General features: G+C 41.0%; 3 protein-coding genes across 5 annotated transcripts; 1 reads left to right on the forward strand and 2 right to left on the reverse strand.

The window, feature by feature from the left end:
• Positions 1-2,479: 2,479 nt before the first annotated feature.
• rimbp2 (RIMS binding protein 2) lies at positions 2,480-67,306 on the forward strand. 3 transcript variants are annotated; one of them, XM_034118617.1, is made up of 25 exons: positions 2,480-2,609; positions 29,456-29,539; positions 37,309-37,398; positions 40,702-40,824; positions 42,217-42,321; positions 44,554-44,604; positions 45,102-45,122; positions 47,974-48,181; positions 48,843-48,991; positions 49,398-49,477; positions 50,670-50,779; positions 50,856-51,725; positions 54,313-54,464; positions 54,972-55,604; positions 55,968-56,117; positions 56,602-56,763; positions 60,089-60,197; positions 60,692-60,808; positions 62,084-62,265; positions 62,480-62,648; positions 62,806-62,868; positions 63,155-63,258; positions 64,426-64,452; positions 64,918-64,989; positions 67,036-67,306. In XM_034118617.1, exons 5-25 carry the CDS (start codon positions 42,220-42,222, stop codon positions 67,192-67,194), a joined length of 3,690 nt encoding a protein of 1,229 aa, XP_033974508.1. In that variant the 5' UTR covers positions 2,480-2,609; positions 29,456-29,539; positions 37,309-37,398; positions 40,702-40,824; positions 42,217-42,219; the 3' UTR covers positions 67,195-67,306. The 3 variants fall into 3 exon arrangements, with proteins under 3 accessions (XP_033974508.1, XP_033974509.1, XP_033974510.1); XM_034118618.1 differs by lacking the exons at positions 2,480-2,609; positions 29,456-29,539; positions 37,309-37,398; positions 60,692-60,808; positions 62,806-62,868 and having other exon boundaries at positions 40,734-40,824; XM_034118619.1 differs by lacking the exons at positions 2,480-2,609; positions 29,456-29,539; positions 37,309-37,398; ... (1 more) ...; positions 62,806-62,868; positions 64,426-64,452 and having other exon boundaries at positions 40,734-40,824.
• Positions 67,307-71,634: 4,328 nt separating this feature from the next.
• piwil1 (piwi-like RNA-mediated gene silencing 1) lies at positions 71,635-84,964 on the reverse strand. The gene is made up of 21 exons (XM_034118620.1): positions 84,920-84,964; positions 83,853-83,946; positions 82,614-82,707; positions 82,101-82,229; positions 81,783-81,997; positions 81,231-81,352; positions 80,940-81,020; positions 80,501-80,698; positions 80,271-80,379; positions 79,591-79,717; positions 79,192-79,309; positions 78,302-78,416; positions 78,009-78,196; positions 76,575-76,647; positions 75,901-76,101; positions 73,619-73,722; positions 73,176-73,246; positions 72,927-73,080; positions 72,577-72,702; positions 72,354-72,501; positions 71,635-71,947 (listed from the first exon to the last, which is right to left on the reverse strand). The coding sequence occupies exons 2-21, from the start codon at positions 83,919-83,921 to the stop codon at positions 71,831-71,833; spliced, it is 2,559 nt and encodes an 852-aa protein (XP_033974511.1). The 5' UTR covers positions 83,922-83,946; positions 84,920-84,964; the 3' UTR covers positions 71,635-71,830.
• A 22,176-nt stretch (positions 84,965-107,140) lies between these two features.
• On the reverse strand, positions 107,141-110,687 carry fzd10 (frizzled class receptor 10). Its single transcript, XM_034118681.1, has one exon. It carries the CDS (start codon positions 110,009-110,011, stop codon positions 108,260-108,262), a length of 1,752 nt encoding a protein of 583 aa, XP_033974572.1. The 5' UTR covers positions 110,012-110,687; the 3' UTR covers positions 107,141-108,259.
• Between the last annotated feature and the right edge of the window lie 17,222 nt (positions 110,688-127,909).

A 127,909-nucleotide genomic window follows, 5' to 3' on the forward strand; every position in this document is an offset into this window, starting at 1 on the left:
TAGCAATTTCTTCAGGAATTGCATTCTCTAGTTCAATCAGATCTCCAGTCCGTGTCTGAGCAGGCCATTCACAAACACATTGATGAAATGTTTGTGAATGTTACTTCTCAAAAATGGTAGTCCTAAATAATTATACTTATACATATAATCATTGACTAAATAAATTGACAGGTAACTATTTAGAAGATTTGACGTATTTTTAACCCTAATTAAAGAGAAAATCTGTAACTGAAAAAATCTGACACCCAAGCTGCAACCAGCAGGTCTGAGCAGTAAAAGTTTATCTGCCAAAGTACAAATAAATTGCAGTTCATTGAGCCGCCACTTGAGGCTCAAAAATCGAGTCAATTTCCATATACCCCATGTTAAAATACTCAACTATATAACATGTTTTTCAGCTTTACACAACATGTGTTTTTTTCTCTATTACTAATTGTTCACCCTAAATATTACAACTGTTGGATGGTGAACTTTTATTAAGTCAAGGCTTAAAGTTACAAGTGATCAGGGGCGTGGTCACTTCGAGCAACAGGTGGGTGCTGCCACAGGTCGCTTCCCTGCAATAATGTTTAGTTGTAATTCTATGTCCAACTCCATGTAGTGTTCTGAGATACAGTAATTGGAACATTAAAATCAATGGCCCCTTTGACAAATAAGTAGGCATGGACAAAATCTGCACAATTTTCTACCCAAATGCTGGTACATTTGATATGGGGTTTAACTTCATTTTAGGATTGACTGATGCACCAAAGAGTGCTTAGGTCTAACCAAACCATATTCATTGGTGGGCCCCAATTTGATGATAAAGGATCATGTTCACTGGTCAGGACACAGTCTGGGTCAGAGACAATGTTGTGGGCAACCCTCAATATCTTTTTTTGCTAGGCTGATTCATAGGTTCTCAAAGGGGTTGACCTGCAATCTTTGAGCATATCTTTTTATATTATAACAAATTCAACACATGAGTTTGTAAATAAGTCACATTGTTTCCATCGTGGATGGCAGCTGATGTTGGGGAGTTTCAGGTTGATGGAGGGACGACATGGCTTTAGGAGCCGTGCCTTGGGGCAGGGTTACAAGGCAGGACAGGAACAGTGTTTGTCCAGATGTCTGCATGAGTTTGGGAGGTTACGGCACTGCCTCCTGCCATTAGAAACAAACACTAATTGCCCATTGGCCCCGGGTTGGAGATGTGCAGCTGGGGACACATGGCTAAAAATAGCCCTGCTTGTTCCCATGAGGGGCGGGCACACAGCACCATAGCATTAGTATTCAGCACTAAAGCATGGCATGGACAAAAAAGGTCATCTTCTGGCCATGGCAACAAATGTCAGAGTGGGCTACAGCGACACCAACACAGGGTTGGTGAACTGCGAGAGGCACCTCAGGCTTCGCCCCCCTTAGGACTAACCTAATGAACCATCGTCCTCGTCCTTCTGAACACAGGCATAAAATGTCACATGAAAACAGCCAGCCTGGTGTCATGACATCCTATGTTTTGTTTGTAGCCCAGTAGCATACATGCTTGTTCTATGAAGTCTTTACCTCCATGCAGCGATGGCCTTCCATGCTTGAGTCGAGTTACAGCTCTCCCTCTATGACACAAAAGCAGCATCTGGTTCCACCTGACTGGAGGCATGAATAATTTAATAGGGGGCATTATTATTTCCAGCCAGCTCCACTAGCTTGGCAATAACAAGCGGTTTAGGTAGTGCTATCAGCATTGCTGGCTAAGTGGTTATACATGGAGAGAGGATGTTATTTTACCTTGTTGGCATCTTATACCTGGGTGTGGGTTTGTAAGTATCTGGTTGAACGAGTGCTTAAGTGTTTTTTTTCATTGATACACTCGGCCAACATGTTGCTTGGTTGTTTGCAGATTTTGGAATGGGAGTAGACAGAGCTGGGTTTAACAACTGGATGACTGAGATAATACAATTAAGTCCCCCCATTAAACCAATCACGTGATGTCTTGTGTGACATGCACAGATTCACAAGCACAGTCCACCAGGATTTGATTTCACAGCAGATCCATTATTAAAAACTCTTTTTTTTTTCTTCTATCAAGCGTGATTTGAAAATAAACTAAACTAGACTTTGTCGAATGTGTGCTGACAGCAGCAGGTGGCCAGGTAGTCAAGTAAATTCCTTCTATTGTCAGAATGAGATTGTGAAGATCAATGAAGAGAGAGCACACTGTTTGCACTGCATGAGTGTAGCTGTTAGCTGTTTTTCCACTTAGACCCCCTGCTGGCTCTGAGCAGCACTCAGAGAAAGTGCTAGCAGATTTCATCACCAGTGGGACTAGCAGGGGTGAAGGGATATTTGGAATAAGTTGTCAAAAAAAACTGCTCAATTAAACTGTAAAATGGTCATTGGGATGCTGATAACTAACCATTTTTCCCTTAAGAAAATGCAATATTTTGAATTTATTGAATTGACTTTAGTGTCATTTTCTGTTTCCTCCACAGCTGAGAAATGAAGTTTTGCCGCTCCAGCTCCCACGTTTGCAGCATTTGGACAGCTTTCGTCTTCTAGAGAACAACAGCGGACCCCGACGACTCAACCCGGAGACCCTTAGTCACCAAAGGCTAAAGCAGCAGTTACTGGTGAGTTCTCTGAGTGAAAGGGAGATAAAGGCTTGTTGATGCTGGGCTGGGCATGGTCCATTAGAGGCAGTTGAAGAGTGTGGAGGCATTTGCTTAAAGCGACTGTCTGCAGTTCATGTTCCCCTCTCTCTGCTTTGGATTGTGAACTTTTGAAGCATGAGCTATTTTCCCTCCAGTTGTTGTTTTAATTTTCAAATGAGCTATGTTTGTGTTAACGCTGGATAAACGCTTCTACTGAGGTCAAATTTTTTCTCATAGCTAAGTGGATGCTTGATAGTCAAAAAAATGGCGTTCTGTGTTTTTGTGATACCTTTGTTTAGAGTACTGTTTTCCATGTTCTTTTTCATTTCCTGTGGTGTGAAGAGACCAAGTAGCCATGTTGTTGGAAAGCAAACGTTAGATCCATAGTGAAGCTTGCTTTTTCTTCCTCAAGCTTCCTCTGCTGCGATCTCACAGCGAAGGCTGCTTGTAATTCCCCCGGCTTCTCCTGACGTCTGTGGTTCAATATGAATGAGCTGCATCGATTAAACCTTAGTGTGGTGCTTGCGCAAAGGAGATGAGTCGTGTATGTGTGCGTGCTGGGGGGGGGGGGCTGTGTTTCCTGAGCACTCACCAGACTCTTGTTGTCACGGAGGCGACGATATGAGTGACATATTTAGTCTGAACCTTAACTGACGCTTTGTTATTAGAAGCTTTTTCTTGACTCTTAATCATTTGAATTTACATTTCCTAAGGATCTGAGGAGAGGTACATGTTATTGGTAGTAACTGTGACAGAAGAAGTTATCAAAAGTGCTGTCTGCATTATCGTTCCCTAGTTTCCGATTTGGATATATAGCGCAAACTTACACAAAATGTTCTTCCTCCTTCCTCAACCCTCAAAGCTTCTTGTCTCACATACTGAGAGCATGGCCTTCTAGTTAAAGTCCGCCAGCTGTAGTCTATAGGGGTGCGAGGTTAGCACCGCTCACTATAATGGTTCTCATAATGAGGGTGGTGTGAACTTTATTTTTATACTCTCCGCCTGCTTGTGACAGGGCTATTGATAATTAGCTTGTCAACATTTCCTAAGGGATCGCATGCCATTTCAGTCATGTGCAGCAGCAGAATCCAGGCAACCACACATTTGTAAACCTCAAAACTATCAAAAGATCCTGCGACATTTCTGTGTAAGGGATATTTCATTTACAGACAGAATGTTGTTTAGTAGTTTATGGTGTTGCTTGGCAGTTGTTGCCTTCATTCAGTTGTACATCTTCAGATAATTATACCATCCTTGAAAAAGATCTGCTCACACAAAAGCTCTTCCCTCTTACCTGTGGTGGTTGCTGAGAAACGACTGCTTTTGAAGTCATCTTGCATGCTATCATGTCATTAAGCAGGTGTTTTTCATCGCTCAGTCAACAGAGAAAGCGACTAGGAGGAACAGGAGTGTTGGTGAGGTGGCGGGTGAGTGGGTTGGAGATGGTGTTTTTACTTCCCTGAAGTAGAAAAACAGCCGATTATGGATGGTGAAAGTTTGGCATTGCGTCAGTAATTATCAATACTGAACGATCCTACGTAAGACTGAGTGAAGTGGTAATGAAAAACTGACAGAGCATGAGGCACTTCTTCAGCAAGCTCCATTAGCCTGCAGCTCTGTTATCTCATGAAGGAGATGCAATCAACAAACCGCAGACGCACTTTGGTAAAGGTATCTTCCCCGTGTACACAAGCTGTCTGCAGCCGTTACAGCTTCTTGTATTATACAGCGTGGGTGTTTTCCCGTGAGCAATCCTGACAGAAGTGGTGTTTTCTTTTACTTTGCTACAGAGTTTGTTTAGCCTTCTTTCTTTCACTGTTGTTGCTTGTCCTCTTTTAGGCATGGAGATTTGTAAAGGGAATTTGAGATGTGGAATAATAGTTGATATTCTGCAAAAGAGGACGTTTACATAACTCTTTTCAAGGGATTAACTGCAGGAGTTTTTGAGATCAAGGAAAGTGGCAGAAAAAATAAGCAGTTTGTCTTTGGTCTCTTTGGTTAACTCCTGCCCTCATAACTATTCATCACAGGAAGAAGGCCTACAGACAAGCCTACGGATTTACTGGGCTGTGCTCCGTCTGATGGTCAAGTGAATCATCAGGCCAAGGCACATTCGAGTGCTGATCATAAATATGCATCACGCAAATTGAGAAAAAAAAAAGCCACAGTCACTTGGCAGGATGGATATCATAGACTGTGGGTACCCATCATGTTCTTCCAAACAAACCGAAGTAAAAATATTCCCTAGTGTCATCTTAATGTGTCATGTACTCTCGCCTACACAACCATAAATGCCAGATTTATCATTTCTTTATTCATATTTAGATAACATAAACAGCACACAGAAAGGGCTGAGAATCGATCTTCTTGCTATGAGACAACAGCGCTAACCAGAGAGCCTGTGCTGCACAAGATTTAATGACATTCTGAATAGCTGATGCTGTGTTCCTGCTTTTCTCGTGCCACATAATACTGATTTCCCCCCTGATTCACCTTTATTACTTCATTAGTGAAAGCTCACAACCCTCACGAACACACAGGCTGAAACATCTGCATGCTGGGAAAAGATATCACTTGAGACGAGCAGGTGTAGATTTGATGTTTTGTAATTTTATTTTTATATGTGAGCCTTGTATTTTTATGCGTGTGTGTGCGAGTTGTGCATGTATTGATGTGGGAGGCCCCTGTGCTGGGGGCCAACCTCATGTTTACATCAGTTGTAATGAAATTAGAGCCGTGTGGCGCCCACACTACAGGCCTCCACTGATCCTCTAATTCAATTACCCCCCTTATTAACGCTCACATGCTGCTGGCTGACCCAGGACCGCACACTGCTTTAGCTACACAACATTCACTCAGCAGCCCGACTGCTTCTCTATTGAATTGACTATTTATCCGTCATTGTTTCTCCATAATACATGTGTATGTTTATGACTGAAGTAGCCTCCCTCTACCTCCTAAAGAGGGAACGGTTTACATGCCAAACAATGTGCAGCATGCGTGAGAATCTGCAGTAGGAGTGGAGCGTGTGTTTTATTTCCACTTCATGTTTCTGTCACATCTGTTGCTAATATATATGAAGTGATTGTTTATGAAAAACACTGAATTGTTGTTTTAAATTCCATACAAAGCCATTTAGCAAAGTTTATTCTTAATAGTGGGAGTGGGAGGCGTGTGGCGTAGTGGACTAGCGCGTTGGTGTTCGGATCAGGGGAGCACAGGTTCAAACCCCACTGCAGTCAGCATGTCGTTGTGTCCCTGGGCAAGACACTTCACCCCAAATTGCTCCTGTGGGGACTGTGGGAAGTCGCTTTGGATAAAAGCGTCTAACAAGTAACATGTAATGTAATGTAATGTATTAGTGGTAGTACCAATACTGCTTCATTTATTGTTCTGTTGGGCAGTGCAGGAAAAAACTGATGTTAGATGGGGGACATTTTTCAAATACACTTTAAACCATCTTATTTCCATCTGGACCTTGTTCCTTTACATGTAAAATTATTCTTTAAAAAGTAATTACTCAATTCAATCCAGTAAACCATGATGGCATTCTTTCTTTACAATAGATTTCTCATTATTTTTGTATTGACTCTTTAGGCCTACTTAACAATCAACTTCTCTATTCATGCACAAATATGTACTAAATGTACTATATAATGCATTTAGAGCATTAATCTCAGCAACTATTTCCAAAAATAGTTTAGTTGCGTGTGTGAAAAAATAAACAATAAGGTTGTAACTGTATCATAGTTGTGATATAACAATGTAATATAACAAGGCTTATTTGGTTTATTATTATTACCCTAAAAAATAAGAATAGTATTATAATAGCCCAAAGAAATATCACATACCTACAGTATAATTAACCTATAATAATGTAAATAAAGCATGTTAGTTTACGTGTTCTCAGCAATAAAGCATATTAAACAAACTACTCAATGAAACAAAACATCAGCTGTGAGCTTTTAAAATGTCTCATGATAATAAACAATTGATATATACACAGCACATCCAGACTGCTCCTGTCTTTCCCCATTATGTGTTTTCATTATCTGTAAACATGCTTCTCACTCCTGACCGAGACACACGGCTCGGATGTAAACTGTAAGGCTGTGTTGCTGTTGGAACAAGGCCCATCGCTGCTCTGCTGTAACAGGGCTGCAAGGTGCTGGAGGAATGTATGCCATGATTTAACACACTTGAGTGCCAACACACACACACACACACACACACACACACACACACACACACACACACACACACACACACACACACACACACACACACACACACACACACACACACACACACACACACACACACACACACACACACACACACACACACACACATAAACACGCACAGCACTGTAAGGGCCTTTACTTCACCAGATAACGGTACACTTATGATGCTGAGATTAGGTTTATCCCAGCCTTATCAAAGATAGCAGAGAGGGAGAGAATCCTTCCCAGTCTCCTCGAGGGGCTTCTGAGTTTCTGAGCCTGCTGACACCACCACCTTCATCTTTGGGCCTGTCATGATCAGCTGTGTAATTTAGTAAAGTACATTTACTCAAATATTGTTCTTAAGTACATTCAGGCTACTTTATACTTCTACTCCACTACATTTTGGAAGCCGATATTATCCTTTTTATTCTACACTACATTTATCTGCCAGCTTTAGTGACTAGTTACTTGACAGATTCTTATTATAAGCAAAACAAAATGTAAATAAACTGATAAATTATGATATAGTATTATAGGTTATTATATCAACAGCAGTATATAATGTCAATCAAATTAGCTCTACATTTACCAGCTTTTTTGCACAAATTAGGGCACAGTGGATAATAATCCAGTTATTTCATATAAAGCTGACATGGACTATTACACAAAACAGTACTTTTATTTTGGTTTGTAAAATATATTTCGATGGCAGTACTCTATTACTTTTACTTACGTTTTGAATTCAGGACTTTTCCTTTTAGTATTGGTACTTTAACCAAAGTAAAATTCAGTATTTCTTTCACCACTGGTTTTAATGGACACACATTGCTTCTCCGTATTCAAGCAGCAATGTTGTTGTTTTTAAATATAAGACCACTAAAACAGGTTTGAGATAACATGTCGGTACAGTAATATTAAATAAAACCTGTTATAGATGTAGTCGTGATAGTATCTTATTACGCTGAGCTAAAAGGGACTACATTAGAAATAGCAGTAGAAACATTGCTTCATATCTCAGATTAAAACACTGGGGAAGTGTCTGAAGTTAAGCTGGTTAATGGGTTTACCACAGGTTGGCGGAATCCCCTGTCTTTTGACCCACGTGAGTGCATGCATGATACAATGAGGCTAAATCATCTCATGCCCATTTTGAGGATTTCCAAGCTAAATCTCTGCCAAGTTTGGCAATCTCTAGCCACTGCATTGAGCTTATTAAAATTTCAATCTGCTACAGGCTCTCTTTCTCGCCTCGCAGGATGAATGTGCCCTTTTAATAATGTAACCGGTTTTAACAAGATCGTAAAATGTTCATCTAACTTTCATAAGCCCTGTTAGCAAAGTGACAAATTCATGTGATGGCAGGAATCACTTTGGCAGTCCCTCAGTTTTAGAAATGAGAACGCTGTTTTTTTTTCTGTCGATGCAGCTCTTTGGAAGCTGTAGAGTTGTGCCTAAGTTTACTGCTGCCTGCAGGGAAGACTGAGCTTGTTGCTGTGTCACCCCTGTGGCTCTGAAATAGAGTTTAGTCATGATGGGGGAGATTTAGATTGGCCTTCTGGTAACTGATAGTGCTCCACTGAACACTCCCCTTCTCCTCTGCCTCATCTATAATGTACACGAGTTACACAGGGCTAAACCTTGAGAACACAGCCTTTTCAGATGCAGCCAGAGCATCTGCCATGTGATGGCATTTATAATCGATTTATGGCTGATGAGCTCTCTCTGATTTTACGCTCTTTAACACAGTGTGTGTTTCTATTAGTTGAACTGGGGCAGGGTCAGGGTGGCGTGAATGCAAAAGCTGCTAGCTGTTTTAGTAGTGTGTGTGTGTGTGTGTGTGTGTGTGTGTGTGTGTGTGTGTGTGTGTGTGTGTGTGTGTGTGTGTGTGTGTGTGTGTGTGTGTGTGCGTGTGCGTGTGTGTGATGCGTCCTCTCAGGCGTTGTTGGAGTAATGTGACCTTCATAGGCAGATTAAAATATGTAGCAGGCATGCATTGATTTTTAGACTGGCCACTGGTGTTTATGGACTCAGCTGGTGCATAAATATTGATACTTGTTCTCCTTAAGAAAGATCTGACTTTGTGCATCTGTTCATGTTATGCAATTATTTGGCAATTGAGGTACAGTAAAGGGAACAAAAGGTATGGTCAGGTAGTACCTGATACAAAAATAAAAAAATGGTAGCTCATGTGTTTTGGTAACCTGAATCTGCTTGTGACCCAGCAGCAGCTTAATAAGGTCATTCCCATTATGTGATGGCTAATTACAATGCCTGTCATTAAAGTCCCCGAGCTGCACATTATAGGAGCAGTTTAAAGGGACAGTTCAAGCCTAAACCTGTGCTGTTTATCCATTCATTAAGATATTGTTTTTCCAGCATTTAACATTTTGGCTGACATTCTGACGAGCTCAGCTGGGACCTATGTTACATACAAATGAACATGAGTTAGCACGCGAACATGAGTTAGCACGCGAACATGCTAAACTGGTCAACATTGTCAGCAGTTTACCCACTGAACATCAGCATGTTAGCATTGGAAACATGCATCATAAAGCCCCATATGTGACCTTAGTGCTCCATGTTTTGCCCTGTGACTCGGAAACATAAACCTCTCATTGAGGGCTAAAATCTGAATACAAACGACTTTTTTCCCCGTTATCTGGCAGAAATGTCTACTTTCAAATGAAGTGATCTCGCAGGTGTTTATTCCCTGCCCAGGGTGAGAACATGGAAGTCCGATCAATACCAATGTTTAATTGTTTTCATAGACTGTGCCCTGTTTTTCAGCACCAAAAACATGGCCCCAGTGGTCTTGTATTACCTGTTTATGGATTAAGTATTTTAATCCAATGTTTTGGCATTTTTGGCTTTTATTAGACATCCCCAGCTGAATTAAACTGATGTGGTCGTTAGAAAGACTGGGTATGGATCAGCTCCACTCACCATCTATTTAGTTGGGTGTAACATATAGATAGGTTTACATTTTGTCCGTAACTCCATACATTATCCCAGTGGCATCTGTTTTGTGTTCATTGCTCTTAATACTGCATGTTTATATTTCATTTATTTGAAGCTTGAACATGAACTGGCTTTATTTTTGAAATCTTTTTGTTATTGTAAATCATCATGAGGAAGATGATTGTGCTCAGCCTAGTGCCCCTTAATTAGATTGGTGCCTGCGTGGAATTAAAGGCCAACAATGGCTGCCAGCGTTTCTCATTCAGACGAGAGGGGGTGACTGATAAGCCGGCCACTCACGGTGTCAGAAGAATTGCGATGAGCTGTGTCTGGAGTGCTGTTATTTTATTTCTCTATAACCCTCTCTAGCATCCAGGAATTGCTCCTTTGTCTCACTTGGGAATCCTTGTTCATCAGAGCGTTTTGTTCAGCAGTTAAGCTTTTTTGTTTGTTTTGGTGAGCTTGTTGTTGACTGTTAAACTCAGACTGCTGCCTCTTGCTGCATTTGGGATGCTGTCTTTTGTGAGGTATTGTTCTTTCTCTGTGCTTTGGGATGAGTGTGAGGGGCAAGTGATCATGACAGGCTGATTTGGGATGACTCACACTGCTGACATGACTCTTTGTCCAATGAATTCACCAGAAAAAAAGGCTGTTTTCTGGGACATTTGCTTCGAATGCATCGCTCTCCTTCTCGCTGTCTTTCTCAGTTTTTCTTTTAGGTATCACCTAGTTTCAGGGAAACGAGAGCTAGCCTGTGAAAGTCCAGTAAATGTGCTGATTAGAGCAGAACCAGGGTGAAAAACCATCCAATATATATTCTATATTTTATGAGGATCAAAAAAGGATGGCAAGGAGCCAATCTCCCACTCCCAGAGCTGCATCTCAATATACTCTGCAAACTTGAAATGTAGTCTGATAGAGGTCTCACAGAGCAAAACATGGCACCGAGCCACTTACTGTACCAGGGACTGAATATTTAACTTGCACTCCCTTAGAGCGTAAGAGAAACACCACAACATGTCTTGGAGTCAAAAAGTACCTTGTTTACATTATCAAAAGGCACTTGTTTAACCACTGCTGAATAAAGAGGCCATCCTTTACCACGTACAGTTGTTACACTGGCATTGAGTTGATATTAATTTACTGCGTGAAACACGCAGCTTATCAGTTAGAGTATGTGATGGTGTATTATTGGGTGACTGGAGCTATTGCAGCATGCAGTAATTTAATCAGCAGGCTTGGATTGCAGCATGGACTTGAGCTGAACTTCAGGATCAGGTTGCAGAATTATATGCTGCGTTTTCTGTGAAGGAGAGCTTCGTTTATTTCACCATCTCTACTACGGTCCGGACAGACTTGTGGAGGCCTAAGGACACAAAAAGCTAACATTTGTTACCTGCTCCTCTTTTGGATATGAGGGAACTAGTCTTTACGGCTTGCACCGCCTCTGTGTGGGAGAAGGTAAGGCCAGGCCAGTGAGAGCGCTTTGGAAAAAGTTACCTTTGTTCAGTGTGGGTAAGAAAATTCAGAAGGTACGGGGAAAGTTCAGGCAAGTTGATTGATTTGTGTCTGTTTGATGTTTCACAATGAGACAAGTCTCTGTCAGTGTCAGACACTCTTCTGACCTGTATGTTGAGCAATTGCTTTTTATTATAGTCTCAAAAAAGGAAATGCTGGATTTGTAATACAGTAAAAGAGACTCTCCTTTGTATATAACAAAAGTTATAATTCCTTTAGAAATTCAAAGCGTCATTCATAACATTTATTTTTCTATTTGTTTTTTTCAAATGTGGTTCTGGTATTAAATCAATCTTGGGTAAACTTTTTAGTGTAAGGGACTTTATCAAGTCATTTAGTCTTATATTCAGGCTTGACTTTTACATAAAGTTTTTAAAATCCTGCCAGTATTGAGAAATAGCTCCTCCTTTAGTGCTAGAACGCCTCTGGAAATGTCTCCGATAGGCACAGAGGGGCATATTTCTCCAGTAGACCCTGCATTTAGTCAGAACTAGCTCTTAGGGATTAATATTATGTCATTCTGCTGGCTCTGATAATATATGATGGATAGGGTAAATGATACATGTTTTTGCATTTTTGTGAAACATCATCAATTCCTCTGATTGGATAGTATGTTGTTGCTTATTGTCTTGAGATAAAACAATTGTAATAATCAATTGATAATGTAAATCAAGCTCTAAAGGTGAACACTTTAAAGAAGTCATTTTACTAATGTGTTTTGGTGAATATCGAACGTACCTTCCACTCTGTACTGCGTCATACCCTCTGTGTGAAGGCCTGTCTTTATCACTGTAACATGAACACAATGGAACGTCACCCATCATTACTCAAACATTAAGCTCAGACTCAACCGAGTTCCTCATTCAATAGGCTACATTTGAGCTGCTGTGCTGACCTGTTGTTGCATAACACCGAAATAGCACGTGCATTTACCTACTGGGAGTCTTTACCTGCTGTTGTTTGATATTTGGTTTGTGCTTTAACATTATTGAAGAGGCAGGGGGTTTGGTATTTCCTTGCTGCATTGCTGCCATAAGCACTGCCTTCGACTTAAAGAATGCCTCTCCCCTCTTTCTCTCTGCACTGATGATGACTCACACTCCAACACACCCTGCAGAAATCTCCTCTCATGCACCCGAGAGAGGGAGAGAGAGAAGAGAGGGGAAGTGTTCTTTTATATGTGGCTCGAACACACACAATACCGGTTCATGTGTCCTTATCTACCTGCTCTGTCCGTCTGTTTACAGAAGTACCTGAGCTCATCAGTATTTCCTGTGGGATGGAAATGCAGCTGGTGTTTTTGCACGGTTAATCCCTTAGTGTATTTTCAAATTATTCGGGCAACAAATACTCCTATCTGCGACTGAGGCGCTTCAGAAGTGCATTTACATTCATCAGATGAATTTGATGCTTCTAAGAAGGGAGAAATCACAACCTGCGGCCCCTTGCTGCATATCATCCTCTCACTTATCCCCTTTCCTTTTTATCTACGGCTGTACTATTTAATAAAGGGAAAAAGCCCAACCACGAAATAAATACAAGTCCAAATTTGAGGTCATTAATTTGAGCAGAGGGAGTTGTGTGTCAGACTAAAGCATTAGCAACATTATATCCATAAAGAGTTAGGCACAAAGGTGCCATTTATAGATTCTCCTCTTGATCCTCTCACCGTAGCCTGCCCTCCTGTGAACGAGCTAACATTGTGTGACATTTGCAGTGATGCTGAAGTCCAGCCTGCACGTGCTGCAGCGCCGTAGGTCCGCTGCCTTCGGGCTTGCCGCTTCTCTGGAAATAGAAAAAGAGCAAAGAGACCGAGCGTGATTAATGGCCATATATGTGCAGCAGAAACACAACAGGCCTGTCTGCCGCCATTTCCTAACACACGGCCCCACAGGCTGGCAATTGCATAACAGATCTGCCAACTTGCTCATGCTGATTCTTAATTGCTTTGGTTTCGTTCATTTTATTGCGGCTGCGTGGCCGTGTGCGTGTCAGGTGGGATCACAGTCTCAGAGAGATGTGAGCTGTTTCAGATTCAGAGTGGTTTGCCCCGCAACTCTCCTCTTATTTACAATGCCCCCCAGTTCAGCTTTCAGGACTGTCTTTGCAAGAAACGTTTTATCTCTCTCCTCTCGTGCCAGTCTGGATTTGACCGGCACTCTGATTTTTTATACTAAGAATGTTCTATTTTTAGCTCACTGTGTCGAAACACGGCTGTCTCATCCTGTGTATGTATGTGCTCTCTGAAATAACTTCCCTTCCCCAGAAGGCTTGAGTGGTCTCTTCAGCTACATGTGCTGAAGCCCTGGTTTGCTGCGCTTCACACTGCATGCAGACCCATTACGCAACCCTGTGCATCAGCCGTGGGGCCACCGGGCCAGAATGGCAGCCAGCTACCAATCACTGTCCCTCTCATCTTTCCTTTTCCCCCTGTTTGCATCTATTTTCCCGTCCATCTGTTTTCCCCTTGCCCCCTCTGGTTGTCCCTTTTCACAGTTCATAGTTTTTAGGTAAAGGAGAATGCAAGGTGCACTGATTTGTTTGTATACAGCAGACTGTGTTTTTTGGGAGTTGGTAAAAGCTGTGTTTTGCCGCCGGCATGCAGCGTGGTTCTCTCTCGGTGTACTGGAGTGTGAAGGCAGGTCAGTGGGGGCCAGCGGAAGAAGAGAGGACGATCTGTCCTCTGTTGTCAGCGGGCTTCCTGTGTGCTCTGTCTCATCTTAATGCAAAGTAGAGGCTTGTATTTTCAGAAGAATGAGGATAGTCTGTAATTGTCACAGTGCAGCATGTTAGCAATAACAGAGCCTTGAATCCCTTATAAGCCGTCTACTGATAAGGATAAAATGGAACATGGAGATCATAATCATATTATCATTAAAACAGCTTGAACCAAGGCTGATTTCATTATATATCTGTGTGTGAGAGAGTTGTTTTTCAAAAAGTAACTCATTACATGTATTCTCTATGCACTTAGGGTAAGGTTGGGGACTTTAATAACTCATCAGATTATACTGTAACTGGTTCTAGCTTAATATTTAGTTTGTAGGTATATTAGTATAGTTTGCCTTGGCACAAAGTCTGTAAAGAGGGCATGGCAACAGCTAACCTGGGTCAAAAACTTTAGAAAAACTGTATCTTAATCTCCGTAATAACTACAATCCTTCATATTTGTTCAATTTGTACAAAAAGTGTAAAAACAACAAGCCAGGTTAGTTGTTCCCAGACTTTATGCTAACTAAAGATAATGGGATGCTAGTTGTAGCTTCCTATTTTATGAATATAGCTGAGAGTGGTTTTGAACAATTAACTTAAGTCGTAAAGTCTATAGTTTAGTTTGAGTAGTAAATACTAACTAAACCATGTTCTGTGTAATTTTCTGTAATTTTAGCAAGACACATCATAAAAACCCCAGAATCTGAAAAGATAAATTACAGGCAAATTATGTTCCACAAATTAAAAGCACATAATATTCTATTTAAGTGTGTTGAGAATACTTCTGCCTTGACATCTCACATGAGTTGAACCTCAGATATCAACGCTAAGCTGTGACTCTATTAAGGTGGTAAATGAGCCTCAGACGGATATTTGAAGTCGCTCAGAGTTTTAATTGAATGAGCTGGGGTATCAGAGAAGTAATGTCACGCTCTCTTTCACACACAAACCACACATGCACACGCTCACAAAAACACACGCACAGTATTCTTATCCCATATTTTCAAAGCCTGAGAAATGCTTTGAAAAACATGCAGACTTTCTGTATGATATAATAATTCACTGCAGTGAAATTCAAGGCTGCACAGAAACACTTTTGATGTGGCATTGTACTCTGTGTGGAGAAATTAGAATCTCGGCACAGTCTGCATCAACGTGTATGTAGATGTAAAACCGTTTTGCAAAACAGCATCTCTTCTGTTTCAAAAACAAACTTTTGCTTTGCCAGCACAAATGCCATGGTAACTGCTTAGCGCAGGGCAACATTTGCTTAAGTGTTCTCAGTGGAAAGATAATCAGTAGGATCCTCCTGTGTTACGCAATTCACTGATTGTACTGGACTGTGCTTTGATAGGAGCAGCCATCAAACACTACATTGCATTTTTTATCACTGTATGCTAGCTGCTATGCAAAACGGGTAAAACTATTTCTGTGAAGACATCAGAATCAGAATCAGGTTTATTACCAGGTAGGTTTACACGTACGTACGAGGAATTTGACTAGGTGTCCTGGTGCATAAAAACAATAATTAAAAACACAAGAAGAGAACTAGAAAAATATAAAAAATATATAGTAAAATATAACAGTATTTACATTGCAATGGATAAAAATCAGCTGTAATACAAAATAATGTTGTACATTGTGTGTGCATTAATGTAATGTATAGACATGTTTGTTGTGTTCAGACCTTTCAAACATGTAAGCTGTGTTACTGTATGAGGGCTTATTCAAGTCGTCAGTGAGTGAGCATAAAGGGCTTGGATCAGTATTATTGTCGGCTCTGTTCCCTCCAAACCAGCATCAGCCAGCCCCCGCTGACTGGAGGCAGCAGAAACCCATGGCTCTACAGTGGTTTCCTTTCTGAGAACCACAAACATTGGTTCACACACACACAACACATTTTACTCAATATATTCCGCTCTTTCTCGACGGTCTCCAAGTAAATCTTGTCTTCTTTTATTGCAGGAAGAACACAATTATGTGTTCACACAGTTCTAAATTGACCTGAGCTTATTTTTGCATACAGAAAGGAATCATTACTTCTGTAATCAACCTCACAGCTTGTAAAAAAGTGCAGTAATTAGATCCTGGAAAACCAAAAAAGCTCACTACATCTAGTTACCGGAGTAAGACATGAACCCAGCCTCTCTGTCTCCTATCCACTCACCTGATTTGGACCCTTCCGAGTCAATTTTTCAAAAGCAGAAAGCTAAATTGGACTTATTTTTTGTCCTTCTGAAAACTTAAATTGGAGTGCATAGTGGGTGAAATGAAGAGTCCGATGATTGACAGGCTGGAGTGTTGTTTTTATGCTGTTTATCCTCTACGCGTTGTGCAGGAATCAAAGTCCTGACAGCCCCTCTCTGATCCCTGGATGAAGACAAGCCAGCATATTGACAATCACGCCTTATGCGGTGGCAGCCATCTACTCCAGGCTGCTGTTTATATGCTAATGCTGGACTCCCGCACTGCTGTTGGTTGTACACAGCAGGCTGCATATTCGCCTTAACTCCTATTCAGATTGACAGAAATGTCACCTGTCATGATCTTGTGTCTGGAGCACCTGTGAGATCATGATACCTGCTTAATTTAGATCAGTAGAAAAAGTATGCTGATTACAAAATACCTTTCTGTGGCTTCTGAGGAGTATTGGGCCCTGAGAAGTTTCACATTTGCAGTTCTCATTTACCCTGGAGTGACAGGACGCAAGTGAGCAGCGTGGGCGATTTGCACAGCCTTACAAAGCCACTAGCATGGCTGTAAAGGGTAAGGGGAACAATGTATTATGCATAATATTGTTTTGCAATATTATTTCAATAGACTAATGGCAAGTACAGATATTTTATTACACTTTCTCAGTGCTTGAAGATGATGCTGAGTTTTCTTTATTATGTTGAACAGATAATAACATAACATAATTTGCATTTGAAAAAAGGTAATACATCGCAATTCATGCAAAATGCAACAATATCATATTGTGATCTCAGTATTGATTCCCAGTCAAGGAGACGAATGTTGTGTGTCTGTATCCATTGCTGGCATTATTTAGTTTCTCTGTTTGACCACTTGTATGATTTGTCAGTGTGGACAGCCACTCCTCGCTCAGGTAATGAACAGTAATTGAGTGTCCTGTAAATTGGCAGTGATGGTTAATGTCCCCCAGATGGGATTTAAAGGCGTCTGTTTCTGCTGCGATTGTGCCAGACTCCTGTGGGGTGAGAGCCTCACTCTTTATCTCCTCGTGGGCACCACCTGTCTCCCATTACTGGACACAGAATCTCTTCACCCACAACCTAATGTGAAAACTCCTCACATCAGACTCTGTCTGGTTTAACTGAGGCCAAAAGCCAAGTCTGACACCTCATAATAATCAATTCACAGACAGGCAGCCTTTCTAACACGCACGTTTACAAGCAGATGATCCAGACCACGTACGACCTTCCTCTCCATTTTTCTCTTTCTCCGGCATTAAACACCCATTAACGGACACTTCTGCGGGGCCAGGCTGACAGCAGCTCTTGGCAAGCTTTGAAGATTGGACTGAGGCAGGGATGTTTAAGCCTGCTGCTGAGGTTCAGGTCAGAAAAAAACAAGGATCTGCTTAGTCTTTGCCTGGATTAAATGTAAACAAACAAATCTGTTTACAGCAGTATTGTGGAAAAACGTTATTTTGCCAACATGAAGTTTCTACCCCATTCTACAAAGAATGTTAAAGTTAAGGTGTTCTCATTATATTGGTTTTGCAGTGTGGAGAGCCAACTAATTGCTCACCAGCTGTTGAAATGTAGCTAATGAATGGAAAGGCAATGGAGAGCTGTTCCCTGCATCCAGTACTGCTCCTCCCTGCAGGATGGAGCAGCATATGTCTGTGGCTCTGGCCAAAGATCAAAGCGGGAGACAGGCCACCTCAGCTGCTGACAACCCGAGCTCACTGTGCGGGGCAGGGAGACGGCTAAATTAGTGAAGAGTTAGCGATTTCGGAAAAAAATTATCATATTTGAAGAATATGGGCAAGAAATCCTGCTGGTTGGTGAACACTGTGTATGGGAGTCCACTGCATTAATGCTATAATTCATAAAAATCACATCAGCATTAAAACAGAGGTGTTATTGCTGTCTGATACCGTAGAGCACAGGTTGTAATCCAGTGGGTGAAAGAGGCAGACACTGTGCTACTTTGACTCTTAATTAATCTTATAATTTACCAGTGTAGATGAAATATTGGATATAATTCTCACAGCTGAGACGCCTTCAAAGGCTGCCCCAGTTTGGATGTGAAGGATCACTGCATATACCTCATAATTATCCGTCTTAGTCTACCTTTGACATTTCATAGGTCAGTGATTTTGCATTACCAGAGACATCGGGATAACACTGGATCAGAACAAATAGGACAGCATGTAATTTTTTGTGTTATAATCAGCTTATCTGGTTGGGGCCCAAGTGTGCAGACAAGCAGGCAGCCTGGTTCGATGTGAATTAATTTGATCATGGCAGGTTTGAGAGATTCTCTTCCTCTGTTGGCTTCTGACTGATGTGAGCGCAGATGTGAGAGCACAGCTCCCCGTAGACGAGGAATGAGTAATTCTGGCAAAGTAGACGGCATGAAGGGGAGATGGCTGCTCCTTTTACTTATTTTCACCAATATTTTCTCACGAAGACAAGCCTGTGGCTGGTATTTCTGGTTGTTATCTGTTTACTGTTCAGTCATTTAAACTGAATTCTGTGTGTTTTAAATGAAATATTATGTCATTAAAGCTGCATATCGAGTTAGACGGCAGCACATTTTAGTTTAAATTCTTGCAGGGAACAATGCAAAATATTGCAGTTCGACACATGTGGCCACATCATATTAGGGTGTATTTAGTCCCCCCCTAATCTAATGTATTAGACTGCTTTATTTATGTCTTGTATTTTTGTATTGAGTGCCACTAGACATTCAACTTTGGATATTAATAATAATTGTTTTGCTCAATCATTTCTTTTAGAGAAATGTGATTTAGAGAGCTTTGAACATTCTATCTAGATATTATTTATTACATATTTGAAATGTATTAGATATAGTGGTTTTTACCTCTTACAGTGTGCAACTGTAAGCATACCTACAGATACTAAAACATGTTTTATTTTGTATTGACAGTTTAACTAACAGCAAATCTTATTATATATTAGAACTACAGACCATAAAAGGGAGCACATATGTGTTCATGTTCACATTTACAGAAGAGCTTTGATGCCCAAGATACAATTTAAAGTCATTTTGAGATTTAAATCACCTAATTACCTCGTGTTAGTGCCAAATTGTGCTTTATTTACCTGTAAAATAATAAAAAGAGGCCTTTACTGTCACTGCTGCGCCCCACATGTAACTTGATTTCCTGTGTGTACAGTTGCATCGTATTAGTGGGTCTTGATTCTCGGTTCATTTGTTCTCCTGTGTTTGCTGCCCTGCTCCGTTCCCAATGTTGACACAGCCTCCTGAGGGTTGAACACTCTGTCTGGACGGCTCAGAGAGCAGTCCATCATCTCAGTGGCTCTTCTACCTGCACGACTCCTGGCCACTCTAATGAGACTGAGCCGTGAAACTCTGCTCTCTGAATGTTGTGTATTTACACTCAGTACAGGCTCCTCACTTCCTCACACCAAGTGAGGCTACATATCTCTTATAATGGCTCTCGGACTCATTTGTGTTTTTTCATCTTTTGACAGTACACACATTAGAGTAAACATTTGCAATTGATGTTGATATGACATACGTACCATCACTGAAACCCCTGATGTGAATGCTATGAGTGTACATTTCCATGTATCTATGGGAACTACATCTCCTGTTTTCTTTTGTGAAAATAGGGATTGCAAAATGATTTTGTTCAGCACAGCATTCATTTCTGTGAAGTGCTTGCTGGGTTGTTTGTGTTTTGAAATATATTTCACAACAGGATATCATAGTGCTTATTGTGTTTCTGGCAAAAAGTGATTGATTTTGCAAGGACTGTTCAGACAAATTGGGATGCGATTTGCAGCCTATTTTTGTAAGAAAGAAAACAATTTATGTTTTTTGGTAGCACTTGTTTGGGAGTGATACCCAGCCTGGGAGTGAGCTCTGTCTGAAAAAGCACCTTGGGTTAAGCATTTGTTCTATTTTTGTATTTGTTTTTTAGGAATAGATAGTAGTTTGATAGTTTCATATGGGAAAACGGAAATTACGGGGGAAAGAAACAGCACTTAGTCTTTCATTTTCACCTCTTTTTGCACCCTTTGAAGCTCCTGCAAATATTCAGGGAATTCGTTGAATTTGCAATAATTCCTCCCTTTATCAAAGATTCCTTGAGAGACTGTGTGTGTGTGGTGTGTGTGTGTGTGTGTGTGTGTGTGTGTGTGTGTGTGTGTGTGTGTGTGTGTGTGTGTGTGTGTGTGTGTGTGTGTGTGTGTGTGTGTGTGTGTGTGTGTGTGTGTGTGTGTGTGTGTGTGTGTGTGTGTGTGCGTGTGTGTGTCGTGTGAGTCACTAAGTAAGCTGATATTCTCTAAAGCTCTATAGATCTCTTCACTATTATCAAGCAATGTGTTCTGCAATCTCTAATGCAATGTTATAATACAGAAAAACAAGCCAACGCCTCATCTTTGTGGTGCGGGGAGTCAATCCCCAAAGTTTACATGTGTGTTTTCATTGTGTGGTTGATTTTTCTCCAGACATTCAGTCACAATAAAAACTGCAGAGGTTGTGTATGTTTACGAGAACCGTCTTTTGTTACAAGGCGTTTACTGCGCTGCCCTGAGACATGAAGGTTACCATGTGAACCCGAATGACAGTCTGCAGAAGCCTGGCCAGTGAATCCAGCTGGGGATGAGTACGCCTCTGTGTCTGAGTGGGCAACAGCAGTGGGCTTCCAGCATTTGCTTGGTTGCAGCAGTAATCATCAGAAGATCTCTGAGGACCTTTAGTCAGCGAAATGGATTCAGCTGCCAAAACAGGAAAATAAAACCTGTTTATTCTCTCATCGTACAGTAGTGTCTCTTTATAACAGAGCGTTATTAAATTCAGCGTTGTCGTAGGGAAATTAAAATATATCACAGCGTCCCCCCCCCCCCCCTCCTTTATCTCTGTAGGAGTCTGTTGTGGCTGCATGAGTCATTGTTTAGTTTCCATTAAGGTAAAAGTCTCATCTGACATCTTTGTGTTTATGCAGTGGGATTATCAGATTTACAGTGTTCTCTCCGGAGCCTCTCTCACACACTGAGCCTGCTCTTTCAAATTAGCTTCATATTCCAACAGCCTTAAATTTCCTCTTAGATCCCGGTTTATCCTTTTTGTTCTGCTACTGTCAGTCTCCTTTCATCACTGCTTTTATTAAAGAGGCCGTGCCAGCAGTATTCCCCCTACTTTGCTCTTTCTCCGCCCGTTGTGCTCTTCAGTAGTAGTGTGTTGGACTCGTAAGACATCAGCAGGCAGGTAGTGTAGCTTTGGGTGGCTCAGAGAGGTCAGACCCTGGTGATAGTGGCAGCTTCATTTGTGATTCTGCAGCACGCCAATGCTCGTGGAACCCGGTGGGGAGACAGAGTGAGGAAAGAAAGAGAGAGAGAAAGGCGGAGAGGAAGAGGGATCCAGACTAGGCTACCCCATTTGCCACTGCTGCATGATGTTTAATATGCCTGATAGAGGAGGCCTCGCTGAGGTCTTATACCCGGAATAAAATGCTGCAGAGCTGAGGAGCTTAGACGGTAAATCCTGCCTCCATCCCATTTTTCATTTTGCCCATTCTCCCTTCTTTTTCATTTGAATTCATATCTAGGCGTCACTGCTTTTACGTATCTCTCCCTCATGATGGTACGTTCATTCACTCTCAATCTTTTCCCCCTCACCTAAGTCTTAACCCTTTCCTCTCTGCTGCTCATGTCATGTCTGTTTCTGTGTGTGTTTGTGTGGAGGAATGTACTCGCTGACCTCTGGGAGTTACTTGTTTTTTTCCGGAAATGTTTCATTCAGAAGACTGTCTGCATGTTGCTGTGCATGCACACACACATACATACACACATATACACACACACAGATACACACTTGCAGGCGGCAGGCGAGTACAGTATTAGTGGAGTGCAAGCATCTGTGCCTGCGCACACAGACTTAAGCTGTAGGGGGTTATGTAACTTACTCTGCCATTTCAAATGATTTGAAATCACAAGTGCTTGCTGTGCTGCACTAGAGTACTGTGTGTGCAGGCAGCAGTTTGTGCAGGATAGTCATATACTACATGATGCTAAGTGAAACTTGTGCTTGGGTGTTGAGTAATAGAAGGGAATCCTCTCTTAAAGACCCTGACAACACTCTTGTTAGATGCCTTTTCCTCCAGTCTCCTTAATGGCCTTTCCTTTGGCTGCAGCTAGGCTGGAGAAAGGAAACAAACAAGAAAAGAAGCTCAGGAAAAAAAATATATCTTACGAAGTACCACTGACATTTTGAGAGGCAACAAATTAGTGGTAAAGGTGCGGTATGTGCCACTGTTAGAGCTGATGTACTGTATGTTTCTGAGCATAACAACTCCCAGTAAAATGTCTAGTGCTTCTTCTATAGGGTTGCCTTCAGTTTTATTATAAAGTAGCTCAGCTGAGTTGCAGCACACTGTGTACCCGAATATTTCTGAGAGGATTAGTATTCAGTGATCTAATTAATTGCAAAGTTAACTTAAACAATTTAGCAAAAAGAACATGGGCTGCTTCAAAGCTCATCCTAGAGCGAGTATTACTCCTGTGCACGTCTGTCTTTATTTGAGATCTCCATCAGATAGCTGCTGTTCGTAAAGAATCGACCCCTGGTAGAAAACGTTAGCCGTTTTTTTTGCTCAGCCATAGGCAGGATTATTACCCATCATTATGCATCATGCATATTCAACACAACAAGGGATAAAAGAGAGAGAGAAAGAGAGAGTAATGAGGTTACCCCTGCTCGCCAGAGATTATACAAAGAGCTCTCCCAACTACAAAAGATCAGAAGACCGAACGCTGAGAATTTCTGTGTCAATTAGTCATTGAAGAAATGAAACTGTAGTACGTGTTCATTTTGTCAAGATGTTGATTTGCATTGACCGTACTGACGAGAATCAGCATCAGCAAAACTAATATACACCACATGCTGTTACGGGTTTCACAGAATAGTCGACAATCAAAACCACTAGTCGACAATGTACATCCTGTAGACTAATTGATCATCTGTAGTTTTAGCACGGTGCAGTAACAAAGCAGCAGCTATGCATTCGGGGTAGTTGTTGTTGTTGTCATGCCGCATGCGTGACTTTGTCATTGCTCAGTGCCGGCTGCTAAGGCATCAGAAATGCTGCGAGAGGCGGTCAGAAACATGAAACTCAACTAAAATCATTTTCAGAACTAACCAAACATCATAACTCTGGTTGTTGAACATAGATTTGTTTTATCATTTTCTACGTTGTCAAACAGTATCTCCTGCCTGCTGGGGTTTAGCCAATCAGAGCCAACAGAGGATTCTGGTATTTCACCTTCTACCAGGGGGGAACCTACATTAGTGAAGCTTTACTGGTTGTATTTGAGACCTTGTCAACTGCTTTTTAGGGTTAGTTGAATACTAAAATGCAGCTGTTGTGAATGCCCAATGTGTGGCTGTGGTCCCAGGGGAACTCTCCATGGTGCTGAGCACAGGCTGTGTTCAGGGATCACAGCTGAGCCTTGGCTGTTTTCAACTGATTACTTTTGCAAAACTTCCATAGCTTGATTGGTGCATAGTAAAGCCATATATAACAAATGGTCATATTTTTAGATGTGTTTTGTGATATTTAAAAAAAAAAGTGTGGTAAAGTATTGTAACTTAAAGTGGACCTATCATGCTATATTTAAATGATATATTGTAGGGCCATACCAATATAAGGTATATTTATACGTTTCTGTTTTAAAAATACCAAACAGATCATGCATTTTAGCCATGCCTCATTTCGCTCTATGTGCTGTTTGCTGTCTACGGGTCTGATTCTGCTGACCACGCCCCCCTGCAGGAGAGGGGAGACGTGCTCTGATCAGCTGCTGGGCTGTCAGAAGAGGGGGAGAAAAAGAGATCTCCGTCCTCCGTGTTTTATTATATAGAGTCGTTATTCATTTGTTTTAAAGCTCAATAAATAACAAAGAAGACCTTTGACCGGCACTTTTCTAATTTTGTCCGAAAGATTTAAACTTTAACGGACATCTTGACCGGCGAAACAAACTGAAACTGAAACTCTGCCGCACGGTGCCCTCGTTCCTTGGAAGAGGCGGAGAGGTGGGTATTTGTCATCTGCTGGTGGACTAACCGGAGAGAATTACAGTGCTTGCCTCGACGGGGAGGGATTGCATTGCAGCGGGAGCAAACGCTTGCCTCGGGGAGGGAGAAAAAAAGCCACAGCGGAGAATAAACAGAAGGGTAACCATGGTAACTATGGGCGGGAAGTCTTCTTCGCTGCTTTTGTGGCAGACTACAGCGCCACTTACAGGCCTGGCATATGTACTACAGCGTCTCCAGCGCTTTCGAGCGGCAATGGCCGGCTGTGGCCCAACCCCACATTCCCCTGATAGGTGGAGAGTTGGCCCAATAGCCGTAGCGCCACCGTCCTGACGTCAGTAACGTGTTCAAATCTGGATCAGTTTTTATCAGATCCGTTGCAGCCCCTTTTTTAGAGATTTGGGTATGGAGGAAAATAGAGAGGGTTGTGTTTTCTGACACTTGGTGAGTTCCCTGGAACACCGGGGACACATATTCATGTACAAAAGACGTACAAAAGTGCATTTTGCATGATAGGTCCCCTTTAAAGCTAATAGTAATTTGTGCAGGTACATATTGTTATTATTTTGGTTTTATGTTGTTTTTTTTGTGAATAATTGTGTATTATGGTCCTGTCAAACGTATCATCAGTGATTTAGTGAAAGACAGATCCAATATTAACAAGAGTGGGACTATACTAAGGAATGTGTTGCTTCAAGCTAAATGCTAACGTGAGCATGCTAACATGACACAGTAACAATGCTAATGTCGACATTGGCAATGTTAATCATGTTAACCATATCTTTTCAGACAGAAATGTGTAGGGCTGCATGTAATGATTATTTTGTATTATTGGTAAATGTGTTGAATTATTTATTTGGCTTTATTCAATAGAATTTCAAGAAATAAAAAAAGGTGTATGGATGTTTCCAAAGCCCAAAATCATCCAACATCCTAAAACTCTCTTAAATTCACTTTTTAATTATATACAAACTCAGCACATCCTCATATGTTATAGCTTAAAACCCCCCAAAATGTTGGTATCATTGCTTGCTAAATGATTATTAATCAATTATCAAAACTGTGTTGTTTTGTGTCGATTGGCCACTTGAATAATCATCGAATATTTTCAGATGATGTTACTACTTGATCAGTCTGGATCTGGCTATGAACTAAAACCACACTACACAGTAGGGCTGTGCAATTAATCGTATTTTAATCTCGATTACGATTTTGGCTTGCAACGATTACGAAAACAATGTAATCGAAATAAAACGATTATTATTTTTATAAAAAAAAAAAAAAAAAAATTGTATTTTTTAATTTTTTTTATTGGTTTTTCAGTTTAATTATACTTAAAGTTCAGGGTAATCAACTGTTAAAAACATACTGTTCAATTTTCTTTTTTCAATATATGGATATTTTCAAAGTAAATGGATAATCGTTTTTAATAATCGTGATATCAATTATTGACCAAAAATAATCGTGATTATGATTGTTGCCATAATCGCACAGCCCTACTACACAGTCACCATAAACTAAGCTGTAAATAAATTGATTTCTAACAATGTCCTGCTCTTAATGACAGAATGAAATTCCTGCTGCGTATACAGTAGCACACGAGATACATGGAGGTAAAGACGGCTGTGCATGCACCTCTCTTGTGCATGCATTTGCATTATTGCCACTGAGGCACGAATGCTAGATCCAGCCTAAGGGGATGGTCTTTCTCATCTGTCTTCATCTGCTGTGCAGTAAACGCCTCTTCACTTATACAGGAGCTCATTACTCACAATGGCAGCCATTTGAATCTTTTATCAGAGGGATTTTTAATTGAACATTGGCAAATGTGCTCCAAACAAATAGGCTTCAGCGAGCCTGAGAGCTGTGTATTTGTGTGTGTCTGCGAGTCTGTGAGTAAAAAAATCCATTGTGTGTTGTAGCCGTCTGGTTCTAAGGACTGCACACATTAGATACCAGCCCACATGGGACATGGCAAGCTGTCTGCGGAGGCTCTGTGATTCACTCAAAGGAAATCATTAGTCAATGTCGATAAGAAATGTTTTTGGAACTTTTCTATTCCTCCTTCTCATCATTTTTATTGCGTCAATCGTCTTTGCATGTTGTTTTGTTGACTTTTAGTTCGTCAGAACTGTGGGGTTTCAGGAATGAAGGATTCTATAGAAACTGCAGTTACAAACTCCCCCACCTGAAAAAGTAAATGAATCATCTCTTAAGTATGAAGAATGATCTGAAACACCAGCAGTGGTTTCCCATTTTTAGGACAGATAATGACTACACTGTAATTGTCTACTGCAACTATTGGTTGAACAGTTTTCCCAAGAAGTTAAGGACACCACATTATTGCAGTTTAAACCTAAATGTATTCACATCATACTTAATGCGAACTCTTACCCTAACTACCCTAAGAACACATATTTGAAAAGACCACTACACATTATTTTAATTCTAAAACCACAACTAGATATGTGTCTGAAATCTTAATTGGGTATTTAATCATGACATCTGTTATGTCATGACAGGACAGTTTTTTTTACAATTTTCTTTCCATCTGAGTGTTTTTAACGCAGCAGGATAGAAATACTAGAAGGCGTGCTAACACATACATACAGTTGAGCAGGATCACTGCTGGAACAGATACAACAGATAAGGCTTTAAAGATTTAATCATACCACTGTCAGCTGCCTGGGGTGAAACACCACAAGGTTACAGATCTCAAAAAGGTCAAAGCTTGTTCAATTTCCTTCCGTTTGTCCTGCTCACTGGCCTTATTGCTAACTGTCCTATTGGATATTGTCGGCACTCGGGTCAAGAGGGGAACCGGCTGAAGTCTTCCACTTGAATGGATTCCAATATATATTCAAAGTTAAACCGAGCTGTGAGTGTTTCTGTGATGAAGTGCACATTCATGCATTCCAACATGCAGCATATATTGTGTGCTGTGGGCTCCTGGTGGCTCCGCTGGTGCTTATTTTAGACTTTCTCAGAGACACGTGGTGCCGTGTGTGTGTGTGTGTGTGTGTGTGTGTGTGTGTGTGTGTGTGTGTGTGTGTGTGTGTGTGTGTGTGTGTGTGTGTGTGTGTGTGTGTGTGTGTGTGTGTGTGTGTGTGTGTGTGTGTGTGTGTGTGTGTGTGTGTGGTGTGTGTGTGTGTGTGTGTGTGTGTGTGTGTGTGTGTGTGTGTGTGTGTGTGTGTGCTGTGTGCGTGTGTGTGTGTTTGTGCGCACACTCGTAGCTCACACTGACACAGATAAAATCCTGTTTAATTCTATACGCTAATCTTAGAACATCCAGCTGCACTTTCACTCCCATCCATAGCAAGGCTGTTCTTCGTACACTGATGGAGCGCTCAGTCCGCTGATAAACAGAGGATCTGGTTGGTGATGTAACACTTTTGTGTATTTTGTACTGTAAGAGCAGTGCAATAGTTGGCTATGCATTGAAGACATGCCCATAAAGAAGGTGTCTGTTCTCTATTCAGATAGGTATATCCTTCATTGTTGAATGCCAGAAAGAATTCACCTCCTGATTTAAAGTGGAGTGACAAAAATATGTGGCATTTCCACAATAAGGCAGAACACACAGGCAGCTTTGATGAGGAAATCCCACGTCTAGCTGTCTTCGTACTGAGGAGCCAGTGTGGATGAACTCTCTAAATATTGCTGACAGACTAAAACAAATGGTCCTCTGTGGAAATTGTTGCAGACTTAAGTCATTTATTGGCTCTAATCGCACATTGTGAAGAAAACTCAACTTCTTTTTATTGTAATTCGGCTGTCAGCTCAGTTAAAAGGCTGCTTTATGGAGACATGTCAGGCATTTAAAACATCATGAGGGAATATTATGAGTTAGATCGATACTTGTTGAACCTTTTATGAATACAGACTGAAAGAATGCAATCCACATGATCTGTACAAATATTTATAAATCATTTAGTTTCAGTTTATTTATTTTTATTAATTTGAAAACAGAATATACATTTTTCAAAGAAATACACTTGTATAACCTCTGCATTTGGCAAAAGTAGAATTTTGATCATGTCATTAAAGGTAGGGTAGGTAAGAATGTAGAAACCAGCTTGAGTGCGCTAGAATTTGAAAATGCGCAGCCGGAAAAAATCTGCCACTTCCTTACAGAGCCCCTCCTCCAACACACACGAACGCACACATGACCAATGAGGGCACGAGATAAGTTTGTGCACAGATGGAAGGCTGACAGGCAGATAGGCCATCCAGTTATTTTAGCCGGGCCGGCTAAAATGATTGGTCGTGCTTTTTACAGCGCCACGGCTTCCACAGATGAATTTTTTTAATGTATTTATTGTCAAAGCATTTAATGTATTCATTGCTATCGGGAGGTTAAGAGCATTCAATGGAATATAACAAAAAGTGTGTCTGAAGTGAATTACCTACCCCACCTTTAATGTTAATGTCTGTCAAACAGTTCCAGACTCATTTATTCAAACAAACAAAATATATATTCTCAAAAAAAATCCTCGAGAAGACAGGCGAAAAACATGATCATGCCATATTTAGTGATGGTGTGCAAGGGAAGCAAAGAACAGATTTGAAATGAAAAGAAATAAGATATACCTAGCACACGTGCCGAAAAAGCACAGCTGTAATTAATAACATTAATTATGGGCCTGTGTGCACGCCTGCCTACTGGGACCCTTAAATCTAACAGAGCCATCGTTAAGGTTATTAGTTACACCTGTGCTTGTTTTACTGTGACAAATAAGTGATGTCTTCTGGAAAAACGAAAACATTTCGTACGTTTTTTTATTCATTTACAACCACTTTGAACTTGTGTTTTATCCTTTTTATCACATTATTCTTAGAGTACACCCTATTTTGCATCCTCAGCATCATCATCATTCCAACCTCCTACTTTTGTTTCCGGCAGCAAAACATTTTGTTAGATCAATCGGATAATCCCAGATAATCTCTTGGTGTCTCTGTTGCACATACACCTACATAAACACAGGAACGCACACACGTACACTCACACACCTAAACACTGCTGAATAATGAAATGTTCCTGCTCCCTATTTCCCTGCCTAGTTCCACTGAGTTCTCTTAGGAAGCTTCTGTTCCTGACAAACCTTAGTAGCTGTCCTCTGCTCTTCTCTCCCTCCCCAGGAGACTGAGATCGGCACCAGAAGGAAGGAGTGTGAAGCACTTGAGGCGGAGGTGAAGAAAAAGAATCAAACATGCCAGACTTTGGTAAGTGCTCCAAAAATATACGCGGGCCTCTGAGCAATAGGACGGAGGCTAAAATTGATTTGTACCTGAGAGCCTTGCCCGCTATTATCACACAACAAACGTCCCCATAGCAAATGAGTGGCGGGGTCCTGTAATGATAGCTTGTTTCTCAGGCGGCCAGGACTGGAATTGAAAAATGGGAGCAGTTAACGGCTAGTTGCAGTATCTGTGGGTTGGGTTTTGTTAGCATGGGAAAATGCATTTAACCATGAGAAATACACTTTAGCAGTAAGTGTTGCAGTGTGTGTTATCATGCACAAACACAGAAGAGATGCAGCGTATAGCACTATATGATGTATAAAATGATCCTCATGCTGTGGCTATTCGTTTCTTGCATGTGTGCACCCATTAGCTCATGGAGCTCTTTACAACCCTGCTGCAACAATACACATCACCATGTGTGTTTTCAAGTAATGGGTCACCACTGTTTAAGGTCAGAGATATGTAACACATGTCTTGTATTTTTTTGTATGGCGTTTGATGCCCTTTGCGGGACGTTTTCTCACAGTGCCCCAGAAATGTCATTCTGTCGGCTGGAGTGGCCTTCACTGAGGACAAAAGACAAAGAGAACGGAAAAAAAACATAAGGTGGCGAGAACCAGCTGAAATAAGAGGACAGGCTTCTTTTGCATGTCTCATCTCATCTTGACATATTAGCTTACTAAACTTTTGAACTGACTTGACTATTGCTAAGATCATTCAGCCAACTGACTGGTTGTCATAGCAAGTTTGTTGATTTAGCAAATATTTGAACAAATATGTGCACAATATATAAGGGAAATAAGCTTTACAGTAGGCCCCTTGTGGAGTCTTTGACCTCCAGTTCTGCTGTAGTAATGATTCGATCAGTGGATTCCATGTATTGTTTATGCAATAAAGTCCCATATATGATAGTAATACACTACTACAGTACGACAATGAAGAAGAATCAGAAGACAGGAAGCTGATAGACTGGAGTAAAGGGCTTAAGACCGGCAGTTGACGTTGTGTACAGAAGAGTTTGGATTGCCTGAAATTATCTAGGTTGCAGACAACTGTGTGTATTCAACTTGTATTTGTATGTGGTGCTAAAGAATTGAGCATTTGCAGTTAAAGCAAGGCTAACTAAACACTAAAGTTACCGTTAACCAGCCGTGGCAATCTTTTACCTTGCTATGTTGTATTTATTGTAGTGGGTTTCCTTAAATAAGAAGGATCTCTCCGGCTATATCAGTGCCTCACAGCAAGAATATATCAGAGCTATATATCACAGCACAAATAAAGTTTATAGGATGGTTCTCGTCTGAGGGGTTTTACAATTATAGTAACAGGAGCCCCACTAAGTAGAATAACTAATCACTTCATATTATGTTCTATTGAGATGAAGACCCAGCTATTGTTAGAGTTTATTCTGAGAGAAAGTGACATCTCACTGCTATGATTTTCCAGCAGTTGTTCTCAAAGTGGGCTCCCAATGGGCTCTGCAGCAAAATGCTGAGTTACATTTCAGTTCAATTCACTCCAGTTTTAGTGAATATGTAAGTGTAGACATTTGTCAGCCTACACTCTGTGGTTTGGGAGTTTGGAAAAAAAGAAAAACAATACAGTCAGGGAGTTGTGTAAGTGTTATAAAAGCTGCTTCATGAATGTTGAAGTCAGCCTATAAAGTACATGTGTGTGTAACCTGTAGGAGCAGAAGCAGGCAAAGAGTAGTACAGATGGCCTGGAGTGAGTTTTTTCCTCTGAAAGGCAGGAGCTGGAGAGATTCAACAGTAATTTAAATGGCACTGTTTGGTCCTAGACTATTTGAATTCATTCCCTCATGCCCCCAAGCCCTCTTCTTAAGATGAGCTGTCTTTGTGTGTGGCTCTCTGCCCTAAATAAACACTCCATTAGGACTTTCTTTCTTAGTTGCCCTCCTCTAACATTCCCTGCCCACAGCAGCACTTCCCTCCTTGCCCATTGTCAGCCTGCTGAGTCCGGGGTAAGCTTCCCAAAGGACAACGTGTCCCCAAATGGCGTGCAGAAATGGCAGGCTGGTCTCCACAGACTGCAGCACAGCTCTTATCTCCGCCTGCACTGAGCTTCCAGAACAGAGACGCAAACACAGACTAGACCAACGTACACTGTTGTGAGGGGATGGCGGGTTGACAGTAATGTCACTCCCTGTTTGGGTCTAACTGGCTCACCTCTCAGTTTCTCCTCAGTTGTTCTCCTTCTCAGGTAATACTTAAGCGTGCACGTACAGAATTAGGTTCAGATGTTAGCGACAGCTCTGATGGTGTATTTTAATAGTATATTAGGTTAACAACGAAAGCAATATTCAGGAATAAATAAGGTAATTTTCTCGCCAAGCTTTTAAACTTTTAGCTAGTATTAATTAAATGTCTCCTCATAGAGAATTCATACGTCAAGTGTATAAACACTGAGTGTGTGAGTGACGGTAAACACTGTCATAGCCATCTGGCACTTCCACCTTCCTGTGTGTTTGGTATATATTTACAGACCATCAGAGGAGTTTGCTCTCCGAGCATTATATGCCTGTTACCATGGTGACAAGCATCAGCTATGCCAGCGTAGCTCAAATTTGTATCGGTACTAATCGAAGATTACCACTAAGGCAGTCAGCAGGCAGACTCAACAGGTCCTCAGTCTGGACTGTGGAGCTGTGCTCTCAAGTTGAGATCAGTAACCGTGGAAATGCTTTCCATCATTGTCGGCTTAACTTTCATGAGGAGCTGTGGTAAGCAACAACACCTTCTGTCAAAGGCGAGATTGGCAGCTCTTAGTACTTGGACACATGGCATGCAAAACACAAATGTCAGAAATCAATTTCAAGATGTCTCCTTTTTTCGACATGTTTTTTTAGTTTAGCTTTTTGCACAGTGCGGTTAAATCAGATTGCACGCTGTCAATGTGCTGCAACTCTTCGAAATGGCCTTGAACTGGATGTTTGTGAGTCGTTTTATTGATGTGTGCACCATGGAGGACAGTGCTTAAGGGGCACTTAAGCTTAAACGATATACAGAGGACCACAAGTCCAGTGTAAGGGAAATGCAGTATGTACTCAGGGCCGGCTCTAGACGATTTGCAGCCCTAGGCGAGATTTGAGCTGGCGCCCCAGCCAGAGAATCGTACAATAGAAAAGATAAAGATCAATAAAGTATCCAAGGAATACACAATAGAATGGGGGATGGACGTCACATCCTCTAGGGGGGTCCGGGGGTATGCCCTTTGAGCAATTACTACTAGATCTAGGGGGTACAACTCTAAACACCCATATGAAAAAGACCAGTTTACATTTTATTAATCAAATAAGTATGCAAACATAACCAACAACCTACCATAGCCAATAACAAATGAATGTAACTTATTTTATTTTTGTTGTTCATTCATACCTTATTTGACCTAGTTAACATTTATTTATTCATGCATCTTTTTGAATATCTCCAGTTTTAAACAATATTTTTGGTTTACTGTCCTATAGTATGCATTGGAATGATTTCAAACCTGTTTATCCCATTAATTATAAAGGTGTGCCTTGGAAAATATTTGTTTACATAAATTGTGATCAAACCGTTTGAGACCCACTGAGATAACTTAGACTAAAGTGAACTATCTAAACACTCAGTCCTTTACCTCACTGAGCTGTAGTTATCAGCCTCTCAGTCTGACTGGAGAGGACTCTCCCTCCACATTATTGTAGAAACATCTTCTTCTTATATCCGTTAGAGCAGCTAGCACCAGATTCTAATAACAACAGCGCCGGTACCGGGGCGCCCTCCCTCTCTCCCTCGCTCACTCGCATTTTGGCTGTGAGCTGCGGGCGCCTGATAAGCCAACATCCCCCATTTTCATCACTTACAGCGCCCATCGTACATGCAGGGCAAATGAAAAGTGTAACCGGGGTGAAAAGGGTGTTACATTGACTTAATTATGAATATTGTTACATCAAGGCCGAAAATTAGGATGAGCGCCAACGGTCAAAAATGTTTTTCTACCAGCACAGCGCCTCCCCAGATCTGGTGCCCTAGGCGAACATCTATAACGCCAGTGCTACGGGCCGGCCCTGTATGTACTTTTACATTACACAATGCAGCGGGAGTCAATACAGTTCGACTGTGCATCCGGAAACAGTTGAATCACATTTTTGGCATCTTCACATTTCCTCAATTGTATAAGTTAAGGTTTTCGACCCACAAAATTCAATGTTACAAACAGACAGTATACAATCGCTATAACAATGTATTTTATATGTTTTTGCTGCTGTTAAAAGTGTGTTTCCTGTGCTGTAGCCTTACCATAGTTAATATAGTCCAATTAATGACAACAATTTTCAAGATTTGTGGCTATGTTTTTAGACAAAAATCCTGTGCATAATTATAAAGATCATCTCCGGCTCCAGCTGCGCCGGTGGAGTCCAGGGCACTCTCCCCTGTTTAAAGACTGCAGGAGAAGTGTGTGCTGCTGAGATTGCTGCTTAATTAGAAAGAACTGCAAGAAAGCAAATATTGCTCCCAGGACACAATGTGGGTCCATCTTGAAAGTTATATTATAATCTATCTATTAACAGGCAGATCCACTTCTTATTCTTCTATACTCCATCAATAAGCAATGAATGAATTGAATTGTCCCAATAAACAAAAAAAACACTTCTTCTTCTGATGTATTTACAGCAGATTAAGCACTTTACAGTAGGCCGATTCGCATTGTGCAAGACAAATTGTTACATTCTGATAAATGCTTTGATACATGGAAAGGCAAATGTTATGGGATCACTTAATTCAGCTTCCATGTAAACAGTTAATTTCTAAACACAAATATTTCAATTTGGTTAAAGAAATATTGTCCATGTTACCACCGCTTGTGATCATGGCGGTTGTCTATGCTGCACCAGAGCAAATGATGCTGCTTGCACTGAGTCTACAGAGCAGGGGGTAAGTGGATGAAATGTTTGCTTTGCTCCGGTGTTAAATGGCGGAGTTGATTCATCTGTCAGGCTTGTCAAAATTAAACACACTGCTCTAACACAACAGGCTGAGTCAGATCATGTCTGGGCTAAACACACAACTGCCTCTGCACTGCTCAGACACACCCCAGGCCTATACATATGATGGTGTATTATATATCCATCCATCTAAAACATATATAACACTTTCCTGTTTACAATCATGTGTTTTATATTACCTTTTTTTGTTGATTTGTTTCCTACAAATGACAAATTGCATATAGTTAATTCCACTTAACCACATGTATGTTGGTCAATGACGTCCTATTTCTTATCAGTTACACTTTCTGTTCATATGATGGAGTTGTTTTTTTTTTACTATTTCCCAGTCTCTAAAGCATTACGGCTCATTAATCAAACTGAATCTAGGGTGCGTACATTTTATTTGTACATTTGTGTTAGTATTCAAAGCAAGTCTCAAATGGTTAATCGCACCTCAGCAGAAAACCTCAGCTGAATAATGTTGGAGGCAGCTCAATGTAGGCCACAATTTATTCTGCATGGGATTCTCTCCCTCGCTGGGCTCACAGGCTCTCCATAAAAATGTGTCCTGCCAAGGGATTATGACGTATACTGATCTCTTTAAAGCGTTAACACGTCGACAGTACAGGACAAAGAAACAGCTGATTCTCTGTGTTCAAGACAATTTGGTTTTGCATTACTACATGTGTGCCGTCTCGCCCAAATAATTAAAAGAAGATTTTATATGAGAATGGCGGATCATTTAAATGCTTCAATCAACAACAGGCTTTCATTTTACAAGTATTTCAGTCCACTGTTCTCTTCTCAGTGTGCATACAGAGTAATGTTAGCTCTCTGGATTGTTTTCTGTTGCTGTGTGTCCTTCAGAATGAACACCTGGAGGCTTAGCCAGCCCACATTAGCTTCGAATTGAAGGATCAATGGATATGAATAGGAATGCCAATGCAATCTAGTGCTTGTACTGGAAGCATTAAAATTGACTGGACGCAATTGATGCAGGTTGAAATGCCAATAATTTTTTTGGGACGTGACAGAAATGAAATGAATGAAAAAAGCAGCAGATCTCATGTGTGACTTTGGTACTTTCTCCAGGCTGTTGTTTACTTATCTCTGCTTGTCCTTGACAGTTCTCTCCTCTATGGCGTGCATATGTGATTACTGAATTTGTGCTCATGCAGTTCATGTATTGTCTACATACAAATTGAGCATTATTATTGATATTATTATTAGAAGTAGTGAGTAGTGGCATTAATGCTTAAAATGGTATGGATATGTTCATTATAGCTAGATATGATGCATAAATGCCAGTATTTTATATAATATCTGTAACTGCCCTGATAGTACAGTATCGTTTGTGTATGAGTAAATTATATCATATTGATTTAGATGTTTGTCGTCATACATTCCAAGTATTGTCCGGATATTTTAATAACATTCTAATGTTATTACACCTTATGATTCTGTATAAAATATAGCAACCTCTGTGCCTGAAAAGAAGAAGGTGACCCTACTTCTCTCTTAGTTTTATAACTTCAGTTAAAATGTTCCTGACCAGTTTACCTCTCAGTTGCTAGTTCAAGTCTTCTGTGATACCACTTAAAGTAATGTAGAGTATTTTCTTCCACAGGGTAACCTTGTGAGCGACAGGGCGCTACCTTGGCATTGTCAATTTTGGGTGTTGAATGTGTTTTTCGACACTTAGTATACTATTTATATATTTACACCACCAATCGACATGTAGAGCTGAGTTTATTTCTAACAAAGATATTTTTTCTCACAGCAGAAATTAGGACTTATCATAGTAGCAAAAGCAAAGGTGCCTCCACAAGGACATTTACCATGACTCTGTCATACTCCAGTGTCCCAGTGACAGGATCTTAAAAATGACGCAGATCATGTAAATCAGCCATCATTTCATTTATGATTTACCCCTGTGATGTGACTAATGTATTCTGTGAGAAATACTTATAGCCCTGACAAGCACCTGATTGTTTTGTGTGCATTTAGCAAACAACACGTGCTCATTTTAAAATGTTTTATAAACATCACCACAACATTTTCTAATCTGTTAACATGTGTTCCCTTGCATGCATTTCTTTGCTAAATCTTTACTCTGTGCTGTATCCATTCTCCCTCTGAAACATTCCTCATAACTAAAACATGAGGGGGAAGGAGCAGGCTCACCATCACTAGCCATTAGGAACACTGTATTTACAGTAAATGTATCATGCATGAGCCAGTAGGTTTCTTAGCTCCTGACAAGAACAACACTTGGCCTACATGCTGCTGTAGCTGCAGTGGATTGCACATCTCAGAGAACTCTCCAGTTGACATTGCAAATTGCATCCACAGTACGCCTCACGACTGTGGATTGAATGTAATTCAGTTTTACTCCTCGGCAATGAAGGGATTTTATTTTTACCCTCAGTGTGGTGAAAGGAAGCTCTTTGATTTTCATCCACTAACTGAGAGCTTCAAGACAAACCTTTTCATGATTTCCTGTTGCAACTATTCCAGCATGTTAAATACATCAAGATACAATCAAGTTTTTTTACATTTTTAACACTTATTATCGTTTCACTGTAGTGGCTTAAATGGCAGCTTCGACAACATAGAGAACATTGAGCAGTCTTCTAAGATAAATGATGCATGGGCTATTGCTAACAACATGCTGGGTCTGAGTGCTGCGCTCTGGTCCAATCTAATGGGGACTTCTTGGTTTCTAAACACTGTTTGTTTTCTTTATGCCTCTCTTGTCTAGGAGAATGAGCTTCAAGATTTCCTCCATGAGAACAAACACTTGAACCTCCATTTGTTCAACAGTAGCAACAAGACATCTGAGTATGAGAAGGTAAGAGATGAAAAGGTCTCGGTTTTGAAATGTTTGACGATGTACATCTTGGAGCGTCTCCAGTTACACTCATAATGACTTTTAGCATGTATAGGTCCTTTTGATCTGACGGAAAACATGTTTCACTATCCTGGCAGTATGGCTCGATAGAGGACGATTGTTTTTACGTTAGTGAAATATATCTGCCTATATACCTACTGTACATAAAAAACTATTGAATACTTTTTTGTGTATGTTTGTAAAACAAAACAAAATCATTCAGGTCTCAGATTCAGTTTTAATTGCACCTAGAGTAGGTATCATTATCCCATCACAACTGCACATGCAGAATGTGTGTTTGTTTGTTTGTTTGTGTCTGTGTTGTGTGTGTCTCTGTGTGTGTGTGAGAACATCGGAGCCTTGCAGTGTATGAGCTATTTATTTGTTTTTCATTTTCAGCTCACCTTCAGTTCAGCACCTGCCCTATTTGTTTTGGTACAGACATTCATGGTTCCCAGGGGAGGATACTAATGATTTCTGTGACCCCCTAAATACTCCTTAAGCACAGCAAAGAGATTTTGAGCGACATGTACTGTAGTGACAGCTATTAGACAGACGCCAACCATTGTGGTAAAGGCATTCATATTGCAATGAAGATTAAATGCGGTAGCTTTGTTTATCCCTTAATGTTTCATATAGCGCCACTATCGGGTCAAAGGTTACTTTTTTTTTCATAAATACTTGCGAAACGAATGACACTCCTATCACCGCTAGCTGTAATTCATGTTTGGCGCTAATTAGCAATAGCATGCTAAGACGCTAAACAAAGGGGGTACAAATTTGACATAGAAAAACATCACCATGTTAGCATGCTCTCAGTTTTGCGCACAAGCCCCACAGAGCTGCTGGCATGACTGCACTCGGTATCAATCCTTCATAGGCCACGACCTCTGGGGTCTTTACGTTAAGACTCTATCAGATGATGTCTGATGTTTTCTGGGTCACACTGTAAGCCAAAACCGCCTTAGGATTCTACATAGATTGACAAGCCTCCTATTCTATTAAAACACCATCACCTTCCTCTTAGCCCCCGGACCTCAGACGCCTTCAGAGCTGATAACCCAAAGTTAGAGCAGATCAACAAACAAAGAGCACCACGCCTCCCTCTATGGACAGGAAGGCAATTTCCTAACGGAGCTGATTGGCAGGTAGTTGCTGTTGGGGTGAAGAAGGGTGGGATGCTGGTGTATTGACGTGTTATCAGGACCAGGGCGGCTCCTGGAGCAGCTAGCCTGAAATGTTATCACACTGACGAATATGAGAGCAGCTTTCTGCAGGGCGGTGCGGATATTAGCCCTCACTTACATCCCCGTGTTCTGATCCCTATCGTCTCTGAATGAAGTGGGAGGGGCTACAAGCGGCACCGCCCTCTATCCATAATATACTATTGACCTGTTTCTGCTGAATCCAATATAGTGTCGTTCGATCCGTCTACATTAGTTCTGACAGGCGCTCCTATCCATGCGGATAGTTTTTGCTGTGAGGAGGCGGGCGCTTCAGAGGCAGACTCACTGCTTTCTGTTTGTGTTTTGCTTTGCTGGTGTTTGTTGAAACGCCCTCCTCAAGGAATCATTAGTCATTCATGGCTGCTCTGTGGAAGCGGCTTTGCCACATTACAGCTGCAGGAACCAGTCATCTTGCTGACGATTAGGGGCCTTTAAAAAGCTGATTGAAAAATCCTGCCTCTTAAGTAACAATACAACTGTGTGGGAGATGGATTATAGAGAATATGTAGACATAGAAAGAGTCACATTTTGTATATTGTTCATAATGGCAGCGCAGACCTCATACGTGTTGAAGTGCTATATATTTTTTATGTAATGTGCAATTGCTTCAGTCAATTGAATGCTTGGTGCTTGGTTAACAATAAAGATTGAATAATTTATGAATGTTTTGGTCTACAGCCATGGGAGTCAGTGAATGGTGTTACTATTGCATTATTATAAAATTTAAAGGCTTTTATCACCGAAACCAGACATTCCCCACGTCAGGTTACAACAGTTTCTGTCTGTTTTAAATGCTATGAATGCTTTAGTGGCATGAAAGCAAATTGTTCTTTACAGCCAAGTGCTTGAAATCAAAAGTGACTACCACGAAAATAGGAACAGCGGTTCAATCGAATTCATTCCAACAGTTCATCTAGGTAGCGTATTGTATTCAGTTTTTGTTCATATTTTATGAAACAGCCCTGGTTCTAATTTTCTATTCAGTTCGGAGCAGTTGTGTTTTTGAATTGGATTATCCTGAAGGGTGTAAGAAAAAAGGAAACAATTGGCAAACTGTTAATGAGCCACTGTGCTAGTGCTTGGATACTGTTGTTACAGTAAGTCTCAATCTACCTATATTTTTTACAGCTATTTAATAATATAAAACACCTGGTTGTTGACTTGTTATATAAACCACAATATAATTAGTATTTAATTATTTGAAAGGAGGACTCTGTAACACCCCTCTATCTTTAGTTCCTTAGTGTTAATCAGCACTTGCTACATTGGCTTTTGCCTACCACCACCCTGTTGTGAATACACTTATTATAGTCTGCAATGACGTGTAATGTAAAGCTGTTGATATGGGTTTATCATTGCCAACATGGTATGTTTAGGTAATGGTAAACTTTTTTCTTTCTCTTTTTGAGACACCTTTAAAGGTACACTGTGCTATTTATCACCACTAGTTTGACAATCAGGCCCCTATTTTGTTTGTTTTTTGAGTACATGGGAGAAGAAGTACAGGTTCCTGCTCATGGTTTCACACTCCTATGCTTATTTAATGAATGGATGTAAACATGGCGGTTTCAGGTGCAAAGGTTTTATGTGGAAAGAGAGTCATGCAAAAAGGTGTTATCCTAAAGGATGTACACAGTGTTTACATTCAGACTTTAAACAAAAATTATTTAGAAGAAAACTCCACAGGGTACCTTTTTAAATAGTCCATGCAGTAAAAGCCTGTTCACGACTTAAAAACGTTGGTGTTTCCAAGAACGGAGAGGAGTAAATGCAAACATTGTCCATCGAGTTATGCATTCTATTCACTGTTGAAATGCGAATCCGATATCTGACCATTTCCAGATTCAAATCTACTAAACGTTAGTTTTGTAAAAGAAAACGGGATAACCAGGAATGGAACAGGAGAAAGACCTCTCCTATATCTACAAAGAAAATCATGAACCTGCGAGTATTCCTTAAAAGGCTCAAATCAGCGTAAACGGTACAGCTACACTCTCAAACTCAGTGTCTCTGCTCCTTGCTTGTTCTGTCTGCACAGGTGAAGTCTGAGTATGCCCAGCTCAAAGAGACCCTTGGTGCTGTGACGCAGGAGAGAGATTTAGCCCTGTGGGAGAGGAACCAGCTCCAAGGCAAACTGGAGAACCTAGAGCAGGTGCTCAAGGTGAGAAAGCCAGCTCCAAGGGTAGACCTGACCGCACCATCTCTTAGTTCTGGTTCTCCGTTCATCCCGGGATTCTTATTCAGGTTTTTCTTTAATGGAGCCTAACCCTTTTGCCCGTACCTCTTCTCCTACCTGTGCTACTCTGCCTCCATCTGGTTATCTTCCGCTTTACTGTCTAATGTCCCTGACATCTCTGTTGCCTTCCAGTGTCGTGTTGGGATGTCTGACCAGGAGCTCTGAAAGAGTAGAAGCTTGGAGCAGTCCGCCCCCCCCCCCCCCGCCTCCTTTCCTTTCCTATTCCACCCTTTCATGTCGTCCTACTCTCCCTCCCCACCTCCCCTTTCCCCTTCTCCCCCTGCTAGATTTATAAGGTATCACTGCTACGTCCATCTGCTAGGGAGTAGTCCTATTCAATACCATTCTGAATGCTTTTGTCCACCTCAATGGCTGTGCTTATCTGTCCCTTTATCCGTGTGCTGCATACAAGACATACGAATGGTCACCTGGCTATATGACCACAGCACCGTTGAATGTGATTTTTTTTGCATGAGGCAGGACAAGGAGTTTGGCTGTATGATGACGGGAGGGGTTGTAAAAGGAGATAAAGGGAGACTGGGTCACCCTTCATGATGATAATGTCACCCACAAGTTTGATGACATTACCTATCTTAAACCTTAATTTATAGTGGCATGAAAATGTCATTTGCTTTTCTCACCTGACAATGTCACAATGTATTCACATAGTAGTGGGAGCAGTGATGACACTGGATGACACAGGCAAATTGTGTTATGAAGAGCCTAGCATTCAGTCCTTGTATTGTATGGCTTCTTTTGTTGTCCTGGATGACCACAGACGAGTACGAGCACGCTACGGAGTTTGCTCACCCTTTTCATGTAACGTGAAACCCTGTATTGATCATGTGAAGACCACATCGCTGAGGACAGCTTTTAAAACAGTAACCTGACTTGTCACAGGTATCGTGTTACCTAAAGGGGGCAGCAAACCTGACTGTGGATTGGTGTATGTTTTTTTTGTTCACACAGCAAAGCATCACTAGTCCTCGTCCATAGGCACCTTTTGTGCACAAAAAGATCTCTCTCGCAGATCATGGAACATAAACTGTCCTCACATGACACTTGCTGTGGCATAGTTTATGTCTTTCCTTGTTTTTGAGGGTTTAAAGGTCACTACACTGTTAACAGCCTCTGTATGTGTGATGTGTGTGTAACACCTGTGTTGTCTCTTATTGTGGAGTTGAAGACTTGAGATGCATTTTGTGTTGGGTCAGTGTTGTTGGATGTTTTAGTTCCACTAACAGCAGCCCTCTCTACCCCCCCTCCTCTAAACCCACCCCCCTCCTGGCTCTCCACCCCTGCACCCCCTGCGGACAGCATATGCGCGAGGCTGCAGAGCGGAGGCAGCAGCTAGAGTTGGAGCATGAGCAGGCCTTGGCTGTACTCAATGCAAAGCAGCAGGAGATTGAAGTTCTTCAGAAGGTAAGGGAGCTCAGGTTACTAATCACTCACAGCACCAGAGGTTTGGGCTTTCTTGTTTGGGTCACAAGTCAAAGAGCTTTTTGTTGAGCTGCGGTACAGTCCAACAAAGGTGAAAGTCAACTGAAAGGCTGTATTATAAAGAGCAGAGCAAAGAGAGAAACTATAAGCTGTAGCACTCACCTCTCTCAATATTTTCACCACGAGAGCTCTCCCAGTGCATCCTCTTATCCCCACCCTTCAGCTGTCTATCACTCTCCAAACCCTGAGTGCTCAACATTTGAGAAGCACTCCTCTTGTTTGTTACGAGCAAGCAAATCAGACATTCAAAACCCAAAGTAGATATGACACTTTTTAGAGGCTTGCTTAAAGGAAAAATGCTGGCCCAGGCCATTTGATGGTCGGGCTTCCTCCTCTGTGCACTGAAGCTGACTCTAATGTCAAAGCAAGCCCAGCAATGGCTGAGATGGCTGATAGTGTGAACATGATAGGAATTGTCACCATAGCTTTCTCTCGAATCAGTTTGTGTGCCCCAGTGTTGCTGTTGCTGCAGTGTTGCTCTAACTTCACAGTCAGCCTTTCACAGGCAGAGTTCTCAGCTTTTTTTCTCTCATTAACAGAAGCTCATTACTGCCTTATCTTCCTTCAGACACTGGCTGCTCTCTGCATTCTCCTAAATTAATTGCCTGCAAAGTAGATTTATGAAATGGTAAAGTACACAGATGCTCTCATATTCATGTGGAACACTTGTTTTTCCTCAACAGATGTTTCTAGTTCCCATAAGAAAAATGGCGTGTATTATGTTGTGTTTCTATGCAGTTCAATGGTTCTATAATACCCAAACCTCATTCCTCTTGAATGCACAAGCCTCCTTCATTTATTATTTATGGAACATAATTTAACAATTGTTGGAAATTATGTTTGTTTCGACGGAGACTCCGTCTAGGTCATTTTTTTCTGTGATACAACTTAAACAACCATTCAAACACACACCCTGGCATTGTTTAAATAACCATGTGCAGTAGTTAATCATCATATAAAGATAATTAATAGCAGAACATTAAATTGAAGCAGAATATTTAATAAAGCCACAAATACATTTACAATGTTATGACAGTTCGCATAGATGAAGGGTCTGAAGCTCATATGACCTTGGTTCTTCTTAGTGGGGGGCCTGAACACTCTGTATTCCTGGAGAATGACAGCTTTCCCCGTGTAGATTATGGAAGCAGTGCTGCTGGAGCTTTACTGACATGTTGACAGTTGGCCGTGATATGAGTCAGGCTTTTTCTTGGCTGGCACCAGCAACTTCCAGAAGTCTCTTCTACTTGCCTCTTAACTAATCAAAGCAAACCCTCGCAAATAACTTGTCCAAAAAAAGGATGAGTTGTTGCTTTTAAAATTGTTGTTGTTGTTGTTAGTACTAATAAACAAATGATATATACAATGTATGTGAGGTTAAATGGTGCTGTTAAGTGGATATTTGGTCACTTTGGACAGATACTCTTTTCCCCCGATAGCAGTCTTTGTGTAGGGCTTGACTCAACAGTTGCTTGTTGTAGATTTATGTTTTAAAGGAATGACAGTGGTGTCAATCTCGAGCGAATAAGCATACTTCTCCAAATGTAAAGGTCAACTATTCCTTTTTATAAGAAAAAAGCCAGTTTCAGCTTTATAGCTAGGGTTATAACCGTGGTTATAGCCGGAGAAGGAGCCTTTATAGAAAATGAAATCATTTCTAGGTTTGTTAAAACCCAAATAAGATATTTATTTGTTGACTGGATGTAAATACTTCTAGTTTGAGATCTTTGGTTGTGATGCTCTCAGGCAAGTGGTGCTCACAGGTAAGTGTAGTAAACTGACTTTCAAATGCTTCCTTGATTATATGCACTTATTTGCATGCACAAAACTGTTTTATGTTGAATAACTCACTGTTTTGACAATTAAGTAAGCTTTAAAAAGAACATAAAATATAAAATGGTGAACACGGTGCAAAAAAATCCACCAATTCTTCTGTTGGTCGTGGTTAAGTTAGTCACCCTCAGATATAAGGCACTGTTGGAAAAGGTTTTATCTTGGCCTCGCAAAGTGTCGACATAAATGGTGGCTTTCTTTCAAACCGTTTTCACCCTGAACACCAATGAATGTAAAGGGCTTTTCATTGGTGTTTTAAACTGAAACTTAACTGCAATATAAGTAAAAGTGAACTGAAACAGTGCACCCTGTATTTCCCAGGCTCAGGTTGAGGCAAAAAAGGAACATCAAGGCGCTGTCCATCTGTTAGAGGTGAGCGTCTGGACTCTCGGGGGGGGGGGGGGGGGGGGGGGGACTGTGTGTGCTTATGTGGTTTCTGCTGGAGGGTGAGGGACTAGTCAGCCCCGGGGCAGACCTGTGTATACCTAGAGCCATTTCCTGCTCTTATTCACCTCTCCACCTTAACCTTTTAGACTCTTATTTTTACTTCTCATATTTTAAGATATGAATCCTGGGCTGAGTGTATATATTTATTTTTACAACATTATTAAACTGACTTGTAAGGCAGGTAGCAGAGTTGTGTAAATAGTCTGTTTTTCAGAAATGTAAAGAATAATGGTCACAGTCTGCCAATATCTATCTGTTAATTCATCTACAATCTAAAAGTAATGTAATAAGGTGATGCGTATGTGTGAGTGCATTGCAGACAGTCATTTCAAGATATGTACGAGTGATCAAATGTGTAATTGTGCTTTATTTCTTTCCAACATCTCTTTTTACTGAATGGGTGTGTGTTTATGCTTATACAGAACCACTTGGACAGCATGCAGGTATTTCAGAATTGTTTTTATTTATTTACTTGATCTTTTCTTACACCTTTCCCAGTGTAATCTATAAGGGTCTACTGTACCCCCATGTTTACTTTAGCCCAGGAGCTATGGTGATGTAACACCACATTACAAACAAAATTATCCATCTATTTAAGTTTTGTATTGATGATAAACACGATAAATATGCAAGTGGTACTCAAAAGAGAAGAGGTAACTTAAAGCATACATCAGTTCAGAAATAATCTGATGTGTGCTCTTTGCTTTTTGGTTTTCAGAAATATTCAGGGCTGCTTCTTTTCTTGGGCTTTACTACCCACTCAGCTCTGTTCCACATTTCCCATCAAAGCAAACTCACAAGTGGAGAGCTTTTTGAAAGTCTGGAACATGACTGACAGCATAAACTGGAGGTCTTTCTGACTTGATCATAAAGAAAAATTCAGCAACACTCGCTTAACAATTGATGAAAAGATTCAGAATATGGATCGACTTCAATTAAAGAGGAATGCCTGGGGCCTCACTGACCGACCTCAATCCCACATAATCAAAGCCCATCAACACGTTGAGGTGTGCACATTTAACTTTATAAGATCAAACACGTGTTAACAAGTGTGTGTTTTAGATGTGAACAAATACAAATATCAGGCTTCAATAAATGAATGTGGAAAATCTAGTTAACTGGTTAATTAAATTGCAATAAAGAGTCTGCAGTGTGTATAGCAGATATTTCATTTTAAAATATATAAGTATTAATCATTACATCGATGTAATGTTGCATACAGTAGATTTTTGCTTTGTGTATACGACTGTTTTGTTGTCAAAGGATCACATTGCCAGTGATGAATGTGATGCTTTATCGTTGTAGCATTGCATGTCTATTATTCAGCATGTTTTGAAAAGCTCTACTTGCCATACAGCTGTGAAATGTATGATGCAATTAAAACTAATACCTCCTATTTGACTAATTCAATTTGACAAACGCAGGGATTCCTTTTGTTGTGTGCCTTCTAACAGCATGTAATATCCAGCAACAATCTGTGTGCTTGAAATGAACTGAACAGAGCGGCGTACAGAGCGCTGAAGCAGTGTGGCAGTGTGTTGGGCAGTGTTGAAATAAATTCCACGGTAGCTTCAGTTTCCTGAGCATCTGCGGTTCAGACTGATTGAGGTTGAGAAGTGATTCTCGATGATCAATCATTCAACTTAAGAAATAATGCTAAAGCTCCTGGAATTTCCATTATACCTGCCCAAACAAGTGTGTTCAGTTTGTCAGTGTTAGTTTGTGCATTCAAGTTTCCTGCTCTTAAAGTATACAGCTGGTGTTATTTAATATATTTGTTATTGTTGAATAATCCAGTAAAAAGACCACTACCAACATTATTTCATAGCTTTTGGAGATTCCTTTTAATGTTTGTGAAATTAAGGGGACAGCAACAAGGTTTAAAGAGCCCATGGGTTATTGAACATGCTCAAATGTAAATCTTTTTAGCAAGAATAGATATATAGGTCATTTTACTAAGCTTTCCCACAAGTGTTTGCTTCTATCACTAAACAAATACAATCTATTGTTGTGTGTATATATTATTGTTCTCATAGTCTAGAAAAACCCTTCCATCCCTGTTACAGCCCATACAAGAAGTGATCACATATTTAAGGCATTTTTATATTGTTTGTTAGCTTCTGTAAACACTGCTACTTCTTATTATAAAAGCTCTCAGTGTTATAACAGTAAATAACCTTGATCCATGTCTCAAACACCTTGGGGTCCTTACTGTATATGTTTGATTATTGGGCCGGAAATTGCCTTAAAAGTCCCTGAATGTGGCAACACTAATATTTACTAACTTCCCTACCCTGAATGTGACTCAAGCCCAAAGTCCATTAAGTAAATCAACATGGAAACCAATCTTCTGTATCATTATAAATATATATATCCTTTGTACAAAGGTAAGGTGATTCCTTAAAACAGCTGAGCTGGAGATGTTAGCATACGTCGCTCAAACAGAAGTAAATAGTGCATTTGCTAGGGATTATTTGCAGCTGCTGATTATTGTAACGCTCTTTAATGAGTCCTCACAGTGGTAGGATAATGTACAGTATGAGGGATTTACTTACATAAAGCATACTGCCTATGTTTGTCATAATGAAGGAACATATTCACTTTGGCTCATTGATGTGTTGGGTTGTCATTTGTTTATGACAACCTTTGGAGCTCTATAACACAGTGGAGAAAGCTTTATACTGTAAGGCCACAGCGACAATATTTGTTAATAGGATAACATTCATGTTGGTTTTGGTTTTTTCAAGAGATTACTTGACAATAAGACAAATTATGAAATATTACCAGCCTCATGCTCTTAAGACATGCATACTGCCTTGAAGCAAGAGGTTTTCTTTTTCTTTTTTTTCAGTAGAATAAGCATCAACTGTAGTTGTGCATGTGTACTTTCAGAAGTAGTTTAAAAATGTTTTTATCAGTAATAAACAATCCATGTTAAAGTCTTAGAGTAATTCTTATTCCATGTTCTATTTGTGTGTAGACAGTAGACGTATAGCATCTTATACGTAGCTACTGTACTGTGTGTCCTCGAGTATGTCTGTGTGCAGAAATGTTAGTCCTGCATCCTGTGGTTTCCTTATTTCTTTCTTCTGTTTTCCTTTGTTCCCATCCTTTCTCTCCTTGCCCTTGTCTGTCTGTTCTGCTGTTGGTCCCTCTCTCTCTCTCTGTCTGTTCTTCTGTCTGTCTCTCTCTCTCTCTCTCTCTCTGTCTGTTCTTCTGTCTGTCTCTCTCTCTCTCTCTGTCTGTGTCTCTCTCACTCCTCTCTTGATGACTCTCCTCCCTCACCACAATCAGGCCAAAGTCCGCGAGCTGGAGGAGAAATGTCGCTCTCAGAGTGAGCAGTTCAACCTCCTGTCAAAAGAGCTGGAGAAGTTCCGGCTCCAGGCAGGGACGTTTGATATCCTCAGCACTGAACCCTTAACTGTGTGCGGGTCTCCTCCTGGGTCGCCCACCAAATCCCTCTCACAGCTCCTCAACGGACTGGCTGCCCCCATAGGAAAAGGTTTGTCAATGTCCCAATTGTAGTTTATTAACGCATGTCTGTCCATCCTGGGAAACTGATCCCTCCTCAGTTTGTCTACATGAGCTTTCTTCCATTATTATTATATCCACTTTGTAAAACCCAGTGAGGCCAATATGTAATTTGTGATATTGGGCTATATCAAAAATAATGATCGATTGATTTCATGTTGTTTTTTTTCAAGGTTGATATGTCTCATGGTATAAATTATAACATGTACTTATGGCAGATGCTGTTTGCACCTTGGTGACTACAGTGAACAATGCTAATTGCACCCTGGGTGTATATAGCCACATTATGTATTTTTTTAATAGTAATATTGATTTTTGTCCGATCAAGACAACACAAACTGTTAATGAAAACAAACACCACCTTCTAGCTGACAGCTTGTGTTCTCTTTGTTTTTGACTTGTTTTTGTTAACACACAAATGTTTAAAGTAGAATGTTTCATCAACAGTTCAAGTTTTAATTTATAAAATACTTTTTTGATTGTTTGCATAATGTTAGTACCATTAAACAATGTTAAAATGTCGGGTTACTCTTTTGTTTTCTGAAACTTTCCGTTTCTCTTTTTGGTACCGGATATAAGTGCCGCTACATTGTGAAGTGAAGATCTGATGGGAGAAGTTATTTGTTCCACAGGCAATGAAGCTCCAACAAGTAGATCTTTGATATCTGAGTTCATTCGGCCGCTGCAGATCAGTGGAGAGAAGCCGGAGCTCCTCTCTGTCAAGCCAACATTCCTCACTCGTGGTCGAGTCAGCAGCCCAGCACGGGCCTTCCTCTCTGAGGTATCTGATCATGTCTGTTTGGATAACTTCTGGCTTTCACTTTATTGCACTCCTCCAAACTCTGCATGAAATCTTTAAAAGAAATGAGCCTAACAAACCCACAGCTGCCTAAGGCAAAACTATGTAAACATCCAAAAAGACAATGTGGGGCTGCAAAATATTTTATTTAGGAAGCTCAGTTTAATAAGATCCTGTATGTGAACCTTTGCTAACAGCAAGTGGCAAATCAAAATGTAAGAGCTAAAAATAATGTTGGACCTTTAAGCTCACTTTTGTAGTCCTTTAGTATAGACAGTGGTTTGTAACAACTTTGGGGGGGGGAAATCCCAAGGTGAGTAAAGGGGTAAACAATTTAAACAAAATGCCCTTTTTGTGTTGAAAATGGTGTATTTTTTGGATTCTCTAGATGGACAAAGAGCTCGGCTCAACTACCAGGTCCAAACCGACGTTCACAGGGAAGGTTCGTCTGTGTATTGCTCGCTACAGGTACGTGTAGACATAATTCAAATGAGATGAGGAGATGGTTACACAATGAAACTTGTTTTACCTTAGATATATTCATTCAATCATGTATCTTCTTGACATTATGCAGAGATACATCTCTTATTTTTGTTTACCTCTCTTAAAGGTGGGGTAGGTAAGTTTGAGAAACCGGCTCGAGATACACTTTTTGTTATATTCCATGGAATGCTCTTAACATCCCGATAGCAATGAATATCTTAAGTGCTTTGACAAAAAATCCATAAAAAAATGTCATCTGTGGAAGCCGTAGCACTGTAAAAAGCACGACCAATCATTTTAGCCGGCCCGGCTAAAATAACTGGATGGCCTACCTGCCTGTCAGCCTTCCATCGGGGCACAAACTTATCTCGTGCCCTCATTGGTCATGTGCACGTTCGTGTGTGTTGGAGGAGGGGCTCTGTAAGGAAGTGGCAGATTTTCTCCGGTTGTGTATTTTCAAATTCTAGCGATCTCGAGCCGGTTTCTCAAACTTACCTACCCTACCTTTAACATCAATGAATTGACCATATAATAACCAGTGTTATAATAATACATATAAACTGTGAAGTAAGACACTAACTTATTCCCCACCCATTCACAGTGTTTTATTTACAACACTTTACACACAGGTAAAACAAATCAGTTTAGCGGTTTCAGAGCATCTTCAAAGTACAATACGCTAAAATAACAAAATCCCCGAACAGTTAAACATCCTACGAGAGGCTGATAATTAACCAGAGAGGTGGCCAAAAAACCATTACCTACATTACCTTTGAAAAGTGAAGTGGATGCTCAGTGTAGACAAGTCATGGCCAAATCTTGCTGAGATTATTTGCTTTCTCTCACAGAGCCTTAGGCTGTGGTCTTAAAGATGATTCAGTGTTTCTATCTCTACAGAAAATTACCTGTCAGCACAAAAAATAATTGGAATTCTCAGAGCACAAATATGTGAAACAGGGCCAGAGCTTTCAACCCACACTATCCTCAGCTCTCTCATATTTGTAAAAGAAAACTGAATTAATAGATTAAAAATAGAAACACACATATTTTAAAGCAGCACTCGGCAAAAAAATAATTTATATTCTAAAATTGTAGTAGTTAACATTGAAAGACTCTTCTAAAAAATGTGAAATATAACTCCTACAGTTAAAATGTTAATTTATTTTTTTCGCTGTAGTTACAATCCTTATGACGGGCCTAACGAGCATCCTGAGGCAGAGCTCCCCCTGGTGGCAGGGAAGTACCTCTACGTTTACGGGCCAATGGATGAGGATGGCTTTTACGAAGGTCTGACCTGTCTTGGTATTTCATCTTTTGTTCTTTATACCACCAGAATGCCAACATTCTGCTGTCTGTTTCTCAGGAGAGCTGCTGGACGGGCAGCGGGGACTCGTCCCATCCAACTTTGTGGAGTCTGTCGCAGATGAGGATTCAGCCTTTGTCAAACACAAGGACACAGTGGCTAAAGAACCTGGCTACCTCAACCACAGTAGCCTGGGGGCTCAGAGACTAAAAGTCGGCACAGGAGCGGGAACGAGCATAAGCCGACTGTTGTCTGACAGACTAGACTGTTTAAGCACCAGCAGCTTGGGCATGGACCTCCTGGGCTCCTCTAGCAACGGGACAGGAACCTTGGATGTCAACATTGACGAGGTCGGTGAAGACATTGTGCCTTATCCCCGCCGCATCAACCTGATTAAACAACTAGCCAAGAGTTTGATTCTTAGCTGGGATCCTCCTGTGGTCCCGCCGGGCTGGGGCTCCATCAGTGGCTACAATGTCTTGGTGGATAAGGAGTTGCGCATGAGTGTCCCCTACGGGGGCAGGACAAAGTCTCTTCTTGAAAAGCTCAATCTGGAAACCAACACATACCGTATCTCGGTGCAGTCCATCACTGAGCGGGGCCCGTCGGACGAGCTGCGCTGCACTCTGCTCGTGGGAAAGGACGTGGTGGTGGCACCTTACTACCTGCGGGTGGACAACATCTCGCAGGTCTCTGCTGAGCTCTCTTGGATGCCAAGCAGCAGCAACTACAGCCACACCATCTTCCTCAATGGTGCAGAGTACGACATGGTCAAGGCGGGGGGCTATAAGTACAAGTTCTTCAACCTGAAGTCCATGACAGTTTACAAGGTGAAGGTTGTGGCGCAGCCGCATCAGGTGCCTTGGCAGCTTACCCTAGATCAAAGGGACAAGAAGGAGATCTCTGTGGAGTTCTGCACTCAGCCTGCAGGTCAGCCTCCACAACAATACTCACATTAACACTTCAGTAAACAACCCTAATGCAGCTAGATATACTGGGATATTTTAAGCCTAGCTAGCACGATTTTAGCATTGCCATTGTCTATTGATTGTTTGTTTGGGCCACTGATTTGTTCAAGGCAGAAATATTGCAAATATGCACACATACAGAGCATATCCTTGGTAAAGATATGAGGTTTTCTTATGACTCCGATAAAACCCATCACGTTTTCACTATTGTTTACTATCTGCACAACTATTTGATTCATTGCCATGACATGTGGTAGTCATTCATATCCCCCTCAGGATGAATTCCAATAACTAGTTGTCTTGGTTATCTCCTGCTTTGTCCAACACTTCAGTTTATGACCAACTATGACCAAAGTTTGGTGCCATTTCACAGCAGGGTTTTTGCAAATGTAAAATGTAAAGCAACAACTACTTTAATCTCTCTTGAATACCTGGCCCTTTAGAAGCAAAATGCTCCCAGACTGTATCAAAGCCTTAGTTTTGTTGGTGTCGGTATGTACGAATGGTGTGAAAGGTGTATTTATGATAAAAGGGTAACATTGCTCCCCCCCCCTGATAATTTGATTGCTGTTCTTGTAGTCCAATATTCGGTTTCAAAGTCATCTGATATTTCAAAATGAAAGCCATCTGATAATTTACATCCAACACAGCAATCTTTTTATTTACTCAGCCAAACGCTTCAAGCTTATTACATTTACAAACCTGACAAACATCTCCATCGCCATTTTCATTTTTCCCCAGCCACTTTTAGATTGCCCTCAAGGATTTGTGTGTGTACTAATGCGATAAGACACACGCATGGTAGATAAACAAAAAAAAGGAAAGCGCAATGAGAAACATGGAAGAAGAATTTGCTGAATGGAGCTTTAATACCGACTGAAAACAGTGCCTCTCGAAGCCAAATTAGTGTAAATAGTGAGCTTAGATCTTTGGGATTGCTTCTCCCATGAGGCACAGTGATGCTTTGCTGTTGCCAGCTCTAGCTTGGGTCTCACAGCCTGACAGTGTAGCTAAAGAAAATCTTTAAAAGTGTCTCCACAGCAAGCTACATGTATTGTTTTATTTGTGGAAAAACTAAAGCTACAGTGTAGTTAGCCATTGTTGGTACAGAAAAAAATAAGGTTCAGATATGTCATATTGTTGCTTTGTATTTGACTTTGCTTTATTCAACATAAATAGAAGACCAAAACTCCTGTTGTTATGGTATCAGGGTAAGATGCAAGCCGTACAAAACACTAGTCAAAGACCTGAAATAACAGAGAAATCACAAAGTCCAGAGATGGAAAGAAAAAGCCTGAAAGGGACTGAAAGAATGACAGGACAAAGAGGTATTGAGAGAGAAAGAGGGGAGAGGGGGAGGCTGAAGATTGAATTGACATTGTCTGTTGGCAGCTGATGAGCCTACATGCTGAGAGTTCATTAAATGATCTATCTATTGAACATGTTAATTAGAGGCTTCTGAAATAGTATCAGAGTCGTTGGCGTAGGACTGCTGTCAATAAGGAGGACATTGTCTGGAGGCTTTCACATTGAGCATGTATGACTTCTTAGGTTACAACATTTTTTATAAATATTAGTGATAGTCAAAACAACTCAGTGCCTACCGTTTGTGTCCAGAATGAATGAAAGTATAATCACTGAAATATGCATTACTACACTCATTTCTGTTCTCAGAAGAGCTTGTTGTTTGTGACAGGCGTGGTTTAATAATGACAAGAGGAAATGAAATCTCCAAACAACCACTGCTGCTGTTCCAATATTGTGTGTGTGTGTGTGTGTGTGTGTTTGTTGTCTGCTGACAGCCAGTGTAGAAATGTGATTAAGATTGTGTTGATGGAGATTCTCAGACACACAAACAGCTGCACGTTGGGGTTCAGAGATACTGCTGACTGCATCTGCTCACTCTTTCTCACTGTTTGACTGCAGGGGGGCAGCAGCACTGCACAGATGGGTATGTTGTTTAGTATGCAGTCAGCACTGACAGATTGTGGAAATAGCAAACTGTTTTTTTTTTTTTTTTTTTTAAAGCTCCATAGAATATTGTCAGCGAAAATCTGGCAACAGGATATTGCTGTACATACATTGATGGCTTCATGTTGGCAAACGTGGCTCTTTCCAACACTGAACCCCCTGCACCCAATACGCATATGAATGAATCACATGATCCATACCATAAACATGCAGAGACGAGCCTCCAGAATCCTTCTACAAATAAGTATTTGAATATAATAAACATTCAGCTGGCTAGATGCAACATAGCACATATATATCATACCAATCATCATCAGTAAAATCAAGAATGCCTTTTGAACAATTTATAATTAATGTTTTTAATACAATTCTTGGTATTACTATGAGTTTAGGCTTTAAACGGTGCTAGATGTGAGAACCCAAATATGAGAATGGCCTTATTTCATACCACTCTGACATGGTACTTTGGGAAGTTCACAGTACAGAGGTCAGTACGTTCTTTTTTTGATCATGGCAGTGATGGTTGTTGAGCTGTCTTTCTTTCTCTCCTTACCCAGTGTGTGTGTTGTGCTCCCCAGGGCCCCCTCTTGCTCCCCAGGAGGTGCAGGTCCAGTGTGGTCATACGCCGGGGATTCTGCAGGTCAGATGGAAGCCGCCACCTCTGACGTCTTCAGGAACCTCCAACGGGGCCAGTGTGCTCGGCTATGCTGTATGCACAAAGGGACAAAAGGTACCGAGCGTCAGAACAAGACATTTTCTCTAAATCCTGCCATAGAGTTCTTAGAAAAGGTAGCCTTTGCTTTTCTGAATGGTGCCTTCTATGAGTAGTGTTCTGTTGCCATCTCCTGGTGAAATGATATAATGCTGAAATCCCCCCAGGGTCCAGCATCACCTAAGATATCACTTTAAAAAAAGAGAGCTGTAACAGGCTCCATGATGATGTGTCAGTAAGACACTCTTTCACAGGGAGCTTTTGTTTGTGTGTGTGCAAAAAGGTGTCTATCAACCATGATAGTGTCCAGGTACATTTTAAACCAAAATCAGCGAAGTGCAAATTTAACCATAAACAGTTTTTTGAGATGCAGCTTTTTTAATTATCAGGTCTTTCTCTTCAGCCAACACGTATGAGAGCTAGAAAAGCATGTAGTTTGTTTGATGGAAGGGTAACACAATAAGTGCTTCTGCATGCTACATTCTGAAATGCCCTTTGATAATCTGGTTCTCTTTATGAATACAGATAGCAGAAGTCCTATACCCCACAGCTGACTATGTGACTGTGGAGTTGAACAGGATTCAGGGTCTGGAGGCCAGGGAAATCATTGTAAGGACGTTATCCACACAGGGAGAGTCACAGGACTCGCCCGTGGCCGTCATCCCGAACAATCTCTTGGGCTCACCACGCCTCTCCCACCGGACCACTGCGCCGTCCCATCCTATGTCCCACCCACAGTCCCACCCTCCTTACCCATCAACATACCCCCCAAATCATCCTCAGCCCCAGGTGCAGCCTTTGCCTCGAGCCCAGCCCCACACTCTGCCCCACACACAGCCGCACACGCAGCCCGTCTGCCAACCCCCTCCTCATTTCCCGCACCACCCCATGCCCAAGTCCACACCGTTAGTAAGTGCCAGAGAGCAAGAAACCAAAGAGCATGAGGTGGGAATGCGGACAGCCCCGCCCTGGGAGCGAGCCCCCTCTCCGCTGCCCCCCATGCGGGGACCCAACCTGGAGCCGCCTCACTTCCAGCCACGGCGATCGCCCTCTCCTCAGAGGATCCTGCCACAGCCTCAGGGAGCCCCCATCCCCAACACCATCGCCAAGGCCATGGCACGGGAAGCTGCCCAGAGAGTGTTTGCCGAGGGCAACCGGGTGCGTAGGGCTTTCATTATATCAATTGTAGCAGTGGATATTAATAAAGTGTTCATATCAACATGTGATAGAAATAAGCCAAGATTTTTGCTTGGTTATGTAATAATGCTTATTTCCCCTATTTTTTCCATTCTGAACATAAAGGGACCACAGCCTGAATGTCATTGTACAATAACCATGATCCTAAAAAGTATTGGTTTAATTTTCTTTTGAAAAAAATATGGAGCTATATTAGAAAAAGAAAATCAAAAAGAAAAAATGTAGATGACTTTTTTTTTCACTTAAATTGAGGGGAAAAAGGATTGAAGGAAGGTAACAATACTTAATAATTTTTTTAAATCAAAATAACATCTCTGTTATCAGGTTGAGAAAAGGAATATCTTTAGTGAGCGAGGTAACGCTTTGCATCCAGTCAACTCTGATGAGGAGGAGGATGGCTACGACTCTCCTCATGCGAGGAGAAGAGGAGCATCCGTGGATGAATTCCTCAGAGGATCAGAGTTGGGGAGACAGGTACTTTGTGTTTAGACAATGTGTATCACTTTCTTTTAAGAACAAAGCAATCAGTACGTACTAATTAAATCAATTCCCATCCCATCATATCAAATGAAAGCCCATCTTAATGAGTGTTCCTGCATCTGTGATCTTATCTAAAAAAATAAGATGAAAAACTGAATTACACTTTCAGTGCAAATTGTGTAGCTATACAAGAGTTTTCAACAGCACACCACATTCAGAATGTGATCATCGCAGTAGACATTTATCAGTATTGATAGATAAAGGGAATTAAGTGGGTTTGCCAGCCAATACGAGTGTGAAGTTGTCCAAGTCTTAAGGTGACATCATTGATTGTAGACACTTTCTTTATCTTCTTGGTAATGGTGACTATTGTCAAATAGTCCACCAAACTGAAAGGATAACATTTAAAAAGTTAAACTTGTTACTTAATATTCTCCTTTTCAACTCTATTAACTTCTCTCTTTCATTTTCCCATCAGTCCCACCATCAACACTACAGCCACAGCGAGGAGTACCACACGGAGAGCAGCCGGGGCTCTGACCTGTCCGACATCATGGAGGAGGACGAGGAGGACCTTTACTCTGAGATGCAACTGGAGGAGGGCCGTAGGCGGAGTATAAACTCTCACAACACTCTTAAGGTACAAACTGCACACCTTCTCTCTGTAGTGGCCAGGGGGAGGACGTGGGGGAGACAGGGCTTTAGGGAGGGAGAGGGTCTTTCCACCTGCAGAAGTGCTCTCTCTCACAGGCTCTACTACCAGGCCCGTCGTGGCTCCTCTGCATCAGCTCCCCCACTCACCAGCCTGCTCCTACACCCCGCACCTCCATCACTGCCGATCAAGGCTAAGCTCATGGGAATGGCTCCTTATACATAGCTGTACCGCATGATCAGGGGGAAAGCTTAATAAAGCATAATATTGAGTTATGGTTTGCATTTTTAAGCTCTTCATACGGCAGCAAAGGTTCCAAGTGTCAGATGTTAGAATGTGATTCTGAAGTGCACATTTTAACATACTTTACTGTATCGAAGGGTCACTGCATATCAAGTGCATATGGGAATCTCATTTAAGTGAGTACTTAAATGGAAATATTCACGTTTGTTTATGTTCGTAATGTTCTAATGTTTAATTGTTCTATTGTCGATGTAAATGTTCACATTGTCTGTACATGAGCCTGTCTTCATTTGGTTTGTCAGTTAGTACGTGTGGATCTAAAGCAGTATGCCATCATGTTAAGAAACTCAGTCTCTGTATTTTAGTAGAATTACAAAGCCAATACAAAATCATCGCAGATTTCGTTTTGTCTCGGTTATTTTGAGTTAAATCTGTACAATTATTCGAGTATTTACTCTTTAAATACACTAATGCCGCATCTCTTATGTCATCTCCATCTAATTGTTATACTGTGGCACATTATCCACCCCTTATGCTTCTATCATAGAGCATTATTGTTTTAAAACATGTATAGTGACTATATAATAATATACATTTTTCATTAGATATTGTTAAGAAAATAGTCACTTATTAATTGTCAAATGAACTTCTGCAGTTTTTTTCTGTGAGTACATTGAAGTATGTTTCACTTTATTCTAAATGGTATCATTATGTAGCTTATTCTCCCACTCAGCTTTATGTCATTATCAGTTTCCTTTTTGGAAGATTTATTCATTCATTTCATCATCATAGTGTTTTCACTTATCCCTCACCCGTGAGTCACTTTCTATTTTGATGGATATTTCTAATTGCTCACAAGCGAAATTCCCTTTTTTACACATTAACTTCCAGTTCTCGCTCAGATTATCAGTTTTATTATTTTTACTTCTCCACATTTGAGCCCACACAGATTCCTGTTCAGAGCATGCCATTTTCCTCCTCACGGAATGAGACTGCATGTTTTACTACATTGCCACAATTAACTAATTCTGTCTTTATTTTGTCTTTTCCCCCCCATGTGTTCTATTCACATACTGTGTTGTTTCCTGCCTGTTCTAAAACCTCCGAAAAAACTTTTCAACCCTCCTCACAAAAATCTAAACTGAACGTTTTTGAATTGAACTAACTGAACTGTGAAATTGTGGAACTTTGCTCCTGGTCACGACTGAAGGCGTATTACAAGCGCCAGGACTTAGCCGAGGAGAGGGACTGCTGGGACCTCCAGAGGGAGGTGGTGAAGCAGAAGTCGCTCCGCAGCAAGCGCCTCCACAGCATCCCCGAGGTGGCGGAGGAAGAGTCCGACTGCGTGGACAGCATGGGCCAGCGCCGCTACGAAGAGGGCAGGCGGCCAGGGACGCCACATACTCAGCGTAGGATGTACCCACAGGACCCCCACATGAACAACCATCAGAACAAGAACTCCCGCCACCTGCAGCGGCAGCGCTCCTCGCCTCGCTTCACCGACGGTCGCTACGGCTACAGCGCAGACGACCGTGGCTTGGTACGACCCAACCGCCAGAACACCAAGAGTCCTGACAGCGGTTTGGACTGCGGCAGTGAGGAAGAAGGCTCTCTAGGCCGAGGGTATCGAGGGTACTACACTCATGGGAGCCCCATGCGCGGGCCCATACAGATCATACACTGCGAAGGCCCGGTAGAAAGGCGTGCGCTGGCCATGGGTCGCAAAAGAACTCTGACTCGCCAGTGCAGCGTAGAGGAGGAGTTCGCTGACATCCCAGCGACTACAGCCAAGTCGGTGCACAGGGGGGACTTTAGGAGCAGGGAGCACTTTGGGCCCAGTCAGGAGGTTGGGCCCAGAAACTACTCCAGGGAGGGGGCCCTGAGCGAGGGCAGGCTGGACGAGCTGGACAGGGTTTATTACAGCCCCCACAGGGAGGCTAGGGCCCATTCTTTGTCCAGGCTCAACAGGGACCAGCCGCTGGTGTGTGATTCAGACTTTCTGCTGTACTTTCATCAGCAAGCTGCCGCCATTCTGTTTTCTTAATGTTGTCTGTTTTTCTTTATGATGACCCCCTTTTTCTTTTCTTTCATTTGCCGTTTTGTTTTTCATTTTTATGACACATTATCACATGTTCATGGTTGGTCCGACTTGATGTTTTATTTTGTATGTGTTACTTTGCTTGTACTCAGAATGTCAGGTGGATTTTAAAGTAGAGTTTTCTATTACCTAAAGGCCATTTACCTGCGTTTTGACTTCTCATGTCTTCGAGGGGAAAGGTTTCATGTAAAGGAAAGTGCTGCTCCGGTCTCTTCTTCCCCTGCCTTCTCTCTGGCAGCTGCCGGCTTCATTTGTTTATCTCCATGACTCGGCCTCTGCTGCTGTATCTCACCACTTTGCGCTTGAAGCTCCATTTCAGCATCTCCTGCCTCTCATTGCTTCATATTCATATTTAGGCCAGATCAAGACTTCTGCAGCCTGCGGAGATTCATTTAGCCATCGACCCATACTCATCATCTCTTGCTTGCCTCTTTCACATGTTTCAGCAAAAACAAACTTGTTCATCATCACTTCTCATATTAAATGTTTTGATTTTGTAGTATACATCGCTCCAGGCTAACGGTATAATGGCTTTCTCCATCTAACTACATATTTATCCATTATTTCACTCCTTTTCTTCTCATCCACTCCTTCTCTATAATCATCAATCGTGCCGCCATTTGCTTTCTTTTCTCATCAAGGAGCTGACATGCACAGAACAAAACAAACCAAACAAATGGTCTTTAGCTAACCATCTGACCCTTTCTGACCCCCAGTCCATGTTGTTGTGTTGGGGGTTGATTTGATTTACTTGTTTTGATGGTCTGTGGGGTTTCCTTATTGTTTCAGTTTTACTATTATTTTGCTGCCCTAAGGACAAATGGAAGTCACAACATTTGCTCTTATGGTTTTTTTCTGTTGTTTTAACAGGATTGTGGGATTCTGTAAATACCTTTTTATAAAGTTATCTAATCTTCAAAATGCAGGTGGTTCGTTGTTCTAACGTCTCGTCTTTTGTTTTTCACTCTAAAGATCATTGGGAACTCTTCATCACATGGAAACTCTGATCGCCTGGACCACTCAGGAAGGAGGGCGGTTCACATCGGCAACCCCCCTCAACTGCGGCAAATCCCATCCATTGGTTAGTGAGGTCACCACATGAGGAGAAGCGTCATCCCACCTGCAGGGCCACTGATGTTTGTGCTATTTATACCATGTGTTTCCCTTACCCATGTGAGCCGAGCTGTACATCTCTCCCATAGAGCTTAACTGTCACGTAGACCTTTAATTTGTGGGGTGAATGCACACCCTGTAGCTGTCCATCCTCACAAGCTGGAATCGCCAAATGTTCACATGCAGCTCTTCAGGAAAGTCTTCCCAGATACACTCCCTACTGTATGCCTGTGTTTACTGTGGGTTAACATGTTTACATGACCAACCAATTTGACCTCCCAGCATTGCTGTTTTACACCCAGTGACTCCAGAGTGAAACCTGTTGCCTTGTACACCCCCCCCCCCACCTCAGGGCAACCCCATCATCCTACTGTCTCAGCATGAGTGAATGGGCCATGGGGTAGAGCAGAGTGTGTGTGCGGGGATCTCTGACCGTAACGTTGTGATTGGTGTCTTCTGTAGAGATCACCATGGACAGTAACAGTGAGGGGAACCTCTCACCCGTCAAGGAGGATGTTAACTATGGCAGTGTAGCTCGGCGCAGGATATGGCGAGCTTTGTCCTCAGAGGATCAATATGGTATGTGGCGCAGCTGACTATGACAATTCACCTTGACAATGCCAGAAAAGGCCAAGAGTCGTTTTTTTTAACACATGCAGTGATATGGTGGCCTTTGTTCTGTGCTGAACAGTTAGCCTCTTTGTATAGCTTAGCTTAGCGATGCTGAATACATCTGACGGGGGAAACCAAGACTGGCCCCTTTTCCCGCTTTTTGGAGAATGAAAATCCCTTCCCTGTATGTACTCCTTCAATCCCTATAATCCCCAACTCACGCCTACTCTTCCCGTTCACCCTCCATATGCAGGCCACTCACCCACCCCACAGTAACTTCCCCCGACCTCCTCTTCCTTAGCTCTTTTGCCTCCTCTTCTTTTCCTTCTCCTCCCTCCTTCATGAGCCAGTAGCCCGTTTGCTTTAATTTTGCATGAGCCGTTTACAATACAGTGAGAAGGAAAGACTGAAACACATGTCACATCTTCAAAACGTCACCTTTCAGTTGCTTAGTTAGTATTGGTTGCAATACGTCTGAGCCATCATCCAGACTTACAATCTGCCATTGAAACATTTAACATGGTGATCCAAGGGAAGCATGGGGAACTGATATCAGGTTCATCCCTTCCCCCTCTCTGATATCTGCGATGCCAGGAACTGCTGGGGCAATTGATGTGTTATCTCCCTTGGGAACGTGCCTCCTTTGTCCTTTTTTCGCCGCACATTGTTTCCAGATGTGGCCTCAAAGCATGCCTGTAACACCTGCATTTGATATAGGAATGCTCTCCTCATCGTGTCCAATCCCGGGAAAAGCATGCATGTTAATTAGCCTCTGTGAGATAAGGCAGTGAAACAGCAATGAACAATAGTGCAGTGTTACTCGTGTCCTGGTGTGCACAGTCAGTTCAGTTTCCCTTGCAACCTGAAATCTGCTTGACATGTGTTTCCTGTCTGTGCTGTGCTGTACTGTGCTCCCACCGTGCTGTGATGTTTAGAGACTGTCACGCCAGCTAGCAGAGATGTGTGAACGAAGAACCCCACCATGTGCCACGGTTGCACCGAGCCTTTTTCTGTAAAAGCACCCTTTGCTTTCAGTGCGGGAACCCGACAGGAATATGGTTTCCAAAGTAAAAGAGATTTAAAACCAAAAGCAAGATTTTCGGCTCTTTTTTCACACATGCATCTCATCGCCCTCTCCCCTGTCAGCTCTAACAAAGAGACATCTTCTGCTCTCATTGCCTCTACAGCCAGCGTGGCTGTATAAGGCTGGTAGTAGCAGCAGAGGCCTCCTCTATGTTTCAGACGGCTATGGCGGGCGGCGAACCGGGCGGGGACGGCGCTCCCCGGAATACTACGAGGAGTCGGAGCCGGACGAGATGACGCGTGTGTTCGTGGCTTTGTTCGACTACGACCCCATGTCCATGTCTCCCAACCCTGACGCTGCTGACGAGGAGCTTCCATTCAAGGAGGGCCAGATCATCAAGGTGCAGTTCTTAGACACTACAAAGACCTATAGACGGATTTGTTTCATGCATAGCAAAAAAATAAAATGATGCTAGATGTCTTGTCTCTTTAAATCCTCTATGCCCAAATGTTGTCTTAGCTAATGCCTTTAGAAGTGCCTTTTCTAATCCTTGTTTTACATATTATCTGTTTCTGCCATGCCTTTCTTCCCCTGACACTTTGTTGTTCCTTTAGGTCTTTGGGAACAAAGACACGGATGGTTTCTACAGGGCGGAGGTCCGGGACCGAGTTGGTCTGATCCCTTGTAACATGGTCTCTGAGATCCAAACAGAGGATTATGATATGATAGACCAGCTCCTTAAACAGGGCTTCCTGCCACTCAACACTCCTGTGGAGAAGTTAGGTGAGATGTTTTCCTTCAGCACCGCCTTGCATTCTTCTGTTTTTTACTTTGCCTTTATACCCTCCCTGACTTCCAACTTAATGCTCTTCTGAACTGTCTTTTACTGACACATTTATCCTTTCCTTTGCTCTTATTCTTTTTCTGCTTTCTTGTAAAGTGAACTGTGACCGTTTCAAAGATGGCCGCTCAATAAATCGCAGGTCCAGAAAGTCCAAGCGAGGTCTGTGTCCAGTGAGATGCTCTTCTGCTCTTTACTTTACTGCTCCTTTCCTACTTCTCACCATCTTTTTTCATCTATTGACTGCTTCAAACTCATCTCTAATATATCTTTTGTATCTAGGCTTACCATAACTCAAAACATGAGGGTAGTTTAGCTTGCAAGCCAGATTATGACATTTCAAAGCTATCATGTTTCATCACAGCTCATCAAATCCTTCAGGAAAGATGATATGTTATTTCCACTGATTTACTGTTTTTCTGTTTATTATCACTTGTTCTCTAAATAGAGAGGAACAGGCGGAGTGGCCGGCAGCATCCGATGTCCACACGAAGAATGGTGGCTCTGTACGACTACGACCCCCGGGAGAGCTCCCCTAACGTTGATGTAGAGGTACTGCCCTCCTGTGGCTCCAGATATTCACTTTGTCTGAATCATTCTCTGTCACCACCATCATGTAAACAGATGCGTAAAGCAGTCGAAGCACAAAGATGAGGATGTTCAATGTTTTGTTTAATGATTTCACTATTTAAAGTCATTTTGGGAGATAAGCATATTCACTGTGTCGCCAAGCTAGATCAGATTGATGCTACTCTTGTGTCTGTCAGGTAAATATTAAGCTATAGCCAGAGAATGGTTAGCTTAGCTTAGCACTAAGGAAATAAGCAGGGCGAAACTTCTAGACTGGCTCTGATCAAATGTTTAAATATACAGTATCTGCCTCTGTATTCTGTAAGCAAAGAACTGAAATTAGCATGTTATACCTAATTCGTGTTCAAGTTCTTATTTGAAGACGGTTGCACACAGAGCCAATTCATCTATCATGCTTCTTTCAACTTAGATACCTCCGTTAGCTAAGTAAATGTTTTTGAGTACTCAGAAAAGCACTATATAAGTTAAATGTATTATTATTACACTTCCATGTAGTACACGGTGTACACTATGTACTTTCTTTAGTGAGTTGTGTGAGTTTTGATGGGGTAGTTTTGTCTAGAGTTGAACTCGGCTGTTCTGCAATTATAGGAAGTAAGAATCGCATAATTTGACCACTTCTTCTTCTTCTTCTTGTATTTAATGGCAAATTGCAACCCGACCAAGCCAAACCGCCGACATCTGACCGTGATTGTCGCACACTGAAATATATCTGCCAAGATGGCGACCAATTAGGCTGAGATGTATCCAGTGACAAGACTTGCCTACAGACAAAAAATAGACCCCAGTTTTTTAATCATCAGTTTTTGTACAGATTCAACAAGTTAATAACTGAGCCTTAGAGCTGCTGGCAGATGCTTTTATAACAGAAAAATTCAGGATAGCTTTTTCTCCCTGCTTACAGTCTTTATTTCAAGCTAAGCCAACCCTCTGCTAGCTGTAGCATCAAACGAGTGGTATCCTGGCGAGATGATGTTGCACTAATCCTTGTTGTGGCAATATGTTACCAAAGGGCTACAGTTAGCATTGTGTAAGATACAGGATTGAATTACTTTCCCGTGCTGTTTTTTTGCCCCCGTCCCCCCTTCACTTACTCTCACCTTTCTATTGGCACTGGCACCGACACAGTATGAGGGCAACAGACTGAATGAGGAGGTGAGTGAGGAAGAGGAGGGTATGGTACTGTCTGCTCTGTGTGTGTTTCCTCCCCCGTTTGTTGGAGTGCAAACGAGGAAGTGGGCTTCAGATGACGGGCCCTGGCAGTCATGAACACAGCCCTTCATGCGTTTCCTCAGCCAGCATCTCCCCTCCTCAGTTTGGTCCATTGTGTCGACCTGTCTCCTAAATACTGTACATACCCCCCCCCCCCCCCCCCCCCCCCCCCACCCCCCCGTAGGACAGATGTGCCCAGTGTGTTGCAATCCTGTCTTCAAAGTTCCACCATGTGATGCATCGACAGTTGCAACAGTCCGACTGAGTTGACACTCGTGTTTAAGATGCATCACATTCATTTGGAGAAGGAAGCACAGCATTTCAAACTCCTCCAACCCCAGTACACCTGATGTTTTTTAAATCTGTTTACTGCTGTCCAGTATCGTAATGCTCTTTCTCCTTTGACAGCCTGAACTGACTTTCTGTGCCGGTGACGTCATCACAGTTTTCGGTGAAATCGATGAAGATGGCTTTTACTATGTAAGTTCTAAACATTTCTATTTTCATGTCCTTTTAGCATCTGTTTCTGTTTTCCCCTACTATTTCAGAGCACAATGCATCTTTACAGGTGAACTACAATAGGTACAGTTTACATCAAAACACATCTGTGCGTTCATCATAGAGTTGGGAAGTGGGAGGATCATTTTCATTATCGACTAAACTGCCAAACATGTTTTAGATTCATTGTTTGCTCCTTTAAATGAAAATTGTGAAAAATATCCATCCAAGTTCAGTCTAAGATGATGTCTTTGAATGTTTTGTCAGTCTAAAACTGAAAGATATTCACTTTAACACAGCATAAAACAGAAGAACTGGCATTTTCTGACTTTCAGAGGCTTTTTGCATAACAAACCAAAAATATCTTATCAAAATAGTTGTGATTTTTTTTCTGTTGTTCAACTAATCGTTCAAGCCCTTTTCACACCTTGGCTGCGGCTCATTGGTAATGTAGCATTTATAGCAATACAAAAACCATGTATGTCTTGGAAACAAAGGAGAAGTCATTAAACAGGTGGCCATAGCTTGAGTGTACATTTATATTTTCTTTTTAAATGTATTGTAAAACCATCCAATAAGTCAGCAGAACTAAGATTTTTGGCACCCCTGGTTTATAGTCCCATTCATTTCTTCCATAGGCAATGTCCTGTGACTCATGTTTGGATCTGCTGAATGTACAAACTTGTGTTCATGCTTATACATTATCGCATCGTCCTCCCATTTCTCAACTCTATTGCAGCTTGATTTGAAACTGAGACCTCCTGAAAGTAAGGGGCGATACTCTGAAACTGAAGGGTAACATTGAAGGTTTCTCATTTCTCTAATTCCCCTCCTCGACTCCTATCCTCGTGTCTTAGTCCCGCCCACAGGAGATGCGAGTGGAGGAGCCGAGGAGGGGAACCGAGGAGAGAGGAGGGGAAGCAGCAGGCGGTTAGAGAAATGAGAACTCCTCTCCTCTGAGCGGTCATTTTAAAGAGACGTCCATTAATGATGACAGGAGGCACAGCAGCCCTCTGTCTGATGGACAGATGTGTTCATGACGACTTATATATTTACTTTTAATTCATTCACAGTGCGGTATAATGAGACAATAACAGGCTACAGATGCGGACATATACACACAAATATATATTTATATAAATATACAATTTCAGAATCAAACAAGTATGAGAGCACTCTCATAATAAAGTAACAGAATCAGAGACTGGATATATCCCCCCCCCTCTCTCTGGTCGCTGAAATGGGGAATTGAAATTACGGGCCAAAAGTTTTATTTACAAGTATTAAAAGTAAGCATAGGACACCAAACCAACTGAGACCCGTCTGTCCGCTGCATCTACGCACTGTACAACACGCACCTACGCACTGTACAACACGCACCTACACACTGTACCACACACACCTACACACTGTACAACACCTACAGCTCCTAAAGCATATAATATATATCAGGATACAGCCGTTGTGTTTACTATTTTATTATGTGAAGCACTAAATGGTCTTAGAAAAATATCGACTCTTTGTTTGTGGATATCTACTAAACTAAAGCATACAAATAAAGAGAGTAATGTAGGCCTGTTATACTGAGTGATATATATTATACACACTGCTCTGCTTTCTGCACGGACCTCACAGCTGTTCTCACTGTAAACATCGCGTTACCGTTCAAGCAGTTAGTAAAATAATATCCAGGGGATGCATGCAGAGCTGTCATTGGCTGAGATAAGTCCGGCCGTGCGTCACGACTCTTTGAAACATCACTGTTGCCGGAAATACATCCGCGGAGGACCCATCAGTGTATCCTCGGTTATAGCTCCTCCAGAGAGCCTCCTCGATGCTCGATCCTCGGTCCTCGATGTGCATTTAGAGAAATTAGATGTCCTTCTGCATGGCGCGCTGAAATCCATTTCCGGGTCACTACCGGAGGACCGAGGATTCGAGGAGTCGAGTAGGGGAAATTAGAGAAATGAGAAACCTTCATTGAAAGCTAAACTCAGCTGTGTTTCACTGTCCTTGTGTGCTTCTCAGGGCGAGCTCAATGGACACAAGGGACTAGTTCCTTCCAACTTTCTAGAAGAAGTGCCTGACGATGTGGAGGTTTTTCTCACTGACTCACCATCTCGATACCCCCAGGACACTCCTGCACGGATAAAGACCAAAAGGGTACATGCTCCTTCGCAGTACTAGCCCTCTGTCATCCATTTTCAGTTCCCTCTATCTCTTTTAGTACCGTGTCTGTGCGTGTGTGTGTCTCATTGAAGTACAATGGGATTTCTGACTTTGGAGCATTACACTGTAAATAAATAGATGTCTAAGATCTATGAAAAAATAAAATTTTAAGACTAATACTTGACAGAGGTACTTTTATTTTTCATGTTTACCGCTGTGAAAGGGGGGGGGGGGGTTGTGCATTGTATAATACATGGATATATTGTATTCATAAAGCATTCTCAATGAGAGTGACTTTTTACTTGTTCTGTCATGTCTTGAAAAAGAGCAGTTAACACTTTTTGCACATGCATATTTAGCATTCTAACAGATGCTTTATGAATATATTCTGTGTCTGATCTCAAATAATTTATAATAGAGTAAATAGTTTTGTTGTACTGAAAGATGAACTATGTAGTCTGTAGCTCAGCATGTCCTATATTCCAGATGCATGAATTCTTGAACATTTTCTAAAAAGAAGAGTCTAGTGTAGTACAACTTTTGTATCTGCTCCTGAACGCCTTGTTTTGTATATTGCTTTCTTGTAAAGTAGCACGCAAAGGTCACTTAGCCTATGTTGCCATCAGAGAATAATTTCAGAAGTAATGATTTACTAAATGTAAATATGTGATGTTATTTTTGTGTTTAACAAATAATGCAATTGTTGAAATATGAATAGGTGTCATCAGATATTTCTTTCCTTGTGTGTTCTAATTTGCCATTTGTCATAGTGCAAACTATTGAAATGCCATCACCATATTTTGTTTTATTCCTTTTTCTCACCCGCTTGGCAAAACAGAAGAAGAGTGTTCATTTCACACCTTAAAGGCTCTGTTTCCGTCACGTAAGTGAGCAACTGAGGATACCAAGATTACGCTCCCCTCGTCTAATGCAGATGTCAAGGGTACCCTTAGCGTCTGGTATGCAACATGTGTTTTTTATCTGACATTCCTTCAGTGCTGCCATGCCTTTGGGTAGTCTTAAATCCCTCTTTGTTTCACCTCAACCCTCAATACTGTTTGTTGGTAGGCGACCGTCACCCCAGCCAATGCATTAGACAAGAAGTATGGTATCTTCAGTTGTTTCTCTGAGTGTTGTACATGACAATGTTCGTCTCCTGCAATAAGTCTCCTGCTGTAACTCATGGTAAGCTAAAAGGCCGTAGTTTCACAATTACACGCACTTATTCAAAATAATTTGTAGTACTTAAGACTACTCCCAGTGCAGAAAACCCTCAATTTTCTATGCAAAACTCCAAATAATGATACCATGAAAATATTGAATTTGGATTTGCAGTTCAAAAGTAATTTGGGCCAATTTGGGATTGTTTTCTTGTATGTAAAGAATAATGTGAAATGGTAAGACAAATCACTTTATGCAAATATAATAACAGTCCATGTTTATCCAATCCGTAAGCATTGAAGTTTAAAACAGTGCTAATGCTGTGAACCAAGACTAACTATCACAGTCAATTGCCAACTGATCATTATTGAATTAAAGCGAGACTATAACATTTGAGCTGACTAACGGCTACAAATGAGAGTCAGATTATGCTGAATTGCTACACTCATGTTCAGCATTTAGAAATCTGACAGTTATGTTTGTTTTACAGCAATAGCTACCAACCTACCTAATTTACTGCTAACATTAGCCACCATAAGGTGAATACAACTCTTTATATGCAAGTGTAGGCATGTTTTGTTTTTAACAGTCCCGCTTTAAAGTCAGCATAATGAAATACAAAAGATTTTGATACGTTACATGTTCTGGTGTTCTAACCACATGTTTATATAAATGGAATCTTTGACCATCTGTCTTTCCAAAGTGCAATTTAAAGGAGCCTTTTAGCTCATGATTACAGAAAAGGAATAGTGACTAGTAGTTTCTCTGTGACCCAGTTGTACCAGTAAATATCCATATTTAAGGGGAAGGAAAGTGAATGTGATATAAATATGTCCCACTTTTCCCAAAATGCAAATGTGTTGATGTGAGAGGATCTGCCCTATCCTTGATATTTATTGTTGGGGAAATGTTGTCGACAAAATAATGTGAAAGTTAGTCTGTTAGTGTCATGCTTACATTTTGTGTTGTTGTAGCTAATTCCTAGCAGCTTCATCAAAAAAAAATGCTGATTCTACCTGACAGAGGGAGGGGGGGGCAGTGTATCTTTACCTGAGTGCACGGGACAACGTCCAGGGAGGTAGACTTCAGATCTGTGGTGGCCCTGCTGAGGCAGAGAGGACTTAGGAGTCGGGGAGTAGTAACTGAGGGGGGAGGGACGGCTGGCTTTTTAACACCCTCAACTGTCCCTTACGGGTCTTCCATTAGGTTCCACTGGAAAACTCGGGTCGGCCCAGAAGAGCAGGCCCTCCCACAGAGCGCCCGCACCCCCCAGGCTCCGGCCCTGCCACCCTGTACTCCTCCAAAGGAAAAAAGGACTGCTCTCCAAAGGAAAGACACTGTTGCAAGGACTTGGCGCTGTAAAATAATTTCTCCACATACTTCCTTGTAGTGTTTTAAAAAAAGAAAAGCTTAGCAAATGCTTTATTCTTGTACATCCATCGTATACTAGAATATTTGTATTTTGTTAACTACATATTTTCAATACCACATTTCATATTATGATCCTGAGACCTCGTTGTGTCGGCCGGTATAGTATTCAGTATCTTACCTCCAAGTCTGACTGATGTTTGCTGACAGAGACACGGCCGGGCAGTCTGCACATTGTGAGTTACCAAACGTATCACATTATGAGTCCTACCCGTGTCTGTGTACAGAAATCAGAATGTCAATCAAACCCAGAGGGATCAATTTAACCTGGGTGTTCAGTTTTCAATCCGAAGAAAGACAGAGTTATTCCACACAGCCAGTTGCATAAAATGTATGAGAGGTTTGCATGCTTTACTTCAGCACATTCCCTCCTGACCCCTGAGAGAGCATGCAGTACTATACTACAGCGTGGCTGTGCAGTATACTGTGACAAATCAGCAGAATTAACTCCTACTCTTCTGCCCTAGCTCAACGGCTGTGATAGAAGAAATGTCCCCCCCCCCAAACCTTAAAAGAAAAGGAAGCACATGCTGTTTCTACTTACAGGATCTCTGCAGCCTGAATGGAAATGCCTAGTAGATCCAACCTTCATGTATTTGCCTTATAATCGCACAATGGTTAGTTAGTAGTGCCCAGTAGTGTGCAGGTCCATGCATTCTATTAGTTTACATCAGTACCTTCACATAAACATGTTGATCCTGACCTGTGATGTGCGGGGTTTCCATTAGGACCAGAGCTCACATGTAACTGTCCAAGACTCCTGTGGGGATGATGTCTATCATGGTCAAGACTTTTAATTTTAGAAAATAGATGAAACAAATTCTCTCTGCATCCCAAATGTTGAGGCTGAGTAAATGTTCTTATCTTTTAGGTAACGGTTTTTAATGCCACACTGATGCACATCTGGTTTAATACAATGACTACTCTACAGAGAAAACTACATTACATTAACAGATCAAATAAATGAAAGTTGATCTTTGTGCTATAACATCAGCAAATCCCTGTTATCGTACTGCATTTTATTAACATGCAACACTTTGGAGCTTCACTAGAAGACTAAAGGTTTCTGTTAACAGTGAGACACAAGGCTACCTCTACGCTGCCCTAACCCTTCTTACCCAACATTCATTCGATCTCAAAAATGTTTATTCAAGCCAATCTGTCTGTTGATGCCGGTTCAGTGTCCCGATTTAGGTTGGTGCAGGATACAAGAACTGTATATCAATATATATATCTACACCTTAATGTAGAGTAGTGAATGTATGATGAATTGAAAGCCAATGTATTTTTCAAAGCTGCCCAAAAGGATTGTGCAGATGTCCGTCTTAGTGCGTGAAATGAAATCTTTATTTCCTCACTTCATCCTCATGTATCTGAAAATCTAGCCTATTTTTTCTATAACAAGAGTTGAACTGAAACTGCCAAAAAAGAATGTATGCAAAACATTCTGTAATACTTTCTGTACAATTCTCGTCCGGACAGCCTTGTTAACCTGCGGTAAGCTGACGTTCATCTTTTCCTATGTATGGACCATTGCTTCTATTCATTTCGAGTGACTGTTGCTCTTTTTGTACTTTGTCCATTTGTAAAATTGTTTTTAAATGTTTATACTTGATTTTCAAACTGCCTTTTTTGTACATTTAACTTTATAATCAAACAGTGCAAGCTTTCCCCATGGTGTCTTGAAGACCATATTGTTTTAAAAGTCTGCAATTGTGTGCTAGCTTTATGATAAGAGATATCAGCCTATATTGGTGGTTACAAATTATTGTGTGGGTGTGCATGTGCAATCTTTTCTAGAAAAACAAACTAAATAAATTTGATATTTTGTAATGTTTGCATGTGTGCTTTAAATGAACACAAAATACATAACAACTAAAATGTTTATTAGAACATTATCAAATGTGAACATGAACTGCGTAAATCAATACACAAGGTTACAAAATGTAAAAAAACTGCTTTGGCAAAACTTAAACACAACCATGCCTTTCCTTCAGAAGGCAACTTAAACGTCAGAGCAGAACAAAACGCTCGCCCTTCCTCTTCTTCTTCTTCTTCCTCCTCACTACAGATAGAAGAGCAGGTCATCCAGCTTCATGCTGGGCTCCCTGTGGATACTCTGGCCCACCAGGAAGGCCATCTTGTGGGCGTACTGGCACGGAGCGGGCACCCTGATGATCCCCTGAAGCACAAACACAGAACATAAACCAGAGCATATCAACTCTAACAATCACTGGATGACCCTTAGGAATATGTTATTAGCCAATTCCTGTTGGTTCTGAAAAAACATTATTTTAAAGTCAATATGAAGAGAATTAAGTTACTTTTGACCAAATCCCTCAGTATTTTTTACAAATTGTCTGATATGAATTTTCTGATTAAGAGAAATGCAGAAGTTAAGAAGTATGTTCAATTCTGAATATAGCATTACTTCACTGCAGCTTTTAAAATCAAGACAGAACAGCACTTACAATATTTGGATATCCTAATAATGTAAGACGATATCTGTCCTCAGGTCACCATAATAATGTTAAACTGCATGGCCCTGGATCAGAACTCTTATCAGCGCAGGTTTCGAGCCAGCCTACCTGCCAGTTGTAGTACATGTGGCACATCTTGTAGGTGAGCCGCTGCATGTGGTCAGGCTTCAGGCCGCTGCTGTCGTACACTACGTTGTAGTGGGTCGGGGCAACGCTGCCAAAGCGGACATACTGGCTCACGATGTAGAAGTCATACCTGAAAAAAGGTTGCAACAGTTACCTCCTACTACCGAAAATGTTTAGAATAATGCAGGGACATCCAGAAACATACCACTCTGGACGGGTGATGACTGAGTCCACCACAGTGCCTGGGGGGGGGTTGGTGACCTTCCCAGTGACGAGGCTGAACAACCTGCAGCTGATGCGCTTCTTCACCACCACCACAGTCAGCTTGGGCCTATGACCAACAGAGGGAGAGGCCCCTTCAGAAAACTGGCCATTTCTGGTATAATGAGCTCTGTTCAAGTTGTTAGGGTGCTTCCATTACCCCACTCAACCAATCAGGGATCCCTCTCGTTCTCAACACATAGCCAAACATTACTTACTCCAAGTATAAAATAAAGTCCTAAGATTCAAGCCTTGTGAATGCTTTGAGAGGGCTCTTAGAGATGAAATACTCACAGGTAGTCGTGCCCCATGGACTTGATGCAGTCCAGGATCTGTGACACCTCGTAGTCGACCACGCTGTGCAGCTGGCCGTCTCCCACCCCGTCTCGGTACACAATGATGCGCGAAGGCAGGCAGTTGTTGAACTTCATGTAGTCTTTCAGAGCACCTGGAACACAAATAAAAACATTATAGCACTGAGGCCAAGATTGTTGATAGAAAATTAAAGATAGGACTTTAATAGACTTCTGAAAGGAAACTTACCACACAAGGCCATCTTGAGTCCGTCCATGATTTCCTGCCCTTTGTGCTGCAGCACACACTTTGAATACCACCTTGACAGAAGATAAAAACAGCACGCGACTTATTGGTTGTGTTATGGCACTAAATCAGAGGGAAAACATGTCAAGTGAGAAAAGAGGCTACCCCTCAGATTAGAATATACACAGACAGCGTAATATAACCACCGGAAGGCCTCTGTTATAATATGCAATCTAATTTAAATGTCGAGACAGTAAGGTGTTTTCATAAGGATAAACAGGCATGTTTGTTTCACCATGCGTTCATGTATCAGAGCGGAGGCAATGGTTGTAATGTGTACATGAACAGCAAATAAATAACACTGAATTAACTTGAGTTTTTGGTATCATGATCGTGACAGAAGAACAATGTAGAAACTGTTGAGGGGTTTGTCCGTAGAAACGTACCTGCTCATGCTCTGGTTGAGACTGGCCACCAGAGCTCCAATGGACCTGTTCCCGGCCAAGATGTCATGGTAACAGTCGATGCCCACAATCATCAGCTGTTTGAGCTGCACAGAGAGAAGGGCAAGTTAGCAGCAAGCGTCATGTCCTCACCCCAAACCACATTCATCAGTACCTTTGGTTTTCACCCAAACATTCATCTTTGCCCAGACTTGGAAACTAATGAAATGCGGTGAATCGTCTGAATCACCCAACGAGGTGTTCAAATGTTTTGGGTTTATTATAAATATGTGGTGGGAAACTGGAAACTACACAATGGCAGGGTGCCACAGTCCGAGTGATTAATGGTAAACAAATCAAAGTCATTCCGTTGCTTCTCTGTTGCGGCTCCCACTGTGGAACGATCTGCCCATGCCTATCCGACAGGCTACCACACGGCCTGCTTTTAAAGCGCTTCTTAAAACCCACCTCTTCTCCTCAGCGTATTAACATCTTTTAGAGTATTGCTTTTAAATTGTCCATTGTTTTTACTTGTGCTGTGTTATTTTTTGTACGTTTTGACTGTACAGCACGTTGGTCTGGAGGTTTAAAGTGCTTTATAAATAAACAGGGTTCCTGCAGGTTTCACCTACTCAAATTTAAGACTTTTTAAGACCTTTTTAAGACCACTTTGAATAGAATTTAAGACCTATTTCACGGCAAGAAAGTATGAAGGAAAATTGCTATGAAAGAAGAAATACGTCCCATAATTACTTACAAAGTAAATGTAAAGGCATAACAGAACTGTGTTAGCGTGTTAGACAAAAAGTGTATGTGTCTGTGTGCTAGGGGTGTGCAATTAATCGTATTTTAAATCGCAATTACGATTTTGGCCTGCCACAATTACGAAATTATTTAGCTTTGCACGGTTGTGACAGTGCACTACAACATATTTGATCTAATTAATTTTAGTCTAATTTATTTGTATTTATCATATTTATATGTTTAGTAGCTTGTGGAAGTGCGCTCCAAAATATTTGTTGATCTTGTTTATTGGTATTTATTATTTTGATATTATTTATTTAAATGTATAATTTATTTAAGTATTGGTTTTGCAGTTGAATTATACGTTCAGGGTAATCAACAGTTAAAAAGATACTGTTCAAATTATTATTTGTTTTAAAGTTCAATAAATGGATGTTTTCAAAGTCAATGAATAATCGTATTTAATAATCTTGATATCAATTATTGACCAAAATAATCGTGATTTATGATTTTTGCCATAATAGAGCTCCCTAGTGTGTGTGTGTGTGGAGAGAGAGAGGAAAGGAGAGAGAGAGAGAGAGAGAGAGAAGAGAGAGAGAGAGAGAGAGAGAGAGAGAGAGAGAGAGAGAGAGAGAGAGAGAGAGAGGAGAGGAGAGGAGATAGATGAGAGAGAGAGATCCTATAGCGAGCATAACTATATGAGAGATCTATAGATCATATGGCATCTCGCTAGATGAGATGGCAGAGAGAGGTCCAAGAGAGAGAGAGAGACAAGAGCTATATTCAGAGCTCTGCTGCCTTGGCTACAATCTTTCATCGTTGCTGTTGTATGATTGGTGTTTAGCTACGGTATTTAGCGTCTACGGCACCTCCGCTTTTAGGGTTGACATACACCCAAACGTCGCCCAGAGGTCCGCCGGTGTTGTTGCAGGAGCTGCTGCACTAGCTAACGCTAAAATACGGTTGAACTTACACTTCCCCATATTTATTTTTAAGTAGATTCTAAGATACATGAGTTTCTGACTGCCGCTAGCTGAAGCTTGCTAGGTTACTAGCTGGGTGTTCTCCAATAAGGGGCCGGGGGAAACAAAGTTAGTGATTACTGGTTCCATGTTGATTTATTTCAATACAAATTGTTGGGGGGAACTGAAAGGCTCTTACCGTACTGGTTACTTTGCAGCCCGGACATTTCCCCCAAACACATTTAGACGCGATCTCAACACAGAAGTACCTTTCAAATCCGATCATTTTTAAGACCTTCTAAATCATATTTAAGACCTTTCTTATTTTTTTGGTCATATTTAAGACCTTTTTAAGGCCTTAAATTCAGATTATCAAATTTAAGACTTTTTAAGACTTTTTAAGACCCCGCGGGAACCCTGATAAAGCTGTATTATGTTTAGTCAAACAATTAGCTGTAGCAGTTCTACTCTCTAAAACAACTTAACTCACTAAAAAACTAATTTATCTCGTTTTTCTAAAACACGTGTTAAGCTTTAATTTCTTCAATGTACAGATGAGTTCTTGTGCATACAACTTACAGGGATTTCCACGCTCCAGAGCTCTCCTCCAATCTTGCAAGACATCTGCAGAGCAATTTTGGTAGCTATGGTCATGAGTGCCTGGGGTTTGCTGAGGGTCCGGGCCACCACACACTGGCTGGGGGTGGGGCAGTCCACACAGAGGTACTTCTTGACGGAGTCATACTTATCCTTCCTGTTGCTGGAGAGGACCACCACCACCTAATATAGAAAAACAGCACGTCTCATTCAGCTTTGAAGACAACTATATGCCACAACACCACGGATCAGAATAAATTAAAGTATTTAAGGTTACATGCTATTGGGAAAAACTGGATTTAAAAAGACATCAATTCTTTCTTCCGCAACATTTAAACTGTTTTACCGCTAAGTACCCGTTTTAGATTGCCATCATCCATTTCTGTAGGTGAAATATTTCCATACAACTTGTGTTTCAGCTCCTGATGATTTTATCTCCTGCCCCTCGTTCATTTTAAGGACGATCAGCCTGGCTTTGGTTGTTTGATCAAACTGATTAAAGAACAACCGATGAGTGGTCCCTGTGCATGTTTTCCTTTTGCAGCACAGATATAACTTGAGGTGCCTAATTGAGATATTGTGCAACCCTCAACTAAAGTAATACTTGTGAAGGTGATACACCTCTGAGTTTAAGCATGATATATTCAGTCACTCACCATCTGTGTTTGGGGTGTCACGTTTTGCTGCAGGGCTCTGAGGAGAGACGCTGATTGGTCATCATACTCGATCCTAAAGGAAAAGAACAGCTTGCAATAACTAAATGACCATAAAAACCATCGAATCAGGGCAGTTCATTTTTCAAAGATATACTGTATAACTAGGGCTGTGCGATTATGGCAAAAATCATAATCACGATTATTTGGGTCAATAATTGATATCACGATTATTAAATACGATTATTCATTGACTTTGAAAACATCCATTTATTGAACTTTAAAACAAATAATAATTTGAACAGTATCTTTTTAACTGTCGATTACCCTGAACGTATAATTCAACTGAAAAACCAATACTAAAATAAATGATACATTTAAATAAATACATACCTGTGCATGTGGATAGTATGTAAATTGTAATCCCTGTAATGCTACTGTATGATGTCCTTTTGTTGTTCTGTTTATGTTTTTAATGTTTCATGTGGAACCTACTTGAGCAGGTCTCCCTTGAAAAAGAGATCAATGATCTCAATGGGATACAACCTGGATAAATAAAGGTGTGAAATGAAATAATATCAAAATAATAAATACCAATAAACAAGATCAACAAATATTTTGGAGCGCACTTCCCAAAGCTACTAAACATATATATAAATACAAATAAATGAGACTAAAATTAATTAGATCAAATATGTTGCAGTGCACTGTCACAACCTAGCAAAGCAAAATAATTTTTTTTTTTTTTATTATGTTGTTTTCGTAATTGTGGCAGGCCAAAATCGTAATTGCGATTAAAATACGATTAATTGCACAGCCAAAAAAAAAAAAAAAAAACACATAACTTCTAGTGAAAACCCCCTTTGAATGATGGGATAGTAGACTAAAAGCTTTAGGAATCCAAACTATACGATATAATAAGTACCCTGTATCAAGATTCATGCAAAACAAGTGACATTTGATCTTTTTAGAGATTTAGCCAAAAAAAACCCACTTCTGGGGTCATTTGACCTATCTCTGGCCCCCCTCGTTCCATTTTGACGATTGACATCTCTTTTAACCGTTAGAGCCAATAGAATCGAGGGGAAGTGCTAGAGGAGCATGCTCATGTACGGTCTAGTCACCGGCGCCTCGTAGCGGGGGCTACTGCGGAGCGCATAAAGCACTCTTCGCACTAACGAAGGATCACTTCTTCAGGGCAGGGAAGGCTACGCAGGCTACTGTTCCGCAGCTGCTGCCTCTCTGTTGGACTCTGGTACTGCACATTACTCACGAGACGTAAAAAAAAGTGGGGGGCGAACGTACTAACTACTCCGCCAGCGCCACAGCGCGTGCCGGATGAGAATGTCTGGCGTGCCAGATTTGGCCCGCCAGTTGATGGTCACTGGTCTATAAGGTCGCTGGTTTTTGTTGCAGTGTTTTTTTGCTGAAACTCACATGACGGCTTTCTGCATGCGGATCCCGAGGGGAGCGGAGACTTTGCCGAGTGTCTGCATAAGGGACATCGCTTCGTTGGCGTTACGCCGGGTGTGAAACATGAACCACTTGTCAATCGGAGGAGAGTTGATGATAGGCACGCCACGCATCTCTTTGGCCCATTCAGCCATCATGGGGTTGAACTCGTACTATGGGACAAAACAATTATTTTAACCGTTTTATAGAACATATAAATGAATACATTGAATTTATTTAGAAAAATTGATTAATGCAAACACAAGCATGTACTGTACCGATCTAGATCCCTGGAAAATCCTCTCCCCCGGGAGGACTCGGCCAGTCATTTTCAGGAGTTCCCTGTCAAAGCTGAGTCCCCACTTGTCCAACTCCGCCTGTGCATCAGTGTTCCTATGGAAACATGTTTGGGGTTAAAATCAAAAGGCTGGTATCATAATGCCTCAAGATGTGGAAAGGAGAAAATACAATTGTATCCACTGTGCATAGGAACAGTCCAATTACACAGGCTAAGAACTACTTATTAGAAATCTACTTATTCTTTAAATATTTTAACAGTATTCACAACAGGGAAATGTAGTTGTGAAGAGGTCAATGTTAACCCTGAAAAATGGCACTTTTTATATGTATAGCCGCCTCACTAATGTAAAAAGTGTGTGTTGATTAGACCTGTTTAAAACGGGGACTGTCATAGCCCACAGGAAGTGTGTCATGCTTTTAAACTAAATGTTGCCAAACCTAGGAATTAAAACTACTGTTTCAGTCACATTACGAAATGAGGCTAGAGCGATAAAATAAAGATCACAATTTAACAGATACTGCCAAATTGATATTGCATTAATACTGTAGTGAAACCTTTTTTTTTTTTAACTTGAACATACTTGTGCGATTTGATGATATCCTCATATTGATAGATTGGCCAGCTGTGCATGGGGCCCAACATTTTTTTATCATCAACTTTATTGGGAAAAAGCTATATGTAAATCAGTGAATAATGTGTTCGAGATATATCAACTGACGAGTATGTCACTTTAATAGCCCTTTTTTATAGTTTAACATAATACTTCCTGAAAGACGTCAAATGTGGAATGAAACGCTGCATCCAGTTCTCTTTATACATTAATTGGGCTTGCATCGTTGTGGCCACAAGTGCACAAATATCACCTACATATGCAAAGTGGAGACAAATTTGTTGAGGCGCGACTCTCTCTGTTGTGGTTCCAATTTGGTGTGTTTGTCCAAGTCCTTCATGATGGTGTAGTCAGCTCGCATCTTGTCAGTCAAGCCTGTCAAACAAAATGAGTTTATTATCAAGTAAGGACAAATGTCACCAAATGGTTAGGCTTTACAATGGATCCAGAAAGACTAACTGCTGTCGCCAATAACCACACAAGGACTCCTGAGGGCATCTTCACTTTTTGCTGTATTCTTGTAATCAGAAAAGTAATGCCTGTTAAAACTGACAAATTGTGTAACAAGTGACCTGCTTCAGTAATAATCTCCTCATGAATAAAAACATTTGATACCATGGCTATAGCAGTGGCACACTGGAGAATAAAATGGTAACCTGTAAGGAAGCAGAACTCTGGGATGAGCATGGCCGGGCCAGGAGGAGGGCCTTGAGCGGGCCCCATCCTCTTCACATTGCTAATCAGCAGCACCTGGCTGTTATCACAGATGTCCAGGCTGTATTGCTGGGAGAACAAAGTTTGAATATCAGTGCAGACTAGAATAAGGTTGACATTTAGGTTCATAACTTACTAGTGGGGCTTTAAATAACATAACAGAAAGCAGTAAATGTTCATGTCTTTAATACAACATTTATTAAATTGTGTGTGTGGGAAGTGCATGTGTTGAGGCAGAAAGCTACATCAATGACTGTTACGGTACGTCCACACAGCGGCGTGCGTTGAAGCTTGCCGGCAGGCGTGTCTGAAACTCGCCCAACAACCAATCACATGAATCTCCCGCCCCTGACACACAAGCAGCGGTTTGATTGGCTAGAGCTTGTACTGGCATATGATTTGATTGGCTGACGCTTCCGCCGAAGCTTCAAAAGTTGAACATTGCTCAACTTTTGCAGCGAGCAACGCCAGCAAAGCTCCGCTCCCACAATGCAGTTTGGCGAATCGTGACGTCACCCCATTCAAAGTGAATGGGCAGAAGCGTTGAAGATTCATCGCACGCCGCTGTGTGGACGGGCCGTTACAGTTGCTCTAATCTTTGTGTCGAGTGCATGAAACTTACAGACTTGTAGTAGTCCTTGAAGGAGACTTCTTTGTCTGCCTTTGTGAATGTGTTCATAGGAGTGTGATCCCATGCGATATCATCGATCTTGTAGGTCTTGTTGTTGTACCTATTAAAAAAAAAGGTATCAAGAGAATACTGATAAATACATAGTGGATAATCCCTTCCAAACACAGTATTATAAATATGCATATTAATCCAAGAAAATAAGTGGCAAATTAGGATCCTACTTGGTGAGGACTGTGAGACCAATCAGCTCCTTGCCGCAGATGTCAATGAATCGCTCATCTCCAGTCTTGTGCCTCAGGTTGACCATGAAGTCCAGCACCGTCTCACTACGCAGGACCTTGTGGCTCACGTCAGTGCACAGCATTATGGCAGACTCGTACTGCAGGATGGTTGTGGTGTAGCCTGGCCAGATGGTGAGCCTAGGACAGACATACAGGCTTAATGTGTTTCTGCCTAAAGCTATTGAAAGAAAGTAAGCCTCAATGTCTGAAGATTGCACATCAACTAAACCCTGCTATGGCTTCTTACTGGGCTTAAGTATTATATAGAGTTTGCTTTTTTAAAAAGCAGACTAATCAGTTTTCCTATTATATTGCGTACACATGCACTTGCCATTTTGTTCTTATCCAAGAGGCAAAAGCTTATTTGAGAGTTATATACCTGTGCTGTGGGATGTTGAGTGGATCCTTGGGGTTGTAGTAGTTGCGCCCAATCTGCTGCATGTCAAGCATTCTCAGGATCCTGAAGACATTATAAAACATTAAAAAAAAAAAAAACACTATTAAAAAAAACAGACATTTGTAGTTTCCAATGATAAGAAAATAGTGAAATGTATTGTTATCCAAGCCTTTAGTTTTGGAGGTAATGATTAAGTAAGTACATTCAAGTATTGGCGCATGGTACATTTAATTTGGCTGATGCAATACAAATGTATGTTCCAAGTGTGCTTACCTTCTGAATATGATGTTGTAAAACTGAATGCACACCGGAGATGTCGGTGGCAGTTCATTTGTCAGAGTGACAGTGATCTGTACCTTTTCTCCCATCCTCGTCTCACTGTGGAGCAAAGTCTCCTAAACACAAAGTAAGACATAGTAGTACAACAACCAACAAATGCCTTGAGGGGAAAAAAAACACAAATCTTATAATTACCAATCAAATTACAAGATAGCTATTATTGCAAAAAGGTGTAAAAAAAAATAATTACACATTAGATTGGTTGAGAACAGAAAGAATGATCGTTTAAACACTGACAATAGATTTGAAAAGGTCAACATAATATCAAGATATGGCAATGATATAAGCTTTCCAAATAACAGCATTGGGCCCTGATGATGGCAATCTCTATTCATTGGTCAGATTATATTTCGTTCTTGTGTGGCGCAAGCCATTTCGGGGACATGAGGACCGAAATAATTACAAAAACATTGATTACCATCCAACAGTGAAAGTAAATAAAGATAAAAGTTGTGTAAATGTTTTTCATTTGCCAATTTAGAGTACCTTGTTCTGCAATCTTTTAGGCAAGAACAGCAGAGCTCCATCAAAGCTCCGTGCTGTGCCAAGCGTTTCCTCGTGCTGGTATAAGAGTGCAGATCTCAGGCGACAGGCCTCCATTGGTGGGTTGAAGTCCACATGGTACTGATACAGCACCCACTGAGGGCGGGACAGGATGCGGAAGAAGTTTGCCGACAACCGGATGGCTTCACCAGATGTTCCTGAGGAAGTGTACACACAGTTAAGGAGTAATATCTCTCCACAAATTATAAAATGTACTTTTATTTAATACCGTAGCATATTTTTTTTTTAATTATTACTGACCAGACTTTGATTCCTTAACATGCTCCATAGCCATCCTGGTGTTAACCCCTCCATCATTATAATCTCTGCGGCGTCCACCCCTTTCTCCAAGCTTCACCTGTTGAAATCCGGCTGAAATCTGTAGAACAGCTACCAAAAACAAATCCAGACTCAAAACTTGATTGCAAGCATTGTGATGCAATACTCAAAACTTGAAAAGGTTAAAAACACATACGCAAGAATGGTGCACTCCATAGTTTTATAAGACATAGAAATAGGAATACACTGAACTTGTGCCAGTAAAACCATATCCTAACGGTTATTACTTTTCCTTTTTTGATCAATCTAATTTCCCTGAATGCAGTTCTTACCATGGCCATATTTGCTGGTCTGGAGAAGGTGTGGCCACATTTTTAAATTGCATTACCTTAGAACACTTTTCTGTCATACCACATTTTTAAATGCATTGCCACAGACTTTCAAAAAAGCAAGATCATATAGGAGAAATACAGATATCACAACGTTTGACGATACCTTCTGCCGAAAAGTGACCAGGAGCACTTTGTCTCCCTCTTCCGACCAGCTGTCCCTGATCAGGTGGGGGAGCTGAGTCTCCTTGAGCCAAGGACTTCAAAAAAGAAAGCAAATGTTATTGCAATATGTGGAGCTCTGTTCAAACTAGTATGAATATGCCATATTTTAAATGTCCATTTATATTTCATTAACATATTTGCATCAAAGCAGTGTGCCTTTATTTCTAGGGATGCTCCGATCGATCGGGAGAGCCAGTCGCTGGTTTATTTATGTCTGTATAGGCCGTTGTTGTGAGTGTGGACGGTCGGAGCATATATTGCGTTAGCTTAGCCGATCTCCATTTAGACAACGCACATTTTAAAAGGTTTTTCGCCTGCCGTCTGTCTGCAGACTTGTCAAAGCATTAATTCATGGTTTTTACTAACCGGTATCAGTATGTTGTTACTTTGGCATCATTTTGAAACGTGTATTACAATTAAATCACGGTCAAATATGTTCATCTTGTTGTAGTTGTAGTCCCCTTGCCAGCGATTCTCTCTAGTTTAGCAAACTCAGCCCGACTCAGCCCTGTTTGTTGGCCCCGATAGAACCACGATTTTGTCGGGCCAGAAAAAAGGTGAAAAAGTAGCCCCGGGCCGGGCCGGAACTAAACGGCACGCTTAAACCGCGCCATGGTGGAAATGCGCCATAAGAGTTAGACTTAACACACTTAGCCATTTGATCTACCTCTGGAACAAGCTAAACTAGTTAAAAATATATTTAGTCTTCACTGTCGGGTCATTCATTACTGGATCAGTGAGCTGCATGAGATACTGACAGGCTGTCAGAAGAGAGAGGAAAAGAGAGCGCTTCCGCTAATTTCTCCCTGTTATTATCCAAAGTTAATGTAAACTTCAATAATGTACTTCATTTTAATGTAATAATTATGTTGGTTGTTGTTTGTGGAAGCGCCAGTGAATGAGCCCCATTAACTGAGTTTTAAACATCACTTTAAAATGGAAGATCCCCATAGGCCCCACCCACTCGATCAGTATCGGCCCCAAAATCGGAGCATCCCTAATTAACATACATTACAGATATCAAAACTTGAGTTGATAGTAATCCAAGCACAATCTACACCAATAATGCCTTCACTAAACATGCATATGTTGTAATAAAGTAGTCTCACAATAATCAATGAAATATACACGTTTTTGATCATGCATAAATGACCCAGAGTATACAGTACACTGCACTTACCGCTCCAGGTGCTGTAGTCTCTTGACCACGTGCCCTGCCTCTTGATTTAGCTCGCGCTCTACCAGTCATTTTCGGACAGTCTCAAAGTAAGCAGCTGTTCAAAAAAGAATACTTAAAAACATGAATACAAATATAATTTAAAAAAACTAATAATAATATATACACACACTGTTTCATAACTATCTAATGTTCAGAAAGAAACTTCACCAATAATATATATATTTAAAAAAATGCAAAATGCCTTACAGTAAGTAACATATTTTCATTTTGGCAGACACATGGCACCTGCTATTATCTATTAGCTCATGAAAATTAAAGATGGGGGCTGCCCAGTACTAAACCAGCTAGCTTAGCAATTTAGCTAGAATTAGCATGCCAACAGGACATAAATAATGTTGCATCCATTATTATACATTCATGTAAGCACTGCCCTTTGCTAAACCAGCTAGCTAAGCAACGTAGCTAATATTAGCATGCCAACAAAGGCTACCGCCAAATAATGGAAGGACATTTGTATAAAACCCTTATTTTCTGACAATGCTGCATCTGTACATTAAAATAGAGTCTCACATCTTTATATCTCATGCCAAAAAAAGAATACGTTTTGTTATTGTGTTCGGACAAAAACTTGTGACATAAATAAAATGGATAGTGCAAAATGTCTTAAGGAACACGCGTTTCATTTTGCAGTCAAGATGGCGCATGCTAATTAATGATCAGCACTAGCCGATGCTAAACCAGGTAGCTTAACAACGTAGCTAATATAGCATGCTTACAAAGGCTACCGCCAAATACATTCGGTATTCCTTCGCATATGAACCTTATATTGACATTTATAGTTATCAATTTAAGCCATGCACCAAATTCACCACAAGCTATGTTGTTCCCATGGTTGTCGACTGATGGTCAATTCAAGTTAACACCAAGGCTAGGACCTCGTGGGCGATGATATAATTTATATAAGCAATACATCTGAACTTCGGCAAAAAATCTGATTCAGACATAACATTTAATGTCAATATCACCGTACAATGTATACGTTTTAATGTATTTAGTGTAATACTCACTTTTAAAGAAAAGTTCCTTACACCGGACTACTCGATTAAAGAAATGGTTCCACAGGTGCATCTACAATGAGGCGCAATTAATTTATAGGCCTCTTTACTGCAAAGATTAATACGCTTGCAAAGATCTTTAATAATTCATCAAACTCTTATTCATTTAACATACGGCATAAATACATATTAATGTTTAATATTTAGAAATAAATCAAATAAAGACCTTTTTCAAGGGTTACTTACATAATTAATTTAAAAGAGCCTATGGACTACTTTTTTTAAGCGCATTGATCTGTTTAACCTTGTGCTTCTTCTTCTTCTCTCGTTTTTGGCGGATTGCAAAAAACTTAAAAGGTGCATACCGCCACCTACTGTACATGAGTATGAATCATCATATCATTCCAACTCTTTAACCTATGATCTAATCAAAAATAAATAAAAATAAATCAACAAAAACATGAAATAAATAAAACAAAAATAAAAAACCTATGTTCTTTCCTGACCTAATGTTAAATTATTTTTCCTACCCCAGTTTTACTCAAGAATGTAAACAGTGCATTTCTGGTAGCTCTTACTCCCTCTCCTTTTGTTCCCAAAACACCAACCACACTCCATTCCCTCTCTGCCTCTAAAACTTAGCCTTTAGTTTTTCTCTTTCCGCTTTATAGATGTCACAATGTAACAAGATATGTTCTACATCTTCTTTTACTCCACAGTTCCCACACTTGTCACTGTCACTTTTCCCCATGATATACAGCGTACCATTCAAAGCCGTGTGATTTATTCTGAGTCTAGCGATCGTGATTTCCTCCCTTCTTTTTCTTTCTTTATAAATATGAATTGTAATTGTCTTTTGTACTTTGTGATAGTCTTTGCCTTTCTGGTCTTTCTCCCACCTTTTCTGCCAGATCTCCATCCCTTTTTTCTTAATTACTGCTTTTCCTTCTCCTTTACCAAGTTGAACTGGTAATGTGATTTCCTTTTGTAGTGCACTTTTTGCTAATTTATCAGCACACTCGTTCCCTTTCACCCCCTCATGTGCAGGCACCCAGCAGAACTGCAGATCTATACCGCCTCTGTGCAGTCTTAACAGGCTATGATTCAGTTCTATGAGAATGTCTTCTCTGGCAGTTCTTGTTGATTGTATGCTTTGTAATATGGACAATGAATCTGTGCATATCACCACCCTATCTGGTCTGACCTCTTCAACCCACTGTTTTTATAGTGCTATCTTAATTGTGACCACTAGATGCCAGTATAGCCCACACAGTAAATATACAGACTCAAACAAACACGTACTTCACTGAGTCTCATAATGAAGCAATGTTACACTTACTGAAGTACTTATAAGCATCAAACTGACAAACAATTGAGATGTTCACTTATGGGTAAACCACAACAATAGTGAACATTGCGACTCTCTGTATAGGCTTATAATGCCTGATGATCTTCAGTTTTTGAACATTAAAACTGTTGTGAAATGTAACTAAGTAGCCCACATGTAATCAAGTGATTTACAAATACAAGCCTTTTAACTTTACTATAGTTTTTCCATTCAATTCAGCTCTATACCTCTGCTACGGTACATCCCAGAGGCAAATTCTGACAGCTTTATTTATTATTATTTATAACATCCTTTCTAAAAAATTCAAGGATAAATAGTTCCTCTCTGTGTTAATAAAACCTTTCTACGTCTTATGCTAAACAAACTATTTAAAAAATGTGGGTCAGCTTTAAAAGTTAAAGATTTTAAAACTTTAACGCATTAAACATAAGGTAAGTTTTTATTTTATAATGAAATGTGACATGCCATGTATAATTTATAGTTTTGGGTATAAGGATCAATTGCAGTCATTGTGAGCAAGGATCCATCACAGATCGTATCTAGTTATTAATTAGTTGAATGCTACTGTATGTACATTTATTTACTTATTTTTATAACTTATTTGTATTTCTTTTATTGCTTTCTTGAATCTGTAGCTGCTTTAACAAGTAAATGTGCCCTGTTGGGAGCCATACAGTTATTATAAATAAAGTCCTATGTAATCTTATCCTATTTTATTTCACAACATCTTATGTAGGCCTGTCAGTAAGGCCTAAATGGATTCAGGCTCAGGATAGGAATCAAAATACAGTAGGCCATGATTATTCTTAAAAATATTGACTATAGATTGAATAAAATGTTGAAACTATTTTATGATGATGTCTAAGATTAATTAACACTTGATTATCTAAAGTCTTTCTCTAAGACTTGGGCCTTTTGTATTGATTTTTTATTTCACTAATCTGTCTAATTTAACTTGTGACCATGATTTATTTATTTAATCGTTTATTTGGCAGGGACAATGCACAGTAATGAACACTTAAAACATTAAAATGTGTCAAGCGTAACAGTGCCAGATTTAGCTTTGAGCTAGTTTCCATCCGCAGTCCCTCACATTGAACATTTAAGAAAATTACATTTTACAAACATGGTAAAAACAAAATACATGATATGCAAAAAGTGCAAAAGAGCAAGAGCAGCATACACAAGTATTTACCACATGGCAGTACAATATAGCAGCAACGACATATAAAGTGCAAGAAAAGATGATGAATATTGAAGGATTTATAGATGTACGTGTTAAGAATGCTTTAATAAAATCATCATATCATCTTATTACAAGGAATTATTTCTTTACAAATGTTTCCTCTTTTCTCCACATTTCTCGGAGGGCTTTTTCAGAAAGATATCTGCAATGACTGAGAAGTAAGAGTGACGACAGATTCAGGGCAGTAGTGTCATCAAGCATTATTGTGGGGTACAAAGGTCAAAAGTCACAAGGAGAGTGAAATAAAACACATCAATCTAATAGGTTGTATGTATGAGCATAAAAGTTACACACATCATTTTGCTAAATGCTGAACAATATGACATAAAACGCCCTACAACTGTGATAGCTTTGACAACATAAAAAAAACACTATCTCTTAAAAAACAACAAAGGCCACTGAACTAGAGTCAGAATGAAAGAAAAAGGATGAAAATGTGGCCGGGGAGTGGGCCGCAAGCTGAGCAGTGTGAGGCTGAGAAAGGTGCACCCTGCCAGGGACGTTGATGAATGCGCTTCAGGCTTCAAGCTCGCCCCCAGTGGTGTGGATTCCACGCTAACGCTAATCATGCTCTGTGAGATACTGGGGCCCACAGCTGATGAAAGGAAATATGCAACATAGTTTTTTGCATTATTCTCATCACAACCAAGGATGTCACCATCACCATCTTTGTGAACATGTGTCTGTAATAGTATCGATAGGCTACAGTATCATATTCATAGCATTTAACTTCTTGTGACAAATGTTTAAAACAAAACAAGATCAAAGCTTTCGTTCTACATGAATCACATCAGTCCCATTAAGCTTGTATTTTGATTGCAAAACCAGAACAAGAGGGGGTTCTGAATAATGAGGATCTACCGTGCCATGATATCAGTAAGCGGGTTAGGGAAATTTGATTATTCGCTTGCCTGCCGTGGAACCTAATCTGCTCTGCATCAGAGTGCTGACCCTGAAAAAGACACAGGCACGGCATCACACACACAAACATGCACGCACTTGCACCATAGGTTACTAAGCCCATGCGAAGTAAGGCATAGAATCTAGCAAAAAATGTAAATCTGGAACAAACTGGTGTTGTACTTATACTAGAGACAGAATATGACACATTGGATTCATGCTTTTGTTAGCAATGGTGCATAGTTGGTATTAACAAAATCACCAGGGTTCACAAAAAAAGTAGAACTCCTTCAGAAAGAGAAGATGTTTTCCAGGTAGATTTTGAATGAAGAATGCTATGAGAGATAGTTTCCCCCAAATGTATACCCAGTGGTGGAAGAAGTGTATCGTACTCGTTATGCAGATTGACTCTTTTTACAGGACCATATCATGAATAAATATCATGTAATCCTATGTTTAACAGTAACAAATACATGTAAAGTAAAGCTTGTCAATATGAAGCCAATTTGAGATATTTTGTAAAATACTAGTAGAGTAGATTAGCAGAACATACAACATCTTATCATATAATCATCTCAAGTCTTTTTATTTATAAAAAAGTAAGTCTGAAATACTGTTAAATAAATGTAGTGAAGTGAAAAGTACAATATTTGCCTCTGAAATGTGGTGTAGTATAAGTATAAAGTAGCATAAAATGGGCTTTTAATTGTACTGTACCTACCACTAAGTACGCAAATATATAAAAAAGATACATTTATTAACAGACATATTCTACAATGCTGTCCCCAAATGTTCAAAATAACACTTAGTTTATTAGCACAAGTATTTCCAACATACAATTTGATAACATATAATCATTCAAATGTCTCATACCCCAGTCTTACTGATATAAAGTAAAAAATTAGACTCTGTTGCTCCAATCTCGTTTAACTTGGCATATTACTCTCAATGAATATAAGAAAGCACTGCGTAAAGCGAGAGCAGCTTACTACTCTTCATTAATAGATGAGAATAAGAATAATGCAAGATTTATTTTCAGCACTGTAGCCAGGCTGACAGAGAGCCACAGCTCTATTGAGCCTTCTATTCCCATAGCACTCAGTAGTAATTATTTTATGTGCTTTTTTAATGATAAAATTGTTACTCTTAGAAACAAAATGAATGACCTCTTGCCTTTAACCAGTATAGTGTTATCAACAGCTCCCGGAAATGTAAGTTCTAATATTACACTAGATAGTAAACTAGAATGCTTTTCAGCCATAAACCTTGAACAATTGAATTCAATGATTCTTTCTTCTAAAACCATCAACGTGTATCTTAGACCCAATTCCAACTAAGCTGTTAACGTTTTTCCATTAATGAACACTTCTTTATTAAATATTATGAATATGTCTTTATTATCAGGCTATGTTCCACAATCATTTAAAGTAGCAGTGATAAAACCTCTTCTTAAAAAGCACAACCTCGATCCAGAGGTTTTAGCCAACTATAGACCTATTTCTAATCTTCCGTTCCTCTCAAAAATTCTTGAGAAAGCGGTCGCAAAACAGTTGTGTGATTACTTAAAAAACAATGATTTATTTGAAGATTTTCAGTCTGGCTTTAGAACACATCATAGCACAGAGACAGCTCTGGTTAAAGTCACAAATGACCTTCTCATAGCCTCAGACAAAGGACTTGTCTCTATTCTTGTCTTGCTCAAACTCAGTGCTGTATTTGATACTATCGACCATGATATCCTATTGCAAAGACTAGAACACTTAGTTGGCATAAAGGGAACTGCTTTAGGCTGGTTTAGGTCCTATCTATCTGAACGCCCTCAGTTTGTGTGTGTCAACGATGAATCTTCCATGCAAACCAAAGTGAGCCATGGAGTGCCACAGGGCTCAGTGCTTGGACCTATTTTGTTCACATTATATATGCTTCCGTTAGCCAATATTATAAGGAATCACTCTGTACATTTTCATTGCTATGCGGATGATACTCAACTATATTTATCAATCAAGCCTGATGAAACCAATCATCTAAATACAAGATGACTGCCTCAAGGACTTAAAAACGTGGATGACTGATTATTGTACTCGGCCCAAAGAATCTACGAAACAAATTATCTAAAGATATACTAACTATGGATGGCATTAATTTGGCCTCCAGTGAGACTGTAAGGAATCTTGGTGTTATATTTGATCAGAATTTATCCTTTAACGCCCACATAAAATCAATCTCAAGGACCGCCTTTTTTCATCTACGTAACATATCAAAAATCAGGCATATCTTGCCTCAAAACGATGCAGAGAAACTAGTCCATGTTTTTGTTACTTCAAGGCTGGATTATTGTAACTCTTTATTATCAGGGTGTACCAAAAAGTCAGTTAAGTCGCTTCAGCTGATTCAAAATGCTGCAGCACGTGTACTAATCAGAGTTCGGAAAAGGGACCACATTACTCCTGTTCTGGCTGCCTTACACTGGCTCCCTATAGAACACAGGATATAATTTAAAATTCTTCTTCTCGCCTACAAAGCCATAGGCGGAGTTTGACATTTGCGCTTGGGGGGGCAAACCTTTTTTACTGATGTCAGTACACAGTCCCAACTATTGCGTGGGGTGCTACGGATACAGTAGCAATAAAGCCAGCGTTCACCGCACTGAGTATGACTTTTCCACATACGAACACAACTCGTCCCGTCATGCACGCCTCACACACACTCATATGGAAGGGGCGGTCTCTCCCCCCAACAACAGTGCATTACATAACTGTAAAACGTGCACATCTTATACTTATTTGATAACTACTATATCCCTTGGTTACTTGAACACGCTACAATATTATTAACCAGTGTCTTACCTTATTAAAATATGATATACGAAATATTTGTATTGGAACAGTTTTAGACGTAGTAATGCTGTAACATATTTCAGCCACTAGGGGGGGCAATGCCCCCCCTGCCCCCCCACAAAATCCGCCTATGTACAAAGCCCTTAATAGGCAGGCGCCATCTTACCTTAAATAACTCATTATACCCTACTGTCCTACTAGGGCATTGCGTTCCAAGAATGCAGGGTTGTTGGTTGTTCCTAGAGTCTCTAAAAGTACAATGGGAGCCAGAGCCTTTTTTTATCAAGCTCCACTTATGTGGAATCAGCTTCCAGTTTGTGTTCGGGCGGCAGACACCCTATCCGTTTTTAAGAGTGCGCTTAAGACCTTCCTTTTTGATAAAGCTTATAGTTAGGGCTGATTAGATTCAGCCCCTAGTTTTGCTGCTATATAGGCTTAGACTGTCGGGGGGGACCTTACTTCTTCCTTCTCTCTGTCTGTACCTGTGTACTCTCATGTTCCGAATCACCCAGCTTCCCCCAAAAGTCTTTTTGGTGTCTTTCTACGCCTGGATCCTGAGTCGTGGCTGATCGTGTTGCTGTGGTCCTGAGTCCTGGATCGCGAGCCCTGGATCCTGAGTCGTGGCTGTGCCTGTTGCTGTGGTCCTGGATCCTGAGTCCTGGATCCTGAGCCCTGCATCCTGAGTCCTGGATCCTGCATCCTGAGGCCTGGATCATGAGTCGTGGCTGTGCCTGTTGCTGTGGTCCTGGATCCTGAGTCCTGGATCCTGAGCCCTGCATCCTGAGTCCTGGATCCTGCATCCTGAGGCCTGGATCATGAGTCGTGGCTGTGCCTGTTGCTGTGGTCCTGGATCCTGAGTCCTGGATCCTGAGTCCTGCATCCTATGTCCTGGATTTCGAGTCGTGGCTGAACCGGTCTCTGCGGTCCTGCCTGACTCTCATCATACTACTTCCCTGATGGCTCCCACAGGATTGTTGACATCCTCGTGGATTCATCTTCTGATTATAGACACATGCATTTCCAAACATTTGGACTACCTATGTTGTAAATGTATTATCTCTTCGATTTACAAACGGCATCTATTGCACGTCTGTCCGTCCTGGGAGAGGGATCCCTCCTCTGATGCTCTCCCTGAGGTTTCTCCCATTTTCCCCTTTAAACTGTGGGGTTTCTTTGGAAGTTTTTCCTTGTACGATGTGAGGGTCCAAGTACAGAGGGTGTCGTATTGTCATACTGATATTCTGTACAAACTGTGAAGTCCACTGAGACAAATGTAACATTTGTGATATTGGGCTATATAAATAAACATTGATTGATTGATAAAGTGATAAAAACGGATGATGTTTATCTGATTGTTTTATCTGCTATTTTGTTTTAGTTTTTTTACTTATTGGGTTCTCTTATTATGAATAACGTGTGCATACTTAGTCATTTTGTAAATGTTTTAAGTCTATTCTCCTTACTTTATCTGCACTGCTGTCGTAATAATGTACATTTCCCCCCGCAGGACAGGGAAATAAAGGAATTCTGATTCTGATTTGATTGAATCATACTGTACCTTTGAAATCTAAAATAATATAAAAAAGTATAGTGGATTAAGTGAACACATCTGATCCAGCCAACAGCTAGATATTAGATGAAAGCTGATCATCTCCATGACAACTGAGTAAACTGCATCCGTTAAGGGAGATGCAGTTAAAAAACAAAACATGTGTAAATGGATGTTGGGCTTATTTCGAATGAATTTATAATTTTTATTCTGAATGACCTTGCTATGTTATTGGATAGGAAAGTGATTGCAGGGAATAATACAACGTTATTGTTGTTATTTTAGTTTTTTCATTCAAGAAATCACACACTTTGCTACATAAATCAAAACACTAACTCGGTTCACACATTATCCTCATCATAGCTTTCCAAATAGAGAGCATTTCTTTTCATAAATTGTTCAACCCCTTATCTATACTTCCTGTAAGCCTGAGTGCCAAGGACATATCCCATTCAGGTTCCTTTTATTTGGCAAATATAGTTTCCTGTTCATTTGATAACAAAACCCCCTGACTGGCCTTGACTTGTTTGAAGATTATTTGTGCATACACATACAGGAAATCTGTGCCTTAGAAGGATTTAATTCAATAGGCGTGGGCATGTCTACTGAATAAAGTAAAGGTAGAAAGTAATACAAATGTAAATTGGCTGTCACTTCACTTGCTTTGATCGGAAGTTATTGACTGTTGCGTGCATTTTTTTCAAATGTTGTTTTTGTGAATATGCACGGTGTGATCAAACACTGGGCTTTTCCTTGGAGAGACAGGGGGTAAAGACAGCAGAAGAAGAAGGATGAGGAGGCCCGTGCTGACCACAGCAGAGCCCCCTCGGAGGCAGCCGCAGTGAGAATGCCATGTGATCCCTGAAAAGTCAACAAGGGTTGGTCCACAGCTGGGCTGCAGGAGAACAGAAAGCAGACACGTAGCAACACCCTCCTGCTGAGAGCAGCCGGTATACGGAGGACTCACCGCCTGCCTCTGCATCCTCTGCATCTACTGTAGTCGTCTCCCTCTGAAATGTGAGCAGACAGCGTGAGGATTCAGTGTCATTGATTCACAAGAAATTCCTATTTTTAGCACTCATTTAAATGTTCATAAATGTTGGGATACCCTTATACTCGTGCATTTTGATTCTACAACGATACACACCATCAACCGATGCAAACTCACAATCCATCTCCTCTGTGTCAGAGAGCCTCGGCACAATGGGAGCCCTGCAGATTTAATTTAAGATTAAGTTGCCTTCTGCATCACTGAAACTTTCTGGGGGTTTGAAGTTGAAATCGCTGTGGTTATGCTTCTCTTTGTCCGAAGCATTGGTTTGAACAAAGGTGCAGCGAAGCATCAGCGGCAAATAATCTAATAAGCGCAATGTGGGAATAAAGCAGAGGGGAGTGAGCATCAAAGGCAACCAGGCACAGCATGACTGGCATCGGTCTGAACTCCCAACCTAGGACACTCAGCATGCTCTTCAGCAAACACCCCCTTTAGACCAGTCCTGGGCAGTAATTAAAACCATCATTCCCACTGCCTCTGTATCTCATTAGCCACAGGACCCCGGGCTTTCATCCTTGCTTGTCCAAAAATATCACAACTCCACACCAGCAAAGATGAGTCCAACACAACCTAAACACCCGTCTGTGACATCTTTGAGCTGAACAGAGCGGTATCTAACTATCATCCAACTCCAAAGAACAGTGGGAGATCACACGAGCCTCTCTATTCATGTCCACTGTAATTATTATTGCCCCTAACAGAGATGATTTGGAGGGAAACCGTCACCCTGCTGTTGGTTGATTACATCTACCTGTGCAGGAATAAATACAGAAGAGTAACCTGAACGTTACTGTCACATTTGCACTGCAGGGAACAAGGCGGATAAGGCTGTTTTCAGCTGCAAACATCAACCAGTGTTTGTGACTAAAACCCATTAAAAAATGAGGACAAACGGATACATTTGAAGCTCCTACAGTACGCATTCACGATCAAAGGCAGGATTTGAAGTGGGCGAGTATCAGTTGCAGTGGTCAGATTCAGTTATTTGGCTATAGATAAAAAGAAACTCTTCTTCCCATGTTTAATTCAGTATGAGCCATGACTAACTCATGTAATGTACTGGGCCTCTGAAGTCAATCGAAGGCTTCTTCTCGCTCAGCTGCGGACCGAAATGAATGTGTCACTGTCTTTCGAACGGGATGCAGGTCAGGGAAATACATTAGGAAAGATTTATTTCATTTCCTGGTAGATCTGTTTTTTAACAGCAGGGCAGAGCTTTACTAAAACCCTAATTCACTGTATTTTATTAACCTACTTGGCGTTACTTCCAGGCTATGTTTGAGCTTTCCAAATGACAGCAAGAGAGCTAGATAGGAGCATTGTTGTGTTTATTTAAAAAAAAAACAATGCCCTCTCTGTCTTTCAAAAGCTACTTCTGAAGCCCATAATAAGTTGATTGTGTCATGAACCGCAAAAGTTAAGCAGAAACAGTGGGAGAGTCCTTTAATTAAAGAGTTCATTAGCAAAAGTGTTGCTAATTTATTATTTAATTTATTTTACATTTCTCCATTGAAGAGTTGCAAAATAGTGGTAGAGCAAAGATGCCCCACCCAAACATTTAAAGCAGCAGATGTCTGTTCCTAAAGATTGCTGTTACATTGCCCTGACAAACATGCCAACCACCCCTCCTCCTGCTGCCCAAGTATGTGTGTGTGTGTCTGTTTGTGTGTGTGTGTGCATGTGTCTCCCCATTGTTTGTCCAAGAAGAGCCTCTGATCTTTCAATGACACAAAGACTTGTGAGATGAGGATGAGCCCTCAACCTTTGTCAACATCCAGTTAGGATCCGCAGCTCTTTTAATAACAGCGGCACATTATTTATGCGAGTGTTTGCTCAAAAAGGCCCTGATGCCACAAAAACCTTTATAGACCGACTCCCCATTTCCTCCTCAGTGCCATTATGAGTCAGTCGAAATTAAAACCCAGCCACCACAAGCTGGTTCTAAGCCAAATTCTGCTAACTGACTCTCTCCCGCTCTGTTTCTTTGAGAAGCCTTTGATGTTAGCAGGGGGCTTTTGCACTTGCAGTGATGGTAACGAATGATACTTTAAGCGATTCTTTTTTATCCGGCAAGCTTAATGAAAGATTAATGGGTTTGATATTTTCCCTTGTTTATAGGCTACTTTATTCAAAAAGTAAGCCGTGGTCCTTGGAACCTGTTAAAAGCTTCTCTGTAATGATTGTATGGATCATTCAAAGTCCCATTATGGTCTTTAGCTCCAAACGCAATGAGAAGTGTTGATTGTCTTCTTAGCAACATTATCTTTACATAGAAAGCATTGACCTTGAGTGCCGCGCCTACAACTTGGCTGATATTTATGGAGCATATTGCAGCCGCGGCGGAGATATGTTCATTTCCATATGTCCTCATTCGGTGGGAGACTCACAATTTCACTCTATTTCACAGCTCAAAGGATAAATTGACTTCGACTCAGTGGAATTTGTGGGGAAAGTCTATAGATATTGATTGTTGAACAGAAAGTATAATGGAGGATTTCATGAGAGAGACAAGAGGCAATGTACAGCTGACTGCCAATCAGAAAAAAACATTCTTATATTCTAGAAGTCTCAGTTCATCTGACGTCATGTCCTTTAATAACTGATTATATTTAGTTTATTGTTGTTGTTGGTAAATATTCAGATCTAATGTCTGGCAACTTAAAATATTACAAACCACAACGGCCCATGCTGTATGTAATGGTGCGATTGTTGTTAGTAGTCCTTCTCTTAAATGATTCAGTAATTGTTCGTAAGCTACACTTACTTCTAATACCCTATCACATTTAGAGTTTGAATAATTTCCTCTAATTTTATTTAAGATCTTGAGAATTCTTATCCCCTATGGAAAGCGATACGATCATGATCAAAGACTTCCTCTAGTTAATGCACTGTATTTGGCTGATCAAGCGTTTTTGGTGCTTTTATTGGATGTATTCAATGGAGGTCTTTTCCATTGTGAATACAATGAGGATCATACACCAGTGATATCTACATGAATGAAAGCTATTTTTTAATAAGGTGAGAAAGATTTACAAATATGAAGTTTCTTTCTTGGTTAAGGTTATTTTTGGGTTTGTTTGTTTTGTAAAAAGACAATGATTTTGAAGTGCAAGTGTCTTTAGAACAAGAAAGAGATCATCAGACCTTTAAGCAAATGCTCAAAAACATCCTGAAAGATGGAAGTAGTGATTTGATTATAGAGCGATACAGTACGTAGTGATGTCACTATGTTACAGAAGTAAACAAAGGAGTCCAATGGAGGCATTTTAGGCAGGGGGGAGTGTGTGGGAGAGAAACCACCTCTGGAGGGAACTTTGGGATTTTACCCTTTGCACCCCATTAACATGCACAAAAAACTACATAATACACTATAAGAAAGGGAAAACCGCAAAAAGCACAATAGTAAAACTTAATTTTTGCTAATATTTTACGAGGAAATAAATAAATAATCACATTTGGCATACCTCAAGAATATACACAATACATTTACGTTAGTCTTAATAATGTTAACACAACCTAACCTTAATCCATCTGTTATGAAATTTGCTTGGCAGATGCCCTAGTTCAAAATGAGAGCAAACTTTTCTATGGATGTTAACAGACTATGTAAGGCTTGTTGAAGCCTAGCAGATTGCCAGAGGCCTTTTACTACTGAAGCAGTTGATGATCACTTGCAGCCCCCGTTCAAGAGGAATGAAGAGTCAGCAGTCAATGATGGTATAAAACAGTCAATACAATAGGTTGTGACTCATATCAACCACAAGAGGTCCTTGAGCATACAATCACAAATTTGCACAAAAATATAAGACTAATGGATTTGATTAAACGCAAGATTAGCTGTGAAAAAACAGACACACACACACACACAGGACCAACTGCATGATTTCCCAAGTGGCTTACACCTGGCGAAGATTATAATAAGAACCGATGTGGTGGTGATCTAGTGGTCTTCATGTCCGAAAATACACAACATTTTATCTAAACGTTAATGATGCATGTTTGTTGTACGAACGCAGGATCATCCATATAATCCAGAGTAAAGAGCTGAATTACATAGGAAAGACTTTATGAACGAATTGACTTTAATCTTAAAAAAAAAAAATCCCACTAACCACGGTGTTAAACTGAATACCAGGTTCAAGACATCTGCTTGAGTGGAGATTATTGCTCAAATAAAACATGGAAAGATCCGGTCCATGCTATGACGCTGGTTGTGACGCATTTTCGAGAGAATCTTACATTTCCCTTCAAATGGAGATCAAAACAAGAAGAGTGGCATAGATCCACATCAGCAGTCACAACCATTATTTCCTGTGGTCTGGCGCATACTGTTTAAATGTGTACAGGATGAAGGAGTGTGGTGTAATCAGAAACCCAAAGACCCACAGTAGAGGACTTCACTATAGTCAGAGCCACGGCCACAGGAAGGATGTGAACCCTGAGAGACAAACTGCAAGTGTGTGTTTGGCTGTGTGGGAGCGTTGAGTGAAAGAAAAAAGAAGGAACAGAAGAGACTGAGGGGGAGAGCATTTAGGAGGGAACAGTATGTTTCTGAGTGTCAAGGCCTCCTCTGGACCTGAGGCTATAGTAGTCTTTCTCTCTTTACTTTCTCTGCCTCTCTCCCCCTCTCTCCAACCTCTGTGATTTATGCCGAACTTCTGTAATTACAGTGCCAACCGCAGCAGCCGTCAGGTTCAGATAGGGTGAAGCACAGACATGCCCCATCACCTGAGAGCAGCCACTCGCCAGCTCTACTGTTAAATACAGCTGCAATTTTCCCTTCAGCCTAATCTCCTTGACATTGGCTCTAGGAACATATTTGTGTGACAACAAGACCCCACAGCGCCAGACATCAGTCAATTGTTTCCCATTACGAGACACATTAAGGTTATGAAAAACCTTATGCTCTGGGAGGGAATCAAATGAATGTCTGTTGATTGATTTTTGCTCTTATCAGTGAGCTTTACTTAATTTGACTGTGGTCCATTACTATTAAAGAAGACGGATACAAAAGTAGCTCAGAGTAATAATGTACATGACACCAGCTCTCTTGGGGCAACAGTCCTCCAGCTGTGGTTTGAAATATGATTGGCAGTTACTTGGACTTCTCAGACTACAGTGTATTCATTACCTGACCAGACATTTTATTGGATATAAAACCCCCTTTCAGATCCCAAGACAGAAGGGAAACATATCTGTTGCCATGTATTTTCGGAAGAGAAGTCTTTGGATTTTCAGAGTCGGCTCTTCTTTACACTGTATATGTATGGGGATGTCCATGACACACCAGGCATTGTCAGTGGACAGAAAGCGCTCTTTGGCAGCCCCCTCGGTGAAGCAGCACGATAGAAAGTCAGAGAAAGAAAAGAAAGAGAGGAAGAAAGAGAGAATGAGCCCACATGAGTGTGACATAGTGCTGCCGGACTGATTTGCTCACCATGACAACCGTGCAGAGGGAGGAGTGGAGCCGGGGGACCCCCTGGCTTTTCGGCCCGGCACAATACGGAGAGGCATGGCTGTCTTAACCCCGGTGACATCCCTGTTGTCAGCGGGTCAAATCCTTGAATATCAATGTACTGACTCAGTGCCCCTTGCAGTGGTCCTCAAAAGTGTCCGACTCACATAAGAAGCTCTGGCTGTCCTCTCTGACCTCTCCTGACCTGCTTTCAGACCAGAAAGACTGATTCCTCAGGGTTAAACAACACTTAATCGGCACACACGCATTCCTGCTTCCAGTTGAAAGTCAGCCCATTATTTCTTGTCTGCTGGAGCAGTGATTCCCAACCAGAGGTACTTTTACCCCAGGGGAGACTCCTGCTGCTGCCTGGGGGTTTGAGGAAAGATAGTGGAGTAGCTCAGCTGATTTAAAGTAATAATATGTATATTATGATTTAATTAAATAATGTAGTGCTTCAGTATTTTATATTTGGTAAACGTATTGCCACAGTAAAAACAAGAAGCTACAATAAGCTGACTACACAGACAACTCCTACTGACTCTTTGCAAGGATTAAACACATTAAAGCCATATTTTCCCATAAAGATTGGATTAGACAACATGTGAAAGTAGTCAGCTTAAAGTACTAAACACATGGCTTAAATTGTTAGCTAAACATAATAAATATATGGTTTGAATTGTTAGCTTAAAGGAATAGATACTGATTCAAACAAAGGGAACATACGCAGTTAGTAAGTAAGTCAATTAATTTTCATATTAAGGCAACTAAAGGATGTGGTTAGGTTGAATAAAATATGTTAAGGGCTAAAATAGCTACATAAAGTGGTGAAGTTTTGTGACAGATAATTCAACATTTGGGTTGAAAAACACACACATACAAGTTGTATTTGGATGAGGGCGAAAAAGATTATTCATCACTGTGTTAGAATTTGTTTCGAAAGCAGACAGCACTAACTATATCATTCATAAAGACAAAACTAATTGCTGTATTACAAACACTCCCAGTACAGGCCACAACCAGAGCAGCATTCCTACAGCAGCAACACCCATCAGCTCAATCCCCATCTACATTTAGGCATGTGTTTCCGGCCTAATAGAGCACTGATCCTTTCTTTCCTTTGAAGAGAAAAAGAACAGAGGCTTGTCTTCATGTTGTTTTGTGTATCCAGCCATGTTTGTTCAAAGTGTTGTCCTGACCTGAGGCAATTATCAAACAGAGGTACATTTAGTTAATTTCCAAGTCAGCCGATCATGCTTATTATACTCTGTTTACCCTGTACTCATGAGCATAATGTGCAGGTGTTGTGCAGTAAAAAATGTGAACACATAGTTTGCATGCTTTTGTGGAACACCCTAACCACAAAGAGTGCAATGGCATGCCTTTGACTTGGGCTTCTCTTGTACTTAAGACAGCTGTTTTATGGACTACAATTTTTTTATGCTGGCTACGCAACATCTGTTGTTGAAGACTTTGACATGAATAATAAAGTAAATCTTTGGAAACTTTCCTAACCCATCGTACTGTAACTATAAATACAAGTGCCTCTTATTAAAGTGTTGACAAGTTTACGAATATAAACAAACCTCGGGCCGCCTCAAGCCACACATCAAAAGCTCAGGAAAAACATCTCAGTGTGAAATAGTGCCTCAAAACCAGCAAGGCACTATGTAAACAAAGACAGTGGTGGGGCATCCGTGTTGGTTGTCATACTGCAATCACAGATTTAAGTGGGCTGTTATTTTCCACTCAGGCCAGATAGGTGGGTCCTGACCTCTTCTCAGTGTAGATTAACCGCTGCTGCCATCACTCCCATTACTATTATCAGGACCAGACAATCTGGCCCGCCACCAGTGTCCGGGAAACACAGATTCCTTTGCCATGTTATAGCTTGATTACTCAAAGGAACATGTGCACTTGTATCAGATACAGTCACAAAATCCAACAATAGAGTCATTTATCATCTCCTCGACTGTTCCTCGATACTTACCCCAAATTGCTTCCAGTCCTGTCACTGCAAAAAGCAAGCTGGAAGCAAAATGGGACATTGTGTTGGACCGCTGTAGACCGACACATGTTATTTATTGTGTGTGCCCATTCCTATTAACTTGATGCCTCAAGAAAGAAAAAAAAAAGACTCTGCAAGCTGTGGGGATCGTTGTCATACTGAAGAGAATGTGGAAAAAACCTGTAAAGTAAAAACACAAGTAAGCTGACAAACATTAGAATTGTGTTACCTTGTATTTTTCCAACATATAAAGACAACATACCTAAAGTGTGGATATAAAGTAAACACCACAGCTGACTTTATCAGTTTTTGCTTGATTCTTCCTGGCGTCATCGTGGGTTGTCGTGTTCATGCATTGGAATGAAGATCTCAAATACAGCTTTTTGTGCTGTTTTCAGTGGTGGATCAAGTAAAGCATTTGCATACAATTTTAGCATACTTGTACTTAATGGTAAAAATGTGCTTAGCAAAAAGATTGCAAACACTGGGAAACAGCAGGACTGGTTCTGTACAATGGGAACAAATATACATTCAATCTTTATGCTAAGCTAAGTTAACCAGCTACAGGCCGTGGCTTCAAATCAATTGTAGCCTACCAAATTGGGGTTTATTGGTCTAAGTTCTGGGAATTAAATTAAAATAACCAAATGCAAATGCTAATAAGCTCCACCTTGACTATAGTAAACACTACTTTCATGTTAATATGTCAGTGATACTAATGCATTTCTATAATTATAATAATATAAATTACTCAAGGGACATTCTTCTGCATAATGAGGATATGAGTTTTAAATGTGGTGATTTCAGTTTATTATGATGATGATGATACTTCTAAGAAAATATTCTATCATTAAATTGCATTGAACATTTTCTGTTGCAAAGTTAAATGTCCATAATTAGGGGGTTGATGTATATTATCTGCCAGCATAGGTTGCATTGTGTTTTTTTAGTGTAGATTTCCACACACAATTGTTAAATTCTTCTTAAAGTTAACATTAAATGGATATTAGTAGTAGCGCTAAGGTATTTTGCTGTCCATCGAATTTATGTTAAAATAGTCAAATGTCTGCATACAGTATATTCTGCCAGCAGGGCCAGGATGTTTTCTCCAAGTTTATCTGACAGCTGATTGTGTAGTTTCCTTTCATGTTCTCCCCCTCTGTGCCATCTTTCTCTGTTAAGTTTGCTGAGACTGTCTTTGAACCACGGGTATTTTCTCCCAGCGGTGTTCATGGGGCCTGCCAGATCCATCATCATCCCTCTGCCTCTGTCTATCCCTCTATAGCTCCTATACTGTCTATAAACTCACCACTCAAAAATATATACACATGTAGACAGTCTCCTGTTGTGCGCACGCTCTCCACTCCACCATCAATCCTGTCACTGCATTCAAAACATCTCTAGAAAAATGCCACTTACATGTGACAGTGTAGGTGCACATACACACACAAACACACATTCACTGACACACACATGTAGTTGAATACTTGTGTGTGCTTATGAGATGTAATTTTTGAATTCATTACATTTCTACAGCAAGTCACTGCATCTGAATTTCTGGACGTGAGCATAAACAAGATTGTTGTTGTTGTATATGTGCGGGGGTGTCTCTGAAAATGTCCGCCAACAAAGGAATGCCGCCCCCCTCCCCACTCCTGTAACTCTGCTGTGTTTATGATGATGAAATATGATCACAGCTCTTTGCAGTGTGGATTAGGAAGGTGGCAGATTAGAGTCTGCTGCTATAATCACCATGGAGAAACCCTTGCTTCTAGCTGATACCAGACGATTCACATATCTACAACCACACAAGTCCTTGCCTTCTCAGTCACTATGCACATGGATGCTCTGAAAATGTTGAATGTTTGATATCATTCATTTTGATGGTACAAAACATGTACATCATGATCTACTTACGTATTCCCTTTCTTGAAACAAGTCAAATGAGAAGATTAATACCACTCCATCATGTATTTTTGTCAAAACAGCTAACCTGGCTTTCATCCAAAACAAAATCTTAACTTTAGAGGTGCTGTTACCTTTGGGCCTAGCTTTCCCCCCTATATGCTAAGCTAAATGTACCATTTGTTGGACTCACTTTGTTTTTAGCATATAGACATGGGAGTGTTTTCATTTCAGTTTGATAACAAAATCAGCAAATTTCAATTCTCACCTGTTGATTTTTCTTTCAGGTAATAGAACAACAAGCATTACAAAGTAAGTGTATAGTAAGAGATGCTGTTTATGCCTGAAGTAAGGTTAAATCTTGATGAGATTGTTTGGACTGATAATGTCAACAATCTTTCACCTGTAATCCAATTTTCATATTTCTTACAGTATATGCACTGCATATCAGTTTCCCATAGAGGTATTACTCTTTAGAAGAAAAAAGATTCTAATTGTAAAAGGTAGTTAACTCTAAGAAACTATCTTTGATGATTAGCGGCCATATATTATTCTACTCATCTCTCATACAAGTAGTTTGCCAGCTATCAGCTTGCATGCTTTCACTTGCATTAAACCACACAAGCCAAAATCTGTGAAAGAAGAGAGTGAGGCTTAGGGGAGGAGACTAGCATACAAAGAACAATGTCTGAAAAGTAGCAGGAGTTGCCATGCTCTTGTCTGTCTGATGTTGCATTCAGCCTAACTAGTCCTCTGAGGAAGCGGCCGCTGCCCTGCTTGTATGCAGGGGGAGTGTCTGTTTGCACAGGTCTCTGTCAGTTAACACTAATCTGCCTGATCTCCACCTCAAAGTCACTAACTTCTCCACATGCAAATAAACATATTCAGTCCTCTTTCAAACCAAAGCCACTATCAAACACTTGTTTGATCAGCAGAGGGCCTGCGAGGCAGTTCATTATGCATTCGAAAAAAGGTGCCCTGCCCCCGCCTTGCAGGGAGTAAACTCATTGTTGCCAGGTTTTTATGTAATTACTCTCACCTTCAGCGGTGGCTGGGAACAATCAGCAGACTGGTGTGTGTGTGTGTGTGTGTGTGTGTATCTGTGTGTGTCTGTGTGCTGTAAGCATGGCCTGTTACTGCATATTGGGCATACAGTACTCGTACAATGCCCTAGATTCTTTGCTATATAGATACATTCAAAATAGAAGCCCACCCACACCTCCTTCAACCATAATCCTCAGAACTCTGGATGTATGTACCAGAAGAACTTGAGGGAAGAATGGGTGCTTTCATTGCATTCTCTGATAACACTTTGGTCTGTGAAACTTGCAGCTCTCCCTGTAAAGTTTTGTTCTTCCTCTCTCAAGTTACTTCTTAAGCAGGAAAACAAAGATATTTTCATTTGTGATGAATTGTTCTATTCTATATATAATTATTATATCTGATAGAGCCAAAGGAGGCAGAAACCTCATAAAAGGGCGACACATTCATATTTAGAGCGGCTGTCTAATAAGAGAAACAATTACCAAGAATGGGTATGGGTCTAGCACATTACAAGCATTCATACTTGTTGGAAAAACCCACCCACCCCCCCAGCGCTGGCCAAATTCCTTTGTGTTTATGTTGAGTGTATGTCATGTATGAGTTTTTGACATTGAGAGGCTAAGCATTGCTTTCCAAACAGACAGGTCTGAACTAGTAAACAGGTGCTGCTGGAGCAGCTGAGGATGAGGACATGGGGCGTCTCCACAAAGCCTGATCAAAGAAAGGCTGCCTCAGCCGCCATTCATCCAGGCAACTTGATTTATGTCACTGTGTCAGAGGACTTTATGAGTGTTTGCAAAAACAGCAGACAAAGCTTCACAGGTTCCTGCACCACCCTGCATACAATAACATTGCTTAAAGAAGAAGGTGTAGTCATTTATTGATAGAAAAGTGTAGTTTTAAAGTTTTGACTCGTGATGATGTTCTCTTGCTGCTTTCCATCTGAATTAGCCTTTGACATGCAGAGGAGGCTTACTTGTTCTGTCATCTCAACTCTATGTTTCAATACTGCTTGGTTCCACAAAGACACTTAACATGAGCTCAATTACAGTGTGGAAAGCTGAAAATCCTGGCTTGCTGGCGAACCAGTCAGATTAAATTAAATCAAGTTATAATCAGAGGTTTGATGCTGTTTCAACAACACTGATCCCAGCAGAAGCTCTTTTTGTCAACGAATCATAAGCCAACACAGACATTGCTATCTCCTACTTGGCACTGCAGAAAGAATGAGCAACAGAAAGTGGATGAGTGTGGGCTGACGACGGCATTCGGCCTGTCATCGATGAAACATTTAATGATCATCAACACCAGACAGAAGATGTTTCACTTGGCTCAAAAACTGTGATCTGATGTTATAGGATCTATACTTTGAAAAGCAATAAACACAAGTGAGTCTGATTTAAAAAACAACTTTCTTGCCAGCAATACTTTGCCCTTGCTCTGAGCAGGATTGTTTCCTTTGAAGAGAGCAGAAGAAGAAAAGTGAAGGCTGCTTGGCTGAAGAAGCCCTGGAGGGGGGTGGTAACTGTCATTTATATTTACAGCCTTCCCAGACACCTCGGGGGCTGTTATCCAGGTGGCCTCTGTTGAAGCTCTCAGAAGCACTCACACCTTTCTCGCAACTCAGAGTATCAATAGACACTGGCTGACTTTGATTCAGCCACATAGAGGTTGTGAGTCATGTGCTTTTGACTGTTAAAACGGGTTGGGTTGACGCTGGAACTTGAATGCCCTCCGGGATAAAGCATTACTACACTTCTGAAACCTTATTAAACCAGAGAGGACTCTCTAACATAGGTTTTAAACTTTCAAAAAAAGCTTTGAAAGTGAGGCAGATATAAAAGGTAGAAAAGGTTTTGTACTACATTATTCTACAAATATTAAAAAGCATGAATTCATACTTATTATTCTTACACATATATCATTATTCTTGCAAATGTAGTGCTGTCTTGACTCACTTGTACATGTACTTGTACTTGCTCTGACAGCACTGTCAAGACAGAAACAATTGTCATTGCTAAGATTCAAGACTAGACTTGTGGCTCTCAGAAAGTATACCTTAAAGTTGTTGACAGCGTTAGGATCGTTTAACACCAAACATCTTAGGATACCACAAAATGTATTCAGTTTGCTCATGCTTAACAAAGCCGCTTCAGTCAATATGTAACTTCTTCAAATCCAGGCCAGATGTGTCTTTAGAAATGTCACTATGCCGTGCTGATAAGAAGAGAAGAGATGACAGATATTTTGTATTTTTGGTTTGCTGCGATCCCCTTTTCAAAGTCAAACCCCTTCAAACGGTCTAATCCTGTCCTGAATGAGAGCTGGATTATTGTATAACCCCTTCATTGATACGCACCGGCACATGCAACACAGAGAGAGAGAGCAAGAGAGGGAAAGTGGGGGCTACAATGAAGGTGTATATCCACTTCAGCTGAGGCAGTGGGGGAAATAAAAAAAAACATTCAAGTCACTCTCATGTAAACCACAGCTATATCAAATTTGACATTTTAGTTAACAAAACACACTATAAAAGTGTTAATTTGTGTAGTAATTCTGCACAGTTTTAAGGTGCTTCTTCTCATCAAAGTGTGCAAAACTAATAGCCATTAAACAAAAAGTGAATATAATTTACATTGTCATTTTAAACAATAATATGAAACTATATGTATTTGTGACTTTGAGGCCTGAATTTAAACAGCAAATGGGAGACCCTGGACACTCCCTTTTACTAAGTTTGTCCTGTTTTTGCTTCACTGTTAGTTGTCAAGCCACTGGGCATTAACATTCATTTGCCAATATTTCCTTACAAACATTTAAAAACAAGAAGAGGGATTCCGCTTTTTGTGCTTTCTGCGTGTGCTGACTTATAAACCAATGTGTCAAGCATGGTAACAAGCCTTTTTTATATGTAAAAGTGCACATTTTTCCTATAGCAACAATATACAGTGCATGTACAACATTTATAAGCTGATCTGAACTGGTCTTTAATATTATTGTTATAGTAAAAAGTTAGTTTTGTCCCCTTTTGATCAGGTAAACATCTGCATCTCCGTAAATTATATTTAAAGATATTCTTAGTAACAAACATAATGTTAAAACCCAGCTATGACATTCAATAACATTCACAAATTGAGGAAAATTATTTGAATTTTTACGATGTATTAAATTGATTGCTACGAAACTGTGGGTAGCAAAAAGTACAAGTGCTGCAATAGTAAAAAATACAAGCTTTATGCGGCTGTATTAACATAGAGACTCACTCCATTAGATAGAAAATCAACAACATTTTAACACAAAAATACGGCATTACAAACATTTAAAACTAGAACGTTTTATTAATTTTTCTATAAAATCTGAAGTTTTTTGAAATATATACAAATGTTCCCTTGTGCTTTAAAACGGCAAAGAAAAAATATGGGAAACATAACTGCATGTACAAATAACTTTTCAATAATGAGTGCTTGATTAATTTATGACATGGGTTTTCCTCATAATGGGCAGTTCAGAAAGGTCTTTTCAACAGCTGCTCTCACTCCAGTTCAAACATGTATTTCCATTAAAAAGCCTCCAAACACAACACTTATCCTTCTGACCATATGCCTCCATAGTCTGTGGGGTCCTGTCATTGTCTGTAGTCTGTCACTAACAGTATAAGTGTCTTTTTTGCCTGTAAGGAAAACATCTATTGCGCATTATTCAAGTGACCCCATGGCACATCCAAATGGTATATTCCACTCTTTTTGTCTTGGGAAATTAAGATTTTTTTCTCTTTACCAAGTTCCTTAAGTGAATCCAGAAGAATACGTTTTTTTCCTCAAAGAAAGGCAGCTCTTGTTGCATGAGATGGCTCAAGACAAACAAAAAAACCCATGTTGCATTATTTTTAACGCAGTTAACATAAATAAAACATGAACCTTGATTCTTTTGATGGCACTCTGATTACATAGTCTCATTTAGTTAAGGGCTTTACAAGTATGTTTGGGTTTAAACAAAGAGAGCTAGCTCATACACATGTTGGAGGGGGCCGTGTAGGCTCATATTTTGTACTGTGCCCTTTGAGAGATGGGTGAGGTTTGATGTAAGGCCTGCTGCTGGTGAACACACTGGCAGCCTTCCTGCTTGTCCTCTTCTTTAGCTTCCTGCTAAACACGTTCTGCCATGACTGCAGTGTCTTTGAGGTCCAGATCCACATGCCGCTAGTGATGCCCACCACCAGCAGCATGAATATCTTCACCATGAAGATCTCAACGGCGGGGATGGAAGTCTTCATGACGCACTCGTCCGACTCCGGCCCGCTGCTGTTAACACATTTCTGCTCCGCTGCCATGATGCGCCAGTAGTCCATGTTGAGCCTCTCGTAGAAATAGCAGGCGATGACGCAGGTGGCCGGGACGGTGTAGAGCACGGAGAAGACCCCGATGCGAACCATCAGTTTCTCAAGCTTGTCTGTGTTCTCTCCTTCTGTTTTCATGATCTTACGGATGTGGAAGAGGGCAACAAAGCCAGACAGCAGGAATGAAGTGCCAATAATAAGGTAGCAGGAGAGAGGAATAAGCACAAAGCCTGTGAGAGCTTTGACATCCATGCTGCCCACGTAGCAGATGCCCGTCAGCTCATCCCCCGCCACTTTCCTCATCACCAGGATCATGATTGTCTTCACAGCCGGGATGGCCCACGCTGCCAGGTGGAAGTAGCTGCTGTTGGCCTCGATGGCTTCGTGACCCCACTTCTTCCCTGCAGCCAAGAACCATGTGAGGGTCAGGATAACCCACCAGAGAGAGCTGGCCATGCCAAAATAATACAGGATAAGAAAGACAATGGTGCAGCCGGTGCTCTCCAGACCCTCCTGGATAATATACTGGACCCCATTGTCTCTGTCACAGGCTATTCTATCAGCTCCTACAAAAAGTCTTACTAGGTAACCCACAGAGTAAACACAGTAGGACATGGAGAGGAAGATGATCGGCCTCTCAGGGTATTTGAAGCGCTGCGGGTCTATGAGGAAAGTGAGCACAGTGAAGGCGCTGGAGACAAAGCAGAGGATGGACCAGATGGCAATCCACACCAGAGAGAACTGCTTGTCCCCCTGACTCCAGTACACGTCCACTTTGGGGTAGCATTTGGGGGCACATGACTCACTTTTCTCCACATAGTGAAACTTGCCAGGATTGCTGCATGTCTGCTTGCTGATGCTGTCCTTTAAGTGCACATCCTGCCCGCTCAGAGGCCGCTGTGGCCTGTAGTCTGGAGGCTGGGTGTGAGAGACTTTGGGAGGTTCATCTGAGCCGTTGTTGGGCGCCTCCATGCAGAGGTTGTTTGGGTCATTTTTGGTTGGCAGCCGGGAGCAGTCCAGGGAGTCGGGCCAGGGGAAGTTGAATTGTTCCAAGATGGGTGAGCATTTTACCTTTACCTGCTCACACATAACTCGGCATGCTGGGATGGGGTTGGACACCTGCTCCGTGCACATGGGAGCGTACAGTGAACACAGGAAAAATTTGAGATGACTGTGGCATCCAAACTGTATCAGCGTCGCAAACTCCTGCAGCTTTATCGCTGCCTCTTTTTGGTCATCGTGGCCCATGAGATTTGGCATGCGGGTCATGTTGTAGCCAATGTCTTTACACTGGGGGATGCTGATGTGTTGACATCTCCCCTCTCCTGACCAGTCGGGGTCTATTGAGCTAATGGCTGACCCCCCACTGCTCCTCAGGACCAGCAGCACACAGATGAGGCTCAGTTTAGCAGTTGAAAGCATTTTCCCTCTCTTGAATTAAAGAAAATATAGGCCAACTGTTCACCACTAACACATCACACAGGTTTCTCTCATTAAAAAATCAGTGATGAAACCTGGCTGCTGTTTGTGTTAGACAAATGTGACAAATAACTTACAGAACTATCTGGTGCAAGATCCTCGTTTCCACATTTCAGGCTTGCAAGAGTTCAATACAAAAAAAAATCCAACTGTGGTCCGAAAATGTTTTCTCGCTGGAAGACGCGTGCGTTTAGGTCCATGCTTTCAAGCGCTCAGTCTGTGGCTGAAGTGTTGGAGATACTTCTTCAGTCTTTTACACGGTGCATATCAGTCTACTGTGAGTAAAAGAGAATTGAAATGCTTTCCGATTTGTCCTTTTCTTGTTCCCAAAATACTCACTCATCTGTCCTCACGTTTCATGTCACTTTTTCCGGAGTATCAGTCTGAGCAGCAGTGCGATTTCAGTCCTTGTGCGACAACTTGGGGAAAACACACAACAAATAATTTCCTCTAGTCCTTTAAGCCGCTGCTCACAAGGCACCAGTAACAGCGAAGAAGTCAGCAAAATTTGTAAAATAAATATCCTCTGTGATCTTAATAAATGTGTCCCAGAAACGCAGGATTACGCTCCTCCCGTAAGCAGGCAGTTGATGCGTTTGGTGGCAGCGCTCGTCTGAGCTGGTCAGAGCCTCCGTCCCGGTCTAACCTGCCAAAAGATCCGCCTTCAAAGACAGCTACTTTGCATAAGAAAGATGACACTGACACGCGGATTATTTTCAAATCGTGCGGAACAGCCTGTTCATTACAGCAGTTTCAAAGGCTCGCAGCAAACTTCCTTCTTTCTGTTTGTTTGTGCTCAACTGAAAACTTCCACTATAACAGGACAGAGACACAATTTTATGAGAATCCCCAACATGTGCATAATATGCCTCGCAGTGCGCACCAGAACCACAGTTTTGGTTACAACTGATGTTTCGTACATGTAACTGCAGGGCAGGTTTGTACTATTATTTTTTCGCCACTTTGATTGCAATTGCAAAAGCATTTCACATCCCCTTACGAGCAGGCTAAACTAACAAAAAAAATTCACCGTTTTTACTTGTGCAATCCATGCTTATTTTTTTTTTTATAATTACACATTTCCTGTGTTTTGGAACAATGCAACCTCTTTCTTTGAATAGAAGGTCCGAGATGGGCTAAATTGTCCAATCAACATAGATTTGCCATTAAATTAAACTAAGAATACTTTAAGCGAAACAATAATCCAGAGGAAAACTAAATTCATGATGTCGCTTCTTCACTGCTAAATCTTGACTGTACATGCATGGATCTAAGAGCAGAGATGATGCTGTTCCCCAGAGACTTTCACATTGACCAGTGTAGAAAAAGTAATAATAAGGGTGTTAACATAATGTAAAAAAAATGGCATTACAAGTAGAAAAATTATGCAAAATGAAAATGTACCGCAGCACAAAATATACTTTAAGTATTTAAGGAGTATTTATTGTGCAGAATGCCCCCTGTTCAAAGTGTTAGGTTACATTAATATGGTCAAGTAATATTTTTTCGTGTATTAACATGAGCAGCATTTTAATGCCTCAACTGTTTGCAGTGGAACTGATTTGATCTTCTTCATACATTTTATGTTTTATGTTTTCATGAGTTTAAGAACACAGTGGTGTAAAATGTTATAATTCAAGTCAGGCACATACCTCAAATACGTCCTTAAGTCCAGAAGTTGAGTACATTTACTAACTGTACTTACATGCCATCTTCTATCAATGACAACTTCCTGTATGCCCAAATTAATTATCCTTGCCAATTTCCTAGTTTAGAAATATGATTGGAAACCAGAGCTTTCAATATCATGTGATCAAAATGCAGTTTTGTGCAGATAACGTTTTGTAACTAAACTCAATAGAATATGCATCATTGATGCCTCACTAAGCAAGGTGAGTTTATTCACACACATAAGTTATGTGTGTGAATACACTCACCTTGCTTAGTGTTAATGACATAACAACAAGATTATGTATGTAAACAGTTTAAAACAATGGCTTTATTCTGTTCTCAGTTTTTGTTCGTCGACATTGTTGAACGCAGGAGGACAAACACTTGCATTCATTTCCTGCTTTTTTTAAGTGAAGGAAGTAGTACAGCAAACAAATACGAAGGTTGAATTCCTTTGGATCTTTCTCACACATTGGAGAAAGATATTTCTTTAATTGGTTAAGTAAATAAAGTAATGAATCATATTGCTCAACAGCATTCATAAAGCACTGTGCCAAAGGCTATTGTTCTCATGCAGAGAAACCGAAACCACCACTGTTGGGTGGGAAGTGTATAAAGCTTTAGTTCAGCTTCCAGTTTATTTTCTTTTGAGATAATTTGTTATGATTGCACATTGAATCAGTGGATTTTTTTTTGCATTTACCCCATGTTTTTACTTCCTGCGCTATGCCTGCCTCTCATACACCAAGTCAAATGACCATTTGCCCATCAGTATGGATGTGTTATCCTCAATATGTGTCTTAGCCCTATGGTAAACTGTCCGGCATACATCCTGTGTTTTGCAGGGGTAAGGCTCCAACCCCCTGTGACCCTGAACAGGATAAGTGCCCAAGAAAATCAAAAGATGGAGGGGCTTTTATTAGCCTATTAAAGCGAAACAATTCCTGTAGAAAGCTAGCCTATGCAAGACACAGCAGCACAAAAGTAACCTATGTCATAAAATAAACCGAATACGACACATCGACACATAGTCTGCTGCAATAAACGGCACAAGTATACCTTGATGATGTATTGTAGTTACAGTGAGTAAGAACTCCATCTTGGTTTTATATTGCATCTTCCAGTGGAGGATCTGAGTGGCTGAGAGAGTAAAGGTTATGAGGCCTTCTGCCTTTCTTTATGTGTGTGAGATCCTCCAGACCTCACTCACATTACATTGTAAAAAGTGTGTGGTGGTAAGATTTATACTCCAGCCTGGCCATGGTCTTCATCAAGGGTGAAATACTGATCACAAGTAAACAGGAGTGCTTTAGGTCCATTTTTACAAGAGTCACCAAAGTGCTTTTAAAAGTATTTGAGAAATGTGTCCGAGCAAGATGAGAAACCTGGCACCAGCGTGCCTAAATGGTTTAAGCACAGCATATCTCAGTGGTGGCATTTCAGCTGTTAGCGCTCAGTGTGTGCAGCAGGAGCATAAATATAGGGTATGAATACACTTATGAACACAATACCCTCCTCCTATGCAGCACATGTGCTTCTCCATTCCCCTTATCCAGCTGTTAACATTTGAAAGGGTTTGGTCTAAATTCAAGGGAAAAAACATCTATGCTCATCGGATTATATAAAAAAAATGCCAAGGCTAATGGGTTTGTAACAATGGATTTAGCTTGCACACTATTTTATTTTCCTAATGTATACCATTCTTTTAAACTGGCAATCATTTGTGTTATGTTAAAATCTGTTTTGTGGGAAATTCATAATGATATGCAAAACATTTTCCTTTGTCAAAAAAGCCCAGATGTGAAGCAGCATGCATTTGATTTATTCTGACCCCTCACAAAGACAAGGACAACAGCTGACATGCCTGCTCTGGCCCTCCCTCCACTAGACCTTTTATTATGTAGTTGATGTAGAAGTAGAACAAAAAGAGATGACAGCTTTAATGTGAAGAAGAATAATGTAATATCAATGTGTTCACAGATCCAAGGCTAGTTATGCTCTCCATTTACTGATCATCACGCTTCCAGGAAACCCTGTCTGGCATATTTTAAAGCAACTATCTGGCCCTATTATCGCCGCCTTTGGTGTAATAAGGCTGACAAGATAATACTGTCACAGAGTCTAATAAGAAGACACAGTCTACTGGTTTGTTGTAATTCATCGCCTTTGTTCTGTTCTCACTCCTGTCTTTCCTCCTGCCTCCCACTCTTTTAAGATTGTTGATGATATCTCTTTGAAAATGAGAAGAAAATGGGAGGAATCAGGCCTGTTCAGTCTTTAGCATACGTATAGCCTCAGCAGCTACTGTCTCCTTTATGATTTTTTCCCATCTACCACCTCCTGTTTCATATACAGCTCGATTCTATAGCTTACTTCTACTCACACAAGTGCATCACACACAAACACACTCTCACACACAGCAACTTTATCTCATCTTTGCAACCACCACAGTGTGTTGAAGAAAAAGCAGTGCAGCTCCATCTCTGAGAAATCAGCAACTGTGAGATAATTCTGTAACTAATAAAGTGAAAGGGAGGGGGGGGGCCTTTGATGGCTGAAGCTGAAAAGATATTTTATTTTTTTTGTGTGTGGGATTTGCGATGTGTGATTCTATGGAGCGCGCTCGCTCCCCTGCTGCTAGGCTCTGGCTGGAAGCTGGCCCCCCTCTGGCTAATGTTATGGAGAATCGGAGGAATTTTATGGCTGTCTTTCCCCTCAGCCCCCTTTTTTCTTTTGTTCCCCTTTGAAGAATGACTTTAGACATTTTATTTACATATTTAACCATGGATGAAAGAAATGAAGGGTGAGGAAGCAAAGCTCCTTGGATTCTTCGGGGAATTTTGATCAGTAAAAATGAGTTGAAGCTAATACAATTTTGTTTGCGTTGCCTGAAATTAGATTGGTATCAAACACGGCACTATGATGGTGACATTTCTGAAATTGACGCCATCAGTGCTTTGATGGGAAACATGATCTGCCTACACCAACTCTGTATCAGTAAGAGTAATCACAGTAGTTTCTCCTAATTGCTGAGGTTAGATGACTCACATGCTGTTCCAACATGTGAGGTATGCTATGGGAGAGATGGGGGACGTTTTAGACATGTTTGGCATTGTTGTCTGCGTTGAAAGGGCATGTTGATTAAACGTACGGGTGGGGTAGTGCTATAATCTTCTTAAGCAAGGCCCTCCTCTTCTCTTTCAGAGAGCACAATGAGAAGAAACAACACACTCAGTTGGAGGTGAGACTATTTGTCCACATGCCCTGCACATTGTCCAAGGATCCTGTTCTCCCTCCTGATCGCACACATTCAGCGTTTAGCTCTGGATGATCCTATTTACCAACATAATCTGTTATTTTCTCTCTTATTGCCACTCCACATTTTGTGAAGAGGTTGGTGCCAAAGAAAGAAAGATAATGGTAAAACATCTGAACAGGGACAGTAAAGACAGTGGTTATCGAAGCAAAAGTCTGTTCTTCGCCACTTTAAAATATATTTTTTGCAACTGCAAGCAAAGATAATTCTACTTAATATCACACGTGCTATTTTTCTGTCCCGTTTGAAATGCTGGAGCTCTAATAACAGTGCCGAATTTAGTAAAGGGTCAGACGTTTTGAGGAAACGCATATGAATCAAGCAATTAATAATTGAAGAGCCCTGTCAACATCAAAGCCGGCAGTATTCTTTGCTCATATGGATTAAATAGTTCAATAAAGTAACTTATTAATGAGCACTAATTTGTTTCACTCTTCTTTTCACTTTGCTCCAATAAAACCTGCCTTGTTTTAATACTATTATTATGGTAAGCGTGCCATCAGCTGAAGGTTAACTCGCTGACCTCATTCATTGTGTATTGTGGTTGATAAGGGAAAGTCATTGCGTTATTGTAAGTGTTCATGGAGTAGATTAGTATAATTATAAATATGGTGGACTTTTATATGACTCTAGAAGCTGTGAGCCAATCTGCAATAAACAGCAACATAATGAATTTTGTTTGTTATGAAGCCCAATAACATCTGGGTTGAGGCTGCTTTGAAACAGCAATATTAGCTTAGTGGGGTGTTCTTACATCATACTCTTTCATGTGGTGGTCGTTTAACAGCAGAGAGAAGAGGAAGGGAGGAAGGAGTGGTGGAGGAGAAAGAGGGTTGTTGAAGTTCAGCAGCTTGAGACGAAGCAATGAACCGTTACAGTCAACTGCTTGCATTTTTGTCATAGAAAGTCACGTTAGACCCAGTAGACATGTTTGCAAGAGCTGATTCTGCAAAGTTCTTTAAAACATGAGCGCGATTAGTAAACATTATAGATTAAAAAACAAGGAAAAAACGGAGAAAACATTTGATTGCCTGCATCGGTGAAGGACGCTGATGGCAATATTATTACCCAAGGTCCTCGTGGGGGCACTTGAGTGTGAATTGCTAATCAGGAAGGCTTCTTCTGGTCTAATCCCTCTTTGAGTGGCCGGCCTGGAATCAGCCCGTCTGGGGAGACTCCCCACTGCTTCTGGCTCTGGAGGCTCCATTCAACAGCGCAGCCCTCCTGTCCCATTCCCACAGTCCCCTCACACTGTGCACATGTGCGCACACACACATGTGCACACACCCACACACACACTCATCCTCCTCCAAACTAAATTAGATTAGACCCTTCCCTTTCTCCCCAGCAAGGCGCTGTTCTTTTCTCTGCCCGGTCATTTATCCTATACCCTTTTGTTTCTGCTTTATAAAAGAGAAACAAATTCCCAAACAACTCCACTCCTAAGAATGTAGTGGTTTAGAAAAAGGACGAGGGAAGGGCAGACATCTTTAGCAGACCTTAGGTGAGCCTATAATATCGCCATGCCTTTGGTGTGTCAGTTCTAATGATGTGTGGGGGAGAAGAGTGGTGTGGAAGAGCAGTGAGAACAATGCCAGCTGTGTATCATGTCAACCTGTTACCCCACAACAACAGTGAGCCGTTTCTGACAGCAACACTAAGGATCTCTTTATTGTGGCCCCTCGCTAACATTGTCCAACATTTGCTCTGCTTGGCTGTAAATCCTCCCTGACTAGAATAGATAAAGTGCAGTTGGCAAACTGTCTGCATGCGGGAAGTGCACCAGTTTGTCCGTGTCCTGCAGTATCAGTTGTTTTTGAATCCTTGTATCTTTATTCCTTGTAAACCAGTAATGGACCCTGACACATATAGGCAAAATAAAGGCCTCTTTTGAAAGGGTCTTTTGTAAGAAAGCCTGTGTGGAAGCTTATTCCTCCTGGTTCAATGTGCAGCCAAGCTATCCCAAAAGCAGCAAATTGAGATCAAAGCTAAATTAAAGCTGACTCGTTCAAAGCAAGATAAAAATGTGTGAGCCTGCAGCAATATTTTCTCTATTGATTTCCTCCTTTGCTTGCACTCCGTGGGACTGTGCTGGCTGTGCTGTGCTCAGCGCCATCATTGGAGACACAAGGCTGCTGCAGGGAGAAAGGAAATCACTATCGATACAGACAGAAAAATACTGTCATAATGATCAGGGATAAATGGATTTCACACAGCGCTTGAGATCTAAGTGATTGGGTAACTTTTTATTGCCTTCCAAATCTGTTTTCACTTTGCTTTAAGACACAGTGAAGAATAATGAGAACAACTAATGGCAGGCATGAGAGTGGAATGAAAAGCAAGCATGTGAAAGGCATTGTCTTGTGCTGTTATTAGCTGTGATTCTCTGGATAGAAACAGGCGTGTAGAGCCAAGTTTTGTCATTGTCTTCCCATCCGGTGCATGTATCTCTTTAAAAAGAAAACACATGTGGAGTCTATTTCTCTGAAGTTTATTTAGATTTGCAGGAACATTTGAAGAGTGTCTTTTTCAGACATTTCTCTGGTCGTTTTTCTATTTGCTTTTATGCTCAGCACTAGAACAAAGAATCAGGCACAGATGAAGTCCTCAGTGCTGCACAGCAGATAACTGCACATCGGAAAAATGTCAGCTTTGATTAGAGAGAGCTAGCTCCAATGCGATGTTCCAATAATAACACAACAGCAAAGAAAGTGTCTTTGTTATGTTGAGCTCGAATCTAGGTAATTACGGGTAATTTGCTATCTCTCTACTTGTGCTGCAGGTTTTCGGCAAGGTGTGAAGGCTTGAGTGAAGGTGCAGGTGAAGGATTCAGTGGTGTGTTTGAAGTCCTGGGAGGGATTGACAAGCCTTGCAGTGAAACCTGAGCAGATATGAGGACAAGCTGGAACAATCAGAAAATGTCTGCAGAAACCGCAGACCAAGAGAGTTTCTTTCTTTCTGGTGTAATTTTCCTCATGTTGGATCTTTACACTGTCTTGCACATCAATCTTGATCTACAGAAGAACAATGTAGCAAAAGATGTCGGAAAGCTGATAAGAAAACTAAAATGTCTGTCAGTCGACACTGGAGGCTTCAACAACTGACACAATATGAGTTCTTTCTTTGTTTTATATGACTCATGCAAGAGTGCATTTGCACATCTTTTATGCTCTCTTCCCCTTTCTGTTGTGAGGTGTAACACCTTGGCGGGCTGAAAGGAACATGAATCAAGCTGAGGAAAATGTCTTTTAATCTGTTTCAGACATTGTTTCATAGCTGTAAGCAGTCTTACCTCATATATGAAGCTTCCTCTTCAGACAGAGGGATCACTGTATCTGTAGGCATTCCTCCGGCTCGAATATCAAAACAGCACTATAACCTGTCATTCTGCCTCCCAAGAACATAGACGTTGCTGCGTGATCAAGCTTGTGGTCCATTTTTGAAGAGATAATTACCCCACAATGGCAAAACCTGTGAACTTTAAAGGTTATACCATTGTGAGATGATTTAAAGGAACACACAGTATCACACTTGCCCTAATCTTGGAATAAAAGGGTGTTGTCATGAAAAATAAACATATGTCTACAATGTGGAAAATAGTGAAGTGCCTCAAAAAGAAAAATAAGTGATAGAAGCAGTACAAATATCTTGTTTTACACATTTCATCGCATGTCAAAGAGACAGCTGCTGGTAACCCAGTTATGGAAAGTATCTGTGGGCTTTTTACTTCCCATATGCACTCTGTGGCTGTTTGACTTTGACACGATTGGTGTTCAAGAGATCTCCTAGACATTGATATCAAACTTAATACGTTTGATATCAGTGATTTCCATTTCACATCAGTGCCTCCTGAGTGACCGAACGGGGAACCTGCGACATATGAAACATTGTCAAAGAAAAGAAAATCGTCCTGTTTGACATGCAAGTTCCATACATCCTGTTTGAAATGCTTCAGTCTTATCTACAAAACATGCGGGATGGTATCTTTAGGGGAAGGGTTGTATTGACTGTGATTAAAGAAAACACAAAACAATAAGCGTTCATCTTTATTTATCAAACATACATGCAAACACACACATTTGTTTTTCTGCTTCATGTTTGATTCAACTAAACCAGGGGTCGGCAACCCGCGGCTCCAGAGCCGCATGCGGCTCTTTAAGCCCTCTGCTCTGACTCCCTTGAGCTTAGACAAAAATAAGAAGGAAATAAAATAAAGATATTTGTAGGACTATTTCTATTTTGTTGCACGGTTGAAAATGTTTCGTATCTTGTATTTTGAGGTGATACTGTGACACATAAATAAATAAATAAAACGGTTTTAATTTGGTCAACTAAAATATGCGTCATATCCTGCTACGGTCCCCTTTTCTTGCAGGTGACCTGACGATCGATGAGCAAACTATAGAGAGGCGAAGTCCCTCCCTTTCCGGGGGACCTCCATGGGACCTTATTTCGGAAAAAGTATATATTGAAGTCAACGGAGAGTGAAAGATTATCTTTCGATCCCGTTTGAATTGTGCCACGAATTACACATATGTTGTTTGTCAATTTAAAAGATAATTTTGCAAGTCAAAAAAATAAAAATGTGTCGTAACACTTTTTTTGTGTGAAACCGCTCAATGACCTACATCTCCCGTCTCGCACCACACACCAAGATGGCCGTCACGTTGGCACATTTCACTTCTTTCTTTCAGAATGAGGCGAAAAGTATTAAAAGAGGTGAAAATCACTACAAGTCTGGGCATGTTGAGAGCTGTACATACACACAAGGGGAGTTAGTCGGTTCTGTAAGAGCCAGCATGCGGGACCGGGATTCTGGGATTTGTAGTCTTTCTAGTTGCGTATTTTTCATAGTCTTATATTTCAACAGTTTTACGACAAACTGTGACTTTTTTGACATGGACATGATTTTTTTAAGATTGACACACATCATATGTGTAATTCGTGGCACAATTCAAACGGGATCGAAAGATAATCTTTCTCTCCCCATTGACTTCAATACATACTTTTTCTGAAATAAGGTCCCATGGGTCGGAAGTAGATGGGCGGGACTTCGCCTCTCTATTCAATCAGTAAACTCTTTTTAGGGTGCAGCTATATGTTTTATTTATTTCAAAGTGGGCCCATTTTAATTATATTCATTTTCTTCAAATGTGCAGAGGACTCCCCAAGTGCTGTGTTAATTTATTTTAAAGTAGGCCTGTGTGTTTTCACACAGGTTCAAACCCCACTGCAGAAACACATGTCGTTGTGTCCCTGGGTAAGACACTTCACCCCAAACTGCTCCTGTGGGGATTGTCCACAGTATTGAGTATGTAAGTCGCTTTGGAATAAAGTGTCTAACAAGTAACATGTAATAATGTAATGTAATGTAAATTGAGGTAAACCGTTTTCTACAATGTAATAAATGCAAAATAACTTTTTGTCTATGATATACACAACTTTATAAGCTATCAAATATGTTTTGCGGCTCCAGACAAAAAACATTGGTGGAAAAGGGGGCAAAATGGCAGACCATGACTAAACCATTCCTGCCTCATGTAATTGGAAAGGAAGTTGATGAGGAGGCTTTTCTAGAGAGATTTCAAAGCAGTTTTATTGGTGGTGTATCCAATCAGAAGCCAGTGACTTAAGCAAAGGCTGGTGCCCCACGAGGACGAAAACGGGTTGTATCCGCATATTTCTCTTGCATATAGCCCTTTTTGCCACACGAGGCCGTAACTAAACGATAGAAACGGACCCCGCAAACGATAACGGGTCCAAAGGTGGATAGATCTGGGAACGGAGCGCTCTGGGGGGTCATACGGCTCCGTGTGATCGCCTCTATACGATCATTTTGTGATAATGATGACGCAATAGCCCTGCCTCCCCCCACCTCTGCTGCTCACCCCCGCAAAAGTAAACTGCACACTGAATTCTGATTATTTATCTTTATCTCGATATGGACATAAACGCGAGTGAAGTCTAATCTGACAGGACGGAGACACGCAGCTCCACGCAGCTCCACGCAGCTCCACGCAACTCCTGTGTGTGCTGCATCACAGCGGGAGGAGCAAAACACACACTTCAAGTCAGATCATCACCCTTAGCTATTTTAATTAGCCTACCTCTCAAACTACCTAAACTAGTTATAAATATGTTTATTTTTTACTGTCGGCCGGGTCACTCATTACTGGATCAGCTGCTGCATGAGACAGACACTGACGCTGTCAGAAGAGAGGAAAAAGAGAGGACAGGCTCCGTGTATTTTATTATTATATATAGTCGTTATTCATTTGTTTTAATGCTTAAAGTGGACCTATCATGCTATATTTGAATAATATAGTGTAGGACCATACCTATATAAGGCATATTTATACTTATTTTTTTTCAAAATACCAAACAGATCATGCATTTTAGCCATGCCTCATTTCGCTCAATGTGCACTTTTTTACCCCTGTTTTTGCAAGGGCTGATTCTGTGAGAACAGCACCACCTACAGGCCTGGCATATGTACTACAGCGTCTCCAGCGCTTTCGAACGGCAATGGCCGTGGCTGTCTCCTCCTGATTGGTGGAGTTGGCCCAATAGCCGTAGCGCCACCGTCCTGACGTCAGGACAGTGTTCAACTCTGGATCAGTTTTTATCAGATCCGTTGCAGCCCCTTTTTTAGAGATTTGGGTATGGAGGAAAATAGAGAGGGTTGTGTTTTCTGACACTTGGTGAGTTCCCTGGAACACCGGGGACACATATTCATCTATAAAAGACGTACAAAAGTGCATTTTGCATGATAGGTCCCCTTTAATAAATAACAAAGAAGACCTTTGACCGGCACTTTTATAATTTTGTCCGGAAGATTTAAACTTTTACACACGTTGACCGGCAAAAAACTCTGCCCGGTTCCCTCGGCCCCCACCACGGTGAATAAACAGAAGGGCAACCATGCTTCTTCGCTGCTTTTTCTGGAGGAAGTTACAGCGCCACGTACAGGCTCGGCATATGTACTACAGCTTTTTCCAGTGGTTGGAGCTAAACGGAGCTGTCTCGTGTGAACAGACACTATCCGGTGTATATTGCGTGTGGACGGAAGCTTTTTTGCGATTGCGATTGCGTTAATCCTATGCGTTTTGCCGTATGCGTTCCCGTGGGGCACCAGCCAAAGACAACGTGAACACTGGATGTTCAAAGATGGCTGTTGTTTGGATGTAATCTTCAAGAGACTGCTGCAGATTGGGTGTGACAGACTCAGACCAGGTTTGAGCTCTTAAACTCGTTAGTAAAAGCATTCATGGACGAAAAGCTTAGGGCAGTTTTTAATCTTCCGTTTAAAGTCATAATAATTTCATTTAAAACACAGATTCCTGTTACAAACACTCAACCAGTCAAAGAGAGTTTGTATTTTTTTTTTACTAAAGGTGTGTACAGCCTGAAGGTAATTTTGCCTTGTGATATTTTTAACATATTTGACTGAAATGTTCACTTAAATGTTTTGGCTTAACATTCCGTACTTTTGCTGCAAGGTGCAATGTGTAATACCTGGCCACATGCACTAAAGAGATGGGAGGAAACAAAGAAAAAAGCCAACTACTAACTAAGGTGCTGTTTACACGAGAACGCAAACGGTTGTATCCGCTACTTTTCTCTTTCGTATAGCGCGCTCGTTCACACGAGGCCGTAACGGAAACGCGGAAACGGACCCCGCAAACGATAAAGGGTCCCAAGGTGGATAGATCTGCAAACGGAACGCTCTGGGGAGCCAAACGGCTCAGTGTGTACGCCCTATACGATCATTTCCTGATAACGATGAAGCCATAGCCCCACCTCTCCCCACCTCTGCTGCTCACTGCTGTAGCATGGTCAGTAGCTGGGACCAAGTCATTGTTTTGCAAGTCCGAGTCAAGTCTCAAGTCTTTGCGCTCAAGTCCAAGTCAAGTCTCAAGTCAGGATGGGCAAGTTCAAGTCAAGTCCAAGTCCTAAACTTTGACAAAACGAGTCTTAAACAAGTCATTATGTGCTTTTCACCAAATGTAATGACATCGAGCAACAGAATAATACTTAATAATCAAACTGCTCTTTATTAGTCACATTAATAATTTAATAATCCATTTTCTCTCTGCTGGTAAAGTAACGTGTTTTTCTTCTATTTTAAGAGGGATCAGTAAGGTAAGGCTACCGTGACGGTTTGATTCAGAAGGAGTTTAATGTATAAGATCCCTGATGTTGAGGTGACCAGAATGTTTATTTCCACTGTGTACAACATGTTATAAGGGACCCACGATCTATCTTTATGCAAGGGATAATGTGCAGCGAGGCGGTCTCTATGGGGAAAAGAACACCTGAATCTAGATCCCTCTGCAGGTGGTACTGTACAGTAACTATATGTTGATGCTAATACTTTTGTACTTTTACTTGTAACATTTTGAATGCAGGACTTTTTATTGTTACCCGAGTATTCCTACACTCTACACTGTACTTTTACTCAAGTACAAGATCTGAACTTCTCCCACCTCTGACAATAAATCCTGAGTGGTTACCAAAATAAAACCCCTGCTCTGAAGGTTATTTTCATTTTACAAATCCTGCACTCAGCTTTGCTTTCTCCAATATCATTGAAATGCAGCCAGATGCTGCTTATTTTTTCGGTTTTCGCTAATTTCTTGACTTTTTCCGACGCGCTTGCATTTAAATCCGGCTCCCCGTCTCCCCGTGGCTCTGTGTAGCTGGCCTGTACCACTACACCTGCTGTCTTTGGAGCGTCTGCCCCCCACCCTTCTTTCACATAATGGTATGATCCTAGTGTGTCCTCGCATATGATTGGCCGCATGGTGGCCCAGCAAGGATTCTCAGCAAGAGTAGAAGCGGCTGGAGATTCTGCTCTCCCCGACGGGAGTCTGCTCTTCTAGCGGCATCTCGCGATCGGCGTGTTGGAGACCTTTACATTATCAAGTCACCTCAAGTCAGAAGGCTCAAGTCCAAGTCAAGTCCCGAGTCATTGGTGTTCAAGTCCAAGTCGAGTCGCAAGTGTTTTGTGATTTTGTCAAGTCGAGTCCAAAGTCATCAAATTGGTGAATCGAGTCTGACTCGAGTCCAAGTCATGTGACTCGAGTCCACACCTCTGGTAGCTACTGTCAGTAGCTACTGCTACTGCTACTGACCATGCTACAGATGTTAGTGCAAAATCTACAGCTCGACCATGCTACAGATGTTTGTGCAAAATCTACAGCTTCTCTACCACAACCATCAGCAACAAGTGGACATGGAGAATTACATTAACTACATGTTGCTAAATCCACCGTGGGGCATAAACAGAAGGGCAACCATGGCAACCATGCTCGGGGGTCTTCTTCGCTGCTTTTGGTGTATTTTGTGACGGAAGTACAGCGCCACTTAGAGGCCCGGCATATGTACTACAGCGTCTCCAGCGCTTTCGAGCGGTCTCGTGTGAACGGAAGACTTTTTTGATATCGTATTCGGTTCGTTTGCGTTTGCGTGTAAATGGGGTCTTATGCTGCGTTCACACCGGACGCGATGCGAATATTCGCTTCGCTCTAATCGCTCCTATCGCATCGCTCTAAACGCTCGAGTTTCACCGCGGCTGCCAGCTGTGTTTACTCGCATCGTTCAAACAAGACGCGCTGGCTCGGGAGCTACAACTACAACAAAATGAACATATTTTACCGTGATTAAATTGTAATACACGTTTCTAAATGATGCCGAAGTAACAACATACTGATACCGGTTAGTAAAAACCATGAATTAATGCTTGACAAGTCTGCAGACAAGACGGCAGGCGAAAAACCTTTTAAAATGCTTGTTTTCTGAATGAAGATCGGGTCGACCAGGCTAAGCTAACGTTGTATATGCTCATTCCACACTCATAACAACGGCCTACAGACATAAATAAACCAGCGACTGTATTCGTCATGTGACGGCAGGCTGAGATCCTCACCGCTGATTGGCTTCCGCGAGAACACGTCACGTGAATTTGACGCTCGAGTTGAAAAAATTGAACTCTCGCGTTTGACGCGGCACCGTTCAATCGCCTCAATTGCGTGATTCGCGCCGCGTCCACCGCTTCATGCTCGCCGTCGGAGCGAATTCGCGTCTGTCCGTGTCTCTGTATTGACTTTACATGTAATCGCGCGCCCCCAAACATCGCATCGCGTCCGGTGTGAACGCAGCATAACAGAAGGGCAATAGTACACAAAGTTTGACCAAAGAGCCAGTCAAAATAACACTGCTATTATGTAATGTGTGAGTTTACTGTGCTACATACCAGGGGCTGTGCAGTCTGTGTACGTTTTGATAGTGTGCTGATTGGACTAAATCCAGAGCCGCAGAGAAAAAACATTAACTTCTCCCCTTCAAGAACATATCTCGCCCAGAGGACAGCGGTTGGCAGATGACAGGCCAGCAGGTAGAGGCTGCAGCAACTCATATTCAGCCAGCAAAAGCCCCTGTGCCAAAAGTCACAGTGGGCTGGAGGAGTGCTCCACAACAACACAGACAATGCTATAACACCCCTTGCTGTGAAATACAAATGATGTGCAATGCATATATATATATATGCAGTTAATAACTGTGCAATATATACCTGGCTGCTATATCTTCAGAACTGTTACAATATGTGTATTTTGTAAATTGTGTCATTTATTTTTTATTTTTTATCTTTAATATTTTTTTTATGCATGTTTCTTAGTTAATATTAAGCTGTCTTTGGCTCTTTTTTGCTGTAACAAATGTAAATTTCCCCTCTGTGTGTAGCGACATTAAGAGAAAGATCGTCGATCCCGGGTCAGATGAATTTGAGCAGTCACATGCACCAGCCGTAGGATTGTCGTCCAGAGCTACCGCTAGGATAGCCTTTTCCTCCTATGCTAAGCAAAGCCAACCTGCTTTTAGCTGTAGCCGTATATATTTACCATTCAGACATAAAAGTGGAATATTCTCATCTTTGTCTCTGCAAGAACTTGAATAAGCCTCTCTCCCAAAATGTTTATTCCTTTAGGTTCAGAGTTCCGGGCATAACAATGATTGAGGGATGGCTCGGCATGCCTATCAACATGTCTATGGCTAAGCTACTAGCAGCTCACTGTGCTTAAAACAGTGCAACAAATGGCAACATTGCTGACAGAGCTAACAGTACTGAAGAGGCCTTAGGGTGGCTGTCACACCATGTTGGTGTGGATGGTGTTAACAGAGGTAAACAATGTATGCAGAGCAGTGGATTACATTCACACACAGATGTTATGTGACTTTATTCTCTGCTCTGGACAACATGACTTCACTTTTATAGCAAAATACTTGTTTGCTGCTGTGTTAATGCTCTTAATGCTATATATAGAAGGTTTTAGCAGAAGCTTGAAGAAACTATGTGTGTGTTGATTATATCTGTAAACCAGTCGCTATTGAAGAACTATCAAGGCTGACCATTAAACAAAGTTTTGTCTCTTCTTATCAGGCATATGACTGCTGCAACTCATTGTCTGATTTCAGAACTCAACAGTAATTGAATTGTTCATTCATGAATTCGGATCATGACTCATTCTAAACTCACATGGAGGTATCTTTGCTTCAGTTTATAGCACCCAGAGCCTTTTCTAGTCTGCTTTCGCAATCACTAGGAGATTCATTTTGTTATCAGAACATCATGTAAAACCTTCTGGAACTTGACACACCTTTAGGTTTTATGTATTTTAATTGGTGTGCATGTTCTAACGTAATGCACAGTATTTCACAATTGAGATGTGTTTGTGTCGGTTTGTGCATGTCAGTTCATCTTACTTGTAAATATCCACCTTTCATCTACCAGGTGTTAATAAGGATAAGGTCTGCGTTAACCTTACAAGGACAGCAGCCTTTTTCAAGGTTTCAACGTTTCAACCAATTATTATTCTGTTTCATCCTCACTATGCTGGGAAGATCTGTGCCTTCATTCGCTTAAGAGGAAGACCAAAAGGTGGGTAAACAAAACTTTGGTGTTTGAAGTGCCGTCTTGAGTGTCAAGTGCTGTTGACAGTCTGGGTTCAGAGTGAGCAGAGTGTTAGCTGTCTAAACAGGGTGACAGCGGACGGCCCACTGTAGTTCTGACAGGTCAGCAGAAGTGAAAGAGGACACCGGCCCCCATGTCCTACGAGCTGACACAACCTTGTCCCCCCCCCTTCCCCCCCCGCAACACCCAACTCCTCTCCCTGACAATTGACACCCTTGTCTCCTATCCTCTAGCTATCACCATAAAAGAATAGGACACACTGTCACCACCATGACCCTCTCTGTCTGGACCAACAACTGTAGCCTCTCCATGTTTCAGTGTCTGTTTCTCCCTCACCTCCTCTCCCTCTGTGGTTTTGACAGAGAGGCTGGTGTTTCAGGTTCAGGACGTTTCCATTAGCACCTTTGGGTGAAGCCCTTTTATCCAGCCGTCACTGCCCTTGTGATCTGACCACGTCTAGGCTGTTAACCTGCCGCGCTGACAACGTCAAAGCAGACAGACCCGACAACACTTGGAGGAAGTACTCAGTTCAGCAAAGAATTTTGTTTGCTCCGTCTATAATAATTGTTTGCTCCGCTGTCTGGAGGTGTTTGTTTACGCCTGTTGACATTTGGCTCAGTGTTGACATGTGATATGTGTTATTCCTAAGTGCAGTTGAGTCTGCTATGAGATGTATTGTTTGACACTGTTGTTTTAGCTCAGAGGTATTAAGATAACATTTTCTTTGCATCCTTACATGTATTTTATTGTATTATTGTACTTTGTGTACATGTTCCCACAGAGAGCTGTAAGGCAAATAATGTATGCTACAATGTATGTAAGCTGCTGACCTTTCAGTTGCGATGCTCGGTTTAATCAACTGAAAACAGAAATATTAAAATGT

The sequence above is a fragment of the Trematomus bernacchii genome, unplaced genomic scaffold (genome assembly GCF_902827165.1).
Source record: "Trematomus bernacchii unplaced genomic scaffold, fTreBer1.1, whole genome shotgun sequence".
NCBI lineage: Eukaryota > Metazoa > Chordata > Actinopteri > Perciformes > Nototheniidae > Trematomus > Trematomus bernacchii.

What these genes read in the sequence shown, in the direction of transcription:
- rimbp2 (XM_034118617.1), top strand. Translation starts at nt 42,220, where the DNA reads ATGCGCGAGGCTGCAGAGCGGAGGCAGCAGCTAGAGTTGGAGCATGAG. An exon ending in ACCACTTGGACAGCATGCAG is followed by an intron (nt 45,123 to 47,973) that starts GTATTTCAGAAT and finishes CACCACAATCAG; the next exon opens with GCCAAAGTCCGCGAGCTGGA. An exon ending in GGCTGCCCCCATAGGAAAAG is followed by an intron (nt 48,182 to 48,842) that starts GTTTGTCAATGT and finishes TTTGTTCCACAG; the next exon opens with GCAATGAAGCTCCAACAAGT.
- piwil1 (XM_034118620.1), bottom strand. Translation starts at nt 83,921, where the DNA reads ATGACTGGTAGAGCGCGAGCTAAATCAAGAGGCAGGGCACGTGGTCAA. An exon ending in TCTGGAGCGTGGAAATCCCT is followed by an intron (nt 73,723 to 75,900) that starts GTAAGTTGTATG and finishes CTCTCTGTGCAG; the next exon opens with CTCAAACAGCTGATGATTGT. An exon ending in TCCATGGGGCACGACTACCT is followed by an intron (nt 72,703 to 72,926) that starts GTGAGTATTTCA and finishes TGTTGGTCATAG; the next exon opens with GCCCAAGCTGACTGTGGTGG.
- fzd10 (XM_034118681.1), bottom strand. Translation starts at nt 110,011, where the DNA reads ATGCTTTCAACTGCTAAACTGAGCCTCATCTGTGTGCTGCTGGTCCTG.